This window comes from Pipra filicauda, unplaced genomic scaffold, assembly GCF_003945595.2.
Source record: "Pipra filicauda isolate LSUMZ 115617 unplaced genomic scaffold, ASM394559v2 scaffold142_size1944046_pilon, whole genome shotgun sequence".
NCBI lineage: Eukaryota > Metazoa > Chordata > Aves > Passeriformes > Pipridae > Pipra > Pipra filicauda.
This window is the reverse complement of record NW_024103907.1, coordinates 1,738,275-1,877,967: the sequence shown is the minus strand read 5'-3', so window position 1 is coordinate 1,877,967 and position 139,693 is coordinate 1,738,275. Positions and strand designations below refer to the sequence as shown.

At 39.9% G+C, this 139,693-nt stretch overlaps 3 protein-coding genes across 6 annotated transcripts; 1 reads left to right on the top strand and 2 right to left on the bottom strand.

Annotated features, from left to right (window-relative positions):
- Positions 1–5,416: 5,416 nt before the first annotated feature.
- On the top strand, positions 5,417–15,765 carry IL17D (interleukin 17D). Its single transcript, XM_039378665.1, has 3 exons — positions 5,417–5,684; positions 5,778–6,085; positions 13,786–15,765. Exons 1-3 carry the CDS (start codon positions 5,670–5,672, stop codon positions 14,099–14,101), a joined length of 639 nt encoding a protein of 212 aa, XP_039234599.1. The 5' UTR covers positions 5,417–5,669; the 3' UTR covers positions 14,102–15,765.
- A 2,718-nt stretch (positions 15,766–18,483) lies between these two features.
- On the bottom strand, positions 18,484–30,420 carry EEF1AKMT1 (EEF1A lysine methyltransferase 1). 3 transcript variants are annotated; one of them, XM_039378664.1, is made up of 6 exons: positions 25,190–30,284; positions 24,695–24,742; positions 24,050–24,203; positions 23,085–23,167; positions 22,175–22,455; positions 18,484–20,981 (listed from the first exon to the last, which is right to left on the bottom strand). In XM_039378664.1, exons 1-6 carry the CDS (start codon positions 25,216–25,218, stop codon positions 20,854–20,856), a joined length of 723 nt encoding a protein of 240 aa, XP_039234598.1. In that variant the 5' UTR covers positions 25,219–30,284; the 3' UTR covers positions 18,484–20,853. The 3 variants fall into 3 exon arrangements, with proteins under 3 accessions (XP_039234598.1, XP_027599187.1, XP_027599186.1); XM_027743386.2 differs by lacking the exons at positions 24,695–24,742; positions 25,190–30,284 and adding an exon at positions 30,379–30,420; XM_027743385.2 differs by lacking the exon at positions 24,695–24,742 and having other exon boundaries at positions 25,190–30,275.
- A 9,348-nt stretch (positions 30,421–39,768) lies between these two features.
- On the bottom strand, positions 39,769–115,986 carry XPO4 (exportin 4). Of its 2 annotated transcripts, none has more exons than XM_027743391.2 (23): positions 115,776–115,986; positions 93,057–93,162; positions 90,128–90,269; positions 89,732–89,870; positions 77,980–78,096; positions 77,043–77,196; positions 68,266–68,378; positions 65,691–65,848; positions 65,260–65,434; positions 60,545–60,721; positions 58,208–58,350; positions 57,944–58,089; positions 56,463–56,640; positions 54,552–54,711; positions 52,725–52,894; positions 51,603–51,777; positions 50,211–50,504; positions 49,166–49,346; positions 47,516–47,634; positions 46,489–46,619; positions 45,567–45,684; positions 44,653–44,745; positions 39,769–41,407 (listed from the first exon to the last, which is right to left on the bottom strand). In XM_027743391.2, the coding sequence occupies exons 1-23, from the start codon at positions 115,854–115,856 to the stop codon at positions 41,210–41,212; spliced, it is 3,468 nt and encodes a 1,155-aa protein (XP_027599192.2). In that variant the 5' UTR covers positions 115,857–115,986; the 3' UTR covers positions 39,769–41,209. The 2 variants fall into 2 exon arrangements, with proteins under 2 accessions (XP_027599192.2, XP_027599193.2); XM_027743392.2 differs by lacking the exon at positions 115,776–115,986 and adding an exon at positions 115,120–115,164.
- Between the last annotated feature and the right edge of the window lie 23,707 nt (positions 115,987–139,693).

Here is a 139,693-nt window from a genome sequence, read left to right as displayed (position 1 = left end):
GCATGTGCTTCCAGCAACATTTAAGCCCCAATTTTGTGTTTATATTCTTAAATCAGTAGATCAATCATTTTAAATTCCTGACTAAATTTTAGCAAATGCAATAGGACTGCTATTATATTAATTTTTTCTTTTATATTAGAAGAGTAGCAGTATTAAGCCTAGGAAAATGCTAATCCTCTTGAGGAACTGACTTGTGAGCTATTTTAGCTTGTATTATCATGAAAAATGTATTGGTCCCAATATTAAACAATCCTCAGTTGACCTCTCAGACTTGAGACCTTCCTCAGGATTTGCTGGATTTAGTTACATACAAAGTTGCCTTTCTCTTTACATGTATGAAAAATGTACAGTAGCCAAATGTAAATGATTACTTGGGTAGTCATTTATTTATTTATTTCTAAACAAACCTAATCCCACAATATCAAAGTATTCTTAATCATGTATTTCATGTTTTACTTTGAACATTCTTCACTACAGATTGCATAACTCATTACTTTTAAAAGAAAGCTATTCTAGAGTAACATGGGAATTAAAAGCTGTACAAAGAAAAGATATATAGTTCATAGAATCATGGAATGCTTTTGGCTGAAAGAGCACTTGAAAATCATCTAGTTCTAACCCCCCATGTGTAGAGGGGACACCTTTCACTAGACCAGGTTGCTTCAAGCCCCATCCAACCTGGCCTTGAACACTTCCAGGAATGGGGCATCCACAGCTTCTCTGGGCAACCTGTTCCAGTGTTTCATCACGCTCACAGTGAAGAATGTCTTCCTAGTATCTAATCTAAACCTACTCTCTTTCAGTTTAGAGCCATTCCCCCTTGTCCTATCAGTACAGGCCCTTGTAAGAAGTCCCACTCCAGCTTTCTAGTAGGCCCCTTTATGTACAAGAAGGCTACTCTAAGATCTCCCTGGAGCCTTCTCTTCTTCAGGCTGAACAACCCCAACTCTCAGCCTGTTTTCCAGCCCTCTGTTCATCTTCATGGCCTCCTCTGGACTTGCTTTAACAGGTCAATGCAGGGCACCCCAGAGCTGGATGCAGCACTCCAAGTGGGGTCTCACAAGGGCAGAGTAGAGGGGCAGAATCCCCTCCCTCAACCTGCTGGCCACACTGCTTTTGATGCAGCCCAGAATACAATTGGCTTTCTGGGCTGCAAGTGCACACTGCTCAGTTACATTGAACTTCTCATCAACCAACACCCCCAAGTCCTTCTCCTCAGGGCTCTCAATCCATTGTCCACCTAGCCTGTATTTGTGCTTGGAATTGCCAATAAATAGATCTGCAGGTATTATGAAGAAGTGTCGTTTCTCTTCTTGGTTCCTTTGCTAGCATAGTCTGAGACTGTTAGAAATTAATTTAATTTGCTAGGCTTTGATTGTTGTTGATGTCAAAGGCACCTTTATGGTAGAAAGGCTATTTTTAACCTGTTTGCTCCTTGGTTTCCACCTTTGCCAAATTAAGTCCATTGAGGATTCTTCACTTTGCAAGAATTTCACTTTTGCAATGCTGAATTGCCTAACAACTGTAAATCTCAATGCTGAGATCCTGCTGTAGAAGATGTTATGCTGTGGAAGCTGCAAAGTGGTATTACAATCCTTACAAGTGCAGGGAAGATGAATGGGAACAGAACAATTTGGGTGACAGGTTATCTGCAAACAGAATGCGAAGGAGAAGGGTATCTTTGGGGAATAATTTAATTCTCTGTCTGAAGATTTATACCTACTGGTGATGGCAGCTGAATGTTTGGTGCACCCACAGTACAAGTCGTTCAACTTTAAGGTCTATATGATGATTTTTTAAATGTTTTTCAGATCATTATTTCAGATAAGAGACAGGATCTCATTAATGTACACACTGCTGTAGCAGGATGGGGATAAACATTTGGAATATGCCAGTTTAGGGCAGTTCTGCCATTGCTGTGACAAGCACATTATGTGGTATCATTAATAATGCTTGTCAAAATAATGTGATTTATTTATGTGTGAGCCAAAGTATCTGGAATCAGCTATCATGCAAGGGCGGCTATGGAAGACAACAATCCCAACCAAGAAAAAGTCCTGACAAGGTTGCTTGTTGCTCGTTAATGTGTCTGGAACAATGAAGACACAAACCTTCTGTGTTTTTCATTAAACATATTTCAGTGTTTAACATGGCATGAAATGCTCTGATGGAACCACATCAGAAAATGTTTCTTCTTATTCATACCAACTCACTAAAAATGTCTGCCTTATTCTTGCACAGCTTAGTTTTCTTTTGAACATCCTGACTTTCTCATAGCAGGGTTTTGTAGAACTGAAATTCTTATTATCTGGCATTGATCACTATGGTGATAATCTCAGGAGAGAGGCAGATGCCATTCCCAAGTATAAATGTTGAATGACAATTGCCAGAAAGAGTATTTAGAATATTATATAAAAGTGAAAGAAATACGTTTCCTTCTGTCTCTCCGATAAGTGACAAGTTTCTCTTCCCCTTCTTCTCAAAATTTACTCTTTGTTTTGGTTAAAAAGGGATAATATAAGGGGAATAAAGGAGGATAAGAAATGGTAAGGCACACCATGAAGGTCACCAGAATCCAATAAAATAGAATGTGAAGATTTGATCAGGCTATAGATTAAATGTTTTCATATAAGGAGATGAACTGTTATCTTCATTTGTAATACGTTTGGGTCAGGAAACTGGAAAGTTAAAGATAATATGTTGTTGGAACACTGAGGGGAAACACCAGAAGCTTGGGACACTATCGAGAAGAACACTTATGACTGGAGGCTGGCAGGTGAGGGAGGGCTGAGAGGAGAGGGCAGGGAGGAGGGCAGGGAAGGGAAGGCTCCTGCACTTCCATGAGCAGGGCGAAGGCAGGGGGTGCCTTTGGTGCAACAGATGGTGGTTGTTCCTCCTTTGTCCTCCAGAACTGGAGGCTCACCCAAGGACATGACCAGACCATGGTCCACTCCTTTCCTCCCCCACTCAGCCGGAGAGATTTACTACTTTCTACAAGGACACTGATATAAAGATAAGGAATTGAAAAGGATACCAACTTCTGGCATCAAGCCCAGTGATGTAGTGGGAACGGGATGGTGGGCAGCAGACTGGCAATGGCCTGTGTCACTGTGGGGATGGTGACATAGCCAGCCTGCAATGGGTGTCTCCTGGATGCTTGTAAGATTTGGCACTGCTAGCCTTGGCATGAGGCTGGGAGGACCACAGGCAGGGAGGCAGGGGCCGCCCATGGCAACGGAGGGTTGCTGCTCCAGCTGACCCTGTTGTCAAGAGCATGGGCTGGATGTTCTGTGCTCCCGCTGCTGGGAATTTTCAGCTGAGGCTATCAAAGGAAAACATCTCACTGCCCTGTTTTCTCTTAGCAAACAGCATGAGCCATGGAATTCCCTATAGATTCACATACAGGTGCATATGCCTGTTATTCTGAAATCATTGATTGAAGTATTATCATGTATTGCATCAAATTCAGGACAGACTTTGTATTAATAAATATTTTTTTCCAGTATTTAATTACATAGATGTTTTAAGCCCCTCTCAAATTCTAAGAAACTTACAGATCAGCTCCAATGACAATGACACTGGTTAGTAATTTCTCGAAGTCAGAGAAGAACCTAATTTGCCAAATGTATTAGTGAATTTTTTATAACTCAGATGTCTCTGGGGTAGAGTATGCCACGAGAACTGTCATTGTACTCTTTCAGATCCCGTGTAATAGAATCTCATTTGCTGCCCTTCTGTGATTCTTATTATTTGAATCAATGAGATTGTTAATAAGACAGTACAATGCAAGTAATGTACAGAATTAGAATATTGCCTAAATAAGACTCAAAGCCTTAAATTCACTGGCAATTTGATGCTTGTGCCATTGTTTTCTCTTCATCTGCTCTGATTTTTTGAGGCAGACCTCTCCCAGAAAGGCCAATATAAAGGAAGTACCTAAAATTCCTTTTGGAAAACCAAGTGTGACATCCTTACACTACTCAGAAAGCTCTGAGAAAAGATATTGGTTTATCTACAGAAGAGTAATATAAAAAGATCTGCTGTGATAAGTATTTGCCGTGTTACCACACATGTCACTGGAAGATGGTGAAGTAACACAAGGCCAGGTGCAGTGCCGAGCTCAGGAGTTAGACTGTACTGAGTTAAATGGAATCTGCCTTGCCCCAGTCTCTCACCTGAGGATAAGACTCCAAAGGAAAGTTTTTAATTCAATTTTAAACAGTCCTTCCTCAAAGTCAAAACCTGATTCAAATCCCACACAGTTCAAGGTTAAGACACTACTCATAAGTGATACTGACCTGTGATGCATACAGTACCAAAATCACTAAAAAATCACAGTTAGACTCAATGACTTTTCAGAAACCATGAAATCAAGTCACTTCATTATGAATGCCAGTTTGTTCTGTTTCAATTCCAGTCTGGTCGGTGAACCTGATGTCTTGTATTTCTGTGGTACAAAGCTGGGGTTTCTCAGTCCTTTTATGATTTATGATTCCTATTTTCCCTCATTCCTGATCAGTATTTTCATATTGACTATCCTTATGCTAAATGCCTCAATAGATGTACAGGGCTTTAATATAGCACATGAAACATTTGATTCAAGTAATAAATTCTCAAGGCTGTTTTTAATGCTGACCAGTTCAGTGTACCACATCTTTTATGATCCAGAGTACTACAGATGCTTTTTTTTGTAGGTTGTGCCAGAGACAATAAATACATTGCATTACGTGTTTTTAAATGTACCAGCAAGCCAGCACAGAACAGATGGAGAAGTCATTAGAGGTGAGACTCACCTCAACCTCATCTAGATGTGTATCATGCAAGTTTCTCACCTTCTGAAGCGGCTCTTCTTCCAGTGAGCAGAGTGACACTGCAGTGGGTGTCTGCCACAGGCCACCTGAGCAGGAAGAACTGGCGGATCAGGCTGTCGCACAGACAGCTCCAAGCGACCTCACCTTCGCCAGTCCCAGTCTTCATGAGGGACATCAACCACCCCAGTGCCTGCTGGGGATGTTTCTGGAGAAACGCGCCAAAGGTGCTGCCAAGTCGGAGATCCCAGACCGCTACGAGGGACAGTGCCAATTGCTCTAGAGTGACTGGGAGAGCCCGGGCTGCAGCGGTCCCTTCCCCAGCTGCAGTCACACAGCCAGGGCTGGGCTATTTCCAGCTGTAAATCCCCGCGTTTTTTCACATCAGCCTTGACCCTTTGGCTCTGACTGGGCCAAGTCCCCCTGGCTCTGCCTCACTCTCGAGCCCTGGACGCCAGGTGTCCCGGCGGGGCCAAGTAGATCCCGGCCCTGCCCGCGCCGCGGGCGCGGTGGGAGGGAGCGCGGCTGCCGACGGCACCCTCGGGCTGCAGGAGCGCTGGGCCGGTGGCCGGGCCCGGGCCGGCAGCTGTGGGCGGACCGAGCCCGGCCGTGCCCGCGGGGCTGTGCCGGGGCCGGGGGCAGCGCGGCGGGGAGCGGGACAGGCCCGCGCCCGGCGTCGAGCCCTCGCCGCCTCTCCGTGAGCTCCGCCGAACATGTTCCTGGCAGGCGAGGCCAGGGGAGATGCAGTGAGGCGCGGGGCACTTTTCCAACAGCTCCTCCGCCGGGAGAGCCAGTGGCACGGCGCGGCGCCGCAGCCCGCCGCCTTTCGCGGCTCCCTCGAGGCGGAGCAGCCCGGCCGCCATGCAGCGAGGCAGGGTAAGGGCTGTGGGTTGCGGGCCGGGGGCTGCGGGGCGCGGGTGGTGCCGGCGGGTCGCGGTCCTATCCCCGCTGACGGCGCCGTCGTTGCAGGTGCGGGCGGCGGCGGCGCTGCTGGCGCTGCTCTGCGCGGCGCTGCTCCCGCTCCGCGCCGAGCCCGCCAGGGCGCACAAGCAGCGGCCGGCGCGGACCCGGAGCTGCGGAGAGCGGCCCGAGGAGCTGCTGGAGCAGCTGTACGGGCGGCTGGCGGCGGGCATGCTCAGCGCCTTCCACCACACCCTGCAGCCCGAGCCGCCGGGCCGCCAGCACAACGCCAGCTGCCCCGCCGGGGGACGCCCGGCCGCCGACAAGAGGGTCCGGCTCCCCGTCAACCTGCGCAGCGCTTCGCCCTGGGCTTACAGGTGACTCCGGGAGCCGCGGGAAGGGGGGTCCAGCTGCCTCAAGGGGACTTTGCGGGCTGAAGGGAGCCGGGCCGGTGTCCCCGTGTGGGGCCGGCGGCGCCGGGATCCTGCGGCTCTCCCTGCGCGGTGCCCGGGGGATGATCGGGGGGGGGCGAGGGGTGACCGCGGCACCGAGCAGCAGCCGGGAGGAAAGGTGCTAAAGTAGACGTCTAGGTAAGGCGATATAAGGTAATTACGTCAAAACAGCTTGTCTGAGGAATACGTCTAATGGGCAGAAAGAGAAACGAATGAGGTGGAGTGAGCCGTGAGATGGAGCTCACATCCACCCAGGAGCACAGACCACCCCTCAGAAAGTTGCTCGGGGAAATTGTCATATGTGAAGTTCACTCAGAGGACCCTCAGCAAAGAACCGCCGCCAAGGAAGCACCTCCTGACTCTGTAGCAGCCCCAGGGGGGCTCAGATCTCTTCCTGAGATGTGACTCCAGACGCTCTGCTGTTTCTAAAATACATGAGTGCACTCAGTGTTCATGTTACATACAGGCAGAGCCGTATCTTCACTTACCAAACACTCCCAAGGGATTGCTGTCCAGTTTGCTGTAGGATCGTAGGCAAGGAATGAGTACAGCAGTATTCTGCATCTGTGTTTTCAGCCTATGCATTGCAAACCTCCTTCCCCTGAGGTTGAACAGAGGCTCACAGACTATTTTTAAGGGGGTGTAAAAATAACTTAGTAAAGTAAATTTGAATTTAGGCTAATTAATACACAAACCAAGGGTCTGCATTTCTACAGGGAGCTATGGAAAAGCATGGAAACCACTTATCTAGAACACTAAACCCAGTGTGTGATCACATTCTCAGAAGACTATCAAGCCTTCTGGTGGTTTGTCTTAGTAAGACTAACAGAACTAAAAGAACTGAGTTCTCTGTTTTCATCTTTCTGTAAAGATACTGCAGACAATAGGAAGGTAAAACATGCCCATACTTAAAAGGAACTGACTTTCTTGCTACTTTCTGTGCATCATCCTTCCCATATGCTTTGATGCAGTTACTGTGTATTCAGCAAACAAATATCTCCTTGTTAGTGGTCTCCAATAAACATTCATTCCGTGGCATGGGTTTTGCCCACTTTTAGTTTAAGAAGTAATCCTACCGAGAGAAAAATGGTTTATTTGCTCAGTAAGTTTTTCATAAACAAAGTATTTTTAGTAATACATTTTCTCTAAGCAGACTGAGGATTTTTAAGCTACCTAAGCATGCACAAAGCAAGTATGATGAATGAAACACCTACCACTAGGCTCAGGTAATTTTTATGACGGTTTTGCCAAATATTTGCTATCAGAATCAGATATATCAAGTATTGCTATCAGAAAATTGTTCTTCTGGTTTGAAAACAATGCTTTCCATGCTTACATCTCGTTAGGCAGGTGTTTATTTTCAGTTGGGCCTCTGAATAGGCTTATTTCTTAACAGAGAACCAGCTGCTTTTTGGGGCTTGGCTTACAAAAAGTTTATTAAGAAGCTGTAAATCCACTGTACTTTTCATCAAAATGTTTTCAAACAAACCACTAACCATTCACATACAAGTAACATGATGACATCTCCAAGCTAGGAATTTTGAAAGATAGCGGGGGAAAAAAAAGTATACTATTAAAAGCAAAATCTAAAAATATATTTAGGTGAAAAACTGTTTCTCTAGGTTGAAGACAACTGAGCACATGGTCCAGTTAACAGATCCCATTTACAGCTTTTTTTTTGTGACTATGGTTTTACTGTATCATTAGTGTGCATTGAGAAACCAACAGACATTGCAAGATTTGTAATGAAAGTGTAAAATATAAGATTGCTAAAGTGCATTAGCTATTCCAACCTGCTATGTCATAGATTTTGAAGCTAGATATGAAGATCTGTTTTATTCTACAGTCTTCACCCAAGTACTCTGGAAGCAAGCTCCCTCATCCCATTAGAGCTACTGTGTATCTTTGATAAGGACATGCAGCTCTCCATTAAGAACCTGCAAGTGATGTTACATGACACTTTGTCAATGGTTAACCGATTTAATTTACACAATCCCAACGATTTCTTCTCCGTGGCTGGGGTGTTAATCTGAAAAACTGCTTACAGCTGTCTTCTGCAATACAGAACCTTCTTGACAAGCCTACTCACATTTAATTCAATCTTTCCTCATAAATTTCTCCCCTTCACTGATTCATTGCTGTCTCCTGAACTGTCTTCTGAATCACTGAAGTTGTTTTAGTGGTGAAATAAATTCACTAAGTAGACTGCTCTTGTACACTATAGGACACTGCTCAAGGGCTAGATTCAACTGCTTGAAATTTGCATCAAGATGCCTGCTCCGTTTTGGTGTGTCTCACAGACATCCTGCTCTCTGACTTCTTTTCTGCACCTAAAAACTTATGGTGCAATTCATTTTTGCTCTGTGCATAGAGTCTTTCTTTTTGACCTGCATTTTAATGTCTGAGATATCTTATGCTGTTTCTACGTCTTCATTGGTGTTGCAGCAGTTCCCATTGTTACCATCTGCAGATTTCATTAACATAATGTTTACACATCCTATTCCAGGTCACTAATATTAAAGATATTAAGTCTGGCTCTACTTACCTTCCCCTGTATATCTCCCTAGGTACCTGCTCCCAGCTGTTTTAACACTGCTGTTTGTAATTCTTCTGCTCAGATGACTGTTCAGTTAAACTGAAATTTTTTCATATCAGCATTTATGAGAAAGAATCAAATATATTACTTAGAGATCTGTTCACCCCCCTGCATCGCCTGTATCCCAAGTTTGTCATTCTAAGTGTGGAAGAATTAGGTTTGACTGGCTTAAAGCTTAGATAATCCTTATGTAGCTTCTTTCCTTATCTTTGTTCTGTGCTTACTATTTATTTTCCATTACTTGGTCTTTTAATTTGGTTATACAAAAATCAAGACTTACATCATTTTTGGCTTGCTGCAACCCAGAGATACAGGGGTTGTACATGGATTGCACCACAGATCCATCTGGTCCCCAATCCTGCTGCTAGCAGCAACCAACAGGTGGTATTTAAAGCAAAAGTTAGCAGAAAAGTATTCATCTGTCTGATACTGAAATTCCACCCTGATGGCCACAGGAGATCAGTATATAACTCAGGGCACAAAGTTTAATCACATGAATTGCTCTTTACTCTGCAGAGCTATAAAGAGACAGCAGAGTTCCTAACTGAAGGCAGTTAGGCATGTTGGATTTGTTCAGCAGTTCAGGAAGCTGACCTAAAAATTACCCAGTTTTTTAAAAAAAATAAAGCCAGCAGCAGAAGCTTTGCCATGAAATCATCATTTCATGAAATCCATCAGGCAGACTGTGTGCCAGTTTGTGGCACCCATCCAGGAGCTGCTTGTCCTTTTTAGCAGCATTACTAAATGGACAGTCAATGATATCCAGAAAGCCTGCTTGTACAAGGAGGTTCTGCAGGGGTCATGGTCCTTGGCTACTCCTATGGTTCAGAGTTGCTTAAATAGTATTAGTGATATGGGCTGACCTACAAAACTCTGCCAATAGCACAGGATGGGTGCTACTTGTTAAAATTTACAGAAGCCATAATCATGGTGAATCTTTACCAATGCAAGCTCAGCTCTACAGGTGCACAGACAAGATTCTCATGGACAAGAACCATTATAAAAAGGATTAATTTTAAATGCATATCTAAATGTTTGCAGGGTCTGATCATAAAGCTCAGAGTAATGGTTGAAAAATCCCACTGAAGTCAACAGCATTTTTACAGGTAGTGTTAATTTGTGATTCCATTCTTGGGGCTGCAGAGCATAGATGCCATTCATTAATCAGCTGTACACATCACCTCTATTTTTATTTTCTGTTTTCTTAAGGTTGTAATAACAGTCATAGCCATTTTGTAGGAATACATTGAGTCTTCTGCAAACACACCTCTGCGTATCTTTAGCAAAAATTCTTTATGTGTATTCAAGAAGTCATTCACGTTTCTAAATTTCCAAATCCCATGGTTTCCGTGTCTGCCTCTGGGGCCTAATCCTATGTATACTAAGGGTTATTTACAGAGATTTAACTTTTATTGTTAGTGTTGCTCTGATCATGAAATCTCACATCATCCACTCCCTCTCTCAAACATTGCCCAGCTTGTTTTTTTATTGATGTTCAAAAACCAGTTTCAGTTTATAAGCATCCTTGGTTTAGTGTTCATTTACATAAAATTTAATAAAAGTAATACAGACAAGTCTTCTTTTACTGGTAAAAGCCAAGCATGTCTGCAATGTGTTTGAAAAAGAGGTCTTTCCTTTACATAATGCTCCAGTGGTTTTCTAGAAGCTTATCCAAGACATTTTTCAGGACTTAATAGTACTGCGTGGCACAGTGTGCATATCCCAAAGATACAGCCAAGGGAAAGAATACAAGGGGTCACAGACTGCCATCCTTTTCAGTTGAGGACGTGTTCGTACAGCTCTTCAGAAAGTCAGTTATAGCATTAGGCTACTCTTTGCAAGCACTGTAGTTACTACCTGTATATAAAACAAACTAACATAATGTGAACAAAAGAGCACCTGCTATAGGAAAATAAATGTCTTGCCAAGAGGGAAAAAAAGTTATTAGTTCTTAATCCTGTAAGTATTTTGGAGTGTAAAGGAAGGGGATGATGATCTGCTTATTAGACTTCTGATAACATCCAGCTGTTAGCCCAGTCCTGAGTCATTTCTGAAGAGTCAGCTGCCTGCCCCACCACAGCATCTCACTCCCTGGATTCAGAAGCTTGGAAACTATGAAGTGATAATATTATTAAAAATACTACAAGTGAAAGTAGCAGCACAGGACAAGACAGATAAAGTCTCTGCAAGAGTTTTACTTCTGACAGAAACTTTTGTCTTGAGTTTCCAGGCTTAGAATGTAAACGGCAGGAAGTTTGTTTTTCACTGGAAGCCCTCAAAACCCTTGTAGGGTCATAAGGAAAAGCAGCCTAGTCACACTTCATGAGCAGTTCCAGTTCAGCACAAATCTGCTTCGTGTTCCAGCAGACCGAAACGGAGCAGCCCAGCAGAGCTCCCTGCTCCTGTTGCTTGTGAATCAGGAGCACTGGTGAGGCAGAGTTAGCCTTATATACCAGTGACCCGAATTCACAGGACAAGGGCAATCCTCATAAAAATGTCTGGGCTGTCTAGTTTGCAGCAGTGGCCACAGCAAATGACACAAGGCTGCAGGGGACAGCTGGATGCCAGTGAAAAGCTGCACTTCTCTGGTCCTCCACCACTCTTCCCAGCTGCATCCATCCCAGCTGGGTGTATCTTCACTACACATAGGAAGGAGTCAGTGGGAACTTGGAGCATGTGCTCTGTCTGGTTAGTTAACCTGATGAAAAATGCCCTGTTCTAGAGGATGTAAAAACATGACTTGTAAGTGTTTGGAGTAATGGAAAGGCATCAAACTGAAGCAGCTGAGGCAGTGGTCGTTATCTACACAGAGTGGTCTCGTTCCATTAATGCAAACAGAGGAAACAGGTCACACAACTGCATTTATCCAGCCAGGTCACTGGTGTTTCTTAATGGTTCAGACCCAAGTAGGTCTGGGCTGTCTAGAAAGACAAAAATAAGGCTTTAGTTATATGGCTTTGCCAAACAGGTTTGTGCTGAAGATGCAGTACCTTGGATATGGCTCCAAATTTTAGTGACATTTGAGTTAAGCTACTAACTTCAGGAGGCATTACTTAGTGCCTGGATCTGGATGCAAAACCACATCTATATTTTCAATCCATCATCCTTCCAATTCCCCACATGATGGAGTAGAGGTGTCTACATCAAACTTAGTAATACAAGAGATTTTTTCCTTGGAAAGTAGAAAACCACGCCACAACCACACCATCCTTCCAGAAAAGCCCCCAGTTTATACCTGACTTTTTCCATGTGGGAATTTGGAGGGGAAAGTTTGTTGTAGACCATGATTCCAGTGTTCTTCTGCTACTAGTGAAAACTCTTATGTTTGCATGCAGAAGCATGTTCATGCTTTCCAGTAACATCATAAACCAGGTGCTAGAGATAATTCAGTAGAGGAAATACCAATGACTTGACATATGGTGTGTTTAACATTGTACCACTGAAATTACTCACACTTGAGTTTGAAATGGGAATGTATCACAGTAGAAAGACCTGTATTCCCCTTTCTTCCCTTCTGCTGGCTACCAGACATTTATTTCACATTGATGTGAGATCCTGTAACATGAAGGTATTTCCTGGGGAAAGTAAACAAGTATAAATGGAACAGAGAAGCTTTGCAAAAAATATCTGCAACATCGCCGGTGTCTGGCTATGAGAGAACTGGACAGGTTTTTCTGTGAGGAAAACCAATTCTTTAAATATATATATATATATATAATGGCCATTATATATATATTTAAAAAGTCTCTTTTCTTTGATGACAGGATAATCAAGTTTGTGTTTGGCCAAAGCAGTGTGGCTACACACTCCAGTGTACTCTGCTGTGCACTTAGTCTTTTATTTCGTAAAACAAGCAGACTTTATCAGCTTTTACTCTCCTTGCTAAAAGCAATGGCAATAGGTCAGCCAGGATCTGTGTGACTTGAGACCGTAGTATCACATCTTTGTTTACGCATCCAGCAACATCCAGAGAGGAACGACAGAACTTGGGCTCTGCTGATCCAAGCTGTACTTAGGATCATAGAACCATTAAGGTTGGAAATGACCTCCAAGATTATTGAGTCCAACCTTTGACCGATCACCACCTTGTCAACTAAACCATAGCACTAAATGCCATGTCCAGTTGCTTCATGAACACCTCCAGTGGTGGCGATTCCACCTCCCTGGGCAGTCCATTCCAGTGCTTGACAACCCTTCCTGTGCAGGAATTTTTCCTAATGTCCAACCTGAAGCTTAGATTAAAAGCTTTGCTTCTACTAATAAGGAATTTCTAGAGATAGAACATTAATAAGCAAAAAGAAAGGGAAAAACAACAAATGGTGAAACAAAAAAAATAGAGGCTAATACTCTTGAAGCTTTGAGGCAATGCTTTACTTCAAAATATAGCAGGTCAGGGCAGAAAAAACACTGACATTGCAGTTTATCTCAATGTGGGCATGAAAATACTACTTTTCTCTGGTTAGAGGAAGAGACAGAGGTGAATCAGAGAAGGAAATACAGAGTTCTGCTTTCAAGGGGAAGGCACCTTTAAAACTCCAATAGTAGGGAGGCAAAAGCTATTGCAGAAATAATAGTACAATTCAATTCTATTTAAATTATTAATCTTTAAACATCATGTCATGTTTTTAACAAAATAATGTTAACAAGGATTTGTACCAATTTTTGAAGAACTTGAGGCAGATCAAATGCCCAAGTGTCCTTTTTAATGCTCTATTTACCCATTCAGTCCAAACCACAAAACTTATTCTTCTTAAACCCCTGAATCTCACAATTCAGAAAGCCAAATGCTTCATACTTCCGTGTGCACTGTAGGACCTGATCAGTTCTGTTAGTTGTGCATGGTTTTTTCTTTACACTTTACAAATAAGAAGCCAGACACCAATAGCCACAGCTATTTTCCCTGGCAAAGACAACAAAAACATGATATAATTATTATAATTAAATAATAATAATAAATAACATTATATAACTCCAAAGGAATATATCTATTTTTAGAGGTACTAACGAATCTTTATTTGCTTTCCTATAGAATTTCCTATGATCCCACAAGATATCCCAAATACATCCCTGAAGCATACTGTCTGTGCAAAGGCTGCCTCATGGGGATCTTTGGGGAGGAGAATTTCCACTTCCGCAGCACCCCTGTGTACATGCCGACCGTCATCCTGCGCCGCACGTCCTCGTGTGCCGGGGGCCGCTACGTCTACACAGAGGATTACATCACCATCCCAGTGGGCTGCACCTGTGTGCCTGAGCCAGAAAAGGAGGCCGAAAGCGTAAATTCCAGCATAGATAAGCAAGAGGTGAAGTTGCTGGTGAGCCAGAACAAGCCCTCATCAGAATGAAGAACATATTAGGAATCGTGTTACAGTACTGGCCTCACATTCACATTTCACCACCTCAGGAAACCGCGACACAGCAGCAAACACATTGACTTGCCCTCTTTATCTGCTTAAAGTTATTTCAGTTATAAGATGGAAAGTTTTGTCCAGTCACTCAGATCATTAGAGATGGTGATTCGTATGAAGAACTTCTTTAGTTCATGTACACTTGTTTAGTGAACTTGTTGAGTTCATTGTTGCAAATTCCAAAGTTGCCTTTTTTCTTTTTCTTAGAGCAGAACATTTTATCCTTGCTTATTCACAGTAAATTTTAGAAGACGATGCAATTGTAAGACATGTTAACTATTATTATAGCAGGCTGCTGGTTGTAGATATTTTTAAAGAATCTCTTATACTCTTAAGTACCCTTAAATAAAAATCACATAGCTGCTGGACATGTGCCAAATCAGCAGTTAAAAGGATAATTTCTCAGGCTGGGAGAGCCTTCCTTTACATTGCATAAACTCCAAGCAGTGTTCTTGGCTGTTACATCTTTGGCTATTTAAACACTACAGTAAGGAAACCTTTGCTGAGTTAGAGTTATTAATGAAACAATATTCTATGTGTTTGCTATTTTTAAACTTGCCAAATTGCTAAGGGTACAAAAGTGTTGAGAAAAAACATGCTAGAATATTGTAAAACTGCAGCAGACTTTTCTGATGTGGACTAAATCTAATTACACAGAAAATATCAGTTAGAAAAAACACACTTTAGGTCCCAAGAATTCTGTATTAGATTTCATCCATCACTAACTGCTTAACTGTTTCCTGTGATAAAACTGTATCTGTACAGTTGAAAGGCCAAAACCTTTTTCGTGTTAGGAGAGGAGATTCCCCACTAAAAAATAAGTACAGAGGATAGGCTCCATCTCAAGTACACTGCGGGTGAGTAAGCAGGCTAGGTCTTAACTTCTAGATGCTACAAGAAGTTTACTGAAGTGAGTCCCAGTCCAAACAATTTATACAATTACTGTTACTCAGTTTTCCCTATGCCACACGTAACAATCACCTGCAAGAGCTGCTAGTCCATGGAAGCACCATCTTCCATCTGTGCAGCTTAGTGCTGATGGAACTTGATGGCAAGCCCTAAGCAGAAACCCTGGATAAACAAAAATTTGCATTTCCAGAACAAGAGACTGAATGTTGACTCAGTGTAGTGAATGAGAATCAGGAATAACCAGGCATGCCTTGCACAAACATAATTCCTCAGAGGGCCACACTTGCCAAAACTGATCAACCTCTGAATGCACAGCAGAGTTATCTTTTACAGTTGAAGGAGCATGACTGCAATATTTTTACAGAATAAACATCCTATGCAGCAATGCATTTGCCACATCAAGAATCTCAAAACTGGCCTTTAATTCATAGTGGAGAAAGTCCCTACACTACACAAACACACACTTTGGAGTGTTGTTGGATGAAGAATGGAAAGACTATGAGCTAACCAGAATTAACAAGTTAAACAGAGAATGAAAGTCATACAACAACTACTTATCTTGGTGCACAATTATGGACTGTGCTCTCTATGACTCAGTCTAGCATAACAGTATTTTTTCAGTGCAATTTATGTAACTTCGTACAAAGCCTAAAATAGCTTAACGAATAAAAGATTCCCTTTATGATGTCAGATTGAAGTTTGTAACTGTGTCTTTTGTGCAGATGCTTTTCCTCAATTCTACTTGTCTTTAGATCTGTGTTTCCTCAAATTGTGATGCTTCTATCTCAAGGGAATCCTCAAAGGAGAGTTCAAACAAGGTCATAAAGTGTTTATACTACTCAGAGAACAGCTAATTGCCTAGCTGCTGCCAGCAATTAGAGGTAGTTACCTGTTCCCCAGAGGATGTAAATACTTGCAGCAGTTACAACCACTTTTCCTTCCTCCTAATGTGGAAGAACTTCTTACCCTCTGAGCAGAGGGAAATGATAATCAGAGGGGCTCAAAAGGGAGACAGACCCACAAAACCGGAGAAACACTGCATTGGATGATGTTTCAGCAGCCTGTCATCTTACGGTTTCACTACTACATTGTGGGTATTTTTTCCATACACACACTTCAGGCAGGGTGAAGATGGACCTTCAGACTTCACAGCATAGAAAGCAAAGTCTTCATTGTAAAAGGCAGTAAAATGACCCCAAACAGCAACAACAAAATGTCAAACCACGCAGCATTTAACATGTAGTAAATACCCAGAGGGGCTACCAGGTAAAACTCTGGCTAAACACTGCCCTCCAGCAGAACTCATCTGTCTGCCCACATGCTTTTCTTATACATATTTGTCTGCAACAAATTAGTTATTAGAGCACATGGATATATTTGCATGATGTGGAGGAAAAAAAAAATCTCACTTCTTTTGTAGCAACTCTTGTCCTGCAGGCATTAGTTATTGGAGTAATTTTGAGGTTTTCAAGTAACTAGAGCATGTTCTGGGAATTCCTGGGAGTTGCAAACCAAGATTAGGTAAATGGAACATAATCAGTTTCTTCAATCCAGTAAAACAGATGCTTTAGCTTACGTAGAGCTTCAGAAATTGGATGACTGAAAGTACTACAGAACTGCAAAATCTCAGTGGATCAATAGAATGAGTATGTTGGCAACCTCCTTCTCGTCACACTGCAACAAGTGCAGAAAGCTTCCCATGGTTACAAGCATCTTTATGTTACCTTGTTCAGAAGCCTGTTTTCCTTTTTTAATCTTTACCCTCTTCTGTGACAGACTTTTTAGCTGAGCCAATTTGCTTCCCAGTCCAGCTTTCCAGTTACATGTCTCTTAAAATCCGTGTTTATGTTTTAGCACGAGCAACTGTTGGATAGTTTGTTAGTGAACAACTGTTTGTTAATACTTAACGAACTATTAGCTACACAAACATTTGTTGATCTTCAAAATACCCTTCCATCTATTCTTTCTCTCCACATTACTCATGTTGAAAAGGTTGAGTATTAAATGTAGTTTGCATTTGTTTGGAATTGTTTTGTTTTTTTTTTTAACGAGGTCATCACATCATGGATTTATATCAGTTTCACTTCAAATGTGGTGTGACATTTTCCAGCTTCTAGCCCTCTGGTTACAGCTGCTGCAGCCTTGCCTTTAATTTGCATGGGGGAGGGAGGGTTCATTGGAGTTGCTTCAAGGTTTCACAAACTGTTGACAGAAGGCAGACATGAAATGCCTCATTGAACCAACTCCAGCCCCAATAAATGCAAACAATTCAAAGCTGGAACTATCTGGCAGCTGCAGCTGATTTGAGAAAATTTTTTGTTGTGCCAGGAAAATCTTTTCCTTCAACGAGGTTGTCCCTGGAATATATTAGAAGCCACAAAACACAGAACAATATCCTTGGTAAAGACATTATTTTCTTCTCTGTAGTATCGCTTAAGATAGGTTGGACAATTCCTGTCATTCAGGAAGGTTGAGAAAAGCCTGAGATGCTAGGTTTGGTTTACTTGCCAGTCATTACCTGAAGATGTTTGTCTGAATAGGTAGAGATCTACAGCTGCAAGTGTACATGGAATTGCATGGAGGAACGTGAACACGAAAGCCACAAGGGGAAAAAGGAAAAAGGCTGTAATGTGGTCACAAAGCATTAACCCCATTAATCCCCGTGGGATTAGGGAACAGCCATAACTACCTGGACTAGGGCACAAGGGAGATCCAGTCAATCCCACGTGTTTTGGTGGCATGAGCTACCACTTGGTTTTGTGGCACTCCCATCTAAGGAGGCTGCAGAACATGAGCAGACCCAGAGCAGCAGCACAGCTCTGACATTGGCTGACGAGGGGCTTCTGCAACCTGTTTCCAGCTGCCCTGTTTCCCATCTCAGTGCATGGCACTGGGGCTGCTCCCAGGTAACAAAGGCAAAGTGACCGAACCAACCATCAGAGATACCTCCCAGTTGCTCTGGTCCAGAGGGGCACGGGCAGAGGGGTGGAAGCAATTGTGTGGCAGAGACAGGCTACCTTTGCAACACCCAGCTGAGGGTGATATTTTTAACAGAAGTGCAGAACTTATTGGCAGCAGTACCTTGGACTTCATGCAACTGCATTTCCAGAAACATTTCATTTCTCATCTGGGGTGAGGTGCAGGCAGCTGCAGTGTATTCTATTCACCTACGGCCACCAGCCTGTGAACAAGCCCCCACATTTTCTCTGCCAAGTGTCCCAGCCATACCAGCAGCAGGGCACTGAGATGTCCTGCTCCTGCACAGTACCTGTTACTGCAGATAAGAGGCTGTAGCACAGGACTCTGTAGTCATAAATGCCCCTGGAAAAGCAGCATGGTGCTAACACTCACCAGTCTGCTCCAACAGAAAGTCCATCCACGAGACATCAGCAGTAAGGAAAATCAATCACTACTTGACACTGATGTTTTTATTCATAATCCTATTACAGAAGAGAGATTTTGTTGTCACATAATATTTCTTAATGTTACCATGATGGCACAAAGCACAAATTCACTATGAATTTTTGTGACTTGTACCTTCTCAGAAATAGCTTCTGCCTTGGAATCATGTAGGACAAAAACAGCTTACCTTCCATCACTGATGAAGTCTGTAAAAGCCCCCAGTCAAGCTCTGCTTGGGCAGCTGCCTGCACTCATCAGGTTTTTAAGAGGGAATTTGGTGGACAACGGGCTGCTCTGTTGAGTGCATCTGCACAGATTTATATGTACTCTCATTTTCATAACTGTGCATCTTCACAGTGCCTCTTTTCAAAGCTGTCTGACCTACATGTGAGAAGCAGCAGTTATTTTCTTGGAAGTGAATTTCTTGGTATAACTGAATGGTGCAGTTTTATTTTTTTTTTAAGAAAGGTCTCTGATGAAGCTAGCAAAGTTGTCTTTTGATTTTGCTGTAGAGAGCCCAGCAACACACATTTACCAAAATAAAGCAAACAACTGAAGGAATTAATAGCAAAGCAGCAATACAGGTGAAGCTTCGATTTGAACAGCACATTCTAATTTGGGTGGATGGCAGGGGAAGAATATCCTCCCTTCTGACAATCATACCTGTCCCCCTTGAAGCCTCCATGGAGTTATAAACAAAGTTTCATGAGTTATTTCATTGTCTCCATCTGCTTGGTAATAAACCAGTTTACAATTGTGAAGTACAGACTTGTGCCAATAACCGTGCAATTAACACTCTGGTTTGCTTTTTTTTTTAAACTGGCCACATAAAAGTGATGGTGAAGCCTCCTGGAGAACAACTAAACCCAGCTGTATGTCACCTGTGGACAGGCATTTTCAGGGGGGATCCTGGCTCAGTGGCAAGGATGGCTTCTGGTTTTGGCCATGAGCTCATTGGAGGCTGTCAGAAGAGTCTGGTGCCTGTTCTCCTGCAAGCGCTGCCTCTGCTGCACTTCTCTCGTTTAACAAACCTGTTGCCTGTCTGACAGAAGCCAAGGCCATGAAAGAGAAAGAAAACTGTTATAATGAAACTCAGGAACAACAGGTATAAAGTGTGAGGAGGGAAAAGCCTTAGGAAATAAACAGATTTCTTGGAAAATGGAGAAGAGAGCTACAGTGGCTTGGATGGTTATTTATGAACCACTGTTGTGTCCAGCTCAGGCAGCACGATACTCTGAGCACTGAGAGAGGATTATATTCTATCTACATTATTCCTCCTCAGTTGTTTACTCAACCAGATGGGAAAATCTGCATGTAAACAGCAGGAACGCACAGAAACATGAGTGTTATCTCTACCTTATAAAAAGATCTCGTCTCACAAGCTTAATAAGGTTTATTCCCACTGCAAAATAAATTTCTCAATACTTCATTTTAGGTGATACATTTTGTAGATGCAGCATTTCTGGTAGCCTTTTACACAATATGGCATATAAAGACAATTACTTGTGTTTTGTACAGTGTATTTATAGATTATAAACTGTCGAGTGCCTTGGAATTTACGAACCAACTTTCACCCAAAAATACATTAGTAGTGTAGTTAGTCAAAACTAACTTTAGAAATTCCCAGTTACCAAAAATGTCTACTATCCCAAAGCAAAATTTTTCTAATGTATAATCTATTTTGATTGAAATATAGTCCAAACCTTGTATATAAAATCTAACATTTGAAACAGTGGGAGTTTATCAATACATTACATTATTCCTCAGTGGCCTTTTAAGATTCAACAATTTCTAAGAAATTCAACAATTTCTACTGCTCTGCTGTTGTCTGTGGAACAGGAGAGAAAGAAAACTGGGCAACTGGAAAAAAACAAACTGTTTTTGTAACTATAAACTTGATATACCTGTAAATCATCTTTAGTTTGATATTGAAATCTATTAAAAAGCAGGCAATATATTTAATCAGAACCGCTATGATTCAAGATTTAAGGGACTAACATTACTACAAGAGTATCAAGTTCTTTTGCAATGACAATTCTGATGTCTGCAAAGCAAGTACCATGTGTTGTTATAAGCTAAAATCACTTCAAAAAGGTCTCTGAATTGTAAAAGTTACCAGTTAGAATTAAATTCAAACAGAGAAGTTCCTGTTATCCAGCCCCTGCATTGGTTGGTCCACATTTACCTAATAGGTAAAATACAAACACAGTAACTGCAAATGCTTACTCATTTAAAAGAGAGAGGCTAACACGTGTTGATTAAAGCTAGCCCAGGAAATAGTACTCAGAGCTAAATATTTCAGCACTGAGAATTGTGGAGTCACTGATAAAAACCAGAAAGCAGCTTGACTGAAGAAGTTGTAGATCTTCATATGAGAATCAGTCCAGTCCAGAAGCATAGTTCACATAACATCGAAATTCATTGGCTAAATTTCGCAAGTGTTTTGGAATAAACTTGCACATCTTCACGCCAAGATGCTTTGCTGCCTGTTCCTCCATGATGGCACCTGCAGCAAAAATAATTGGTATTCAATAAGAAAAACAGTAACAGAATGTTTGGACTTTTTTAGTAGCTCCTCACAAATGCATATATAATACAGCCTGATTTTTTTTATGGAAGGAAGGCTTAAAGCAGCTCCATTGTCAGCCTTCCTTAGCAACTGAATCTATTGAGAAATTTAAAATAAATCTAAAAGAATGGAAGATACTCCAAGGAAACGAATGTCCAAAAACTTTCATAAAAATAGGTAGAGGGTATCAGTGCCCTTTATACAGAAAAGAAACTCGAACTCAGTCTTCTTGCTACATGCCAAGTATGTAGCAAGTTAAATGGTAGGGAGCCATGGGAAATGCAAACAGATTACATATACTTTTCCACTTAAATAAACCACAGCTATGCACTGAGAAATCACTTCTTGAACAGTATTTCTCAAACTTTGTAAACTGAAGGACCACCTACCCATTTTAGGCAGAACCACCCTTGTGCGTGACTGCCATGAGCAATTAAGCCAAGAAGCAGACTTTCTATGGCCACGTTTTAATTTTTTATTTACTTTGCCTGCTTGGTTGACTTCCCCCAAGCTGTATGTAAAAAGGGCTTTCGTCCTTTGCTTTTTGCAAAAGTTTCCCGGATGTCTTCAGATGTCTTGTAATAACAATTCAGTTTAGGAAATGACACGACTAAGGCAGATACACATCACTTCTTAAGTCAGCAAGTGCATTTTCATAAAGAAGGACCTGCAGGTACAATTATCTAGTTATCTAGTTTCACTGCTTTTATCACTGGTTTTTAATTCCTCCTGCTGTATTTCAGTGCCTAGGATACCAACAGTAAGTTGCACCTATGTTTGCCATACCCCGACTTCAATCATTGCAATTACAGAGAGTGGCCTTCTTACAAGAGAAAAAGTATTTCTGGAACTTTGCAAGATCATCTTATAATTCTTCCAAAATTCAGTAAAACTCGTAATGCTGTAAGAAAAAAACCTGACTTTCAAAAGTCCTATTAAAAACCATTTCCTCCAGTTTAAAACAAAGGTTGAACTCAAGTATTCAAATATAAAGCTTAGGACACATACTGCCCCTTAAATTAATGATAATTTAATATTACAGAGTTAGTATTTCTCTCACATGAGTAAGCTTGTCTTTTAAGAGAGAGAAAAAGATCCTTATGAGGACCTAATATTTTTATTAGTTATACCTGTGCAAAGCAGTATCTTTCCTTTTGTCAAGTATTTGATCGTCTCTGCAGTTTTCTGAAGACATTCCTCAGACAGATAGGGTGGATCTGCTATTACAATGTCAAAACTGTGTGGCAGGAGATTTTCAGGTAAGTTCAAAGGCTGGTTGTAATCATAGAAGATAAATTCTTCTCCATATACAGAAAACCTTCTGTCGTACTCAAGTATACACACTGAAAAATCTTTACCATCCAGTTCTTTCAGTTTCTGGTACACACTCGGTGCACTAACACATGCTATCCTGAAAAAGACACAATAACTTAGAATATTGATTTAAAGGGCAAACAACAGCAACAAAACCCCTACTCCAGTTGTCATAGCTGCTTTGGGAAAAACATTTTTAAACATTAGTCCCCAAAATGTAAGGTATTCTTTCTCCATTCTAACAACTAATTACTTTAATAACTTTAAGCCATTACCTATTCAACCTCCATGCTGCACAAAGACCTTAAGCCTAACTACAGAGAAAATCTTGTTTCAGAAAAGCAAAAAAATATACTTGAAAACTTAAAATTAAAAATTACTTCTTATAGAAATAGGAAGAAAACAACTTTTTGCATCTGTTCTACAGAAACATTGTATAAAACCAGAGAAAATAATTACAAGTTATTAATATGCTCTAGAGCTCTCTGTATTTCTCAAAAAATAAAAAGATTCATAGTAAGCTTTTAATAAGACACAGCCTACAGCATTCAGTAAAATGGTAAATGGGAAGATCAGTATAAACTATTAACTAAATAATAGCAAAGCAGTTCTGCAATATTGCAGTTGAACAAAGGTGAAGTACAATGAGTAATGAATTAAACTGCATACTCTCTGTAGTAGAAACAAAAGACATGTTAAATCTACAATGCCATTATTAAATCCTACCTGCCACCTTCTCCAGCTGCCACAACCGCTTCCTTGGCCAGGCACGACGCAGTTTCATCGCTGTACCAAAACTGGCTCAGTTGCTGAGAAATAATGCACAATTAAAAGCAACATCAAAACTTCTGACTGTGTTATGTACAGTGAGGTGTGGTGAGTCATAACTGAAGAAACCCAAAATCCACAGCAACCTCCCAGTTCATAAACTGTAATGCTGGAAAAGTAACTATTTTCCTGACAGTCTTTCTACTTCTGTAATCTGGGTAGCTTACACCACCACGTTTCCAAAGCATGTATGGCACTATCAGGAAAACCACGTAATCCAAACCACTGACAAGGCTATTTCAAACCCCATGTGCAGATGCACAATACTTATGTGCTCTTAAATTGAGTTACTTTAGCAGAAGAAGAAAAAGGACCTTGAAAAGTGACAGTATAGAAAGAAATAAAGGATAAACTACTAAATCAGAAGGGATCAGGAAAAGGAAGTGCAAAAAAAAAACACCAAACAATCCAGAGGCAAATCAAAAGTCAGTCTGTCACAAATAAAAACAAGCAGTGAAACAGCCATCCACAAAAACAAAGAAATAAAACACAGAGAGAAATATGAAGTGAAAGGAAAGATCACTTGATCTTGTTACACTGTGTTTGTCTCAGTCTCAGAGAGGAGTCCACTACCTTCACATGCCAAACTCAGGTCAAAATTTCCAGAAGGGACAGATGTTTCTGTCAGCAGCTTTATTCCCCCTCCATGTACTTTCAGTTTGTACTCCCCCACACATGTAGAAGAGACAACTATACCCAGATTAAATAGTAAAACAAATCTCCCTACAGTGTTGCCATCCATGAATAGGAACATCTTGAGTGTTCCCCTTTTTAATTTAATTTCATTATCCATCCACAAAAGAAACTCAGTAAAGGCTACTCCTCCATCTGTGCTTCATTCACCGAGGTTTATAGTTTCTTACCCAATCTTCTTCTATTGAGCCAATGGAATATTGATTAAACCCTTGGGAGGTCTTCATGCCCTCTCTCTGCTGCTGTTCCAAATAGAACTCCTGGAGGGCAGCCAACGTATGGGATGAAAGCTGAGGAATGTCATCGTCATCATCATCCATTTTCCTAGACGTTAAACAGAAAAACATAAATTCACTAAATCAACCTTTTCAATGGTGAATGCTTTTAATAACAGCATAATCTTCTGAGATAAAACAAATTCCACCAACAATGCAGCTAAAAATAAAAACTTCCTAATAAAAGAAAACATATTGCTTCTACTTAGGTGGTCTTAAATCAGTGAGAGGTCAATCGGAAATAATGTCTCCACAGAGAATTTAGGAACAGTAGCAACACTGTTCCCTTTCTGTACAACACAGATTTGGCTTTTATTCTTACAAGGAAGTTGTCATTACAGTTCTTGGTTTCCTGAATCCATGTACTTTGTATGTATCACCTTTCAGAAAAAAACTCCTTTAGTGGATTTGAAAAATCCCATAGAAATTATTCCCTTTTCTCCTAGAAATAATGATAGCTACTGGTCATTCCTCTCCATGTTCAAAGTTACACAATTTTGACTCAAAATGAAGTAAATCAGCATTCTAGGTCAGCATCACCTGGCTTTAACTTCCTTGCCATAAAAAGATTCTTCTGAATGCCAGAAACTTAAAAAAAAAAAAAAAGGCAGGTAAGAAGCTCATAAAGATGTTTTTCTAACCCTACTCCACTGAAAGCTTGTGCATTTTGCGTGTAAAAACCCGGACATAACTTGTATCAAGAGACACGGTATATACTAATGGAAAAGTACAGCCATTTCCAGAGAACTCTTGACATGGGTTCTGCTGCGCAGAATGCCTGAGCCCTGCTGACCCCAGGCAATGCAGCAGAGTTTGTGTCCTCTGCAGAAGGGACGGTGCCACCTCGTGGAACGACAGTGCCAGAAATGACCCAACACGTGGAAACTACTGGACGAAACCGGAAAATATTCTTCTCTGAAGAAACCCATTTTCTCTGCACCCAATCTCAGAACTAGCACACAAGCAATGACTTCAGCAGAACCTGGAAACGGGAGTACGCCTGACTTTATGCAGAAGCCACTGAGAACCACGTACCACCTGAACAGTGCGTAAACGTGAGTCATTTCAAGTAGAGCCACTCAGGGTTTTTCTTCTCCCTGTCCCCTGGACTGCAATGAGAACTCCAGTCTCCTCCCTGTCAACCCTTCCTTCCACTCTTGCAGAGCTTTCAAGATGAAGTTTCCTAAAACAGCTTCTCCCTGCTTGCTGGAAAAAGATACCTTAACCTGCCACTGTGGGGTGACTCACACAGTTACTTACCATTCCGGTGACACCGTACGCACCTACATGGGATAAGAGGAAAGCACTTGGCTTTTCCAGAATATTGCTTACTGGCTTGCTGGCTTCTCAGGCCAGGCTTGCAAAACAAGGGATCATTCAGAGCCTAAAAACCCACCTATGGTGTTAGCCTCAAGCAAGAGGAGAATTTCAAAGTCAAGCTACCTAGTAAGACCAAGATCATAATTTCCCCCCCCATTTTTAAAAATAAATACATTATTAAATTATGTATTGAAGTATTTTTTATAAAAATGACTGCAAGTTCAGACAGATAATACAGTTTCTAGACACAATGCTCTTACAACACAAAACACTATGATCCCTTTTAGGCCCTATACAACAACGAATTTTCATTAGGACATGTTAGAAATTTAAAATCACTCCTTAACTCACAACTTTTTTTTTTTTAAGTGACTGATACATGTAAGTAATCTGGTTTGCTATTATCCCCTAAGCAAGGACACATCTATGCTTTGACATGAAGAAACTGAAACAGATGCAAAGTTGCAGCTCTTAAGTCAAAAGCTGGAATCTTTATTTTCTCTTCAGTGAGCCCATACAGGCATTTGCAAGGACTAAATCCATGCCCATGAAATGAAACCCTCACAGACAAAATTGCTGAAGAAGAGTTTCCCACTGTTTCAGTAGATAAAAAGGCATACTCCCATAGACATCTTTTATCTATTAATAATTTTTCAGTTTACTTTTTAATAGCCTTCCTTTTGGTTTGTAAATTAAAGCCTTAGGAACTAAGCAGTAATTAACTGTGAGGTTGCAAGGAGAGGTAACTCAGAACATATGGTAGAAATATATTGTACATCTATTACGAATACTCCCAAAATTCAATATATTTTTCTGAATGCACATATTCTGACTTAGGTCATTAGCATGAACAAATTCTTGTCCTTAAGAACTACATCAAAAAACTATTAAAGTGAGTTTATGTGAAAAAGACTTGTAAATCCTTTAAGGGAGACAGTTCTGCTGTTTGAAAGCCCCTCTATACCCCTTCCAGTTCACTGCTCTCAAGTCCAGAAGCAACCCTGAAACATTTGGGGGAGGATGGGAAGAAGCACAGAAACCCACAGTGCCTCTGGCTCTTAGAGAACCTTTACACTCTTAATTCCCAAGGCCCCTGAGGCTCCAGTTGACCCATCTGTGCTTGCCCCAGGCCCTGGGTCCCTCACCAGCAGCCCTTTCTCTGTCCTCATGTAGAGTCCCTACATGAGCCACACAAGGGTTCAGGGCTGCGTTTTAGGAATGCCCTGGGATTCAGAGCATTCATAACACATACAGTGCTGATCCAGCCATTCTACCTACACTAAACCCTTGTGTTAATAGGAATGCAAAGTTTAAAAGTAGCAAAGTGACAGATCTTCTTTACTATTAATTCTTAGTTTACATGTTGCATTTGCACACAATAAAAAAAGCAAAATGATAAAAAAATCAGATCTCCAAGAATAGCTCAAGAACACTGCATGAAGTTTAGGAAAACAAGACTCATGGTGAAGTAAAAGTTAGCCTAAAGGAAAGGAGGAAAAAGGGGGGGTAAGCTTGCACAGATTCAGCAGAACAGGAACTATTTCAGGCAGGACTGTGTTCATACAGTAAAATGGCAAATTTAGATGCTACTGGTCTCTAAAGGGCCAGATCTACCCATAAACCAGTAAAAGTGAGGTGACTACAACTGCACCACGTGGCCTACAGTGCAGCAGGCAGGAGGAAGGGGGTGGAGGTACCTGCAGACTCCTTAGTCCCTTCCCTTCTGCACAGTTCAATCCCTCTTATTAGTTCATGAACTGTTCAGGCAAATGTCATCACTACAGAGTGAAAGCTCTTCAAAGAAAACAAAAAATAAATTAGCACAGGAGACTCCAAGGCCTTGTCTACACAAGAATCCTGTACCTATTTAGTGACAGTTTCCAGATGTCATGTATGAGAACTCTAATCTTATACAGCCAAATTCTAAAACGAAGGAAAAAAATACCCTAGGTTAGAAGGAACATAAGTATCAATGCTATAGGAAAAATTAACAGTCTTTGGTCCCCAGTACATTTGTTCCACCTGTAATTATGATCACCTGAAAAACAGTATTCTCAGAGACAGAGCACAGCCCTTACGCCCAAATGGAACTGTGCCCCTGTCCAGAGGTGTCTGGAAACCTGCAGTCATAGGTCAGCTGAGATAAGTGCCCTACATGCCCTTGCACCACTGCTCACCCCACAAAGACAGAACACGCAGCTTGCTCCAGAGGTTAGATCCTTCTAGATCCACAGCACTACTCAAGAGGAAGTTCCTCTCATACAGGTAAAAGCAGGCAGGAGGTGGGATCTACATTTACAAAGTCACCTCAAAAAATACTCTCCTGGTAAAGTATCCAATTGCTGCTTCAGAACTTTTACCAAGAGACTGCACCAAAGGTGACTCCAATGTCTCTCTGCCGAAGAGGCTGCGTCAGCCTAAACCCATACCTGTAAGTCAGGGCTCCCTGAATGCCCACACAACTTGGAAATACCATTTGCTGGGTGTACAAGCCACTTTTCACTGCTCATTCTTTTGTGGCATCCTAAAGATGTCATCTCATTGTAGTAAAATGTTCCTTAGCTGAAGGGGAAAGGAGAGACTGCTGAAAGGCTGTGGAATAGAAATACAACTGGAAAGCCACACTGTTCATAGCTGGGAAGGGGGAGGAAGAAGAGAGTGTATGCACCTTAGATCTTTTACCGACAATATAAAAAGCACATGTGCAACTTCAGAAAAGATCTTATTCTAGAGTAACTTGGATCTAAAGACAGAGAGCATGAAATGGAGTTAAATATAGCTGTTTGTATTTCTTCCAACCTGCCCAAGTCAGTCTTTGAGACAAGCAGCTCATCATCTATGGTGTCTGTAGCACACACCAAGAAAGGCTGGGCAATGGTGCGCAACCATAATGAAAATCACCTGGAAGGGGCTCCAACCACCTGCCTGGAGGTAAACAAGCCCTGATCTGAGGGACTGGAATGGTTACTAAAGGCCAGACACATGCCTTGATACTTCAAAAGCCAGAAGATACTGCACTCTGCTCAAGCTTGAGCTTGTTATCATGTACAGGAATCCAAATGCTGTGTCCGCAGACAACCTGCCACAGATCTGAGACAGCTCCATTTCAGGATTAAGTTTGAATAACTTTTTGTTCATGTCCATGGCAAATGGTTCAAGAAGAAAGCTGTACTAGTTCAGGTCAAGCGTTGATACCAGTCATTCTTGTGTCCTCAAGGATTGATACTGGTCATTCCATCCTGAAGACAGCCAAAACCATTGCCTCAAAAGGACTGAGGTAAGGCAAATACGTGTGATACCTCCCCACTCTATACTCTCACAGACTTTAACCATTTTCTACTAAGGAAGCTGTTTTTGCATCTGAAGTGGTTCATTCCATGAATGCTGTTCTCAGAAACACTTGTCCAGTATCCCTCAAATTCCCATAAAAGTTTTTCATCTACAATGTCATCTAGTAAGAAGCTTCATTTTATCAATCATTTTATGAATAACTATCTCTTCTTGCTGTGACAGCATGCACTCACTTCACATGGTGCAGACACCTGGTGTGTCAGAACAGAAAGCAAGTGGTTGAGCCCTACACTCTCTCCACGTGTCATTTCACAGACACCTCTAAGACATCCCCTTTCCCTCACTCAGCAAACTGGCTCTTTTCTAGCCTGAAGGGTGGTAACCCTCTCTGATGGGTTGACAAAAGTCTTTCGATGCATTCACTCTTCCTTGTTGAATCCTTCTAATATACCCTTTTTTTGAGCAGACTAGAACTCTACACAATGTCTAAGATACGAGTGATCACGTTTATGCTGTTGTTTCATGATGTTTTCTGTTACATTCTATTTCTTTTCCCAAAAAATTCTACCATTTGATGTGTTTTTCTTGGCTGCCACCAAACAGTGATTTTGTGTTTTTTGAGAATCATGTATCATAATCCCACATCTCCTGACTGTGTGGGAATTGTGTCTGATAACACGATTAAGTAGAATTTACAAAGAAATTTAAAAGGAGCTGTCAAGAGCTCCAAGTTACCAACACATACAGAATAAAACTGAATAGCAGTTGTGGTCTCTTTATCTCAACAAAAAACAGGGAAAATACTGAAACTAGAAAAGGCTCAAGAAGGGTATTGAGACATCCAAAGACTAGAAAAGCTTTTGTAGGACAATGAGTATGAGGAAGGAGTATGACAGAGTCTGTAATCATGAGTGGCAGGAACATCATGGGCAGAGATGGACCACGGTTTTCCAAGGCAAGAATTAAAAGGCCAAATGTAGGCTGCAACGGCCTTGACAAAAAAAAAAAACAACAACAAAACCAAACAAATAAAAAAAACCCCAAAACAACAATAAGAAAAACACTATCAAAAGGAGCTGGTTCATGACACAAGGTGTTGCTGAGCCACGGAATCCCTGGGTGACTGAATTTTATAGCGCATCGAAGTAACACAAGAACAGTTCGCAGAAGAGAAACTGACTCAGAGAATTACTAAATATGTGGAGACCTAGCCTATTCCCACTCTTCTCAGAGAGCACGGAGGGACCGCCGGCAGGGCTCAGCACCGCCAGGACCCTCCGACACGTGAACGAAAGACGGGGCACAGGCGGCTTCTGGAGAAGGCCCATTTCTCCCGTCCCCTCCAGTGTGTATCCCTCTGAGGGCGCCCTGCAGCCACAATAAACCCCTGGGGGCTACAGGGTGACGCCGGCCCGCCCGCCCGCGCCTCGGCCGACACCGAACCCAGGGAGCGGAAGGGGCCGGCGGGCAGGAAGCTCCGCGATGTCCCGGCTCCGGCCTCCGCGCCCCTGGAGCGGGGAGCCCGCCCGCCCTCACGGCGAGCACGAGCGGACGGACAGGGGGACTGAGGGCCGCACCACCCCCGCCCCGCGCCCGCCTCCTCTCCCACTCACCACCCGCGGATCCCTCCGCGCGCGCGGAGATCGCCTGGCCGGCCCCGCCCCGAACGCCGCGCGTGGGGCGCGCGCGCCCCCTGCTGGGCGCTGCGGCGGGAGGGGGCGGGAGTGGGCGGGGATTCCCGATCCGACCGGGATCCCTCTCCGTGACCCGCGCACCGCTCCCGGCGGCACACGCACTCTGCCGTGGGGGTTGCTCGTGTCGCTGTGCCCTCGCCTGTCCCGCTGCACAGCGGTCGGCGGAGCGGCTCCCTCTCAGCTGAAGTACGAGCTGCGTGCTGCCGCCGGCGCTGGACGGGCTCCGGCGGCTGAGGAATTCCGCATCTGTGGAGGGACTTCGACAGATACTGAAGTCTGAGCTGGGCTGTGAGACAGTGAACGGCGCCTGTCATGTCAGAGTGGGAGATGACAGGTTATCTCGAGAGAGAGTGACAAGTGTTCAAAAAGCCACGAGCTTCGGACTTACACCGCAACCCAGTGCCTCAGAATGGTTTTCTACATCTGGCTCTCCTGCCCAGGCTTTCCATTTCCGTTAAGCATCGGCAGGTTGGAGCGACTTCGCCTTCTTGCATACTAACAGAAGTCGAGCTGATTCTTAGATACTTGCAAAGAATAGCAAGTTTTAAAATACTTTCCTTGTTTAATTTCATAGAATCTTAGAATGGCTTGGGTTGGAAGAGACTTTAAAAAGCATCTAGTTCAACCCCCTCTGCTATCGACAGGGACACTTCACTAGACCAGATTTCTCAGAGCTCCATCCAGCACAGCCTTGAACACTTCAAGAGATAGGGCATCCACAGCTTCTCTGGACAACCTGTTCCCGTGCCTCACCACCTTCACAGTAAAGAATTTCTTCAGAATATCTAATCTAAAGTTACCCTCTCCCAGTTTGAAGCCATTCCCCCTTTGTCCTGTCAGTGCATAACCTTGTAAAAAGTCTCTCTCCATTGTTCTTGTTGTCTGACACCTGCACAGTATTATTGAGTGCAGCAAGAAATGCAGTTTAGATACTACAGAGAAATGACACTTAAAAGTATTTCCTGTTTCATGTGTATTTGTAGCACATTTTATGTGAAAAGTGTTTTGTACAGGACTGAAAATGAAAAGATAAAGGAAACTGGGACGGCACATACTCTCAGTCCAGATTTCACAGAGCAACAGTCTACCCTGACAAGTGATTCCTCCTCACCCGAAGAGTTACAGAGATCATGTAAGGGCACATGGCTGAGGGGGGCTTGAGGGGTAGGCGGGGCAACACTATTTAAGTTTTGATACCAGACACTACTTGGCAGCAAACAGACATCTCAAGACCTTGCTTGAATCCTGTTACAAGGCAGTTCTAGAAGGAAAGCTTGGAAGGAGCTCGAGTGACCCTGTAGGAAACAAAAGAGGTTCTCTTGCAACGCATTTTCTTTGGGATGTGAAGACAAACCAACCACAAACATGGGAGCACCTGTTAAGTGCACCCTGCAATAACCTTCTTATTAGTAACTGGGTTTTATTTTTCCTAATCTTTTTTTGCAGGAAAATGTTTCTAGTTAAGCTATCGCCCCTATCCTTTCACTGACAAAGTCATGTCACACAGCAGTGACACCAGTGTCCTTAAGATGAACCTGATGACATACACCACTGCCTCTTCACTAATAAATTTGCTGTATCAGAAAGTTTTTAAAAACACAGCAAGAGCAACTTGTTACTTACAAGGCTTTTGTGTTTTGATGTTTATTTAGTTTTTCTCAAGTAATGAAATTCTATACGTTTCTTCCTCTTGCTATAGGCGCTAGCCATAGCCATATGAAAAAGTATAATTAGTTTTAATTAATATGAAAATAGATGATTAAATTCTAATTGTAGAACCTCTTCTGCTCCCATTAAGCCTAAAATAATTATTAGCTTTCCCCCCCCCAAAAAATCTCAACAGTTTTAGGGCTGGCAAGCCAATTGCACGTTGATTTGGAAGGCAGCCAAGCAGGCAATGCTTTACAACCATAAAAGGACTACTTCTAGTTAATGTCAACAGAACATGGATGATGGAAAATAACAGAAGTGGAAATATTCTACTTGCAGAACAACCTGCAACAGCTCACCTTTGTAAGCGAAGCTTGCTGTGCTTTGTCCTTCAACACTGAGCTGTTCTCCTACAAATGCAGAATGAAAGGTGCATTGGAGCCCCATGGGGTAGCTGTGCAGGCCAGGTGCATCACAGCTTCCTGAGACCTTGGGGCACACGGGAGGACAGACTGTTAGTCAGCCTCTTAAAAGCTTGCAGTCACTACATGAATTCAAGCACAGTAGTGAGTTTCCATCCTCAAACAGTTTACGGACTCGCAACTCTTTCTCTATGGGGATGCAAGTCTTAGAAACATGACAGTGATACATGATCCCTGTGACTTCTATTTTGCCTGGCTTTGTGGATCCCTTGGAAGTAATTCAGGGGTCACAAAGAGGGCTAAATCTTCAGATTGAAAAATGCTCTACTTAAGTCACTCTTTCGCATCTAGTACTGACATTTTAAATGGATTTTAGAAATGTTTAAAAGAACCCCCAAACCAACAACCCTGAAACAGAATTACCAGCATCTATACCTTTGTACATTTTTGTATCCCCATCGATTTTACCATTGCTCCTGATTTATGCAGTTGTCTCAAAAAATGTCCTGAGATATACAGTAACATACAACCTTTATGGAATTTTCTGGCCCCAAAGCCTTCTTATGGTCGTTTTTGATTTTTCCCCCAAAACATGTAATCACTCTGCCATCACAAGAAGCAGGAAGGAAAATATATAAAATATATTTAGCAAAACCAGTAAAATTAAAGTGGAACAGAAAATGCAGTCAAGTAGCAAACATGTACAGCAGCAGATTTTACAGTTTTTCCTGCACATACCTCTGCACTTATTTCATACACGCTTTTTAAGGAGAAGAAAGAAAATAGAAATCAGATAGTGTTGAGAAAGAAAACATTTTTTTTCCTGAACACTAAATGGGGTTTATTACTGCTTTTTGCTTTTGAAACTTCAATTCAGACTATATATATATCTAAGAAAAATAAGAGGACACCCTTTTCTCTGTCCCTAAAGCAAAATTACAGTCCTCATTTTACAGACTATACTGGTATCTTAAATAGTTACACTCACAGGATCTAGATATTATCTGGCCATCTAAAGGGATGCATTTACAAATGCAAACATTTTAATCAAGATACAAAACAGGTATCCAATTTTTCCAGCTTTCCTGAGGCTGAGCGAATTGTTTAAATACATGTGCGCTTATCAAAATCCATGGTACAGTACATTTTAACAGTAGTTTGTTAAGAAATCGTGAAAGTGCATAACAGCCTAAAAGCAGGCAAAAAGTACTTCAGAAGAACAGTCTTTCCTAAAAGTGGCAGAAGAATATAAGCCTTCCCCAAAGTAGTGTTGACCTTGTGTGAGGACATCAGTGATCTTCCTAAAGACTCCACAGTGTGGTGGTGGGGTTTGGGCCTCGGGTTTGTTTTTTTTTTTCTGAGTTACAACAATCATTTGAATGAACAAAAGACCATTACCAGTACCGGTGCAGTTCCAAAATTAAAGCAAATGTGCTGACAACTTGTTAAACCGAGTTATGAGTGAGGCTTTCACATCAATACTTGTGTTGGAGTCTAGCGATGACTTTCATTCAGTAAATGCCAAACACAGCAACTGGAAGCAGTTTGAATATGCCACAAATCTAAACTGCAGCATCCAAAACAATAAGTTAAAGCAAATCAAACATACATGTCTTTACAACCATGAACAGTAGGCCAGACACAGAAGGAAAGAAAAAGGGAAGTACATGACACTCACAGCTTCGCTCTACTCTCACTTGCAAAGGCACCAGCATGTCAGAAAAATCAAATGTGATACCATCTAATAGATGTTAAGGTGAAAACAGCTGTTCCATAAGATTCAAATACAGAAAAGAGAAAAACTAGTAATGAATTACGTATCAGTCACAGTCGGTAACTTCAGCGTTCTCTTTGGAGATGCAGATTTGTCTGGAACGTCTTCCAAAATAAAGAAGCATGTATTATTTAATTAACAAAACTTACACTGATAATACTGCATTTCATTTCACAAAATTCCAAAATAGCACTTTCTCTTTTCCCCAACCGTGTTGATGGAACGGCAGGCTTTTATTAATCCTATCAAGATGTTATGGGTTACAAAGTTACGGGATAACACTTGTATTATCAATTTCTTTTTCTTCTTGTAGAGTAGCTTGATTTGTTTTTCTTTCTCCAGATAACGTTGCAAAGTTTTTAATTTCTTCTCCTCCTCCCTCCCTCTTCCAGTTCACGTACGACCTCCTCCAGCTGACGGGCCAGACAAATTCCACTTGGAGGGTTGAGCTTTCCTACATTTCTGCTTGTAAGACATGGCAAATCACTGAAGGAAAAAACCCACCACAACTCCACCACTCACAACTGAAGCAAATTTAAGCTTCATAAAGGCAAAATTGATGGAGTTTTGTACACTTAGACAGACAAGTCTGAATGAAGGCTTTGTACCCAAATCATTCAAGTTTATTCCAGACCTTGTATTTAAGGTAAATCAGAATAGTTCCATTTTCTACATGAAAGGCTGCTTAGTTATGCTGCTGTTAGTCTTACCAGCTGCTTTAAGGAATTTCCTCAAAATTACCTTAAATGTTTCCATCCTTCACCAAAATGTTCACTAAACTAAACCATGCCAATATAAATATATAACTGCAGTAATTTTACTTCTGAAACCAGTAAAATTCTAGTGCTACATACAGCCAAGATATATAGCAAGCTGTCACCACCATACCTGTCGCATAGTTTTACTTTCAGGATTTGTGAAGCTTTTTTTTTTTTTTAAAGATGTGGGTGCATGGAAGTAAGAAGGGAGCAATAGAAAATAACTGTAGTTTATATAGCACATTAGGAACTGCTGCCTGTAACTGAACTTTTCTGATATCCATGAAGTAACATACTGTTGATGTCCTTTACATGGAAAACATTTCCGTGCCAGATATCATCAGAAACAGTTTAGATGAAATACACACACAAAATTAAAGACCCAGAAATAATTTCTTCTGGGTAGACAAATACCACCAATAATAGCGACCTGAAAGGTCACTGTTGAAATTTTTTTTTGGAAGATGGGGGAAGATTAATTTGATTATATATTTATTCATGGCCATTTCTGGTAATTGCAGTCCAGTGTGAGATACTCCTGTTGCACCCCTAATCACACATTTCTGTTGATGGACAAACTCATGCCTTAAGTGCCAATGCAGATTAAAGTTACCCCATCAACTTTTAACCTAATTACTGTGCATTCACTGTAGTCAAAGAGCAAAATGTGTAGCCCAAGGTTTCATAATGTTCCTATTTTTGTTTCTACCATAAGGAGTTATAACAACTTCTATTTCAGGGATTCAACACAGATGAGATTTTAGAAAAATATTAAACAAGAATACACACAAATCACACATGGCCAAAACAAAATAATAAAAGTCTTTAGTGGAAAACAATTTGATCCTTCTCCTGCTTATGGATCTTAAAAATACACAAAGTGATCATTTCAAAATTGAAAAATCAGTTGTGATAAGGCTTGATTACACAGCCATTTCCCAAGTCTTATTGCAATAAATTGTGAAATACTTCTATGCAACTTCATATCTTCAACTGTACAGGTAAAACAATACTTGAAATCAACTAGCACTTCAATCCCTGTGTTTTTAATATATAAACTCAACACAGTACTGAATGATACATTCAAAATATTTACACACTTGACCAACAGCAGTACTAGCATTTATTGCCTTAAAACTGCATGTTCACTGCATGGAGGTTCCTTATTTTGCACAAAGGGAACAAATAAAAGAGGATAATATTTTTTTTTCATAATTACAAATTCTAGAATGGTTCAATGGGAGATTGAAACATGCTGGGCAATGCTACTAGAAAGGTTTTTATCAATTTCAAGTATCAAGCTGTAACAGATTGGAAAATCATATGGGTAGTATCTTTCTATTGAGGTTGGAGTGGTCATCCGAATCCATTTCAGAATGGCTCAAAAGGACAGGAAAAGCAGGATAGGGAAAGGGAAGGAATGAAAAAACAGAATCAATTTCAATCCACTGAGGAAAAGGGAAAGCCAGGGACATCTCAGTTGCTAGGGCCCCAAGAAATCTCATATTGAAAAAAGTGTTTTATAAGAGAGCTGAGAGCTTAAGGCCCTAGAGTAAAACACACTTCATGATTTGCTTCATGATCAGTGCCAGAAAGCATTAATCTAATTTGCTGTAAAAAGGGCACAATCTACTCATATTAAATGCAAATTTACGGGGTGGGAGGAGGGGGGGGGACAGAGATGGTTCCTTAAATTTAGTTGTTATCATTAGGCTTTGGTTATACTGAGAGACTGGAACAGACATGGTAGAAATGAATGGTGTTTGTTCCTTGCAGAAAAGTATAAAAAAACCAAGACCAAACCAAACAAAAAACCCTGCCACAAGCAGCGCTTGTCACAAGTAGAGGCACCAAAGCCTGAATAAATCAACAACTGTCCTCTCCCTGTGTAGACCAGAACTGAGGCACACTGGTGGGGAATCTCACCTTACTGAAGAAGAAGCCACTATTTCAATCAGCTGTAATAGAAATAATGACAATTTACATCAAGCATTCCTGTACTGCAGTAGATCAGTCCTGGGGAATACTGCACCACTGCTGCCTCTCCTGGGCTTTATCATTATGAAAATCTGTTCTCATTACAGTAAATCTTACACCTCACAAACTAAAGTATATAATATTTACATAGCATCTCAGATCCTCAAAGGATTTTATAGGCATAGACTTATCCTCACAACATCCCTGTGAGGTAGGCAGATGTTAATGCTATTTCAACAACACAGTTCTAGCTACTTGCCAATGGCCACAGAGGATCCAGCGGAAAAACTTATTAGAAAATTAGAGGAGCCTGGCTCCTACTCCTGCGCTTATATTCATCAAGCTACTTCCATTAAAAAAAACCCAACAAACACTCCTTCTTATGTAATTACTTAACCAAAACTGAAGTTACTTGAAGTGTTTTACAAGAGAAATGCTGCAATTCGTACTTTTAATAGTTTTACAGACCACAAATTAGAATTTGCTTTCCCTTTTAAAGAATTTTATATTTTAAATGGACAACTGACTGCTCTGAGCAAGCTTATTTTCTAGAACTACATGGCCTAGACATAAAGGGATTTGCCCAGATAAACACTGGGGCTTTAGTGAGCACTATGCATTATGAAAGAGATGACTCCAGTTCAAACCCCCCTCTTTCAACCAGTAGGATTTGGACATGCTGAGAAAGCAAGTTTCTTGTTCCTGAGAAAAAGGTGAGCTCTTTACCACTAAACAGTGAAACACAAACCTCTGGGCAAAAAGTAGCAGATTCTGGCAGTGATTCAATGAAGCTAATTAAGGCATAAATGCATGTGAAAGTGGAGTTTTCATGTGGAAGTAGCAGTCCACTTCTGCCTGTCCATATGCATCTGTGCTTTCTAGGTCTTGAATTTTATGATTGAACTCGATGGTCATGCTTGTCAACATCGAAAGTGCTATGCTGAACAACAGAAAATTATTAGCCAGCACTAGAACTATTACAATGGGAAGGAGATAGAAAAATGGGAAAGCTACTTGATTTTTAGCTCTCAGAATGAAAACACTGGATCAATAATCTGTTTTAGCAAGAGAAGTCCAGACAAATATATTAGTTACAACTATATCATGCAGCATTTATAATTCAGTTTGAGTTGCCTTTTTTTCCTTCAAGAAACAGGTGCATTTTTAGAACCATTATTCACTTTGCACAGTGAATGGAAAAATCAATGCAGTGATGCTGTAAAACTTTTAGAACACTTTATGGAGCCAGCTCTCAGTGTTCATTAAAAATGGTCTATGAGTCTTTCCTGTGGACCTCAGTGAACTTCCACATCCCGATTTATAGCAACTGGATGTGTAGAAGATCACTGAAGGACTTCTTTTTTTTATCTTTTTCTTTTAGTAGGGATATAGAAGCCAAATAGTTCAGACAGAAGCAGCCACCAAGCCAGCAGGAATATGAATGAATAAAACTTATTCCCAATTTCACTGATGTCACTGAGCAGAGACATCTTAGAATGTGCTCTAAAAGAAACACAAAATGGCATGGAAAGATCCCTGCTGAATATATGAGAATGTAAGAAAAATTAAGAAACAGGGAAGTATAACATTTAAGCAGGAAAATTACAAAAACACCCCAAACTCTTACTAGGACAGCTTCCCTTTAACATAAAATATTGTTTTTAAATGAAGGGAAAAGGAAATTCTTAAATAACCTTCAAAACTAGTCTTTGAAAAGTAGGTATTCATACTTAAGCAAGACCTGATACTCAGAAGATGCTATGTGTCTCTGATTGTTACAACACAATGGGCCTGATTAGAACAATAATGGGTATGCACATTACTTTGTCCTGAATATGAACTCAATTTGTGCTCCAATTCTTCAATTACAATATGCAAGAGGATTTCAAAATTTTTAAGTTAATAAATATTTTTAAATAGCGAGTCAGCTTTAAGATTTATGAAACAATAGTGACAGAGTTAGGTATAAAAGAAATTAGCGAAATCGGTTATTCAGTCAGATCCAAACTAATTGAAAGTATTTGCTATGATGTCTTTGAAGACTTTGGTCAAGGTATTTGACATTGAGCACATCATAACAAACTAGCAGCTCCTACTGCTGCTTATGTTCCCAGGCTTCAGTGCCCTTCATCTGGAAAAAATGAGGTTTCAGAACCACTGCCCCATCCAATGTACAAACTCAGAAAAACTCCAGAAGCAGTTTCAAAAACCATAGCAAATCCCAGACAACTAAAAAAAAAAAATCAGCCAGCACAACAGTTTGAAACAGAAGGATCTGCCTAGATCATTATCTTTTGTGCAAGCACACAGTTGAGAAATCCTTTAAAAAAATGCATTAGAGTTTCAAGAAAAAATTGAGAGCAATACTCCTGTTCTAAAATACTATGCAAATATCTTAGAAATAAAATACTTGCTGTGAAGGTACATTATTATCTAACAAGTTTTATGGTCACTTTGTAATGTGTAAATCTGCCCTTGCTTAGTTTTCACATCAATTAAAAGAGAAAAGTATAATAAAGAGATGGCATTTTTGGCCTTGTGGATCCATGCTTGAGACACATATGAATTTAACTTAAGGAAAAAAAAAAAAGCCTTAGAGCCTTAGATCACTTATAGCACAGTATTAGAGATTTGTGTCTTTTAAAAATTCTGGCTATTGTGACTAATTTTGAGATGAATAGCTGAAGAATGCCACAGAATTGCAAACATGAAGTTACACATTGCCATATAAAGATGTATACCGTACATTTTATATAAATTTAAAAAACACATAGGAAATATTCAACAGCATAATCTAGCAGAGATCTTAAACAGAAGGGCCCACTTCTTCCTCCATGTATTTCCACAAAAATAATTTTACTAGACATGCAGCATTTGTGTTTGCTTCAGTTTTCTCTGGCTCATGACAGGAGAAAAGCAGGCCTTGCTTTCATACTCATGTGCAGCTCTGCCTTGTTGGTTCCCTATAATCAGGGCACTATATTCTGCTATTCTAATAGCTAAAGTGCTGATACAAAAAACCAAGCAAGAGCAGAGCAGCTGGGAGGGCTCTGTAGAAGTGGAGCTAGATTCAGCAAAACTAAAAATCTCCCACACCAGTAGACATCCCCAATTACCTTTCCCTGCTGGAGTCAAACAAACACAAACCTTGAGTAAAAGGGTCTGATGCCCCTGTGCTAGCATAATTGTTTTAGCTAATGCCCCAACTTTACGAAGTTTGCCGGTAATTCACACCTTTTGGGTTGTTATTGCTTAAGCAAACAGTTCAGTGTAGAAATACATTGCAGTGTCGTGCAACCCCTTAAGAATCAAAACAGATACTGAAAGTAAAATTACACACGAACCTTGCATTAGACACTCATTCCAAAATGACACATCATCATGAAAGGCTGCAACACGTACACAGCAGCTCAGTGCCAACATCCCAAACCAACTCTGAAGAGTCAAATCTTGCCTTAAATCTTGCCTTATATTTCTTACCTAAAGTATATGAGTTTTTTTCATCTTTTAAATTAAGGCAATGAAATGGCTACAGTTCCTAAAGTTCATTTTAGGGGAACAAAAATATACACCTTTTTTTCTTTGAACTTTAGGCAGCAGAACATAATGTAAAAACATGCATTGCATTAAACATGCAATGTTGGGTTGATGTAGAAAAACAGAACTGAACACAAGTTAAAATGCCATTTGGTTTTTCTTCCCCATTGGAACACAAACTCAAAGAGAAGAAAAATAAAGCTTAAAATCAGCTAAACTGTTTAGAGCTTTACATGTATCTACATCACACTCTAACATGATTTTGGGTAGAAAAGAAATCTGTATGTTTATATGACCACTCATATTTTAAACCAGTGCAGGGGGAAAGGCACTGCATTTATTTTTCCTTGTGCCCATATCTGTTTGCACATATATGGAAAAAAATTAAATTCAAATTTTCTGTTCATTCTCTCCCACACATAAGTATGACAGATTGCAGCTAACACATAATAGCAGAAGCTGATTCAAAGTTGACCTCTCCTATTCCACTGTGTTATGTTCAAACTTCCAGGCTCTCTAGAATCTGAGATGGCTGCAAAGAACCCAGAGACAGGTACAAGATTTAGTCAGCATTCAGCATTTCTCAGTGCATTTCGCAGAAAGGGTCTAAGTTAGGCATAGAGTTTTGTTGTTTATTTTACACAGAGAAGTCCACCAACATTTGCCATAAATTCTTCTAAACTCTTTAAGAAGGCCATCTTCTGCTTACGGTCCAGTGTAGGAGGAGTGCTGCTTGCAGTAAGTTTGTTGAAGGCATCTGCTAACCGCTGGTAAATTACTGGATCTTGCTGAGTTGATAGCAATGTTTCAACTAGCTCTGAATATTCAGCCTGTTAAATAAACATAAAAAGAAAGATATAGTATATACAACTTCTCTCATCAGGACAAGATCCAGAATAAAAGTTGTGACAGAAAACTATCAATACTTCTCCACCTGTTAGCCAGTTTCACTGACTACTGTACCATCAGCAACTATGGACCCCACAGCCTTTCACCTACCTCCAAACCAGATAAAGTCCTTCATCCAGGCTGGGTATCTTTGCAAGGCTAAAGAAGTCTTCAAAGCTAGGTACAGTGCTTTGCAGTGCAGAGTAAGATGACAATTTCAGGCACACACTCAAAGGGCCTTCTGGCTCTTTCTTAGCATAGGCTTATTCCTGCAAACTGGACTGCTCTTTTTTCATGCCTGTCTTGTGTTTGGTGTGCCATACCAACCATCTCCTCCCACAGGTTCTCCATTTTCTAGGGTCCCCTCTCTGGGATAGAGAGGTTAGATTCCTTTTTAAGAGCTTCCTACTTACTGTCATGCTTACTTGGACAGAAATAGATGACAAAGAAACATGTCAAACATGACTAGAAGGACACTGCCAAGGGGCACACAAAACCAGAGCGATTCCAAAGTGACTGAGATCTGGGAGCATGGGTGAAGGACACAGGAGCCAGAAGGGCATTCCTTTCAATTCTGCCAGTGAGGGGTTGGGTGGAGGTAGACACAACATGAATTTGCCACCTGTGGGTGATATCATAGGATCTTTTTGTCTTACATGATCATGAGTCCCTCTTTGAGGGATAAGGTTGCTAGCAAGAGAGAGGATCTCTAGGACAAAGCGGCTTAGGAACATCTTTGCCAAAGGCTTGCCAACCTGGCAGGAAGGGCTTTAAAGGGGGGATGTGGGAGGATGTTGGGGGATGGTGGTAACAGCTTGCAGACAAGTGAGAAGACAGAGACTAAGAGTATTAAGAACACAAAGAAGTGTGATGGGTTTAATGGTGCTCATTGGGAAGTATTAAACATGATAAAAGGAGGCCAGTCTCAAATGTCTGTGTAGCAATACATTCAGCTTTGGAAACAGACTGAGCTAGAGCTCCAAGTGCAGGTACAGAGCTGCAACATCACTGCAGGCACTGAGATGTGGTGGGACAGGTGGCATGACTGGAGTGTTCGAAGGGACAGACGGAGGCTCTTTACAGAAGACGACAACAGAAGCTTGCCACTTCTGTGAAAGGACAGCTCAAATTAAGGATGCTCTTCTACAGACAGGGCAACAATCTAGTTGAGTGCTTATGGATGATGATCAGAGGAGAGGTGACAAAGATGACATCATGGTGGGATCTTGCTACAAATCCCCAGTGGCTTTTAGTGGACTGAGTCATCTTCAAGCAACTTGAGGAAGTTTCCAGATCAGACTTAAAAGAGATTATCTCTCTGACATTTGCTCAAATACCAGATGGGTTACCAGCCAAGTACAGAATCTGGACATCATGAGAGCAGATTTCACTTTATTCAAGAGACTGGTGGGTGGTATCCTGTGGGAGTGAGCTCTGGAAACAAAAAGCTCAGGAGAGCTGACAGGTTTTAAGGACAACCTCTTCCAAGCACAAGAATGGCCTGTCCAGATACTGAAGAAAGCAATATAAACATGTAAGGACACCGACTCAGCTAAGCAGGGAATTCATGACTGAACTGCAGTGCAAGGACAATACATGCAGGAAATAGAAGCAGGGACAACTACAAAGGAGGAAAGTAGAAACATTGGATAGGAACAATGACAGAAAAATGAAGTTAATCTAAAGGTGAATTTAGCAAGGGACATCAAAGACAACAAAAGCAGCTTTTACCAGTACTTTAACAGTAAAAGAAGGAATACAGAAAATATGGGTTCTGCTGCTGAATGGGAACAGCTGGTTTAATGATAGTAGACAAAAGGTAAGGATGAACGAATCAATGCTTTATTTGCCTTGGTCTTCACTGACAGGTTTTTCCAGACCTTTGTGACTAGAGACAGGGTTCAAGGAGGAGAGGAACTATCCATAGTAAAGAGGATCAACCCAGTAATCTCTTGAGAAATCTTGATGCATACAAGATCATGAGACCTGAGAGAATCTATCCAAGGGTTCAGAAAGCTTGCTCACATCATTACAAGGCTGCTCTCTATCATCTTAGAATGACTGAGAAAATTATGAAGTACTCCTGGAAGCTATCTCTGGGCATGTGAAAGAGAAAAGGATTGAGAACAGCCAATGTGGATTTACCAGTGATAAATCATGTTTTACCAAAGTGTCTTCTGTGACAAAATGACTACATCTGTGGATAAGCAAAGAGCAGTGGATGCCTGATGTTAGCAACTCTTTAGCAGTCACACACAACATCCTTGTAACTAAGATGGGATTTTCTTGTCTAAATGGGTGGGCTACTACATGGGTGAAAACACACTTCTATCATCAGCCTATAAAGGCTTGAGGTTAATGGCTCATATTCCACTTGAAAGATGGTTACAAGTAGCACTCAGAGCTCTCATCTGGACTTTGTGCCTTTAAGTGTTTTAGTCAGTGACCTGGATGAGGAGAGGAAATTCACTCTCCTCAAATCTGAGATGAAATCAAACTGGGGAATGCAGCCAGTACGTTCAAGGGCAGGACTGACATTCAGTGCCACCTACTCAGGCTGGAGGAATGAGCTGACGGGAAACTCACAAAACTCAACAAGGACACATGCAAAGTCCTGCAGCTGAAACAGACTAACCGCCTGCAACAATACGGCCGGGAACTGACAGGCTGGGGAGCAGTTCTGCTGAAAGAAGGGCCTGAAGGCCCTGGGGACAGCAGGCTAAGCAAGTCAGCTGTGTGTCCTGTCAGCAGTGAACACTAACTGCATAATGGACTGTATTTACTGTTTGTCTTTACACTGCACTTGTTAGATTAGATGTGGAATACTGTGTCTAGTTTCGGGCTCCTTAAGGATATCGATGAACTTAAATGAATCCAGTGGTGGGTCAACAAGTCTGTATGGCAGGTGCTAAAAGCATATTATATGGATAATCAAGCACTTGATTAACGGGCCACTTAAAAAGGCTTTGAAATATCCATCTTGGAGGTTTTCAAAACACAGCTGGAGAAAGTCCTGAGCAACTTGATCTGAATTAAACGTTGACTCCACTTTGAGTAAGAAGTTGGACTACAGACCTGAGGGTTCCCCCTTCCAACCCAACTGATTCTATGATTTACCAGGCACACAGTAATTAACTACTCTCCTTTAACAAATTACTTCTTTTCAGGGTGTGTCTAAATGCCATACCTGATGCAAACACACTAATGTGTAGAATGCTTCACCTGCTGCAGTTGTCATTTCTGTATTGTGCTTCTGAAGTACCAGCATATCAAAAACCATCTGAAATCACAAAACAGAAGTAGTTGCAGAAGTGTAAACTTAACTTTCTACTTTATCAACATATGCTGCTGAAAGTCATCTTCACTTCTGGTAATAATAATGAACATGTACTTACAAGCATCCAAGGTTGCTGTTTGCTTTGTTGCCCCCTCCCCTTTTTTTTTTTTTTTTTAAATTGAGGTACCAGTAATTTGGAAGCCAAGTTCTTTTAGAAGTTAAGTCTTGGCTTAACACCTTACATTCATATCTTAAAGCACTGAAACCTTTTGTTGATTTATATCAACTGCTCTTCAGAGAGAAATGGCACCTCTTGTATTTTTCTCCAAAAGCTGCAGATATGCCAGAGAAATAATGAAAAAAGCCATTGCTCTTCCAGAATAAAACATGGAACTTTTTCCTCAAGTTTTGGAGACTCACAGAAAGTCAAAGAGGGGACAGATTAATAAAAGCAGTATTATAATTTTAAGTGGAAATTGAGAAATAAGGCACGAAGCTATGTTAACTTAGAAGATACATAAAGACAAAATTATTCAAGAGTGCTCACATGTGGAGCATTGGTAAATATAAACTGCACTCTGAGAAGCTCAGGTCTTTTGTTTATTGGCATTAAGGGATTGCTTCCCTTTACGCCTCCATCCTCCTTTGTACTCTAGTCCAATATCTTCAGTTCTTCATGCCCTCTTTCTTATTAAATTGCCTTTTTTTTTTTTAGGTAATAGGCTGTTTCTTACTATATGTGTGATCCTGATTAATCTGGATTTCATCACTGTCTGGCCTCTGGATTCAAAAAACCAAAGTAACAGGAAACACAGATGCCTTACCTTAAGAAAGTGCCTTGTTGCTAGAAAAAGAGTTGAATCTGTTTCTTGTGCTTTTGCACACTGTTCTGCTAATGGTGTTACAGCCTCCAGACAGAGCTGGCAAACCTCTGAGCTCATTCTGATAATGGGCATTAAAGAATCAAAGTCAGATTTCAATTAGATTGTGAAAAAATTACCCAGGTGTGACAGAAATGGAAAACATTTTAAATGCTTGTATGTTCCAAGGTTTTTTTTCACTATAAAGCTGTTGATAAAAAAAAATTAAATAAAAAGAAACACAAACAAACAAACAACTAGAAAAAGAGGGGGAAGAAGAATTCAACTTCATTGCCTTCTTTTATTAGCTACAGGCCCTAAGGTAACATAACCCTCTCTGACATAACATTTTCAGAAAGAGTCCCTTATGGTCAAGCTCATCTGTTTCTGACACGTGCCACAGATTAGAGAAAATGGTACTCTCATTATGAGAGGGAGAGCCCATTGGCACCCTGACAGGAAATGCTCTGGAGCCAGCCCAGTAGAACAGCAGCAATGTTTTACATTACCAGCTGAGAAACTAATTCAGGAATGGCTTGGGGATACCAGCTGAAGGCTTATGAAGTTACACACTATGAAATGAAGTAATGGAGCAGGCAGGAATGGTTGCCAGAAAAAACTTACATGCTAAACTACTTAAAGGCTGCCCCCAAGCACAAGTCAGAGGCAATTCAGCTAATACGAGAATCTCTAATAGACACTACAGTGAAATTGTCAATCCCCAGAGAGCAGAGTAAGAGTCAGTTATCAATATACAATTATAGATACAGATACTGATAGAAAAGGAAAAAAAAAAGATAAAAAATGAGATTTTTTTAACATGTTCTTATAGTTGCTTATAGCAACTTAGATTTTTTAAAACACTCCCAAATTCTATAAAGGATACGATGACATCCCTAACTCCAGCGAGTACATTAGGCTCTTAAAGAGGTCTTCTGGAAGTTGTGGAATTTTCTCAGGGAATATTTCACAGATGAAAGTGATTAATTTGTAATATTGATTACACAGGGATGGAAACTGTCAAAAGAAAAACATGGTATTTTTAGATTTAATCATATAATTATTCTGGCATAGTGTTCAACTGTACAAAGAGACAGGACTGATGCTCTGCACTGAAGAAGAAAAGACAATTTTAGGAAGCAACTTCAGTCATTAGAATGGCTACAACTTTATTAGCAAACACTGCGGTACAATAAAAAAAGATTGTTAAAGCTAAACAGTTGATGGTGAGAGTCTGGTATCTGCTCTACACAAATTCTAAGAGTTTTACTTCAGACATTAACAAATGTAGTCCTGTGGGGTAAAACCCTTGTGAGCATTTGGAGCACAATAGAGGGGCTTCCAGGGTACATTCTTTGACTTGTTTCATCTAAAATGGACACAGCCCTCTCACTCAGCAAGTGTACTGGATGAGAAGGCATGTAAGGAGGGGACAACTGAGATGCGCAGAAGCCTTCCCCTGATTCAAAGTAAAATATTAACACAGTGCAACCCAATGAAATGCTGTCGTCCCATTGTTTACTGTTCTACTGACAAGTTGCTGATGTTGACAATATGAAAGCCATTTGTATTGTAAAAATAAAGAGTTACTTTTAACTAATATCATTGTTTATGCTTCCCAACACATTTCTGACACTATCAGAAAAAGGATTCCGTGAGCCACATCTCAGATTTGGCTGTGGATCTGCTCACTCGCTTTTAGAAGAAAAAAGTTTTGTTTAGAACCTTCAAATATACATCTTCTCAGCTTATAACATTTTCAAACAATATCTAGAAGTATGGAACAGTTATTTACATTTATAAAGCCTAGAAAACTCAACTTATGGAGATAGAATGCATATAGGAATGAATTCTGGGAACTCATTACTATAAAGCTTTCATATTCTAGCAGCTCTGTGTAAAAACATACTTACCTTCAGCAGATCTTGGGACATTAGAGGCAGAACTAGATTAACCCCATATAAGACAACATCTGCTGCTGATACAGATCTATTTGTAGCTTGCCCAGGCTCATGTCCTCTAAATACTTCGTCTACAGAAAAGACAAAAACTATTTTGTGTAAAAGGAGGATTAAACATATTGAAGGAAGAGTCCTATTTCTTTATAGTAAAGACATTTTTAAAAATAGGACTATTCCCTTCTCTCTGAACAAAAACATGAGGCACTGTACTAAAATAGAAACTTAGTGAGTGGAGGCTGTCACATCACTCTATATTTATTCACTAGGACTAAGCATTTCATAATCACTTGTACCAGATGGCATGCTAAACTAGAACGCTTCAGATACTCTGAGGGCTCCCTCCCATTACAGAACATTGCATTTGTTTCTAGTGATAGCTGCTTCGTGCCTTCACACAGACAGTTAATACAAATTATTAATTTGTATTACTGCATTTTTATACAATATATGTGTGTGTATATATATTATATTTACATATGTTTTAATATCTTTTATAAACAGAAGGAGAAAAAGAATAGGAGTTAATACAGAAAATTCTGTAGTTTGGATGTTGCCAAGTTTTCTCCAGTTACAGGCAAGACCTACATTTCCCATCAGCTGGCAGTGACCTTCCTGCATTGAGTCAGCAGCAGTATGCAGACAACTTGCAAAACATTTGATCTCTGGGTATTACATTTAGGTTTTATTCACATTACTTAGTTTTGTGGTAAGTATTTTACAGTGTTTTCCACACAGTTAACATCCAGATCTCAAAGAGAATACGTTACATTGCACTGGGTTGTCCATTCAACAGACAAAGTCTAAATCTGGTTCTGTATTTGTGTTGTGCATGCAGGGTGAAAAAATAGAACGAAATAGCACTGAATTTTGGAGCACAAGGTTCTCTCTTTTAAGATGTACCTCAGAAAAGCAATTAACAACATCAAAACATGCCTGGTATCAAACTGAATCTGCCTATGTTCTTTTCTGTACAAGATGTATAGGACATGGTGAGATCTGAACTATGCAAATGTGGTTTCACTTATTCAGAAGCAATGCACAACAGCTAAGTTAGAACTGGCAGATGATATTCAGGAGAACTGCAATTTTAAGTGGCAAATACACGTAAAAAAGTAACAGGTTGCGATACAAAAAGGCACCCTTAATTACACCCACAAACCATAAAACACCTTCTGTGAAAGAGGAAACAGAAGACCCTCAAACATGATGGAATTTTAATGATCTCAACAGTTCACAAAAGTTGAATCCTATACTAAGAAGACAATCCACCTGCCCTCTTGCACAAATTTACTACTCCAACTTTGCTATGGGCTTTTAGTTATAAAACTGCTGCTACTACATGTTCAGACTTGCAACATTCAAATTTCAAGCTGTTTCATATATGCCCTATTTATTTTATGAGAGCAATAACATTTTCAGATGCCAGAATACCAGGGAAAGTCCTTCCTTTGCTACTGGCACATTAAATAGTAATTTCCATATCCTGATCTAGTCAAGCCTAAACTTCAGTTTTCACTTTACGTGGATTGAACACATTTCCCACAATGGTTCTTTCAGTTTAGAACACAAGTTGTGGTTTAGTAATTACCAGTTCCTTAATACCTGTATCACTGAAATCTATGAATTCTTTTGATAGAAGATTAGTGAGAAGCTCCATAATAAGAAGGAGATCCTGGTACTGGTCTTCTTCTGCTGTAACATCTATCCGTTGTCGACCTAAATTATTCTTAGAATACACCTGGAGCAGAGTTAGGCAGGCCTCATACAAGTTCATGGCTTTGGCCTATAAAACAATGTTACATAGTAAGAAAACTTCCATATGCTAAAAGTGACACACTTTGTTTTAAGATGGTATTACTTGGCAGACAATTCTTCAAGATTTTAATTTCCATATATGACCACTTTTTGTAACAATTGCACACAAAATCATCAAGGAAGCAGCCACCTTAAACAGTCAGAACACTACTGATTGAAACAGCAGAACATTACTTTTATCGATTTCTCAATCTTAACAAAAAAACCAGATGAGTGGCTTAGGACAGGCTGACACATCTCACCACTCTCACAAACTAGATTACCAACAAAATCCCTTGGGGACACACTTCAGCTACAGAAGTTTTGAGCCACACTACACTGTGCATATCCAGTTTGGAATAGGTTGGAACTCTTCTAGATGTAATAGCAAAATTAGCCAATGGTGCAAAGATGTAAGCGTACTGCACTGACTCAAAATTTATTTTAACTGTTAACTTCTTGGTATTACTGTTAATGCTTTGTCTAGGACCAAAGCACTGTCTCTTTGATATACATTTGTCACAGTGCTGCAATTCTCCTAGACCAGACTTTCGAAAAGTTTGATACAGTTAGAAGAAAGTACTCAACACTGTCCTCTTCTGCCACCTATGCATAGAGTTACACTAGTGATAAATTGTGCTTAAATTTATTGGTATACGAACAGTCTAAATATACTACTTTTAATCTTTGCAAGCATATGTTTTAAAACAAAGGAATTCCTTAACAGATGTGAACACATATTCTTTCTTCCTCTATACAAAATTCACCACACCTTATTTTGTTTAAGGAATAGCACTGTATGCACACACACGCAAGCACTCTTCTCCCTCCTTCCCCTTCTGGTTGTATTTACCTCTCCAAGATAGCAAATTTGTTTATGTGCAACTTCAACAAAGACTTCTATTATGAGATTAACAGTCTCTGGTGTGTTTTTGTATACTTCCATTAATCCAATGCAATTATTAAGGAAGTCCATTAGGAAATTGAAGAGAATTGCTACGTTATCAATCTGGGTAGCCTCAGCAATGCCACAGAGTGCTTCTAATGTAGCAGTGATTTCCTGTTTCACTTCTTCCTCCTGACAGATCTGCTGAAAGTTTTCTTGGTTTATCACATTCAAGAATCGCTGCTGAAGTGGCTGAAGAACCTTGAAATTTTTTAGAAAAGGAGCATTAAGATATGCATACTACCATATGAGATGTAAGGTTCAAGTAATTTGGCAAGCTCATGGGTTGCTTTTGGCATGGCAGTACAAGACTCAATCACTTCCAGTTTCCAATGGCTCAGTCATGTTATTGTCTGCCACATTAACATAAGCTGAAGTGCTACTGATTAGTGCTTCTCATTATCCATCATTACTTGCCCACAGGTTCCAAAATGGCACCCCCATAAGTATTTTAGGTTATTTTGTAGTGTTTAAACCAATGGCAATGACCTTCTCTGGCTCACACTATTTGGTTCTCTTCCAAATGCAGTATTAGGGGGAAAAATTGCTAACAATGAAAGCATTAGGATTAACGTTCACAGTTATTGTTGCCATATTATGATTCTAAATAGCGCAATCACTTTTGTCATCAGCTGTGTTTAGAAACAATTTAAAAACTTCCATAAAAATAATTGTTTTTTCCAATTACTCCCAGTGCACTATAGTCGTACCTTAAATCACTAATTTCATATCTCTGCTAATAAAGGCCAGGTTTTCTCAGAAGGTCAATGCTTTACAAACTCCTCTGGTGCTTCCTGATCACATTTCAGCTACTTTCTTGCACCAACCTTTCTGGTAGTAAATATCAGAGCTTTAATGGAGCCAGGGCACAAAGAGCTGGTCAAGGTTCTTCGTTATGTTCCACGTTAGCTTTTTACTTACTGTCGTTATCATTAAGTGAATAACTAAATAATTCATAACACCAACAAATTAAAATAGAAGAAGAAATGGTACAGTTCAAGGAAAATTATTGTATCTTTTATAATAATCTCATTTAAGCATATTGTTATCCCGTTTGCTTCGCAAAGCTTCAAGTTAATTATTAGAGGTTTCTGTTTAGGTGGAGATGTTTTAGATACAATTTAGATACAAGACATATGACTATTGACCTTCAAAAAGAAAATAAGTTTTAAAATTAGTGAGACATTAAAAATAAAAATATGCTGTATCAGTTGACTTTGTGCCACCATAAAATTCCCTAAACTAACTTGTTGTACTGCTTGCTAAGATGGAGGTAATAAAAACATCAAAACAGCTTACCTCTGTCCAGTATTGTTGCTTTGTTTCTGTATCCATATGAGCAAAACCTCCTAAAACTAAAGCTTTCATTAGTGTTCTCTGCACAGAACTGGACAAATAGTGAAGAGGAGGGCTTCGCCTTGCAAACTGTTTAGCTAAATTCCACCAGTTTTCACACTGAATGACTAAGTTTGCCCTAAAAGAGGGAAAAACAATTTAAATAAGGATTTCACAAAATTATATGAATAGAGCACATCGGGTTGCTAGCAGTTGTCAGAAGTTTGTTAGGTTTTTTGAAAAAAATTCCTTTATTCTAAGGCTAAATTGCCTTTTGATTTTCATCTTACTAATGCCGCAGCTCTAAGATTTCTAAAGCATATACTCTGAAAACAGATCAATTCATATGGGAGAAAAGCAGGGAAGTGCTTTAGTTTTATGCACATATACACACACAGAGTTAATGGACATATTGCATGGATTAAAAGCTTAGTCTCATTATGTCATGATAAAATAAGCAGTTTATTCCAAAACTGGCTCCTGTGGGTTTTAAATTTTTTTTAAAAGAAAATTCCTCAAGTATTTAAAATCCTTAAGCTTCAGAACAGTCTTTCATCAGACTGTGAATGTATGATTGCATGTAATTTCAGAGAATTAAAACATTCATGAATTTCCTGCTTCACAGTATGCAATACCAAAAAAAACTTTCTGTAATTTGTCTGAATCCACAAAATCCTGGATTTAAAAAAAAAATTTATATGTTTAAAAAAACCACATTTTATACCGGCTTAGCCAATATCTGAACTCTTAATCAACAAAAATTAACAACACAAAAATCCTTGCAATAAGAGGGGAGACCAGGACAATTTTCCTTTCTCACTTTAAGAGTGAGGCACAAAGGTAAGGTAAGGAAAGTACATGTCTAAACAATAATAAAAATTTGGTGATGTTTTGTCAAATATAGGTCTCACTCCTCACTTTGTTAGACAAGTTTGTTGGGGTTTTTCCTCAGTTATAGTATGTTACTAAAGTAATTTGACTTACAGAAACATAAATATGAAGTGTCCTGTATCTGGATTACTTTGGCCAAAAAACTTTAAAGGAAGCAAAAGAAATTTTTTGACTTCCAGAGGTATAGCAACTTACCGCTCTCTCCTTTCCACTAATGTTACTAGCAGTTGTACAGTATCATTTGCAAGGTCCTGCTCTGAACTCCACACTGCCAGGTTACTGATCACTTTTTCTAAAAGGTAACCCACAATCCACTGGGAACCCTCTGTATCAGCACCAAATGCTGTACTAAATGGCAGACTTATCTATAAGAAAAGCATTAAAATGAGTGAGTTTTACAGAAGCCAGAAGCCCAAAGTGTATGGTAATCATTGTCAGCAAATTCTTTTCAGGCTGTCACTTCCTTCCTACTTAAATTACACAAATGTTACATAGACAAAGGCAAAGAACACCTGTAATAGAAAAGTCTTTGCCAAATTTATTTTGCAATTTTAAGCACAACACTTAAAACAAAAAAAAGTTTCTACCTCATTACAAAACCTGGTTTGAGTATGTCTAGCTTTTAAGGCCAAAGAAAGTTCAAAAGCTTTAATAATCAAAAGAAAGATCCCAAAATCACCTCCTGGAAGAGTTTTCATGAATTTAAGACAAAATTCCTCAAAATTCAGCAGTAAAAATTATTAGAAATAAATCTAGCTCTTGATCTAGATCAAATCTTTTAAAAATCTATTTTCAACTGAATTTTTCTGCATCTGCTTTCTGCAGACCGTTCTTTTAATCTACACATCTTTTAGGGAAGATGTCACACTATGGTCCTGGCACATTAAAATATGCTTCCTTGAAATTGCCTGTTCTCCTGTCTTTAAAAAAAAGTTTCTCATGAGTGAAATCCAAAGACTTCTTTAATAATTGTGCAGGGGCTTTCTGTCAGCACAACCACTAGCACTTCTAACTTTAAAACTCATGATATATACATGACTGAGCATAAGGTTTAAATAGAGGTTTCAATCACTTCCATATGTTAACACAAACTAAATGTGTGCATTTCCTAGATACTTTGTTTTGTTTCTTCACATCATTTTTCACGTGTATCCTAAGGTGCTCTCCAATTCTTCCCCAGCTGGCACCTTTACAAATTCTTAGCTGTGCTCTATGTAAAAGTTAAATAGTACTATTCCAAATATCTGCAAGTCTATGGTATACCTATTTTTGTTAAGGAGGGGCCTCCTGAAGCATTAGTATTCTTAGCTGCTTCAACAGTGGAAATAAAGGGGAGGAGGAGGAGGCGGCTTCCTTCTTGAAAAGTTAGAGTCAATTGGACCTCCTCAAGACAAGTGGCCTCTGTGAGCCAGCTGGATTACAGTTAGTTCGATAAGCAAAATCAGGATCAAATTCTAATCATGATTAGTGCTGTCCAAACATGATAAGAGGTTGCCCTTTACAAAGAATGTACCCTTGAAATCATGGTATATTCAATGAGAACGAGGACAGGAGAGAAAGTAGCATGACATTAGCTAATGTATACTACTTTGTGATGGTGTTAAATAGCTCAATCATCATCAGGTTACTCATTAAATCATCCATCAAGGGCAACCCCTGTATTAGAGATGAAATGTAAGATGGACAGTCAGAAGTAGTCTATAAAATTACTGTAGTCAGTGAGTTTCACCCACTATGTGGCCTGAGAGCATTGTTATTCTGCTATGGTGATGGCTACCAAAAAAAAAATAAATTCTCGAATTTGCAGCAAAATGTGCAAGAAGAGTCCCCTCACAACTTATATATTTCTGATTAACAAATGGAAGAAACCATCAAATTTCAAATTCCAAAATAAACCACAACATATTTAACATTAAAAATGCTTTAGCATTGCACTGTTAAACAGTTACACTGACATCTGCATTCACAGGATAATATTATTGCTAATACTCACCAATTAATTTATAAAAGTTACATCCTTACCTGATCATACAACTTTTCATCTACTAGGAGGTAAGTCTTTGCCCAGCGCTTGAGGAACCACACAATATCTTTGCCCATCTGGGGGCTCAGGAGGTGCGTGAGATTTGCCCTTATTGCTCTAGATTCTACTTCTGACACTCTTAAAATAGCAGATAACAACCTGCGGATTTAAAATACAATGAGGATGCTGAGACTGGTTTTTGGAGAAGGAAAGCAACTAACAAACTTCCATTTTTCACCAAATACAACAGGAGATCAGGATAACACAAAGTAGTTCAACTCTAATCAGGTAAAAAGCACCTGAATTTATTGTTTCTTGAAATGCAAGGAGAGAGGGAGGGAGAGAGACAGGATAGACTGGTAAATATCCTCCAAAAAATCATAATTGTGCTTTAAAAGGTGAACTTTGACATCAAAATTACTGCAACAAAGAATCCTCACAAGCATTGTGACAAATGGACTACTACTTGGAGCGCTTGAAAAGCTTTTTTGAAAAGCTGCTTCTCCCATCCTTGCACAAGAAAGTTTACTGACCAAATCAGTTCTAATTATGTAGCTTTCACAGTGTGACACAAACTAAAAAACAAATACAGAAATGACCACTTATTTGTCTCTTGTTTATCGCTGCAGAAAACCAGTCTGAAATAGCAGAACATCAGGTGATCATGTTAATAAACTCAGCCTATAAAATGACATTAAATGTTAGTTTTTTTAGTATGTCAATTAAGTTGTATAAGAATGTGATAGTGCACAAGAAATTCAGGAGTTGACGGTGGCCTGTATCTTGAAGATATTTCAGAGCTATTGACAGAGATCCTCAAGTCTCTCCTTATTTATATCTAACTTTATTTCCATCACCACTGAAACACTGCATCAAGAAATCCTGTTCAGTGACCACTTTTTGAAGCAGCCAACAGTATCAGTGAGAGGTATTCAAGGTTCTAAACATTAGGCACATACATCATTGCTAATGAAGATCCATTTTTTCTAGCTTCTTCCCAGAAGAAGACTTTTAAATAGACAACAACTAATCTTGGGTGAAGAATCTTCTATGTCAATTAAGAGTTGAATGAAATCTTCTGAAGTGTGAGGATTCAAATTAAGGAGTCCTTTGTGGGCATCAGCCTTCTTGTAAAAGGGAAGGGAAATCTCTCCTGCTTCTTTCATAGGCTAACAGTGATATGTGTACATAACTGACAAAAATTCCTCCTGCTCCAAGGATCAATTCTTCTGCTACTGCCAAGCTTGGGCAGTAACTCATATTCACAGCAGACAAGCTCACTGATGCTCTGGAAAGCATTAGCTTAAGATGCACATGTGCTGCATGAATTTTAGAGTATATATTATCAACTTTTTTTACTTAAATAATTTTAGGGAGTTTCTGTAATAGGTAGATCAAAGAGGAATTTTCAGTAGAGATATACAAAAAAAATCTCTATTTATTTCCAAGATTTTGCCTCATGTCCTCTGTTAAGACTATTAGGTATTAGGTCCACCTAGTCACTTCAGCATTCCCATCTTGACTCAGTGTTATCTGTTTTGATGCCTTACTCTCATTTTTCTTTTCAGTCCTTCCCTGGATCACCTTGACTTGAAATATCATCTATATTTACCCTGCCTTTCCTTATCCTAAAAAAAAAAACCAATCAACCAAACAAAAAAACTCACTTCATCCTTTCCATCTTTTCTTAATGCTCTTTTACAGCATTACCTTAATATGACTGTTATAAAACCATTCCTCTAAATTATTTGCCCTTACTTTAATAGTAGTTAAAAATGACATTTCTTTTTCAATGCTCAGTTTTTCAGTATTGCTTCTTTACTTTTCGCATTCACAGAAGTCCACTCACATTCTCATTTCTTCTCTTAAAAAGCATTTAACAAACTTAACAGCACAAGATGCATCCTTACCTAATTACAGAATCAGTTCTGTTGTACCCTGGGATGGAAGAGGCCTTTTCTCCTGGAGATCCCAGAATCTGAAGTGTTGTATTGATGTCAACCTCAGCTGAATGTTTAATGGAATATTCCATTACTTCTGGAGGTATTAGCGGAGTCTCTCCCTGAGTATCATTAGCCAAGAGGTAGCCTTACATTAAAAAAGAAAGAGTGATCACAACCTTCTACCCTAGGTTAACTTGCAGCTTTCTGATTAGAGAATCCATTGGCTTAACTGCAAACATCATACCAGAATCAAATGTTTGTACAACCTGACTAACATTGCTTAAATACAAAGGAATTAACTTTAGAATCCTTAAAGCATTTCAGCAGACAAAAACTTAAAGCGACAAGAAGAAACCACCAATTTAAAAACCAATTAAAAAAGAGGTAAGTTTTGCTTCATGTAAAAGTGCTACAGTCAATTCAACTATCTGGGAAAGGGACACCCCAAACCAACATTTTGATGTAATTTTTTTCTTGTTACGTGATAAAAAAAGCCTTGATTTTACACCTTTCCCACTGAGTCCATCTCATTTGGGACTTCTGTTTTCCTAACATTTCAAATCTGTCAGAGGTTTTAAGACACCAAATACATATCCTATAATACAGTTTTTCTTGCACAGCAACTGCAGATCAGGTGAAGCATGGGATTTTATACAATACTCTGGTATCCAGATAATATTAATTCCAGCTTTAGTTGAGTTTTCAATGTCTGATCCCATAGCTATCTGTGAGCTACAAATATAAACTCCATTCCACAGTATTACAAAATTATAAATACATTCATGTCAACATCTGAGAGTGATTAAAACATCAGATATAAAAAAAAAATCCCACAAAATACATATTATAATATAATCCTACAAAATGTATAGTATATGATATATTTCTCCTAACAAAGACATAGTTATTACGTTTTGCAAACATAAGTAAAATATTTTCATCTAAAAATTAAAACTGAAATTCAACTTCCCTGAAATATAACAAAATGGCAGGACATGGATCATCAGCACTGAGAAATTCTAGAACTTACTTGATTCTTGGCCACCACTGAGTACTACCATTATCCTGATCTCACACTGGTTCCCTTATAAAGTCATGTGCCTCCAGACAATACCACTGGTACCATGAACAGACTAATTTCTTGAATAGGTTGACTGATAACACAGCTGAAATCTATAACAAAATTAGTTGTGGGCATTTCCAAAGGACACTACCTCATGTAAAGATTTCATCAATCTTTTAAAGATAAACATTCATGTTATTCAGGCAGATGAAAGTAAAACAAAGACTTTGCAAGTAAGATGCATGTAAGATGAAATTATCATAAAGGATAAAAGGTATAGTCAATTAAGAGTAGTTGATATACAGGGTTTCTTTTTTTTTTTTTTAAGATGTCCCAGCTGCAACAAGACTACCAGAATTAGTACTATTTAAAGCTGTTCACTAACCTGTGACTAAAATAAGCCAATGAATATCCTCATACAGGTCATCAAGCACTTTATTGTCAATTGAACCTGATGCTGGTGAGGCAAGTAACTGCTGCTGATGTCTTTGCAACTGACCATGGAGCCTTGTCACTCGGTCTTCTAACAAACTGTGGACAAATAACAATAAAATAACTTCACTGCTTTTAAATTGTTTTGGCCAAGTCAGGCTTTTCATATGTGATGGCTTTACTGATTCGCATTCATGACTATTTTTTTTGTACTTACCTTGTAAGAAGAGGTATACAGTGTTCTGCAGCAATTCTGCCCAGCATGCCTACACTGGCCAACTGGTCACAGAACTGGTCTCTGTCATCCTCCTGCAGCTCACTTATTTCTTCTTCTTCCCGAGAGGCCACACCATTGGCAGTCTTTGGTTATTTCAACAAAATTAGAAGCAACCAGTTAAGAGTCATACTTGTTAAATTTACCATCATCAGTTTTCTGCATTATTTTGGTACTTTCTTTCAAGGTGTTTTGCATGGATGAACAACAAATTTGTAGTAAATTAAACACTGAAGAGTTAAACAGAGTCAACATGGGTTCATATTGTTTTAAAATCAGCATTTCACAAACTCATGAGCAAAATGTCACACAGTTAATTTGTCTACTTGTTACTGTTTCCAATAGTGCTCTCAAGTAAAAAGATTCACTGTGAAAAGACTCAAGAATAGGACTTATGAAAATTGATACCTGTTATTAATAGTATAAACACAAGTTGGTCAGTAGCAAAGCAGCTTCTTTACATTTTATAAATCAGCTCTGTTGTGTATCCACTGCTAGAAGTGTGATATAAGGTACTGAATTAGTCTGGCTCACAGAGATGGTCTCCAAAACCAATGATGAAAAGATTGTTGAAGTACATTTGTATTTCGAATCACGTATATAGCAAACAAAGAACCATTTTAAATACTGGAACTTCCATGCTTTTTCCTATTCATTAGTCGAAGATATTGTTGTCAGTTGTCTGAGATCTTACAGAAATCATGTAATAGGTACTATTTTTCAAGATGAAATCAAAGTAATCTCTTTTATTAAAGATTTTCCATAACCTACTGTTTGAAAGGAAATAGTAGTTTAAAAAGTACTACTTAAAAATAAAAAAGTACTTTAAAAAGTAAATGCTATAACCTCAGGAAAACAGAAGACTAATAATCATCATCATCATCATCTCAGTTTTATGTTTTGCTGATGCAAAGTTGCACTGTTCAATTTCTCACAGTTTATCTTGGTTGCATTATAAAACTATTTAAATAATAATCAGATCTTACTCCTTGAAGAGATGAACCATGATATGTAGAAACTAAGTATCAGTATTAAAAGTTTTCAAAATCTCTTGAATACTCATAAAATTTATGCAAGTAACAAAGAGAGAGAAAGCTATCAGTTTGCTTTATTTCTACAGGTCCTGGAAAACTGAATCCACACACAACTCCTTATACCAAGTGCTTCTAACCCATCTTTTCTTTATGTAACCAGGCAAATCATTCTCTTTTGGCAACTTCAAAGTTGCAGCTGTTTACTGAAGGGTGAGCCTCTGCTCTCAAAGTAGGGATTGAAAGTTCCTGTTACTGCTTTGATATTGAACAAGAAGCATTCTAAAATGCCAGCTGTGGCTTTTAAAAGGTTACCCATGGGATAAATGACTTATCTCACAGAATGACATGAATTAACCTGTGTATACAAGTTATGTCAAGACCGCCTGATATGAATTCAAAGTTCTCTAGTGAAATATTTCTCTTGGTTTTGGCACTGTTATTACCATCTGTTACATACTGAGATAGCAGAATTAAGTTTTATACAATGCTTTTCAGAATGAGGTATCTCAGAGATCTTTGCACAGCATCAAACTAAAGAGAGATTTTATAGAGTTATTGAATTGAATCTATGCAATAATTAATTCATCTAACATCTACACCCAACTTTCGGCATAAGAATCTATTCTAGAAAGATCCAGACTACTTGCAAATATACTAATCTGCTTTCTTTCTCAATGGCTACAGAGATACTTGATGTACTTTTAGGCTTTCTTTAGAACAGTCACCTGTTCAAAAATTCAACCGGGAATTCAAGTTATCCTAAAGGACCACATGATATTCCAAGTTTCTTCTATCCTGAGCATAGTCAGCCCACATTTTTTCAGATATTTATGCATTATACTTTGAAGGTAATGTATGGGAGCTAACAATCATAAAATAGGCTTTCAATTTCTTCAACTGAGAATTTTGATCAGGTCTCTAAGGACATCCAGAGAAGGATGGTCAAAAGTTTAGTCACTGTATCTATGGGAAGAAAGCAAAATACACATTGATCCGAGTTACAGGTTTACTTTTTTCTAATTTTTTTAAGTGATTTCCAACTTTGCATTTCTTTATTTCCTCTTCAGAATGTGAGAAACAGACTGGGAAATGACAACTGAGTAACAAATTCGTCAATTTTTTCATTTCCAAAGCCACAAATAGCAATTCTACACTCGCTGCCTTGAGTTACATAATAAATACACACCAAAAGACGTGGGCTAGCTACTATATGTCATCATCAAAATCTACTACAATGAGGGCTTACCAAATTCCTTGTGCCATCAGGAGCAGCTAGATGGCACTGAATGTAGGAATTAAAGACTTGAACAGCATGTTGGGTAAAGAAACCTTTATGGAAATGTTTGTCATCTTGTACCAAAGTAAGCCAAGATTCCAGCAACTTATCATATGCCTCCATATACACCATGTCATCTTTGTCAAGCTGTAAGAGATGAAAAAAACAAATGAAAAATCTTATTCCTAAACAAAACCACAGGAACGTGCTTATATTCATTATTAAACAGATGTTCTTCTACTGTTGAAACAAAAAGAAATCAGTCACAAACCCCATCTAAGGATAGCCAAGATTGAAGCAATGCATCAAAAAGGTCAGTGCAGCTTTCGTGCTTGCTAGGCTTTTAAAAAACTATCAGTGTGTTGAGCTGTTTCTCTTCATCTGATGTTGCATATAAATTTATATGTATTCCACTACTACTGAAATAAAGAGACAGAAAAGACAATGATTCTCTTTTCCACAGGAAATTACTGCAAGATTGCCATGTGTTCAAGAAACCTTACTACAGGTAGCCAGTTTTGATGAATAATCACAACTTCTCATTCTATAAGCAAACCAAAAAACAGTGGAAAAGCCTGCACCTCCAATTACTTGATGTATTTCAACTGATGCTTCATGTTTCTAACCATTCATATGTGCTTCTACGTAGTACTTAAGCTGCAGAAGGAAACAACTTATCTGAAATACAAAGTCCTGGGTTACAGGCAGACTAAAAAACCCAAACAGCAAAGAGGCCATTTATTTTAAAAATATTTTTAATATAACTATCAACTTTTTGTCTTGATGTAAAAATTGAACTTTTGTAAATATATCCAACCTCCAATAACTCCAGTGTGACTGTACAGATAAACATGCTGCTAAGACGCTAAACTCCCTCTAAGAAGTCTTCTCAAGTTTTAACCAACAGGATGGCTCACAGAAGTTACTTTCAGATAGCAGAGCTTAGTAAAATGGTTCATTGATGAAATAAAGAGACATTAAGGCCTTAATCATGCTCCAGACACAAGAATTCCTGACTTTCAGTGAAGTTACAAACATGGTTGAATGAACAGGCAAGGAAAAGAAAACACTGGCTGATTAAGAGGAAGAACTGATATCACACTGGAAGTGTTTCAAGATAGCTTCACCGCATCATTTTGTAACTGCAAAGTGGTCATATTTGCATAAGTTAAAATATGGGACACACTGATGCAATTGCAAAACCAAAAGCTGAAGATGACAAGGAGAGAGGCAAAATTGCATTCAACACTAACATAAGTCACAAATTTGGGAAGGACAACATAACACATCTTTTTAAAACTTGGCTAAAGGTCACATGAATTTACAGACAGTCATTTAATCCTAAAATATTTTTATATGTATGTAATATATATACATCTATTAACCTACATACAACTTTTCATAATTTATAAGAATCAAGAGCATAAGCAAATAAACACACATCTTTATGAACAACAAAATACCCTCAAAATACATCCAATTCATTTATTTGAAAAGGTAATAAAGAAGATAATGTCATGAAGAAAAATTATTTTAACTCTAAGATATTCTCATAAGCAATCTAGGACTAATATGCCTCTATAAAGTACATGCCCAATAGTAGAAAGATTTTATCCATATTGAACCAATACGGTCCCAAAGAAACCTTACTAAAAATCCCAATCCTTATTTCAGATTACCTACAGCTGAGCTACTGAAGATGTCCTACAGATAAAGTGTTGTGCTGTAGACTGGAGAGCTTAATCATTCTGATGGATCAGAACTCAGATCTTCAAGAAAGGCAAGATAAAACCAACAAAGTTAAAGCAAAAATTCTTAATTCCTCTACTACAGGAAACAAGAAGAAATTTGGCCCTTCTTCCTTCACAGTTTGCTGACCCTTTGAAGAACGAACACTACAAAAAATTGTCAAGCAGCAATAAGCTAGAAAGCGTTGGAAGCACAGCAGAGAAGACCAAATTCGGAATGATCTCTGCCATCACATGATACTTAAAAAATATCATGAAACAGAACAATGCATTGAGATTCAGTCTGAGAAAAAGAAGCCTTTGATATAGTTTCTTAATTTAAAGTCAAATATAATTTGACTTTTCATCCAACATCCTGTTTAAACTCTTCACTACTTCAGATGGACTATTTGATTTCTACTTTTGCAAAAGCATTAGGTGTTAAGCAAGGTGGAGCATAGCTGTGGACAAGTATTTACTCTCAGACCTAGTGCCATTAAAGGAAGAGACTACTGGTCCAACTTGCACTGTAAACCAGCATTGCTGAAGCTTACTGCTCTCCCTCCATTAGCATAGCTGTTCAGGCAAATGTTCAAACTTCCTTCAGTCAATCTCTCCAACCCTAAGCGGCAGGTTAATGTGAAACAGTTTGAACACGATATTTAGATTGTGGGTTTCCCCCCTTGGTTGAAAATCACTATTAGCTGCTTTGAAGTGGTTTGCATATTTTGATCCACGTTTTGACAGTTTTCATAGCAGATCTTGAGCAAAACAGATTCCTTGTCCCTCATGGGCTTTCTGCTGTGTTCACATGATACGTTCTGCTGGCACAAAGTGGCAGAAATATGAGGAAAACAGCTTTTTTAACCAGCAAAGCTTAAGGAGTATGCCTGCCTGCCTTCTGCTGCACTTCGTATTTCTGAAAAGCTCTGAGAACTCTACTGAGCCCAACACACATGGTATTTTATATATCAAAAAGCTCTTAATTGCAGACAGCACATGAGCTCACAGAAGGTATCACTTCACACATTCTAAGCAAGAAGCTTGGGGAACACATTAATCATGGCTGCGACATTCCTAAGCCAAAAGATCGTTTCCAGGGATGCAAAATAGTACTTCCATAGGCACAGCACACATTACACCATCAGGACTAAGTTAGCAGTAACTTGAAAGTCTTGGTAGCATGCCTTATTGCTCATGCACTGTTAAGATATAAGCATTATTTTTTGGAAGGTACATCACTACAGAATTCTGTATCATTCTGAAAATCAGAGAAACAACATCAAGTTGAGACACCTATAAGAGCAGTAACAGAACAGGAGGGGTGAAAGTGTAATGTTCCTCTTTTCACAGGATGATTTAAAGATTGAAGGACAGTGAGAAAATTCCCCCAAACAACAATAACAAAAAAAAAACCCTCTTGCATTCTCTTGTTTTGATGCTGCTTAATCTGAGAACATTTAATACTGACAGAAGTTTCTTCAGCAAAACCTATGGGATCAAATATGTGTAGCAGCCACAGTTTACTAGGCATAACTAGCTAGTCATTTCCAAAATAAACTTTTTATCAGATAACGTACATGCTATTGTAAGATTTTGCTGAGAAATTAAGTGTTTTGAATGGCATTATGTTGAACACTGTTTTCATTAAATATGATTGCTTATTCTAGTCCTCAAGTAACAAGAGGCTAACTGAGGAAACAACATCCCTTTAGTCCCTTGAATTAAATGACAGCTGCCTGTGGTTTTTACTAAATCTTTTCTATAAGGGCTTCAGGAGCATTCCTAAATGTATGGGTGAGCACTAGAACACATGTTCAATGTTCTACTAGAAAATTCCAAAAGCAGAGCAAAATTTGACCAATAAGGTCTGGAAAGTAGCTGTATTTCAGACTCTGAATTTAATCACCAATTTTTTGATTAAGATATGAAAAAACTTTAAAGTTTAAGTGAGCACCGGGCCAAATGTAATACATTTTAACCTTGCAGTGAAGAGATGATTTAATGCCCTGCAATGAATGCTAATTAACACACCTGTGTTCTCTAGTAACGAAACATGTCCATCAACTTTGTAACTAAATACTTCTATAATTATTTTCAAACTCAGGTAATTAACCTTAGTCATTATACGAAACGAGAAAAAAAATACTTTCTCGTGTTAATAGGGAAATATTGGTTAGTATCTTGATAATCTCATTTTATATCTACATCTACTGCATATAAATAGCTGAAGTGCAAGATTATTCACCTTAATTTTTATGTTTGTTTTTTTTTTTCCCTTGAACTAGGTCTCCTTAGGGGTTTTTATTTTTAATGCAATTTTTAGAAGCAGAAAACTTGGACTTCCCCATTAGTCTTTAGCGTTACAACCAAAATTTGAAAGAAGAGAAGAAAATCCTCTTAGTTTCTGTGCTAGATTTGTACACACAATTACCATTTGAACTGTGTCAGTGATGAAGGCATGATCTGAACAGCTTAGAAATCTGGAGTTAACAACAGATCTTAATGGCTACATTCACTTAAAACAGACACCCTGAAACAGAACTCCTGACAGCAGTTAATTTGCAGTCTGTCCATATGTTCGCATAGTCATTTTAAGCTTTTGGGACTGTAGCTTGTTTACTACCTACAACAGTTTTCAGAGAAGTCCTACAACAGCAAGTCAGCAATATCTAAGACTTCAATATTTTTAAATTAATCCATTCTTTTTAAAATTAAAAATTTAAGACAAGTATTTTAAATCAAAACAAAATCTGAAAGATGAACAAAGTGTGTAATTTTGTTCATTACACTGCGTGAAATAAAAAGAAAACTCTCTCAGAAAGGATTTCAGAAATCTAGGACAAAACCACTGAATTCACAACGGTTATTAACAAAACAGCCAAATTCTCCTGTCGCTTGTGCTTATCACAATTAGAGAGAAACAAAAAAGACTACCTCCTATTTGCAGCTACTTACCACTTCTTCCAAGGCAGCACTTCTTCCAAAGGAACAGGTGAGGTGTGCGAGGCAGTTTACAAATGAAGAGAAAAGTTCATTTGGAATGGCCGTTAAAATATTGCGAGGAAATACAGTTATCAGGTTGCTGATAATACTGGAAATTCCCACTGCTTCAGAGTCTTCTATTTCAATTCTATAGATAGAAACAGCAGGTTTTTGCCATTAAGAAAAATGTTAAAAGGGAATAGGTTTTGTTGATACACTTTCAATCAATAAATCTACTTCATATTATGTAAGCACCACCTACTTTAAATTGCCTTTTCTTTCAACAGTACGTACAAATTATACCCAGAAATAAGCAAGCCATACCACTTCTCCACACAGATATGCTACACCCCAAACTGAAGATTAAAAGATGCCATCTAAATTTAGAGAGCAGGCATACATACCCATTGATAGTATTCAGTAATCCCTCAATGAAGTGTGCCAGGTAATCAACTTGTGAACCTTCATCAGGAAAGACTGGCCCGTGCAAAGACGCCAGCTGTGCCAGGCACTGTAATGAATCTTGGGCCATATCTGTATCTTCTCTGATTTTTCGATGTACCTTTCAGGAAGTGAGGTAGTTAATAATACATGAAAACAGGGTGTTCTTAAAACAGTCACATGGCTCTCAATCCAAAAGAGCACAAACCAAAAAAAGCTTACTATAACTTCCATTCAGTCTGAAATGCAAGGGTTTCTATAACTCCCTAAACCATGGCAAATGTCGAGATAGTGACTCAGCTCACAAAATCGTAAGCTGTGAGTTAGCTCACTGAAACTAACATTTAGTTAAGGCTCACCTACATGTTGAAAATTGAACTGTCTACTGAATGTTATGTCTTAAAGAGGGAAACAGATGCCAGCCAGTCAGACATGCTGCTCTTTCTAAAAACAGCAATAATGACAGTCATCTCTATTATGCTAACTATGCCTAGGCTATAGAGTCTTGCTAAAGTTAGTCAACGAGTTCAATCAAGATTATATAGATGCTTCTTTAGCAGAGGTAAACACTGAAGACATATACAAAAATGAATGCATCACTTCCTTGGCAACACCCTCATGTTATACAAGACCAACAGTAATCTTCCTGTATTTCTGCAAACTGTTATGTCATTACTTCTGTTGTTGAGACTTTCTAGATTAAAATCTTACTATTTCAACAAACATATTCTCACATACTTATCTGAATCGTCAAGTATGGATTTAAAGAATTTTCTTAGGCTCATGCCTCCTATTTTTTCACATAAGATTTACTGGATAAATAAAGAAATATAGAGTAGTTTTTTCAGCCAGAAGCAAAATTTAGTTAAATTATTTCAGCAATATTATACATAAAAGTACAGTTAAAACACTAACCATTTCTCTGTGGTGTTATAGTTGCAAGTTCACCCAACTCATAACTAGTTGGATTAGCTGCAAAGTTAATCCCTGAAAAATCAAACTAGCAGGAGAAATAAACCCTGCAACAGAAATACCCTTCCTAATATACAACCCACACGAGGCTGAGATTAGAACTGGAGGCACTCACTTTAACACGGCAGTCCAGCCAATTTTTGCAAGGTTATTAAAATTTCTCAGATCAGATAAGTGAATTAAAATTACTACCAGTCACTTATGTTACTTCAAACAGCAAGCTACTACTAAAAGGCTCAACCACTGCAAATCAGGAATCTAAAACCAAAACAGACAGCATACTGCCCTGGCTAGTGTTCACTGAAGCACAGGCAAGCTTTGGTTACTATTAAGTAACACGCAAATGTACTAAAACAAACCTGTATATTATTCAAAAATTTTTTTCTTATCACAAATAAGTAACTGTAAACCAATCAAGAAAATGGATACCTAACTCTGACAAGTTCATACTATTAAATGAGGAAGGGTTCACATGTAAGCCAAAAAGTTATTTGCATGTGGAGGTTCACAGCTGACAGTAGCAACTGTCTGGATAGTCTAGACAGCTGTTCAGATTGTGTGTAGCTGCTAAGAGTTCTGCCAGTGATTTTTTTTTACCTTTTCAAAACTACTGGAACAGATAAATTTTTACTTTTATTGCAAGTTTTTAAAAAAATTAAATTTATCAAAAAATCCTATAAAGTAAGGACATATATCCAAACGTACTGTCAAGCAACACTAGAGAGTTAAATTCACATTGTCTAATGACAACTTTGTCCAAGTTTTGAGCACATCATTTCTCTGCTTTGCAAAAATGAAAAAAGCATGAGAATGCTGAATTCTCAGGTCCCAAGAGATGTAATGTAAGTTAAATCGCATAGTAAATGAATTTATAAGTCAATATATGTTGCTGCTGCAGTTAAGTCCTTGCTGAGCAATAACTACAAACTTCTCCCAACAGTTGCAGAAAGAAAACAATACTAGTTTTATCCATTTTTAAAACTGTAGGGTTTTTAAGTTAAGGAAACTGAGTTCCCCTCTCTCAACACTACTTCTTCCTCATTCCTCTAGCTTATTTTCTATTTTAACTTGTTTGGATTTACTTTGTGCTGAGGAAAGAGGTAGAGATTCTGTATGCTGAAACTGGCTAGAAAACTACAACTACATTATTTATTTTCAGCTGTTCCCTTGAGTAAATGCTTTAAGATCTGCAAACACAAACTGCACAAACTCTCATCTTTTCTGAGAGCCCTTACACTTATCTGAAAGATATACTCTACTACTGCTCATCAGGCTTGGTTTTGTCTGATGAGAATACGTCCAAAAGTATTAAATGTAAAAAAGTTTAGATAACTATAATACCTTTTTCTTTAGCTAATGGTTATCAATTTAAAACAATTAATAGGCAAAACATATATTCAAACCTAGGAAAAAGACAATCCTTCTGTCTGCTTTGATAAGCAAGCTGAATATAACAGAATCAGTCCTACCTGATGCAAAAGGAAGAGTCCAACAATACAGTTTTAGAACAGGAAGGAGCTGCTTTCCCTGCGGTCTGGACTATGAAAGTTGAAGAAAGAAACTTACTGTAAAGAAAAGCTCCATAACTCTGCTGTCCAGGAGAGTCTCGCGCCAGGATTCTGTTGGCTTTAGCATCACATTTTGTGAGGATTCAAACATAGCTATATAATGTCTGCCCAGTTATCTGGTGTCAAGGTCAACAATAACATTCCTACTTGGCTTTAAAAAAATCCTAGATACAACAGGATCCATTCAGAAAGAATGTAATGGAAACAAACTTTAAGCCTCTTCACATACACAGCATAATTCATGCATGAGGCCAAGGAATAAAAGGTATTAAGTATTGAAAAAAAGAATGCTCCAGGAATGTTAGATAACAGTTTGATCATAATTATGAGACATACCATAGCGATACGATCACTTTGATAACCAGGGTGTCTAATGCGACACAGCGAGAAGGGACAAAAGCGACCGCAATTAACAGGTGTTAAAATTTATGCAAAATAGGAAATAATTTTCTAAAAAATTTTCCTGGCAGCTTTTAAAAAGGCCTTACCATAGCTAAAGATAGCTCATTGAAATCTATATCCTATTTTTCTAAATAGCCAAATATGCATCACAGAATACAGATATGTTAGCTCTGCATGAAGCTACATTTTCTAATCATTGAGAACAAAAGCATAAGACAGCACAAGGCATCGTCATATTAAACATGTTTGTAAGAGATGCATGTGAAAAATGAGCACACTGTGAAGCCATGATTTTACTGCACTCATTCCAGCTCTCACCACATATTTTGGCATAACTTAATTTACAAAATTCTGCAAATGTTCTAGTACAGAAAAAACAGAGACGTAAGCAAAAATATTTAAACAAGCAGGTTCAATTCTTTGTCAGTCTGGTCACGCAGAAGAGCGTTCAAAGATTTCTGAAGTGCTTCCTTTTGTGACACCACCCAATCCAAGTAGTAGTAAAAACGTTTTAACTCAGCAACTTACGTTTTATTTGTCTTTCTTAAACCCTACATTATCCTCCTTGATCCCTTTCTAACCCAACCGTCAGAGTAAGTAACAGCATGTTCAGCTGCACGTAATTTACTTACTGGTAATGAACTGCATTAACTTTTGTACTGTAAGTAATCAGGTATTATAAAATATGTGTATAAAAACCTATTTCTACGTCTAGAAGAAAATAAATTCTACAATGGTATCATGCGAGAAAGTAGACCCCTTAACTTTTGATGGGTTTTGTTTGAGGGAATAATATTTAAAGTTAGCATCTAGTTTAATAAGAATTGTGTCAAAACGTAGGATGCACACTTCTGGTTTAGTTACATGTGTCTTCTGAGTTCTGCCACAAAACAAAATTCCTAACAAAACTGTGCAAAACCACATTCCAAAAAAGGGGCTTTTTCCACAGCACAGTACCAAGTGTACCTTCACTGGTGCTATGTGTCCAGAACTTCTGTCAGCACGTTATGCTGCCTAAGAACAATCAGATATTTTCATTAGTGTAAAACAAAACCAGTTTCACAGTTTTAAAAATTATCAGTTATCAGTATATGTTGAACCATACCAAATCTGCATTCTTTCATATGGAGAAACGCTAAAAATCACAGAACTTTCTATTTTACTTCCCTCTGAGAAACAGACGCAATTTAAGTGGTCAAAAATGGTTTGGGGTTCTCCCCAGTGGAAAAAAAAAAAATTAAAATATGGGCATGAAATTATCACAAGCAAACATGCTTTATCAGGAGCAATATTACAAATTGAAACTAATTTTACCTGGCAAATTAAGCTATGCCTTTTTTTCCTTTTCATGTGGAATGTTTTAGTCAAAATGGTATTTTAAAACCGTTTACTGACAAGAATGCCCTTTGCTGTGAACATACCAATATCAGAAGACAACCACAGATACAATATCGATCTCTTAAAATAAATTTGTTCTTTGCTAGGTTGAGCCCACAGAGGGGATCAGCTACAAAACACTTTTCATGTGGAATGAAAGAAGGGCTAGTTTGCTGTCACTATTTTAACAAGGCTCACTATTTAGCAGCCCTATCCTGTTATTTTTAGTCCTGTTTCTCACGCTAATGGACTGATGACACATCTGACAATAGGAGATTTGTGGGTAAAATATCTGTTCACTGAACATCACAAATTATACCTCCACCTATCAATGGAGATCTTGAACCCATTTTCCATCACATACTAAATGTATGCAAACATTACCAGAAGTTGGCTGTGGAGATCCTTGCTGCCAAGAAATACCCCAGTTTATACTGTGCTATGGTTCAGCCTTATTAGCAGTAGTCTAGTTATGCCAAATCTGAAAAAAAATGGCACTAATTACCTAGTACATGCGTTACACAGGACAAATGCAGTCTTCATCATCCAAAATTAATTTACTTCTCAATGCTTATGAAGAAACAAAAAGTACAGTACTAGAACAACACTTTTTTTCTAAGCACTCAAGTTTAGACTTATGATTTAGACTTTTAATAGAGATTTATGATAAGCGTAGATCAGTCTGCCGTGACATCCTGGAGAGTTTGGGGAGTTTTCTATTTGTTTCTAAAATGAAAAACATTTGTAAACCACTTCTGGTAATAATAGAAATGCTTCTAACATTTCTAGTTCAACTGAGGAATTATTAACTCTTACTACAATTCACGTTGAATGACATGGAAATTCAGGCTAGGAAACAGCTACCAGAAGTATGTCAAAGTTTCACCCATTTTGCAAGGCTTAGGGCACTGATTCCTTCAGAGAGTAGAATCTTCTGCATGAATCAGAACAGATTATTCAATAACATGAACCAAACGCTTTTGAAAAGCATAAGAATATAACTAGATGCCTTCATGTATGATAAGGCTCATATGCTCACTATTAGTGTCTAGAAAGGAAAAGGAGAAGACCATAATGTTTAAAGAGAGATTTTCTTTTATCTTTGCTAAATTTATGCATGTAGACATTATGCTTGGTTTTGTTTCATGAGCTGGAAAAACGAGTAGTCTTTTTAAACTTACAAATTTTTAAAACTAATTTAGAAAACAAAGTTCGAGGTTTTATGTGCTTCTTGGAGAAACATATTAAGAAAAAGAAAATAAAGGACCAGCAAATGTGGAGTTTTCCTCCCACTCTTAGCCTCTGTCCCAGGAAGGGTCTGATCGGTGAAGATGCATATCAAAATATTTCATATCCTAAGGCAGGCATGAGGGATTATAATGTTTCACTTCAGTACTTGCCACAAATTCCAGTATCTGAGAATGGACCCCACAGTCTTTTTCCTAAGAGAGGCAAGTCTTGTTCTTCCACAAAGCAGTAAGTTTGGAACTCAATAATCAAAGCTGAGATTTCTCCTGCTAGAACCCCATTCACAAATTTGTCCACAGGAGTGAAGAACATCTCAGAAATGGAGGAAAAGCTCCCAGAGTGCTAAGGTCCAAATATCTTTCTTAAAAGTTATTTTAGTCACTTTACCTTTGTTGTCTGAAATATTTCTGGACAGCTTTGTGCCAGTCTCAGACTTGTATTTTACAATTAAAAAACTGCATTAGAAAGGTAAGTGCTTGGAGATCTGCCATACACTGTTAACATACTGATTTTATTCGGATTTTTAAGACCTCCGCTGCCTTTCTAGCTAGTCAGCCAAGAACATGGGATGAATCCAAGGAGCAACTGCCTAAAACTGATGCAGAGGCTTGCTGCCCCCTATGGAGAAATTCCTCACAGACCTTTCCATACCTTACACTCTCAGCAAATACATGCAGCAACCAGGACAAGGAACATATGCTTAAATATTTAATTATTAAACACAAGTATTCTTAACTACCATGAGAATGGAACAGTATTTTGTGTTGGAGACACTGGACTCAGACTGCAGCAACAGGGGGAGGAAGTGTAGGAACACCCAAGCTAATTTTAAACCTGGCCGATCCCAGAGCCTCTAGCAGTTTAGCCATTCCAGTACCAAGGCTCATGACCACCCAAGTGGATTCCCCAATTCCTGGTACATTCTGCTGCTATGGTTATACAGCTAATGGTATGCAAGCTAATCACCCCAAGCCTAACTTGCATTTAAAGCACCTATGCACAAGTAGTTGCCATGCAGATGTGGCTTACAAGTCATAGTGGCTGCCATCTAGGATGCTGATGACTATCGTTAAAAAACTGGAAACATAAACTACTGGGGCAAGCGAGCAGAACGTCAGCTCCCCTTCATAAAAACGGTGATTACTAGGATGCTCTTACGTTGCAACCTGATTTCAGAATTCATTCAGGAAAACCTAAATGAGAAAAGACTAGTAGTTAAAAAGTTCAGTATCAATATAAGTATCTTTAGTGCAATTGTGATCAAATTCAGGGGACCCGTCAATCTTACTGGTTTTGCCCAATGTTGTCTTAAAAAGTTGCTAGAAAGGATTGCCAAGAAAACATGTAGCACCCTAGAAATAATTTATAAACATCAAGGATTTCAAAGTCAGGTTAGTTTTCACCTAAAAGTGGTAAGTCTAAGAAAAGTAAAATGCAGCTCTCTTTTGCACTTTCATAAATACAGCTATTTCAGTTACACTGAATTTTTCTTTATATCCCAAACAATAGCCAGGACAATGCCCCAACCCTTTTTTCAGATAAGGACAGGCTGTTGTAGTAAATTCAGGATAATTCCAGGCTGCTAAAAACAAGGTCTATGAAAAGCAGCTGTGCTGCTGAAGAAATCTGTGTTGTAACTCTTTGGTACAGGTTGAATCCTTTCTGTAGCTATGCAGCAAATCAAGCTGGGGACCATGACCCGATAAAAAAAACACCCCCATGTGAGGTGGTTCCGTGCTCAGTATCATGCTCATGGGAGGTGATAAGGCAGGGTGCTTTTTCAGCAGCAATGCCAACTTGAATAATTTCTCAAAACAAAATCTCAAGTTTTCTGGAGCATTCTGTGTGGTTTTCATGCACTTCCATTATGTGCAACAGATGCTTCCAATCTGGGTTGGACTGAGTTCAGATCTTGAAAGTCTGCAGAACGGTATGGTTCACAGAATCTCCCAGACAGGTGTCTCATTCTGGCTTGAGGTTTAAAAGACATTTTCAAAACAGATATGAAAAGCTTTCTTCCTTTAACTGTGCGGCCAAGGAACACACACAAAAATGTTCAGATCAGACAAAAGCTTCAGTCAGTTCATACAACTGCCATTGCACCACTAACTTCAATGGAACGGCAATGATGCATATTAGCACAGTGCAACTCATTAGGTTTACGTAACCTGCATTTTAAATCCCCTATTCTACATTTATTAGAAAATTTGCCAGCTTGCCTCCAAACAAGTAAAGGCACCAAATCCAAAACAAGAACTAAAGCTCAAGCTTCTCTTTATGTACTATGACCCACACATTAAAGAGAATAAGGGATAAGTACTTCCATGACAGCTCCTAATGACAGATAACAGACACCTGTCTGTAGATGGGAGACAGCTGGACAAAAATCTTATGGTCTGCTGAAGAACTTTTCCATTTGAGGACATTCAACCAAAGCGCATTAGAATGTGGCTGCCAAGAACAGAGAAATCCCAAAATCAAGAAGATGGGAGAAACACCTCTGGAGGTAAAGTAATATAATTTATAATTACATCCTGACTTCACATGTTCATGCCAAGGTGCATTAAAACCCAGCAACATTCAGCTCCCCAACCAGAGACTTAGGGTACTCACAGTGTACTAGGAGTGAGCTTTAACTTCTATCTAGCGCAATAGATGAAGGCAGTCTTGTAAAGGAGACGGCCGTACCTCTTAATACTGATCACCTGCACTTCCTTTATTAGTAAAAACATTCATTTAAGAAAAGATGCAGTTAAAACTAGTTCTATTTGAGTAAACAATATTTAACAGTACTGTAACAGCACTGAAAAAAAGAAACTGTACAGAAGCCAACATGCCACAAAAGACTATCTCTGAATCAGCCGCAAACACCGGGTGAACTAGTATCTCAAGGCAGCACATAAAAATAACAGTAGATGATTGCCAGAAAATGAAATGGGAGAAATTGCAGATGACCAAAGGGAGGCCTCCAAGGTCACTGTGCCATGTCCTTCCTATTGCAGGCATTACATCCAAAGACACTTTAAAAATACTGAGTTCCAATTTGAAAGTAGGTAGACCCCAGTCTCTCTTCTTTTGTTGCTCCGATGAGGTGGCCATTTCAGAATTTGTCTTTCCTGGTGGTAATTGACAATACAGACTTATTACAACTCTTCTGTCAGGACTGGTGGCAGCACTGTCCAAGACTGCATTTAACAAAGCAACACTTATCCTATAACACTTGTCCCATAACAGCACACAACTCTTGAGAAGTGCTATGTTTTGATGCAATTCTCAAACTTGGGGATTTAAATAACCTGCCTCTTGCAATGGTCACTGTACAGTTAATGCACATTTATGCTACTTCCCTTTTTTGAAGGTAGAAGAATCTTAGTAAAGATTACATAAATATACTGCAGATCACTGTGACGCTGCAGGGAATACTGAGAATTAATACTATCTTGCCAGGGGAAATACCAACTAAAGGAAAAAGATATATCTGAGGATACAATGGATCGATTTACTCCATGCTTTGAGTATTAAATTTATTCCCATGGCTTCAGCACATGTACTGTCAAGATTTGGAAAGAGGATACCAAAAGGATGCCAAGCGGTCAATCAACACAGCAATTCTTACGTTCCATGTAACGTGCTACGTATTTAGAAACTACAGCCAAGTTAAGTTTCCCTGCCCATGAGCTAACAATTAACAGTTACTTTTAAACCAGTCTTCTTAAGGAAGAGAGATTTACGCCACAATACGATCAACATGGTGCTGTAAACCCCAACAGGTATTGAATCTTTGGCAGCTGAGACCCACATTTCTCAAGGATGATTGAGGACATTCCAATTTCTGTGAAAACAGGTTGCTACATAGAGCAGGAAGACCCAAGCTGGTGCTATAATTCTTACTGCAAAATGAAACATCCAGTGGTAGAAAACAAAAAGATGGTATCAAACGGATCAGAAATTATGAAAATATTTGAAACAGACCCATTAAGAGCACTTGTGGTTCACACTAAAGGTCCATCCAATCTCCAGAAATGGCCAGAATTTGTCTAACAACTGTAGTATCTAAAGTAGGCCAAGTAGCAGAAAACATTGTTAACCTTAAGAAGCAGTATGGCTTGCATTGCTATTTCTATTAACACTTCTTTAGTAGCATCTATCTACAGACTAAATCAACTTCATTTATACGGATGTATAAAGAAAAGCTAGAACTCCCAAGGCTCACCATCTTACTTGTGTCTATTTAGCTCCACCACTACAAACCTTAGACTGGGATAAAGAGCTCATGAAGAACTATAGCCTTCACTTCAAACTGTAACAAGATCAGTATTTAGGACTACATCAGAGGTTTGTACAGAGCAAGACTAAAATTCAGAGGGAATCACCACTGCACAACACAAAAGCATTTCCCTTCTACTTAAGATTACAGCTTAGAAGAAGTGTTCACACATGATTTGAATTCTTACAAATCCCAAATCCACTTCCAAAAACTTTTATAAGGTGCAATAATTTGACTACAGTGTCCATCTTGTAGGTACATGCACTAAATTCCTCTCTGAACCTCTGCCAAATCACTTCAGGGACAAACAGAAGCAGAGTATTTACTTTTAATCCATGGCACCTTCCATATAGCCAATATAACTGGTATTCTGCTTTACAGATGTGAACTAAGGGATATCCAGTTTCAAATAAATTTACTTTTGCTGCCTGCAGTATAATGAACAGACTCAAAGAAAACAAAACCTCGGAGATATCACCTTCTGACTTCCACACTAGGAAAGCAAATAAAATCCCTCACAGTGTATTTGAAGGCAACATCAAGATTCCTGCAGTATGTATAACTTGGTAGCAATTTCAAACATTTTAATAAAAAAGTTGATAAAACAGATAAAAAATTTGGCTCTTGCAAGGTTTGTTGAGCTTCTTAAAGACAGTCTGGCTATTAAAAGAGGTACTATAATGATGTACTATATACACTGTCTTAAACCTCTATTAAATACGGAGTGTAATTGAATATTTCTACAATATTCATCTAGCCCATTTTTTAGACTGAACATTTTTGTATCTTTTTCCTTCTCTCCCTCACTAAGACCCTTTCTCCTTCTGATTCCCATTTCCTCCTCTACTGTCCAACTCCACCTTTCTCTGGACTAATAATCAGCACACATCACAAAAATGTCAAAATGGAAGCAGTGGAAGCACCTGCATAAAAAGGAGATGCCATTTCTTCTCTCAGCTATCAAATATTTTTTTTCAGACTGAAGAGAATCTATTTTATGTTCTAGTATACGACCATGCTCTTTTATGGGGAGTTGGTTGAGCATGCATGTTCCTAGATGATCGGACATTTGCCTGCCCCTTTCTCTTCTGAGGGAGAAAAGTAGGACAGACCAGATCTCTGCATAAAAATTAAACAGAACTTAGACTTTTCACCATATGGTTCTACACTAAAGCAGCATATTACACATTTCCTCAACCCTGAACCAAACCAGACAGACCATGAACCTGTAACAGGGCTGCTCTGTTTGTTTTGTCTTTTATGTAAAATACTTTAAAACTTTAATGAAGAGCAACAGCAGCTTCTGTTAGCAAGCATGGTGGTGGTGATCAAAAGCACTCATGGAAGAAAATGTAAATCAAGGACTAAATATAAGGTTTATAAAGTTTTACTTTTTTCTCTCCTTTCAAAGACTTTACTTCTCACGCAGTAGGAAGTGACCCAAGTCAACAGAAACAAAGGTCCTGACATAAAAAGGATATAATTTGGAGGAAGGAAGTTCCAGCTTAAGACCTGATTGGCTAGTGCAAGATAACGCTGAAACACTGAAGACATCTGAGCACTGAGGTTTTCACGTCTGCTGAATTCCTGAAGTACCTCTACCGTGAGCATGAAGATCTGCCGCAGATCATCCTCCTATAGTCAGGACGAACACAATATATTGAGTATATCTCAGTCATTAATTAAAATGCTGATTAGAAAGGAATATTTCTTCTAAAGAGAAAATAATTTTCTGGTTTCACCCTATTTTTCATTACAATACAGAAAATATTCTGAAGTTGTCAGTGAGAATCCCCTCCTTTTGCCAAAATCAATTGATTACATTTGCAAAGACTATGAAAAAAATCTTCTGTAAATGCCAGTTGTTAAAAGATTAAAAAACAATATGTTTTTAAATAACTAGTGGAAAAGAGTTGGTCTTTGGCATGAAAAAAAGTTGGTAAGTTGTTCCACAACAGTCAGTTTAAAGCAATGGCTTCACAAAAACATTTCTGACTGGCCAAACAATACATCTGAGACAACCAGACTACACCATCTGCAATAATATTTTTAAATACATACATAGCTCTCCTTGGCTTTAAACCAAAGCTATATTTAAGACTATCATTGTTCCACAGAGTATTCGTTTTGTTTGCAATTGGTAGCCAAGGAATTAAGAGCCCAACCGCACAAAGATCTGTAGCTCTACATTCACAAAATGGGCACAAAGGGATTGCACCTTCTTGATACAAGTTTTTTAAAAATACATTATCAATTTTCCTGAAGTAGCCAGTATCTGCCCTTGTAGTATTTGTTCTAATAAATGCTTTTAAAGACACAGTGCACCTGAATGCACCTGGCACAGGAAAGTACTTCTGCTTCTCAATGTTTAAATTTTAGAAAAGAGAGGTATCATATATCAATACAGAACTAGTTTACCTGAAATATACGTTTACAGTTACCATGGAACTCCATGCTTAGTCCAATGTTGCTGGTTTTACTTGAACTTGAGAACTCGCTCAACAACGCCGTTAGAATGGAACAGGCCAAAGTTTGCTATAAAAAAAATAAGGGGGAATAATATAACTAAAAGATGTCCAATAATGTAATAGCACCTACAGTGTCCTTCAATTTTTTTATTAGCATTTTAATATGACTATTGCTTCCGTTCCTTCTAACACAAACTAAACAAGTCAAAATTTCAGGAATATAGATCCTTGGATGAACCATCTCCAGAATCATCAGGGTTCCATCTTACACAAAAGAAACTCGATTATTTGAGCAATATCAAAGCTGGCACCTGTGCAGTCTTCACTACAAAACAGAAACCAACTGATTGCAAACCATTTTCCAGCCTTGCCATTTACTTTCTCTCTCTGTGCACAAGGCTTTACAGGTATTAGTTTCAGGGAAGATTCTTTCCACTTATTTCAATTGATCTAATAGTTCAGGTCACATCACTTTGAAGTTTGTTTTGGCCCTTCTTTGCATTTGCTACACTTAACATGTTGGTATTTAATGATTAAATTTATAGCACCAGAAGTGACAGAAGTTTGTCAAAAGCAACACTTGCAATAATACACCGTCTACATCTTTTCCCTCTCCCTCATCAAAAAGAATTGAGAGGAATCCACAGAAACCTCTGATTTTTGAAAGGTCTTTGATACTTCCCTCCAAAGCACAATATCCACAAGCCTCAGAAATAATCTTTAAGACTACTCTTATAAAACAATGTCTCCGAAGCAATATAAAATTCAGTGAGAAAAAGCTGTGTTAATTTCACAGAGACAGATTCATGAAGGCCGAAGGTTTAAGTATCCTTTTCATTCTCAAAATTTAAGGTAATGCCTATCCTAAAACACAACAGTCAACCTTCTTTATGAAATACATGGCTCTAGCCTTTGTTGCTGTTTTCTTAAATATATAAAAAAAGGTTTTTTTCCTGATGCCAAAGGCCAGTAACCATCATCATTGGTTTTAATACCTGCTAACCCATCTTTGCACACAAAAGAGAGTAAGTATTGCTCACTGGAGATGCAAGCAGTACTTCAGAAGTGTGCCATACACTACTGTAACAAGCGCAATAGAAAGTGCATACGAGTGAAATGAAAACATCTTTTTGTTAAAGAGATGTTCTTCACAAAAAACTTCACAATTACTGGCTATCCTCCCAGACTGTTTGGAGCCAAGGTGCTAGGGATGGACAGAGGGATAGGAATTGTTAAAGGGTCATGCATGCCAGCAAGTGTCCAGGGGTTAAACAGAAATATGCACACTACCTCTGAACACCCGAAAGATTAAAGTGGAGATGATACTATTTATGCAAGCTCATACAACAGCTGAGACCAGTGCCATCCACCCACCAACTGCAACATCTTTGTTCAGAAATGCCTCTGAAGTCAGTACCTTGACCCCCCCAGACAACTAGTTATCTTAGCCAGTATACACTAAATTAACATTCTTACTTGCTAAATAAGTCCCAGACAGATCAAACATAATGGCTTCACGATAATATATGGGTTTTCTCTTCTACGCAATAAAGCTGTATCAGTACAGGAGACAGCATATTGCTGATCAGTTGCTAAGTACAAGCTTTACATTTTAAAGAAATAACCGTTTATTTCAAGTGGATTATTTCTCATCTACAGTCACCTCTGTCAAATGACACATATGACAAAAGCAATGTTCAGTCAGTGAAAAACAGTATTACATTTTAAACTATTCTAGTAAAAGTTCAACTTTGTCAGTTCTATACTACAAGTATTTCTAATTAGCTCAAACATTTCAGTATTTTATTTCCAAATTTATGTGTAAGGTATTCATACAATAAATATTTTTTCTGTAGAGGAAATCCTGATTTGATCTAATATTAAAAAAAAATGAAAATCAGTGTAGACTAGCATTGAGTTTTAAATCCAACATTAGAAGTTCCATATGAAAAGAATTAACCTGGGTTAAAAAACCCAACCAACCAACCAAAAACCTAAAAACACTTGAAGTCTGACGTTAGAACAATGCTTCAGATAAAAACACATGTTTTTAAAGAAATAATGCAAAGCTGCCAGAGAACACTGTTCAATTTCATTATGTGCCAGGAGATTCAGAGGTCTTACAAGACTCTCTGAATAGTTTAAAATACAGGCTTTTATTTGATGCTTAAATTACTGACACACTCACATTTTTCAGCTCAAAGCATCCATGACATAAGGACATCATTAGTTGTAATTACAAATCTGTACACTTTGATGCTCTATAATACACCCTGATTAACAAGTGGTATCAGTGGCTCCAATAGTACAATGGCCTGGGTAAAGCTAAGCTGCTTCTGTGTTACCATGCAAAGATCTTCACACCAAGCCACCATCCAGACCACCACAGGACAAGCAGGGCAGCAAAGCAGACCACCTATCACTTGCAGTTGGTTGCCAATTATTGGAAAATAAATCAGTAACTTCGAATGACAGATAAGGAGTAAGAGGAAAACAATGTCTGTTCCTACCATGATTACAAACAGTTAATATTAGTTAAAATAATAGATATTTTCTCCTTCCTTTTTCTCCAGTCTGTTTATATGTATATAATAATGTATCTTTCTCTTTGGAGAGTAATCTGTTACTGAAAGATACAAGTGTGTTCCAGGTTTTTTTGTGTGCTTTTCTCCTGATTCCAAGAAGAAATTATATGGAAGGTTAAATTTTATGACTGATGGTAAACACATCTCTTGGAAGGTAGAAAGAGCAATGGATGCAGCTAGGCTGACTGAATCTGCTAAGAGCCCAATAAAGCAGCTTGAGCAATGACCTGTCTCCCTAATTTCAATGAGAGCTATTTCAGGTAGTTCTGAGACATCACTACCTGCTTTGAGCATGACAGAAGTTACTAAAGATTTACACAATTTATTCCCTCCAGCATCCTAGTTCATGGCATACACCAGGGCACAATGCATCCCTCTGCTCTCTTCCCTCCTACTGAGGACCCAGCATGCCATCTACTTCCTCAGCTTGGTATTTCAATACCTGGGCTGCAAATCCTGCCCCATTCCCCTACCATCCCAAGGGTGCTGTGTGCAATATGTGCACACCCCTGTGATCCTGTCACCATCTGCACCTGCATTTACCCCTTGCATCCATGAGTAATTTTAAGAACTCCAGTATATCCAGGTCACCGGAGCAGGAGGAGAAGATATTGGCCAGTAATTTAAAATTTACTGCAACAACAGGCTGAGACAAGATAGCTTGAGACTGGTTTCCTAGAAGGCAGGTGCCAGCCCCCATGAGTTCAGCTTTTAGACAAGAGCTGAACAAGACAGACCACAGGACCTGTAACCAGTCCTTGCAACGTCAAGCATTTGCATAGAGCTATATGAAACTACCACTGGCTTCCCAAAAGTGGCATACGGCTGCAGGAATGTTAACTAACTATTGGCTTAAAGGAACATGTGCCCTGCCATCTATTAAACTCTCCTGAATACACAGTAATACTTCAGAAACTCTGGAATATAGCTTAAGTACACTTTACTAAAAATAAAATTTGACTTTTCATAAAGTAACTTTACTCAAAGTTAACTACTAATATTTTGAATTATATTTTTTTAATTTACAGGTATGTTTGGTGTGAAGACACTAACGACATCAACACAAATACTACTAGAAGAAAGATTTAAAAAATCTGAAAAACAACATAATTTCAGAGAAACCAGTACTGGTGTTCTCTGTCAACTAAAATTACTTCCTCTCACACATAAGAATATTGAATGCGACTAATACATATCCAATTCTAGGGTGGAGTGCTTTTTCTGTTGTTTTGTGGTGGGGTTTTGGGTTCTTTTATAAAGGTTTTTGCCACACCACAGAAGAGATCAACAATCCAAGTTAGTAATACCACATAGTAATAAGTAGAAAATGCACGTGACTCTAGGCATCATATTAAAAGCCAGATCTGAATGTCTATTGTGCAGTAATGCCATTAACCTCATACCAGTAAGAGTACACCTCTGAACCCAGTTTGACTCACTCGCTAGCAATTTCACCAGTTCTGCCACAAGTACATACCCAAACAATAACCCCATCTAACAAAATAAAATCCTCCTCTTGTTGAGAGTGGATTGCCTCTGAGAATAGCTTGGCACTCACCCCAGTTAGCTTTATTACCAGGAATAAACTTTATGAAAGATCACTATACATAAAATAGACTCTCAGCTGCTCAAACAGAAGATCAATGGGACTTGTGATAAGAGATTAACTTGGCAATCAGACACCCAGCGGTAACATCGGTTTAGTGGGTTTCTTTTTAAATTACTCTAATGAAACAGACACTACAGAAAGACTGTGCACCATTTTAACAGTAAACAACATTTATATATCATTCATAAAACTCAGATGCAAAAGGTAAATGCAACTTATTCCTCCAAATGGAATGCCCCCTATAAAAAAGTTAAACCCATAATGTTTGAAGGGATTTCACACTTGTGCCTGCGCTGCCCATGGAATAAATGAACTGCTTCATTTGAGGGTAGTTAGGTTACAAAGCATCTGAAGGGGAGAAGAGTTCAAATACAGCTTAGGAAAAAATGGACATGTGGTACACCAGCTCTGAGGCAGAAAAGCCAACAAAGCCAAATGAACTACAACACCAAAACAGTTTCCTCTGCTCTAAAATTCAGAGCAGAGATACACTTAGGCTGTCAGAGGTTTGATTAAATAATTTATTTTACTGCAAAACCTAAGCTATCATGCGATGCCCTCTACAAGTGTTATTTATACCTATAGAAAAAGTTGTAAGCATATTTAAAAGAATGAAGGTCTTGCCTTCATAGAAAAAATCATAGTATCTACCCTGTTACATTAGATCACTGCCAGCCAGAATATGCATTTAGAGGACTTTTTGTCTCCACCTGTACAACGCAAACTCTGTTACTGAAATCAAAGAGAATTGGCTTTATATTTAATAATATCCCTAAACTATCTACATTTAACAAGAGCAGGAAGAATTTAAAAAAACAAACTAAAAAATCTATCAGATTTACGAGAATTTGCTATGTTGCTCCTAGGTGATGGAATTCTGTAATGAGAATGTGTCCAAAGCAATTTTACCAATAAGTTGTTTAAAGCAAGGCTTTCTTTATAAAGGCAGTAATACACTTCTTTCCTAACTTCCTTGAATAAGCACAGCTGTATTTGCTAACATTTTCAGAGTATCTAAATCTCCAGTGTAAGCTGCAACTACAAATGGAAAGTTTAACAGGATGGCCACAGGGCCAAAAGAAATACCAGAAGAGACATATACGGAGTAACTGGGGCCACTCCAACTTTTCACCTTCTGAGTATTGCAAAGTGAGTGGGGGACCCAGAAGCTGAAGTAGTGGTTCTTAACCAAAGAAAACCAGAATATATTCTGAAGAAAGAGAAGCAAGCACTAAATTCTATCTGTTTGTTCCTTCCCAAATGAGCCAACTGGTGGAAATAAGCTGTAGAGGAGGGACAGGATGATAGGAATAGGATCCACAGCTGCAGTTCTGTGCTGTCAGCAGTAAGGGACTGGCTGGGCAGCACACTCCTTTCCTCTCATTCCCTCTCTGCCACTGTGCTAAGACAATTGACCAGTGTCAGGTTAACACACCACAGCTACAGCAGCACAACAGGTGAGACCTTGCTTCCCTTCCTTGAGGAGAACCAGACAAACCAAGGGGAAGCCCCAAGGGTGAGCTGAGAAAGAGAAAATCAATTCCTCTGCAAATCACTGGGGGCCAGAGGAAGATGATCTTGTGGCATGTGAAGCATGCAGGCTTTGGCCAAAGAGAGAGGGGAAGTAGCAGCCTCTACTCATAATGGAAGAGGTTCAGACAGAGTTTGCTGGAGCATAGGGTGCAAAACATGCTTTTCTTTGTTTCTCTGGAGACAGGTGAAGCTGTGAAGCAGAAATCAGGAGGAGTGGAAAAAAAAAGTAATCTCATTAAAAAAGTGAAGGTCTGAAAATCGTTTATCTAGAGGTAACATATCCCTCTCCAGGTTTTTGTCTGAAAGGCACCAGTTGAATCTTCACTCCTACAACAGGTGCATGAACAAATATCAGACTTTCAATTAAATTCGAAATAACAAACAGTAAGACTAGCCATGCAGCTTGCCTTCAGTATCACCCAGCTTTAAATATACACCATCCTAACACCATCCCACCAAAGTGCTCTTTGATGGGCAGGTGTCGTCCCTCCCCCCCTTTTCCCAGTACTCATTCCTGGTCTTTTGTGCCCACCTCTGCCTGCCATACTGCCAGATATGCCAAAGGAGTGCTCCACAGCAGTTATGCCCAGAAAAAAAAATAAGAGGTTGTGAAGGAGAAGGCTGGGTGTTTTTAAGCAGACTCCCACAAAGATCCAGTTTATTACTGAACACATGTATCTGAAGGATGGTACCTCTGAGAGGAAGAGGAACTTAAGACTAAGCAGCTCAGGTCAACAAACATCTTCAAGAGGCTTTTCCCCTCAAGTCTCTTTATTTGTATCACCACAGTAAGACAAGAAATACAGGTGTAACACATAGAAAGCCATAATGTCTTTCTATGTCACAGGTGAGAGACTCCACAGGCACACACCTCATGAGATGGCAAAATGGAGGAAATGAGGAGTCCTGGATGCCACGCATAAAACAGAGGACGCCCATCTCTCCACTGTAACACATTTTCTCACTTCCCAACCCTGTCTTTGAAACTGTGGCTCTAGTGTAAATTGCAATACTGGGAGCTATCAATTTCTAATGTTAAAAGTTATTAAGCATTACTAAGCTGGAGTCTTGCTGTATTGCATCTCTCCTAAAGCAGGCTCTCTTTCAACAGAAAAATCTGAAAACTGCAAAAGCCACTCTGGTTAATACAACTACAAAAAAAAATACTTAAGTTTTAAAGTTCTCTTACATTCCTACTACCAAGTTTTAACCTCATACTTGGAATAGTTTCTGGATCCCTGAAATTCCCAAACCAACCTTTAAACACACTAACTTAGGCCTTCATAGAGCACTTGTCAGCAGGAAGGAACAGCTTAAATATCCTGGTTTACCATCTGGTTTTCATACTCAACATCTTGAGGCCAGTGAAGTTCTTAGGACAAGGTAACAATTTTATTAGACCAGAAGATACAGCCTGGGGGAGGGGATAGTACATATGTTTTTGTTAGGACGTAGAAGTCAGGAGAACCTCTCCAACTCCTACCCAACTACATGAGACAGCAACAGCTAGACAGGGTTACAGAAGTAAAATTCCTTTCAAAGAACAGAAATAAGAACTGTAAATGCTAAATAAATATAACTAGTTATCCATGTAGCCATTATAAGGGATAGATTAATCTCAATGAAGATTAATGTCTAGAGTTTTTCTTAGCAATATTTCCCACTGCTCATATGAAATCCATTCATAGCACATCCCCCAGAAGCTATAGGTAACCTGAAGCATCTGCATCTTCTCTCTAGCCCAACTTTCACATTGAGAAACAGAACAACAGATTTAAAAACTTTAAAAGAGAAGGAACTGTCAGGAATCCAGAGCTCTTCCAGTAAGTTTTGACAAGTCTCCTTCTACATACAGAAAAAAACGTAGGCTTCAGATATGGAGCTTTGTATTAGAATACATTCTACTGTATGCATTGTAGATATTAAAAAGCACAGCTTCCGTTGCTTCCCAGTCCCATGTCAGGTCTACAGCACCTGGACCCTCTGCATCTGCCTACACATTCTGGAAGAAATCAAGGTGTGACCCATATCCCAGTCCAGTTTTAAACAAAGTCCATCTGACTGTGTTCATATGCAGACGAGATCCTCCTCCTGGGAATCAGTCACCTTAGCTGCCAGGATTCCTGTCTTTCTGGCAGGGATGAAGGACAAATGAAATCCCTCTGCTATGCAAAAGCAGAATATTCTAACACAAAAAGAAAAGGTCAAGAAACTGAAGGCATTTGTAGTTGAAAAAAACTTGGCCCACAAAATTCTCCAAAATCTTGAAATCAGTGATAGAAAACATGTATTTAGCATTTTAAGATTGGCTCACGTCTACTGCCAGAAGCTTGGTCCCCTAGAGTTGAAGATTTTTGAAAAGAGATCCTGAAATTGCTATTGAAGGGAGATTACACACTCTCCTTCATAAGCAGGAGGATGGCTTTTACCAATGTTACAGGAGGAGCCAGGAGAAACAAAATCAAGAACTCCAAAGCTAATCCTTGTCCTCCCAGAGGACTACTACCTAAACTCAGTTCTAATAACTAAGAAGCCAGACTCAAAGTTCACTTTCTGTTCTCAGAAAAGGTTTCTTCCATTAGATTCATAAAGGACCAAATGGCAGAGAACCAGCAGCAGAAGCCAGCACTCCAGGTTCAAAAGCTGGCTCTAATCATGCATCCTTCCCATCCCTGTAGTATAACCTTTCCTTAGTGCCCTGTTATTTCCCTCGTATGTACACTGTGTTCCACTATTAAAAGATTACTCAATACTAAAGTCATCTTTTTCATCTCCTGACCACTTTCTTCCTCTCGTCACTATTCCTCGCCTTCTCTGCCTTCTAATTTCCTTTTCATCTTTTCATTCTCAACAGTTTATCCATCAGTCTTGCTCACATGTCAGTTTGCCATAACATCCCTTCAAGTTCCATACTCAAAATACATCCATCTCTAAAGATATTTTTAACTAATATTAAGGTATTAAGCATATCAAATCCTGCAAAAGGACACACACAACAGACAGTACCTTCTACATTTACTGCCCTCCTTATTATTCCACCCATAAAGATGTGATCCTGACAAGATGTTGCTGAAGAGTCCGAAAGATTTCACGGACCAGGACTGTCTAATGATCACAAAGCTAGTACAGATGTCTGACAGAAACTGGGTGGAGGGCTGCACAGAATGGAAAAGATTAAGTATCTACTTTATTCTTGCAAGGTGAAGAAGGGTCAAGAAGCTTCAGAGCCAACAGAGTGGAAAAAGTAAGCAGGAAGCAGGCAAGAGAACACTACTTTTTTAAAAAGGACTTCCTCTGACTTACAAACTGCTGTAGAAAGCCATTATCAGCAAGTAAGAGCTGCTGATAGCTCTCATTTGAGAGCTTTAAACATTTTTAAGTACGAAGTGACCTGCTGCTGACTCCATCTGTTATTTCTCAGCTGCTGGAGTGAACCTCAGGCAGAAGGTCAGCGGAAACATGGAGCAGAAGTCTGGGAGGGATACAAAAGGTGACCAAGAGAATTGACAAAGAATTTATAGTCACAAAGGTATCACAGACTTCTGAAACTTGAGTTTATATGGAGGCAAGAGTGCACATCACTCTACAGGAAAGACGTCAAAAAAAATCGAATGACTCCTTCCATAGGGAGGTATGGAAGGCTGGAAAACATCTGCTGATCTCTCCCAACATCTATATCCCTAGCCTCCTCCCTAACTTGGATGAGGACCTGTTTTTAGCTCCAGAAACATCCGTGACAGTTCATGGCACTGTCCTGACCGCACATCTTGGATCTTGAGAGCAGCACCGCTCCCTCAGCTTCTCACCATACCCTGAAGCACCCTCAGCTGAGACTCCACATGGCAACAAGGCAACTGCACTACTGAGGTCTCACACAGATGAGCACTGCTGGACGATACAGGGACACCAGTAAAGAAAAAAGTCCCCTAGCCATATTTGAAAAGATACATGGATAATTCATCGTATGAATTATTTCACACAACCTTTCAAAGTTGTTATATATTTATGCAGGAGACATGTCCTGACCCCATTCAGAATGCAGTTGTGGCAGGAACTGTGCTAACACACCCTTTTATTGCTGCTTATTACTGCATATACCAGTCCTGGGCCACATGAAGCTGCAGCTGTACCAGAATCTCTCTTGTAGTAAAGTTTCAGAAGATTACAAGAACGTTTTTATGAATAAGAATTGGTTTATAATGTAAACATTCATATATATATATGGAAGCATGTGCTTATAACCAGTTTGCCCAAAACTAACAACTTTATCTGGTGCCACACAGAAAAGATGTTCCAGCAGCATCACGTGTCATTTTCTGCTAGTAAGTCATATTAGTATACCAGAATAGAAGACATCATTATATACCCTAGACATTTTCAACACCATTCTTACAACTTTAGCACTAATACTTTGGAAAAACTATGGAGAAAGTAATACTTGTGAAGAGAGGTGGATAAAGGGAAATATAAAACTAAGCCCAACTTGGCAGTGAGATGAACTCACAGAAGAGTGAAACACTGCCCCTTCCCCCAGCCAGAGCTCCTCTGTGATGTGCTGTTCTGCAGCATGCCTGGGATTGATACACTTGGAGCAGGCAGCCTTAGCTTGTTGTATGCTGTGGTCAGTGCAGCGTGTCTGTACACCAGTGCATGCACAGAATACAGCCGCAGAAATTGAATCGTGCAAGAGTTAGTTCAAAGAGGACTTCTCTGTCAACATCCAGGTTTCTATTTACTGCACTTTTCTATTTTTACTGAAAAATCCTATAAACTACATGAGCATACACAGCGTCGTGCATAAAACTTGAAAACCTCAACTGTAAAACTCCATTTCAATAACAGGACTATGTTTCCTGGAAAAAAGCATTAACTCCGTTGTGCTAAGCAAATACAGATTTCTATCCAAATTATGTACAACGAAAAGGCTAAAATACTAAATAACTGAAATAAAGGCTTACAAGAATAAATGAAATTTCCATACCCAGGAGGGATATTACTTGTGCTCAGAGGTGATACACTATTTTTAGGACTATGAAGAGCTGCATTACTTCTAGCACACTTTGACTGAATTTTCAGAGTTAAACATTCGCTGCTCACATCTAGTACAACTGCTGCTCTGAACGCTCAGCAGTGTTATGAGCCAATTCCCTCAAGATTTTTGTTTGAGAAAAGCTTCAGTTAAAGTTTCAGCATGGGATCTACATACTCTTTGATTTTCTTTTGGTAGGAGAAAAAAATCACATCTCTAGTTACATGCCTCTATTATGACCTATTCTAAACTTATCCCCTGGCATAGCAAACGGAATTTCACTAAATGCATAGATAGATATTGGACACCTTGTTTCCACTTTGAGCTCAGTATCGAAGGTAACACTTACCCCTAGTAGTATGACATTAAATTGAGAATAAGTTTTGTATTTCCATTCCACATTTTACTTCCTCACACCCCTTTCTCTCCACCTACTAGCCTCCCAGAGAATAGCAGAGGCCTATGCCTCTTGCTCAATAGTCTATTCCAACAGCTGAGCCACAGAAAGAGTGCAGCACTGCACAGATGGAAGGGGAACAGTGTTCAGAGAACCTCCCAGCTAAAGGAAAATCCTTTTTAGATCTTGCTATTTGATTAAAGAAAACCAGAGGAATAAAAAAAAAAAAAATTCCAAATCCACACCACAAAAACCGGCCAAAACGAACCATCAACCCACAACTATGGCATTTAAAGCAGCTATTCAGAAAAACTTATTCCCTAAAAAATATGATCTAATTGTGAACCAAAGAACTACACATACTAACCCTAGTCTCAAAACATTAAAAAAAAAAAATCTCCAACTTGGTAAAAGATTGCTTAATAGCTATCAACTCAACTACTAATTGGATAAGAGAAGTGTAAAATATTTTATAGTCACTAAGTATACAACAACTTAAACTGCTGATACAGATTGCTTAAATTTTGAAGAAAAAAAATAAATACTTACCACAGTGGGGTTACCACTGCTGATCAACTGGCTGACTTCGTGAAAAATGCTTTTGCAGTCAATTGATTTGTCTAATGATCCCCGTTTCACTATCACCGCTACTGCTAATAAAATCTGCTCCCGAACGTACTTTTGAAGGCTGCAAACAACATTGCACAAACATAGTTGCAGGTAATTCTGGACATCAATGCTCAATAAACTTTAAATACATTTCTTTTTCAAATATTTTGTGTGAATTCATAAGGGAAAGCTGACAACTCTACAGAAGTTAACTGCTAAGAATGGAAGACAAATTATTGTTATAATGGTCTTCCAACACTACCTTGGGAAACAAAAACGATAACCCAGACTTTATGCAGGATCCTACAAGTTCAGAAGTACGTTTTTGATACTCACTTAGGCCTTTGTAAGACATAGGTTAGAAGGAATGTTCGCAGTGACTCGATGCTAGTTTTTTCCAAGAGAATCCATTCTCTTACAACTGCTTCCATTATCGCTGTAGCAGCTTGAAAAAGGACATAGTCTACTTTACTAGTTTCTGTGGGGAAAAACAAAGGTAACTTGAGTATTAGAAGACATGCATGTATTCAGCTTGAATGTATTTCCAACAAAAGAAAACTAATGGAATTTACTATTATTTATTAATAAATGGGATTTTGTTGCTATAAAAACCAAGGAGGAGAAATAATCAATAACCCAATTATTAAGTTGTCCAATATTATTCAAGCCAGTGACTTAAGAGAAAAGTTGTCTATGCTACAAGGCTGGTTCAAAGATCAGGAATAAGAATGCTAACACAACTGGGGAACAAAATAAACAAGATGATTTAGTCCCAACATCTTAAATAATTAAAGTGACTAAGCTGACATAAAGAGAAACATGTCCGCTTACACTTAAAGATAATATTTGTGTTTAATTATCCAAGCAAAAATGTTACAGACTAGTATTTGAAGTTTTCTACATCATGTTAAAGCTTCCATATTTATCTTAGGGTAATCAAAACATAACTTCTGACCACAGTGTAGGAATCATTGGTCCTTATTATCTGAATATGGGATTACTAGGTGTACAGATGCATTACAGAAAGTATAAAAATATGTTCTGGAGAAAGGTAACAGTTTGGTGATTACAAAGTACAATTTAAAGAGAAATGCCAGAATATGAATATAATTCCTATTATAATAGAAAGCTACAGAGACTTTGTTGTTGTTGTTGTTACTTTGCTTTTAAAAATTTTAACTTGGAAATAGCAGGTAGTATCTCAAAAGCCAGTTTCAAAACATTCTGAGCTCTGCAGGAAACACAAGAAGAACATTAAGAAAGGGTGTAGCCACAGGGTGAAATGGTGAAATAAAATTCCCAAACAAGAAGCATAGTGGGTGACCCACCAGGACTAGAAAAACTGAGTTTGTTTGAAAAAACATCAGTCATGAGATGAAGGGTTTTAAACCACTACAAAGCAAACTTTCTTCCTCCAATTACATACAAGCAAGTTTATAATATAAATTTCCATTATATGCAAGTTCTACATCCAAGATGGCAGCTAATTTGCTACAGTACTTTTATGTTATTTAATCAGGCTCCAAATCTAAACCTACACAGATAAACATGCTTAAATCAAAATGAACCACCTTAAAATCAACTTAGTTTAATTTGGAAAACTAAATAACCACTTAAGTAAAAGATTAATGTGTATGTCTAACACACACATAAAAACGAACTGAATTATTCCTGCATGGGAATTTTAATGCTGACGTTTGTCAACTTCCAGCTCTTTGGCTTTTCTAGCTGTACTAAGCTCACACAAAACAGAGAATGCAAATAAAAAAGGACGGAATTTCTCTTTTGTGTCAAGAACTGCAGATGCACAACTGGAATCATTAACAGCACAGATCTCCAGCCTCCAGTGTAAGCTTATAACTAGCCAGAGCACCGTTATCCTCTACGTGAAGTTACTAAAGAAAGGAAGGGCAGGCTTTGGCAGTACATTGAACAGCTATAAGTTTACAGCAGAAGAATGTAGACCCTAGTGCTTCCTGGGTTCAAGTCCAGGTTTTTAAAGAAACGGCATAGTAGTGGCTGTTCCCCTTTTCCTTATGCTCATCATCTCCATTATTCTCCCTGTATCATTCACACACTCCTCTTTCCACAAATGACATCAACATCCTTTTTATCTCTCTCTACATCCATTCCAGTTCCTGCCTTGACCATTTTTTTCTGTTTCTTTTTAAAGCCATCTACTTTGTTCCTCTGGTTCCTGCCCATCCCGATCAGCACATATTCCTTCACTACACTTCCTCTTTTATTCTTTGTCATGAACAGTTTGTCACCATTCTCTAGTTCCTGATTTCATAATCCCTGCCTCTCCCTTTTCAGCTCCCAAGTTGTGACAATAAATAGCCTCAATTTTGCTGACCCATAAAGCAAAAACTGTGACTGCAGTCTTCAGGACCAGACGAAGTACTCCTATAATATGTTAAAACCAGAAGAAATCTATTTGTAGAAAAACATTTTGATTGGGAAGTGGGTGTAGGAAAAGAAGTACACCCTGCTCTATATATCACAGTATAATTTAAAAATACAGTAGTAGGCCTGCAATATTGACATCATAATATTCATGAATTGTAAGTCTCAATCCAGTAAATTTAGAAATAACTGTTAAAAAAAATACTGTGGAATGAATGAAGTATGAAAATAATAATATTTTAAACAGAATTCTCATAGTTCTCTGCTCATTCTGGCAAATGCTTTGAAAGAAAAGTTGCTTTTTGTGGTTTTGGCATGTGTTCTTTTGCATAAACTTCTAGGTTTCCCTCTCTGGGGCTCAGAGTCAGCTTCCACCGAAACCTCCCAGTTGCCTGCCCCCAACACTCACATCTGGTTAGTACAATAGTGCTTGCTACATCATTATTGCTCCTGTAATTTTCAGATTATTTAGCTGCCCAACTCTAATAAGTCTCTATAGCACCTCTAAAAACAGATTTATTCTTAAAGACTTGTTAACACAACCACATTTACAGCATTTCCATTAAAATCAAAGAAATTTCTGATAAAGGGTGATATCTGCCTATCTCTTTCCTTTTCCACAGGTATAATCACAGAATTTCAAATCACCTGCTTTTACCAGGTGGACAGAAACTTTTCTATTTTCCTTTAACAAAACAGTTGGACATAAATCAAAAAAGGCAGCAATAGGCTTCACCTTTCATGAAAAAGTACCCCTCATCAAAATCAAAACTGACGTTCATACTCCCAGCTGCAGAAGAACAGCACAGTTCCAATTACAAAAGAGTGTACATATTTAACTTCATTTATTAAAACTTACCCAAAATGTGTTTGCAAACAGCAAATGGTGATTTTGATTTTCTAAATGATAAGAATATGTGCTCAGCATGTTGGCGTTGTTCATTATTGACCATGGAAGGTGGTGCCTGGAAAAAAAAAAAAGTTATTCAAGCACTGAAATCCCATCCTGATTGTAAATATAGTAAGAGCAATTGTCATGAACTTAGAAATTTTGCCTTGTTAAACATCAAAACCAAGTATCTCCAGGCAAAACTACTTGCTCTTTCTCAGTCATAGCCTCTTCTTATATACCACTGTGTATTTACATTACATGTACGTAAGTGTGAATATTGAGACATCAAGCAGAGAGTGAATAATTCTAAATATAGTGTTCCTAATGATGCTTCTGAAGAAAGCTAAAAGTCGATCTAAATTCAACCCATTTTTCTACTCAAACCAAATATATTACTTCACACTACTAAATGCTGCTGCACATGCTCAGTCTCAGGAGCAAAGCACTGTTTTTTCTTTAGTTCTACATTTGTTTTAAAATATTTAATTGTGTAATAAATTCAAGGGATTAAAAAATCACTACAAATACATTCAAAAATAAAGTATTGTCAGTAACATACTACCCTCTAGTGTTTAATGTTGAAGTTGACATCTTGAAGACTTGAATGCAATTGAAGAGACAGGTGAGCCTATTTGGGGATGGCTATAAGTGGTTCCCCAGCTGCTTACACCCATCCCCTTACATCCTGGGCACCTTGGCTGCTCAGGTAATACCTGCTGCTCTGCTGCTGAAAGGCAGCTCCATGGCGGTTACTACCTGAAAATCAGCTCCAGGTAAAGCATAAAACTACACAATGACCTGGACCACTGCGAGGTGCCTACAGAGCACAGGTGAGAGTTAATTGCCTGCACTGCAGTCTCACCTCATGAAGCAACTCCAGGAATTCCCCCACACTGTCCCACAAGGTAAAAACAACCCTGCAGAAACCATCAGCTGCTCACAACACCACACTGCTCTCCACTTCTGCCACCAATATTCTCCAATTTCTGCTATTTGGGATTTATCTGAACAAGCACATGGCACAAGATGCTCTTGCAAGGGATTGATACCACAAACAGGGTAAGCAGAACTAAAGCACCTTTGATTGCACATGTAGAAAGATCACATTCAAACTGCAGAGCCAGGTCAAGGTGATAGCATAGGTTATTGAACTTCCAAATTCCAGTCCTGTCCCTAGCAATCTGAGGAGAACATGGGTGCCACCTATCTTTTGGCTGTGATTTATACCCACTGCTTTGGGAATAAAAGCACAAAGACCTTAGCATATAGACCAAGGTTTTTAACTTAAGTGAAATATTTGCCAGTAAATAAAACATATCAAATCTGATTTAATTCTTTCATCCTTGATGGAATACAAGATGACAGAAGACTCACATAAGAGGAAATAACACCAGAGATTACAATTTAATAATCTGAGTAAATGAAGCAAGGAAAAGCAGGCTGCTGATCCTTTGATCAAGGGGGTCCTAATAAACAGCTGTCCACCTCCTTACATAGCAAATTTTTGACTCTCACAGCTTTTCCTGTGCAGATATGAAGAATGTCTATGAAGGGAGAAAAATAAGTAGTGGAGGAACACAGCTTATGCAGAATAAATGCTCTGTCCCTTCACAAACCTGCTCTGCTCTACAGCCAGTTTGAGGGCAGGATGTCCCTGGACAGTGATTTGAACCTGTGCAGGACAGCTCTTACCAGCTCTGGGCGCAAGACCACGGTGTTTGTCCATGCCCCCTTCCGGGCAGACAGCAGTTCAGTGTTAGGCTGTGCACATGTATAGATGCACTGTGCCTTCAGTTCATGTCCCTCTTCCACATCCTTGGAGCAGCATCTCAATGACTAAGTCAGCACGCTGCAGGCAGATATGCACACAGGAAAACTTCTGGATATTTGGTACATTACACACTGCTGTATATCTGAGACAGAAGTAAGCTCCATGGCACGGTCCAAGTCTTTCCAAGACACTGAGCTGCAGTGAACTCCAATCCAATGCAGAAACTCAAGCTTTAAGAACTTTTTAATCAAACGTAAACTTGTATAGAAGCAGCCTTATCAAATGGGATATGCAACATTTCTGTGATAAAGCCTCACGTCTTCTGCATGCAGCCAGCCATCAGCAGGAGCTGCTCCCAACCACACGTGCCTTCTGCAGTCTGAAGGACAGTACTTCTCTGCATGGACCCTAGCTACATTCCCTGCAACAGAACCAGCAGTACCGAATGCCAAAAGAATACTTGGTGCAGCTTATCAAAAATGCAAGAATGACCTACACAGCAACAGCTTAACACACACTTCAGTCAGTGCTACGGCAAATAAACCAAATCTACCAAACAAAAAAGCAATCCCCACATTTTTCCCCTCATTGTATGGGCAAGCATTTGTGCAAATGTACAAAGAACCATGATCCCTTCTATCAACTAGCCCACAAAAAAAAACCCAAAACCACAAAGCGTGAGGGGGGGCACAGGGGCAAGAGGAATGAACACTCTTTTATTACTTTAATAAAGCATCAAAAAGCCAGACAAGTGCCAGTGCAACAATACAGAGAAAAGGAGTGGAGTAACGTTTCCCTTTCAACAGTACTGACCTTGCAGCTCACAACTCTGCAGTCTTGTGAAGCCTCAATAACTACAGCCATGTTAGGAAGAATCCTTTGGGCGTGACAAAGCATAACATTTTTCAAGTTGGGTAATTTATATTTACACTTTTAGAGCAAGAAGATCAAATCAGGGCTACCTGATCTTGAACTAACTTTGCATTAACATTTGAGTTTTTCATACAGAGATCCTATTTTCACCATTCTGTATTAAAGGCACTTTCAGGGATATCAGTTGCAAACTATAGCACCGCCAAAAAACCCAGAATTATTATGCGAAATACTCCCTTTATGCTTATAATAACTATGAAATAGATCTCTTATTTTACATTATTTTAACTCCTCTACTTCTCTGAAGTCCAGTTACAGAGACCTTAGGCACCTTGGGAAAGTACATAGCACATCATATTCCTGTATTGATTTTAAAAATCACAATAATTTAATGACACATTACACACTTAGACTCTAATAACTGTCCAGAACAGACAAGTACAACAATCAAGGTTTAAACTGTACTATACATCCACCAGAGGGAGCTTAAAGCTCACAGTCTACTGCCTTCACTGCATTAAGATAGTATTTATCTGTACAACAATGTAAAGTACAGTTAATTTTAGGCTTTAAAGAAAAAGCCAGCATATACATATTCTGCACACAAATTTCATATTACAAGAATACTGGCTTAGTGATCCCGAGAGCCCTGTATGTCAGTGCCCAGCACCTCCTCAGCACAATAAGGCTAGAAATGTACCCCAAGTACTCATCATGCTTGGAAGGTCCCCCAAACACGCACGTACATTCACTGTTTTTGTTCTAATTGTCTCCTCCATTCTCTTCTCTACCACCCAGTTTACAAGGACTTAAATACCAGTGATGTAATTATCAGGCTCTTGTGGCATATTGAAACTATTTGCAGCTACATCCCTTTCGCAGAATCACAGAACATGCTGAGTTGGAAGGGACCCACAAGGATCATTCAAGTCCAACTCCCGGCCCTGCACAGAAACATCCCTCAAGAGTCACACCATGTGCCTGAGAGCAGTGACCAAACACTTCTTGAACTCTGTCAGGCTTGGTGCTGTGATCACTTCCCTGGGGAGCCTGTTCCAGTGCTCAAACACCCTCTGGGTGAAGAACCTTTTTCTAATATCCAATCCATACCTCCCCTGACACAGCTTCAGGCCAGTCCCTTGGGTGCTGTCACTGGTCACCAGAGAGAAGAGATCAGTGCCTCCTCTTTCTCTTATGAGGAAGTTGTATGGTCTGGCATTTACCTCTAACACCCATCTGTTCTCTCTTCTGTCCTAAAAGTTACCTGTAAAAAGTCATCCAGGACAAAGATCATCTTTCTGGTTTTAGCATAACAAGCTACTGCCCCAAAAGAATAGAACTCCTATATGACACAGTATTATAAATAAAACTACATCCTTTCAGCTACCATGATTGTGTGGATACAGAAAAGGAGCAGCAGCAGCACCTACTGATTAGATCCAGCAGGACTACTCATTTAAATGACAGCTATTCACTCATGGGAAAGAAAAGCTGAAAGAAGACAAGAGGCAGGCTAGCACTAATACTTGCACTACCACTAAACTTACCTGAAAGCCTGGATTACTAATAAGAAAGTAATGTAACTCCTCACCTTTCATGTCAACAAGCTTATAAAAAAAAAAAAAAAGAGAGAGAAAAATTAAGGCACAGTATCAATGACTGAATTGTAACAAAGCAAATAATCATGTTAAAACATCTGAATCCTGCATGTGCTTACAGAAATCCCATACTTTCTCTGTACTGTTGTGAAAAATCCCTTCTGAAAGGGAGGCATTGGAACAGGTTGCCCAGGAAAGTGGTAGAATCACCATCCCTGGAGGTATTTAAGAGACATGCAGATTTGGCTCTTTGGGACCTGGTTTAGTGGTGGACTTGGCAGTGCCAGATTAATGGCTGGACTAGATGATCCTAGAGGTCTTCTCCAACCTAAGTGATTCTATGGATCTATTTAAGGAAAAAGCATGGAAAAACCAAGGTCTTCGCTACTCTTCTCACTCCTCTTAGCAGAACACAGGTAATCACTAGGATTCTCCTCAATCCATCAATGGTAAATGAGCCAGTAGAAAAAAAATCTTTTTGAAAAGAACAGAAACACTAAACTTTAGGATGAAATATAGCCTGTGAAGCAAAATGAAGAAAACACCTTTAACACCTCACAGTCAGAAAAGAAGACTGAGAAAAAAAAAAAAAAAGAAGAGCTGGAGTTTGAGGTTTTCTGTATTAGGGTAAACACTGGGTAGTCCTCAGCAGTCAGCATCTTTCTAGTACTTCTGGGATACAGGTAGGCAGATGCAGCCTGAAGGAACGTGTCGGCACAGATCAGTCAAACAGAAAAGCTGTCCAAATCATGGGCATAAGCATATTTTTCTGGTGTAGCCTAAGCATGCTCCAACTTTATTTATGAAGACCGAATGCATGGGGAATGACTTACAGCTCCTTCTGCCAAGAGCAAGTCCCTCAGTCTGCACCTTGGATGCAGGCAAGCCTTCCAAAAGTTGGGCAATGATATTTAATGGTAGAAAAAGAGAGAGATTTGGCTCTTATATTCTTGATTAAGATCTTAATAGTTTTCTTTCACAGAGTCACTTATCACCCTACATTTGATTTTTCACTTTTTGTACACTGAAAAAACCAATAACACCAGCCCACTCTCAGCTCACATGGGTGTTACAGCAACGAGACAATTATTTTGGAATGATAAGAATTGTTGTGTAAAACTAATCTCAAGTCAGGTTTTCCCCTCCTTAACTATTAGACCACATTCCTTACAAAAATCTGAACATAACTTTCATGCAATTACCTTTTCTTTCCAGTGTGATAAAAACAAAACTTGATTCAGGTCTCCATGAGAAATAAAAGTTTCTCCTCAACAAGTTTGAGGTCAGCACATCCTCTTTAAATCCTATTTCTCATCACTATGAAACTGTTACAAGAAAACATATCATGGATGAAGCTCCATCATCCCTCTTCGGTGCACCAACATTGTTCATCACAACTGTTTACCTCAGCAATCTGAATATAAGCAATCCACTCATCCAAAAAACGCAGATGTCACAAACGCAACAAATTAACAACACTAAACCCCCAAACAGTACAGGTTCCTCAACAGCCACCAGTGTACTAGTAGGTATTTAACTAGCTTTCGCACTCTTACTGCCTGCAACCATCCTTTTGTATCATGGGAAGATAAGGACCACCACCAGATACAGCAGGACCATTAATTCCATAAGTTTATGTGTTGCCACTTTTTTGCCAAAATAACCCATCTTTGTTCCTTCCTTATATAATACAGATTTTTAATTTCTAACTTGGATTTTTTATTTTTTTTTTGCTCCTCACTTGATGGTACACAAAGGACAAGGAGGGAATGACTAAAAATACTAAAAGATTGGCTGCTAACACAAAGGGTATTACAAATTATTTATAATATTAATTAATACCAACACACGGAGCAGGAAAGTAGTAGATATGAGAAAAGGTCAGATCAACTGTCAAGGAAAATACACACATGACTAGGAAACATCTGTTGAAGGTACATGTGGAAAAAATAAGAGGTAAAAATAAAAGAAAATCCCCAAGCTATTATTTTACATAGGAGTAGTCAGACGTACATAGAGGATTTGAAGCTACACATATGTATTCAGAAACACCTGTTTTGTACAAGCATTTCCTACCTCAGTAACATACCTCTAGAAAAAATATATGTAATTATGACTTGACAGGATGGAAAGTGCCAAGAAATTAACGTAATAGGTACACAAGAAAGGAAACAAATGGGTTGCAAATATGAGATGCTCTCTTCATAAGACTAAAGTTGAAGTCATTGTGTATTTGCCAGTAAGAGGTTGAAAAAGTAAAACCACACCAACGTTTGAAGTCTGCTTCTTTAGCTCATTCTCCTTATCTGAAAACACTTTCTGGTTTAAAAAAAAACAAAACACCAAACCGTATCAAATTCCACTCCCTCCTCAAGCAATTTTGTTCAGGTAGTTTCATGTTGATCATCACAAATATAAAAAATAGAACTTTTTTAATCATATATTGTAAGTTACATTATTTTCTTAATGGTTTGAGATCATAGAATAGAATCATGGGATCACATAATAGTTGGAATTGGAAGGGACCTTTAAAGGTCATGTAGTCCAACCCCCTGCCATGGGCAGGGACACCTTTACCTTCCACTAGACCAGGTTGCTCAATGCCCCATCCAACCTGGACTTGAACCCTTCTACGGATAGGGCATCCACAAGTTCTCTGGGCAACCTGTACCACTGCCTCACCACCCTCATTGTAAAAAATTTCTATCTTCTTAGAAGGCCAATAAAAAAGACTGAATTGGCTTCTGACATATGAATCTTGACCTCTTCAACATCTTGTAGTTGAAGTTTGTTCAGTAGTTTGTTCTAATATTGTTGTGGATTCCAGAGAATATTTGTTATTGGTCACTTAAGACACTGATAGTATCTTAATAGTAACAACTTCTACCATTCAACATTATTATTAAAATCAATAATGGGATAGTTTTTTATTAAATATGATTTAGTTAGCCAGCTTGCACTGCTACTTCTGCATTGTAATTTTGCTAAGAAAAATCCAGCTCGTGATCATTTATAAACATAAGGATGAGGTGAACAGCATTCATTCCTTGCAGACAGAAAAGCTTGCTAGAGACAAATTCTGATTTTTTAGGCTTTTGCTATGGCAAGACAGCACTGAATACAATCAAAGTCAGCAATCTTTCTACAATTACACTGGGGGAAATCTGCAAATTAGCATATCACAAAGAAGAGTCACGCACTCCTCCAGATTTTGCTGCTTGAGAGAACACAGAGGGAGTACATTGGAGTGATTTAAGCTGACGCCCACAGTATTCCCACCTACTTCAAGGTCCCCTATGAACAGTACAGCCTAAACACTAGTAGGATTATGGAAAGGCAAACATGCCTACTAGAAGAATTTCCTTGGGTTTAAAAAAAAAGATCATATTGCTGGTACCTGCTACTACTAAAGACAAGTAGGAACCTTCTTGCCAAAGGCAATGTTTATGTCTGCAAGTAAAGCATATTACAAAGTTTGACAAGGGCAGAACAAAAAATCTGATATTTCTACTGAAGTATGACTTGGTAAAAGTCACCACAAACTGTCCAAACTGAGCTTCCCCAAATATGTAGGGGAATCTTGCCTTCCTTGCAGTCAAAAGGTAAAATAAAACTGTTCTCGAACTCTGGTCTGTGGGACATCATCAGCTTAAAAAACCCAATTAAAGACATTCACTCTTCTTCAAAATGGTGTCTAGACTCTGTGCCTCAGAGAGCCTGGAAGTCCAACAGAGTAGAGCAAAAGCAACTGATCCTCATCAATACATAAGGATAAGCAAAAGCCAACACAGTCGGCAGTGGCACCACTGCGTCTGGACCTTGCTGACAGCCACCATCAGGCAAGACTCGCTCAGAGAAGTGAGGAATAAAGGAAACCCAGATGGCTCACCAACATGTCCCAGCAGGCAGGGAAGCCAAGTAACAGTGAGGCATATGCAAAGGAGAAAGATCATGAGTGAACTTGAGAAGCATGTGCAGGAGAACACCATGTGATGGTGGTAACATAGTCAAGGATTATGGGCAAAAATAGAAGGAGAAAGAGAAAAAAAGGAAAAAAATAATCAAGCACATGGGCAAGTAATAATTTTTAACTAGTGCACACACTGCCTTTAGGACAGCTACATATATTACTCTATCCATGTAAGCAATTGTTATAGCTGCAACATAACTAAATAAACAAAAGTACTTAAAGGTGCTCTTCTACTAAGATGCTCAAAACCCCCTAAAACCAGATTTCTGTGTCTTAAACAATAAAAGCACCTTAAGAGAATTACTCCCCAGCACAGATCTGCTGTATAGGCGAGTTATAGAAAAGAATCAGACTCTCAGAATAAAGAGATTCCAAATTTAACTCTACCAAAGTCACATCAAGCAGCATGCCCCAAGACTGCATTACTCTGACTTCTGTGCAGTCAAGTCATAATGAGTTTGCATTCCAGTTATACCAGTCACACTTTTCAAGTATTTTAAATAAGCTTTCTCCTACAGTATATCACAGCACACTCAAGAACTGTCACTTGTCTTTTTAAAATAGCTAATCAAAGAGATTAAATACAGGGGTCAGGCACAGAGAACTGGACAATTAGACACACTTTTGTTCTCAGATATTCACTCTACTTCTGTAGCAGACAGTGACACCTAACAACGCAAGGATGTCCGGTCCGCTCACGAAGCAGATGCCAATTCAAGCAGCTAACAATTCAAGCTATATGAGGATGCTCAGCTCCGCAGTGTTTGGCAGCTGCTTCACAAGTAGATGAGACATTCCAGCCTTGGGCACGAGGCCAGAAGGAATTTAGGCAACTGGTATCAAGAGCAGTTTCTGATGTCCCAGTCAGATCTGTCATTATACAACTGCTAACCTTTGAGTAATAGTTAAGTTACTACAGAAAACCTAGCTAGCATAATGAACAACTCCAACTACGTTCCAATCGCTTCCTTTACACTTGCTTTTTGGAACAATCATTTAAATTACAGTAGTAACTCATCTTCCAATTTAAAATATAACAATCTTGAAAAATAATCTTGGGTAAGATGAAATAAATAACTTTGAACCAGACGTGCACTAGAGACAATATGGTGGAGACTTAAAACTTTCTGAACAAAAACTTTGATTTTTTTTTTTTAAATTCTTTCCCAAAAGTAATTATTACTTAAATAATTTAAACCCCAGAGTGCCCAGTATTTTTTGGTATATATTTGGAACAAATGTGTGACTGCTGGAGGAATTGCCTCCTACACATCTACTCACTCACGTCTTGCTTTCATGCAAAAACTTAACAATAGGGGGAAAAAAGACTATTTTTTCATATCAGCTTTTGCTTTGTATTTTGGAGCTGAAGTACTTTATTAAGTCTTTTGCAAGTAAAACAGGAGATAAATTGTGCTTTGTGATCAGATCTATTCTCAGTTTTGAAATGGTCGTATATAAGATATTATATATACACATTAATTGACTAAAGAGCCAAAGTAAATCAATTGCCATCAATATCAAAAGATTTTCTGAGATAAGACTTCCTCTCCAAGACAAGCAACAAAAATTGCTGAGATTTTATTTCTCTACTAACAATTTGACCCACACTTATAGACTATTACAGGTTCTCTTCTCCACTGAAATTACCATTCATTTACATGGACAATACGCTTCAGATACATGACTTGTGGTAACCAGGCTGCAGAGGAACTGCTTCCACTGTTCATGTCTGCTTCTCAGCCTCAAAACAGGTACCAGAGATCTCCTGGGGACGCAAAAGGGAGAAATGCAGAATGGAATCTCTGTTTGGGGAAGCAGGACCATAATGGAGCAAGAGGAAAGAACAGAGGATGATGAAGGTATAGCCATCAGGTAGCTGTGACAAGACATTGACAAACAGATGCCTCTAAGTAGTCTACATACCTGGGTGAGCTGTTAATCCAATCAGCTCTGACTGCTGTCAGTCGCCTCACAGCATCCATTTAGAACTTTTCTAACCACTGTGCACATTGCTCAACAAGAAATCCATACGTTCAACTAAATTAATATTACTTTGGCTCGTGCCAACCTTCTGAGAGCACCAGATGAGCAGGATCAGCCCGTACTCCATCCACCCCATAGAGGATAGCTACAGCAGAATTTGGGAAAATGACTGAATTCTGCATAGCCCAAGAGTTGCAAATTTAGGCTCGTCAGTGCTGGACCATATAAAGTTATAGAAAGCCTCATCGTTCCAAATTCAAATCTTTTTAAAGCATTTGATGTTAACAAATAAAATCAATCTGCTTTGACTTCAGTAGAAATGGCATATCACTACTGCAGTAGCACAGGAACCCTAAAAATACATATTACTAAAGGACACAAAAAGTCAAAGTAGCCTTTACTACAACTGCACTCACACTAGCCTCAAGTCCTGCTCTCTGTTTCCTTCTGTTGTGTTAAGGCCAATTTTTTCTGTTGTGTTAAGAGATTTGGCAGAAAATAAACTCCCCTGCATTCAAGCTGGTCCTCAGATATCAGAGGGGCTGGCAGTGGCTGACCTTACATTCTGAGTGATAGCCAATTTGACAACACCTTCCTCTGACCATCTCCTGGAGCTGGAGTGAGCTTGGCCTCATTCTGCAGCAAGGAGGAAAAGGGTTGGTGGGAACAAACCAAGCTTTTCCCTTGGCTCCCACCAACTGCAAGTGCTTCTCTCTTTCCCCACAAGGAGGCATGGAAGATACACGAGTCCCAAGTTAAGACCCTCTGTTATCCAAAAAGGTGGGAAGGAGAGGAGTCTCAGCATCAACACACACTACAGACTTCACTGCAGGGTGGACTATCCCCATGACAGGCCCTGGTTCTCCAGCAAGAGATAGACCCCAAGCCATTCACAGCCTCCAAAATCCTAATTACAACTTGATCATAAGACTCAAGTAGCTCAAGTCTGTATTGTCCGTTTCTGTGCCTACAAGACAGCATAGACATGACTTAACAAAAAGTGCCAGGATAGTAACAATGAATTTCAATACAAAGTTTAATGGAAATAGTCATTTTCCAAAGTTCAGATGTACTTGATATATAACCCATTTATTAGGCTCATTGTACATCAAATACAGTCAGCATCTACTCTCTTTCTGAAACTTCATATTGTCTGTATGTGTAGAAGTGTCTAACAGTAGCTATTTTTTCCTACTGTCCGATTTCAAATTATACTTGCTGAAAGAACAGCTATAACCCCCCCCCAAACACACTGCTGCAAGGGTGGTATTATTTTTACTTGCATGTAGCCTTCTACAGTAAGCATGTGCAGATGGAGTAACAGGGTTCACAGGATATCACATGGGTAGCCCCCCTTCCACCTCCCATGCAGCCCCCAACACAGAAGTCAAAATTCATCACCACATGAAATATTTAAACTGACACAGTGATACAGTTTGGTTTCTGAGTGTTTTAGGCTTTGACTCCTATCACAAAAGCATTTCCTCCCACCAAGCTGATGAAGAAAGTCAGGCACACAGGGCAGCCAGATTCCCTGCCAAAATTCAGGTTTTAGCGCTTCCTCCTCCATCCATCTTGATAAAATCTCAAAACGATTTTGTCCCATCATAATTATTTAGGAAGAGTTGATTAAAAGGAAGGTAAGGGAGTCTTTACAATTCTCAGAGTTTATCTAAATTTTATGTGAAAAACTCCTTTGTTTTAGTGTACTTTCAAAATGGCATGGCCTAAAACACCTACCTTTATTAATGGCTATTAACTGTTAGGGCATTAATAAAAACCTACAGACGCAAGTAAAATACACAGAAAATACAATATCTGAATCGTATAAGGAAAAAGAAACATAGCTACAGACAAAAATCAAAGTTTGGCAAAAAAAGAGCAAAAAGATAGAGAAGGAAGCTCATCACCTGTGTTAGGTGGAAGACAAGGAAGCCAAAAGAAATTGTGAAACTGAAATGATTTTACAAAGAGAATAACTTCTTTCCCTCAAAACCACAAAATATTACAGACTTGCACTGAACACATCTAGAAAAAGCTCCTTTCCCGTACATCTAGAATTGTACACACTTGAGATGGTAGGATGTCCTTTACTTTTACCTTGTTTCACCACTTTGTTCCGCTGTTACAGCCTGAACTACATTACCAAAGAAGTTACGTATCTCTGTATTCATCCTCTGATATACAGAACAGACACATGACGTATATTCTGAGAAAACATCTTCTAAAAAGCATTTCTTTTATGAAGAAATTTTTTTTTTACTCCACAAGAAACATTTTGGGATTTTATTTAGAAGAGGCAATCTTTAGGACTCCCTTAAAGTAAGTATTTGAGTTCACTCTAAGAAATCTGCATAAATTAGCCAAGTCTCAAGTTCCGAACAGTCACAGTGCAAACATACTTACTGAAAAAATGATTGTGAAGAAATGTGGCCATAATTACATATTTTATTCTCAGTGCTGTTAGAGGGAGTGTTATTGTAACATGAACAGAAGACTAGCTCCAGAAACAATACTGTCATTTCTCTTGATACTAGAATTTTATATTTATATATTTCCCACTAAACAATTCACTATCCTGAAGCTACCCAACATCTGTTCCTAACCCCACTTAAAGTAACCTCAAAAAATAAAGGGTTTGCAGCTTAGACTCCCAAATTCTCTCAGGAAGAAGCACATTTGTTTTTTAGCTTGGGACTTGGCAGTGGTTGTTGACAGGTAAGGAAAGCACTATTCTTCCTTCACCAGCGAGGAGTGTCCATGTCTTGTAAACCTATTTGCACATTTCCTCAATAATCAATAATCTGGGAGGCTACCAAGATTATGGTTGAAAGAAAAGTCAAAGAGCAGCAACATTATTAGCAAAGAAAGCAGTAGAAGTCAGTGACTGAAGAGATGACAAAGGTAAGCTAAATGTGAACAGTTAAGACCCTAATGAGAAAAAAAAAAACCAAATGATGATGCAGAAAACACACAAAGCTCTCTTTGCAGATTAATGTAATGCTTTTCAGCCACTGCTTTAACAACACACCAATTCAGCTTTAAGGCACCTAGCATCAAACCAGCATCCAGCTACAAGGGGGAACATATTCTCCCCCCCCTCCAGCCCAGGGCTGCAGTCCTGTTGCAAGAGAGCTACAGGTCCAGTCTCTCACCTGGACATCTCCATTTTCTGCACACACCTATGTATTGATGGTGTGGAGAAGTCCTCACGAAATCTAACAGTGACAAATGTGTAAAACGTAGCAACAACAAGAGGAAATTAACTGAGCTGTAAGGTGAAACCCAGCACTGGCAGGCAGGGTCTGCCACCACCAATGACTGGCTGAAGTCATGGCAAGATGAATGAGGAACTGACTTAAAGGACCATGGGAATGCCAAAACCACCGATACATGACCAAGCTGTGGCAGATTAGATCTGGGGGAAGTTCATACCAAAACCTTCAGGATCAGCTATTTGCAGAGGCAGGCAAAATCAGCAAAAAGAGAAGAGCCTTTGCTGTTTGCCCAAGGTAGAGAAGCTACACATGTAGATCCTGGGCCAGAAAGGATGTCACTTCACCCCACATCACCAGCTTGGACACCTTCCACCTGTCCCCAGACAGGCACTGTAAGGAGGGATGACTTCTCTTGTGCTGCCACAAGACAGACTGGTGGCAGTTCTGGAGTAACTCATCAACGAGCACATAAATGAGCCAGTGCGGTTTGTGTTTTTACAATTGTTTCTGCTGCTTCTTAGCTTTGATACTGTTTGCATACCATCACTAATGCCACAATTAACAGCATTTCCACTCCTAGACACACAGTATTATCCTATTCTAGCTTTGGCAGATCGTTCCAAAAGCCAGTCCAACTCACTAACCTAGCAGATAATCAATCCAGCAAAAAGATAAGCAATGTTTTTTCTCTGACACTCACTGTTAGTCTGGTTTAGGCTTCTGTGAAAATACAGCCTATGTCTGTGTCACACTTACAAATGTGAGACTATGGATATTCTTCACCTTAACCAAGACTTTTGAAATCCCAGAGACTGCCATCACAATCCACAAAATTCCATGGCAAAAAACCTTCTACACTTCATCAATTGCCAAGTCACAGATTAATTATACAAAGCCTTCAAGAGACCCTGGCATAAGGCATATTTTCAACTGTGCCTCTAGCATTTTGCACAGCTGCACATAACACAGTTGGACTGTATGACAAAAAATACTGACATCTACAGTTTAAGCACAAATCATGACATATCTTTAGCCTTTCTTCATATTCACTTTTATAGTTCTGCAAATTTTGAATTTGGTAGGCACAACTAAACCAACTTATCTGATTTACAAAGTATCAAAAGCAAAAAAACTTCATTCACTTGCTTCTATGTTAATCTAAACATTTACTTTATTTTCTATTAAAAAAATCACTTTTGATTTGATAAGAATTATACCTGTTACTTCCTTAGTGATTTAACAACATAGTTTGACCAAAATTTCTTTCAGGAGCATAGGCAAGCTTTCTCATCTCAATCAAGGTAGTAGAATTGTCTATAAGGCAACACAGTAAAAATTACTTCAATGCAAAAACCTTTTCTCCCTGCATCCACTTCCCAAACTAGTTCACTATGCAACCACTCAGGTGGGTGTATTACTACCCTCTGTTTTGGCAGAGCCAAAGGCAGCACTGTACAGCGGCCACTCTTAGTTAAGTCTCAGAAGTAGGAAAGTTTGGGCTTTTTCTGTTTCAGAGGCAGACAGGAGGAAGAAGAGGAACTATGTAAAATACATCCTCCTGCCTTCATTTCTTAAAGTCTCTATCTGAACAACTACTCCCTATTCAACAGGATGTTTTAGACAGTTTGAAGGGATGAAAAAGAAGTAGAGATCTGCATCAAAGTCTCCCACAGCTCAGATCTGACACTTTCCCTTCTACACCACATCTCCCAGTATGTATGTGGGTTTATGCCACTCATACACCCCACTATGCATGAAAATCACAAAGATCTTATGTATACCTAATTGAGACAGACTTTTTAGAATCAAAACACTGTCAGAAACTGATGAAAAGGAATATTTTACTTATCTGCTTGTGACAGGATCAGCTCAACTTAATAATCAAGAGGATTTCTTCTACCTCTCCATAGGGAAAGCTGTTAATTAACTAATGAACACAGATTAGCATAAAAACGATAAGACTCTTAGGAAGCAGGTTAAAGGGAAAACAGCAGTAGGTGGTGCCTGAAGAAGAATTATCCAGATGGAGTTGTGGACTAATGAAGCTCCCTGGCAGATGAATGTAGAAGCAAACACACAGTATTTACATTGATTATTCAGAACAAAAATATAGAAGTATGCCAATGCAACTGTGACATATCAAATGGGTGCAAAACATTATACTGATTCAAAAAAAAAAACACTCCCTCTGTGAAATGGTCAGAGGAAATAAACCCTAAGCATAAAGAACATCATTTCACTAGCTTTTAATTTCATCAAACAGTATCTTTACTTTCCAAAGGTCTCTATCAGTTCTCACTTCCCTAATCTCAACCCTTCATCCTTAGTACAGATATGCTCCATGCACATTTGTTCTCAGCTCCCAGGTAAAAGTTTCACTAGTACAATGTACACTGCATGTACTTATCTCCCAAGCTGTAATCTGAACTGTGTGCCTGTAAAACGCACCAACCATAAAAGTTCTGAAGCAAAAGATAATACAGCACACATCCAGCTTGTTTTGCAGGTGATGACTTGGAGGATTTCCACAAATCTTCTCAGCATCGGAATGATTAGTCTGATTTCTTCCAACAGGTAACCTGCCATAATAAAAGCAGAGCTAGTCCACCTCTCCCTTTCACCCTTACTATGGAGCCATGCTTCACAGTCTGAAAAACTGCCCCACAATGAAGACAAATTGCAACAAGAAACTGAACTTCCTTGTGGAAGTAGGAATGTCATGGCCCTTGTGGAAAATGGACTGGCTTATTATGTCAAGCTACAGAGAAGCCATGAGATGGTGGAGAATTGACGAGGCTGGTTGGGCAAAAACACAAGCTAAGCCACTTGCTTATCTTGCACCTGGGGTCAAGCAAGGCATAACAACTAAATGGTGCCTGGGCTGAAGTGGAGGCCTCACAGCCCAATGTTGTCTCAATGAAGTGCAGAAAAGCATCCACATCTCTGTGCCAGCCCTTAGCCTCATTGCCCCTTCAACCGTGCATAACAATCCTTGTTATAGATCTGTTCCTTTAAGGAGATAAATGGGAGTAAAGACCTGGCAAAGGTCAGATGGTCTTCGCTGCTGCTTCAGCCAGGTGGAGGAATATACTGAAGTGCCATGGTTCTGTGCTGCCTTTGTTTAAACTGTAAATTCTATAACTCAGTTTGACTGAAGGTAACCAGAGACCCTCTTTATCCCTTGTTTACATATAAAAAACCACACCCACCAATATGAAAATGAGAAAACAGCTGCCCCCATCCCACATCTGACAGCAGCAACAGATATCAGTGATTTTTGACTATAGTCACACCTCCATTTTTTTTTCCACGGTCAGATGGTAAGATTGACGGAGAGATAGACAACAGATTAGCAAAGGCATATAGTGCTTTTGGAAAACTCCATAAAAGAGTATGGCGTAATAAACACTTGAAGAAAAGCACCAAGATCAGTGTTTACAAAGCCATAGTGTTGTCTACTCTCTTATATGGATCTGAATCATGGGTCATCTACCGCCACCACCTGCGTCTCTTAGAACGCTTCCATCAACGCTGCCTCCGTACAATTCTAAACATCCACTGGTCAGACTATGTGACCAATACATCTGTTCTAGAGCAAGCAGCTATCACAAGTATCGAGGCCATGCTGATGAGAACACAGCTGCGTTGGGCAGGTCATGTCTCCAGGATGAAGGACCACCGCCTCCCTAAGATCTTGCTTTACGGTGAACTTGCCACTGGCTGCCGCATGAGAGGAGCCCCGAAGAAAAGATACAAGGACTCCCTGAAACAACATCTCAGCCTTGGCCATATTGATCACCATAACTGGTCTACTCTGGCCTCAAATCGGGAGGCCTGGAGACACACCATCTATAACGCAGCTGTCTCCTTTGAGAACACACGCAGGATCACCCTCGAGGAAAAAAGGCAACGCAGAAAGAACCGTGTATTGCAGAATACACCATCTAAGGAGTCTTTCTGCTGTGCCTTTTGCAATCGGATTTGTCTGTCACGTATTGGCCTCATAAGCCACCAGCGTGCCTGCAGCAAATGTGGATAGAGCCTTCCCAAATCTTCGTTCGCGAAGCCTAGCCATGATGATTTTTCCACGGACTATGAAATTGGTATTTCAAATTCTCCATTGTGGAAGGATAAGAATACAATCCCACTTCACAGACAAGTCAATGAGCTTGCTCATCCCAGCTCCCCAAAGCAGAGATGACTCTTCAGTAAGATTTGCACCTGACTGTGTTGGATCACATCCGTGAACAACTGTACATAGCACTATGCACTTATAATTTGTGCATCGAGTGCATTTATCATCAGCAGTCTAACAAATGCTGCTTCAATAAATCAAACTATTCATGAATCTGTGACCATGAAAGTTTTTATTCAATGAGACCAGACTTATAGCACCTAACTGGTTATAAATCAGAAATAAAGCACACCCAGCCCCTCTGATTTCTGAGGACCAGTTAGAAGGGAAGGGGGGTTATTTTCTGCCAGTTTCATGCACTTACCACAACAGCCCTGATCTCCAAGAAAGGTAGGTCAAAAAGAGCCAACCATACAAATTGTCATGGTTGATGGTATAAACAACTTGGTCTTACTAATGTGCCCCCTTATACTCTTACTCTATAAGCTTATTTGAACATCTGAAAGAGCAGTTTGTATGACCACCATCAGATTACTCAACTTTAGCCTGAAATCTCCCTCAGAAGGGCAGGATAAGCCACTAAGTAGTACCCTGAGAAGATGGTAATGTGTGAATCCACCCCAAAAAACACATCACAGTGAAACCAGACCATTTACAAACTTTTAAAGAAGGGAATTCTTCTGCAAAGGCCTTTGCTCAAATGTTCTTGAACCTGTTAACGCTACCCAGAGTCACAGCACATAGAATAGCTTAGCATGACAGGAACCTCTGGACCTCACTTCACTCAATCCTCTGCCCAAAAAAGAACTCGTTTCAAAGTTAGATCAGGTTGTTCAGGGCCTTGTTCAGTCAAGTATTAAATATCTCCAAAGATGGGAGAGCCCATAGCCTCTCAAGGTAGTCTGCTCCACTGACTTCACCAACCACACTTACTGTGACTTATATTTTTTTTTTCCTTCTCTCCAGCTGGAATGTTCCTTTCTGAAACTCATAACCTCTTCTCTTTCTGGTGTGCACCTCTAAGCAAGGTCTGGCATTTCTAATATCAAGACAATCTGAGTTAGCAAGTAAATTGTACTGTGAAGGTATATTATACACTTGAGCCAAGCTGACAGCTCACCACTAACAGGGACAGACCAGCCCTGTACATGTCCCACAATCTAATTTCAGCGCCCCTGTTCTAGCTCTGCAACCTAAACAGCTGCACAGGTAGCCAATTCGTCTTGTTAACCTGACAGAAATCCATTCCCTTGTTTAGTTCCTATGTCATCTCAGCAGTACTAATATCTTCTGCACAGGGTCACAAGGGAGAAAGTGGAGCTGCAGGTAAGAACAGAGCACCCTTTTTGAAGGGAGGCAGGTGGAACATGCTATAGCCTATGACTTTCCATTTAAGTGTCACAGAATATCATAGGCTAAAAAATTTCCATCTGCTTTAATAAACTCTCAGCCAATAACTAGATAGTCTTCTTAGGCATGCTTCCTACTTCATCCTCTCACCTCTGGGATGACATTTTCCATTTTGTTCCTCAATAATACATCCTATGTCTTCTGTCATCCATGAAGACAGTTATTAAACAGTGCTTAACTAGTACTAATTATATTTGGCATTAATCACCACCTGAGTCAAACAGAACATACATTTGATTAGGGGATGTTATGCCAGTTGGAAAGGGAGGAGCAGTAAGTTCATTCAGATGCTGATGTATGATGTTTACCAAGCCAAAGTCACAGAGGCCAAAAGAGTATACCAGTCTGTTGCACTGAAAAACTTCACAGCAAAGCCCTAATGGGGATCTTATTTCAAGTAAACACCACTTAGCTTTACTGGAAAGGAATGAGGTACCCCAAAAAGCACATACTTTTTATATAGCAAATATTCTCACACACACCAAAGAAAACCGTCATAGTACCAGCCTTCGAAGTCACATTTGGCAGCTAATGACAACATAAGTTCCATCTTTTATAACAACTCTTCAATTATACCAAATTTTGATAATTTTCCAAACTAAGCCTTTTGAATGTAGGCTACCCAGAACCTGTTGAAAGTTGTTACTGATAACAAAGGAAAAGCATTTCCATAGAGCTGTAGAGAAGCTTGGTGAGAGAACAAACTGAATCTTTCCAGTTTTTAAACATGGCATGTCATGGTTTGTAAAGTCCATAAAGATCAGCAATTTATAAGATCAGGACTCATGTATCCTTTATCTGACACATAAAAAGTAATTTTCCAAAGGCAAACTCAACTAACCCAGATCAATGAAGAAAAAAAAAAAGAATTATGAAAATACTTATCAAGATTTAGAGAGCTCACAGTAATCCATACTTATCCTCGAGGAAAGTTAATTAAACTCATTCAGGTCTTTTTATTAGCACATCTGAATTTCTCTAGTCCATTATTCTCCTACAGGCTCAATATTTCAGTCTGAAATCAAGACAAGTATCACGTAAATCACCACTCCCTGCTCCATCCTTTGATACACTGCACCATTTTTGATGCATCCCTAGCCAACCATATTTCACAAGGATTGCTCCGGTATTTTACAGGATTGTCCTACCTGCAACAGACTGCCACAAGAAAACCTCGCTGAATCCCTCCACAGCTCTCTGCCCAGTTAAAACTTCTGCCATCTCTTGTCAGACCATTCACAGCTTAACCCTTTCCCATTGCTCCACATATGACTCCACTGCAAAGTGTTGACCTCTACTTATGCCCTCCACCACTAGCACCAGGTTCACCATCCTCCCTCCCCCAAGTCCTCAAATTTTTATAGAAATACCTTTCTAAGTGATCTTACCAGTTTGCTTGATCAGTTCACAGCCTCTCAACTATCACAAACAGATACTTCCTGCCCTCATTCCCAAGCAGACCTTTTGCCAAACAGTGCAGTCCTCTGGCTAAATGATATTCAGATCACCATTGTCCACGTGCAGTCCTGAAACACAATTACACCTTTGTTTTTTGCACATTTGCTAGCAAGAGAGAACAGGAGCAGTGCACATAACCTTCTCAGACTCTGAGGTCTTGCACCCACCTTTGTAAAGCATCTAGTGACCTGCACTCCTCTCCTCCAACACTCCAAAGACCCAACGATTTTTAAGGAACACAGAGCAATAACCCTATACAGTTCTCACAGTTCTTCCACAGCCAACCCTGCTTAAAGCCTGACTCTGGGTCCTTACCCTAACAGAGAGCTTTTGTAAATATCTTTTATGCAGCTTCCTCAGTAAAAGCTATCTAACTAATTCTTGTCAGTTTAGTGTTGCCTATAAAACTTCCAAGAACAGATGTGGAAAAGAAATAAGAAAAAGCTAAAGAGCACAGCAAGTCAGCTTTCATACAGTCAGAAGTTGATGGGAAGAAGCTGGACAGTCAACAAGGATCCTAACACCCATGTGCTTGCAGATCCAAGATATATTTTACCAGTAAGTTGAGCATCTATTCTTCAACAGAAGCATAAACATTACCATAAGAGGCCTGTATCTTTTCACTGTATTAATACATTTATTTAATTTAACTCCACAGTAAGTTGCTTTTCCGGCTATGCTAGGGAAACAATGCCCACACAAGTAACATTTAGTCTTCCAGCACAGATGCAAGACTTTGGAGATATCACTCCACGTGCTGTTGATTTGATACTGAAAATTACCTAACCACCAGCTTCATTTCACACACATGTTCTGTCTCATAATACTTATTTCCCCTATGCAGTCAAACATTCCTGACAATTACTGCAGCTGTGTTATTTTTGAAAAGGTGATACACAGACATTACAAGAACATCTAACAATCTATACAGTCATGTTTTGCAAAGCATGCACAAATCAAAAACAGCTCAAAGTTTAAAATGCATCACTGGTCGCATACTTTTAGAAGTATTTCTGTAAAAGGAATAGTGCTTGTTGCCAAGCTATCTATCTTTACTTTCCTGTTTGGAAACATAGTCAATGTTTTTCAGGCTTCGACTTCATAAGGAGTAACACACATGCATTTTGATGGGACACCCTGCAGTAAAGCTGATCACCTGTCGCTTTACAGTCAGGCTGTTTCAGCAAGACATTGAGCTGCCATTGTTCAGGCTCTGGCCATTGATTAATTATTGATACCAGGCAAACTGTACTATTATTTCTTTGGGTTTTTTTGAAACCCCTAACTATCAACAACTTACAAAGTTTATTTCTGTTGGAATTGCTTTTTGGTAAGATAAGTTCTGTGGGGAAGGCTTTCAGTTGGACATTTTTGGAAGATCTGGAAGGAAGACCTGTAAACTATACTAGCCAACATACAGTTTTTCATTCAACTAACAAGTCTTTTACAAGGATGCACAACCAGGATGTCTTAACACCAACGGTCACTGCCAGTACCCAGCTGCATCACATTTCTGATCTTTTGCCACATGGACTTAATTTTCCACGCCATTATGAAACTAAAACAACACATTCACAGTCAGCAAGAATAATAAATTGATAATAAACAGACCAGGGTGCGAAGAACCATTAATGGCTTTGCTTCAAGACCGCAGCACCGTGAACCTGTGGCTGCTCGGTGCTCTTCGGCTTAAAGGAAAACTCTGGAACGGGATCGCGCCACTCCCGAGGCCGCTTCCACGCTGCCCCCGGCGCCTCGCTGCCCGCGCTCGGCTGGGGACGGGCGCGATGTCCCGCCGCCCCGGGACGTGCCCGGGGCCCCGGCCCCGCCGCCGGGAGGGAGAATTGCTCACTGGCAACTTCGGCGAGGGTCTCCGCAGCGGGCAGTGGCGGTGCGGGGGCTCAAGGACGGGACGCCCCGCAGCCAGGGTGTGCAGCGCGGGGCGCAGGCAGAGCCTGCCCAGGGCGGCGGGAGCGGGCGGCACATGGAGCAGCGGCGCGGCGTGCGCGGCGGGGCCGGCCAGGCTGCGGGGCCACGGAGACCGGCCGGGGAGGGACAGGGAGGGACGGAGCGCGGCCGCCCGGGCAGCGAGACGGGGCGGTGTGGGCGCCACTCCCCGCCGGGCTGCGCGCCCCGAGCCCCGAGCCCCGCGCCCCAGGGGCGAGAGCGGCGCGAGCGGAGGCAGGGAGGGGAGAGAGGTCCGGCGCGGTCGCCCCTCTCGGGGCGAGGCGTCGCTCCGGGCGCGGCCGTGCCGCCGCCCGCCTCACCATGAGCACTTTGGCCGCGTTCTCCAGCTGGGCGATCACCTCGGGGGCACCCCCCGCCGCCGCGGCCGCCGCCGCCATCATGGTCTCTCTTCAATGACGCGCCATGCGCTGCATTCTGGGGCGAGGCGGCCGCGCGGCCAATCCCGGCCCGGCCCAGCCCCGCCGCGGAAGCGAAGCGGCGGCGCCGCTGCAGCACCGCGACCGCCGGGCGGGGACAGAGCCCGCTCTGCGCCAGCCTCCCTCCCGCCTTCCTTTCCCCTCCCCTCCCGTCCCACCCCGACCGCCTGCCTGCGGGGCGGGCCCGGCCCGGCGCACGCGGCGGGACCTGCGGAGCCGCGGGGCGGGGCAGCCGCCGCCCCCCGTCTTGTCGAGGTCGCCGCACCTGCCCGGCCCGCAGGTTGTTACGGCTGGAAGAGACCTCTGGAGATCATCCAGTCCAACTCCCCTGCCAAGGCAGGTTCACCTAGAGCAGGTGACACAGGAACGGATCCAAGTGGGTTTTGAATGTCTCCACAGAAGGAGACTCCACGCCCTCCCTGGGCAGCCTGTTTTCCAGTGCTCTGCCACCCTCCGTGCAAAGAAGTTCTTCCTCATGTTGAGGTGGAACTTCACGTGTTTTAGTTTATGGCCATTGCTCCTCGTCCTGTCGCTGGGCACCGCCACACCACGAAAAAGAGTCTGACTCCATCCTCTTGGCACACGCCCTTGAGATATTTACCTGCATTTCCTTGTGCTTCCCGGTGAGCTCAGGCGTCAGTGAGGCTGCAGGCGCTGGGTAGTGGCATTCCCTTGTGCCTAGCAGTGTTTGCAGACTTGTAGTGGGATGAGAATCTTAGTATAAAATATGGCTTAGAAAGTCGTGGTCAGCATCTTTGCAAATGACTGGTTTATGACAGACAAGAAAACCCCAAGCCAATGTTTAAAACTGATCTAAAATGCACTTTTTCCCATGTATATCCACCCGGAGCTCCTTTCATGTTATTGGATGTGGAGTAGTTGACAGCGTCAACTCTGAAAGATATGCTGAAGAGAACGTTGTTGTACACTTGTAGGAGCAAAAGAACTCTCAGATTGTGCCTTCACTGGCATTTCATTTTGGCTAAGAAGTTTCCCTTTTAAACAAATCTGATGGTTTCCACTTCAGTTTGCACACTGGAGCAGAGTTGGAGGTTTGATACTTTCAGATGAAGCCAAAATGAAAGATCTGCAGCTACCAAGGAGTATTCAGTGCATAGGACAAGGCCAGATCTCCTTCAGAGCACGTCCCTTGCAGTGTGGACCACTGAGCTGCATCAGATGTTTTATTCCCCAGCTCCCACTGGACCACTCTGCTCTAAACAGAGCCAGGTGTTTCCAGCCATAGCTCCCCCAGCCTTGAGGAGACGTTAGCTGACCTTTAGTGCTGAATTTACGCAAAGTTGGGAATTTATTAGCTAACAGAGCAGGCTGATAGGAGTGTTGAATGCTTTCAGACTGTTCGCATAATCCGAGAGTACATGTGCAATGTTTCCGTGCAGGTGATACGATGTAATAGCCAAAGGCAGAGGAAAGAATCAAGGAAATGAATGACAGCAACAAATCCACCTTTCCTGTTCAGGTTGTGGGCCTCAAGAGGTCTCTACACCAACCTTCTACTTCTTGTATCTTCTGACCAAGCTGCTTAGGGCTTTGTCCAGCAGGGTCTTGAAAACGTCCATGAATGGAGAGAGCACAACTTACCTGGACAACCTGTGCCAACTTGATTGGTGATGTTTTTCCTCCTTAAATCAGAACCTCCCTATACGACTGTTGCCTCTCATCCTGCTGCTGTGCACGTCAGTAGAGAGTTTTGCTCTTGGATTTCCCTTCAAGCCTTCTGACTGGATGCAGTTCCCTCAGCCTCTCCTTACAGGGCATGTGCTTCCTCTCCTTACAGGGCATGTGCTTCCACTCCCACACCAACTTCACTGCCCTCAACTGCACTCACTGCAATTTGTCAACTTCTTTTTCATACTGGGGGGCCCCAGAGTGTGATGTGGTTTTCCAGGTGTGATCTAACAAGTTCTGAGTAAAGAGAACTAATAATTCTTTTGATCTACTGGCTTCATGCCTGTAAAAACAACCTAGAATGTCTTTATAAGGCCCATGGCTGGGCCTTAACTGCCCTGACGCCCTCACTTGGGACTTTAGCATCTGGAGTAGTATAGGTTTGCCTGTGCCAAGTCCTGTCTCCTATTGCCTTGGCTTATCCGTTGGCCTTCCTTGATGGACCTGTGTAATAAATAGCCTTGCCTCCAACCCTTTCTCCTGCATGGACCTTTTCTCTGTCTTCTGCTGTTCCTGGCTGGACTTTCTGTCTGGACTCTGGACATGACTCATCTCACCTTGCCTTGGACTCTCAAGACCTATGACTACCCCAGCCAGATCCAATGGAACTGCACCCAGGTTGGTGAGGCCATTGCCTTGCCTATCCTGTGGTCACCTTCGGTTCCCAGCTTATCCACCCTCATGGAGTGGCCCTGCTCATGTTGTCCTTGACACAGTCCACCAACAGCTCCAGATTCCTTTTTCAGTGAGTGTTCAGTCTATACTGCTGCAGTGGTTATTCCATTTTAGGTAAGGTATGACCCACAGGATCCATCCATCAGTTCCCTGAATAGGCGTAGTGTTTTGATCAATCTGTATCTTTCCTCCCCTGAAGTTGTCTGTTTGAGCACACTTCAGCATGTTCATTAAATCCACTTCTCTTTTACAAGTGATATGACATGTGCAAATGAAATCGTGCATTTTGCCATATCATCATGAGGTGTATCTTGCCCTCATTTTCAATGAAAGGATTGAGTGGAGTAATCTTCAGTAAAAATGAACATGTTCAAGTAGTCATATTTTCTGTCAGCTGTATTACAATCCTAATGTTCTCTTGGCTAGTCTTAGAAAAGCTGATTGTTCATTTGTCTTGTCAGAGTGAATGCTGAAGCTATTTCTGCTGTTGGCTAAAAAAGATGCATCACGTTCTTTCTTCATGCTTCCCTCTTTTGTGGTGTTAATACTCTTAAAATAGTTCAAAGCTTTTGGACTTGTTGCCAAAAGAATATTGTTGGCAGTGGAGCTTGTGCTTCCTACTCTAGCAGTCCTCCTCTAGCTTGCTTTCTCCCACATCTGAAAACAGCCAACTACTGCTAAAGAATAAAATGTTAAGGAAAATGAACCCACAGTTGGTAGTAAAACAGTTGTGACTTAGGTTTTTTTGGTTTTGTTTTAAATATGTAATCAGTCCTATGCATGCATACAATAAAACTAGGAAGGATCTGTTGTAGTCAGGAGCATCTAACAAAGTCTAGAGTAAGGAAATAGAAGTGACTGAGCTAGATGAAGTGAGGAAATCAAAGTCAGTAGGGAAGTGGATCACTCGTATGAAAGTGCAATGACAATTGCAAGCATGCAAGTGGCAAGCTTGGGAGGAATTAATCTTTCATCACTGGAGCTTTAGAAACCATCCTCTCATCAGGACATGCATCTTGATTTATTTTCTATGCTTGATTTCATGGTGTTCCTAAGATTGTTTTCCAGTTGTTTTTAAGAGATGTCTTCCCACATAGCCTGAACTTATATTTTCAGGAGACCTCGTTTCTCTGGCCAGGATGTCCAGTTTTCTTCCTTTCCTGGGCACCTTTTTTCCTAACACCTACCTTTGCTGGCTGGATTTCTGCAGCAATTCCTGTAGGAAATTCTGTAAAGAAATTGCAAATAAATTCTGCAATAAATTCCTGCAATACTTCCTGATTTATTGCTGGCTTTTCATCAGCGCTTAGCAGAAGTCTGTTCAGAGTAGTGGTTCCAGTACTAGCTGTTCCAGTTGTTATAGTCTGTGATGCTCATTTCCAGTGACACAGGAGATCTCCCACCAGACACTTCAAAAAATTCTGATTAATTCCTTCAGACAACTTGGCTAGATTTCCATACAAATGGCCTCAGTCAAGTTACCTGGGCATAGTAAGTCACTGTGCCCCTCTTGAGGAAAAGCTTCTGCCAAAATTATTGTAAGCAAATTTGGTAGCACTGGCCTGTGCTGTTGGTCAGTACTTCCTGTTATGAACCCAGGTCTCCATTGCCTTTCAAGTTTGGTTAAAAATTTAAAATTTTGGGAATATAGGTTTCTCTGCAAGGTAACTATTACAAACAAAGAATGTGTATGCTTGTGCTGAAATGGTATTTGCTTCTGAGAACATAACTAGGGAGAAATCAAGTTGAAAGACTGAGGCTTTTGCAGAAAGCAACTTTTTTTTTTTTTGAATGGGTTTAAAATTTGAGAAAGAGCAAAATTTTGATTGGAAAGCATCTCTTTCCGTACCTGATAGTCAGTTTGTGTTTGGGCACATTTAAAATAATAAGCTGAGAAGACTTATACGTATTTGATTTGATAAAGCAAATTCAGCCTGCAGATTTCTCTTCTGAATAACAATTCGTCAATGACAGTTCATGTGGAATCCTGGAACAATCCTTTCCCTCAAGGCTCTCACACATAACTGCACTGTACAAGCCTCATCCTCCAGAGCATGCCCCAGCTCCTCACAGCTTTTGCTTCTGGCTGCAGTCTCTGCAGTCCCCACTCATTTTTCTCTTACACCTGCTATCCTTCAGAATCACTGAATCATTTAGGTTGGAAAAGGCCTCCAAGTCCATCGAGTTCAACCTCTGACCGATCACCACCTTGACAACTAGACCATAGCAGAGTCCATGCAGAGAATGGTTGTCTTCTGTTATTTCCCAAAGTCTTTTTCATGCATAAATTAAGATCCAACTCTAAATCAAAGGTCTGTGAGAGAAAGAGCTTGTCCACGGTAGGAACATCACCTTTGCTGTTGAGGAAGTGCAGGACAAATGAAAATGATTAAGCAGATTCTAGGAATTCTGGGAGAGTACCTGTCTTTCCTTGCCCATTCCTGCATTGCTCTGGTGAGGGGTTTAAACCAGGGATCATATTTTTGCTGTGTCTATTTTTATGGGTCTTGAATTGATTTCTGGGGTCTATTTGCAGCAGAACTGCAGTACTAAAACTGCAAGTAAAGACACTGAGAGCGTCATGGAAGTACTTATTTGGCATCTGAAGAAGGGTTCTTTTGGATTGTTCACACTCTGAAGTAAACATTTGCTCTTCAGTTTATTTCTTACAAAGCAACAGTACACAATGTTGCAAAGCTGGATTAGTCATTCGGTAATTAATTTCAAGTTCTCAGTTTTGTTAAGAATGGAGTTCGACTGGGAGTACAATGTGTCATAACTGAGTTTAACTGGGAAGAGGTTAGGGTATTAGGTATTTAAGTGAACAACCTCCCCATTGTAAGACTGGGTCTTACTGGAAGGAAAGCGCAAACTATATTAACCAGTGTTCCACAGACTGAGATACAGGGGATAAGCATGAGGTTATAGAGAAATGATATGTTGTGTAGTTGTGTGTGTGCAGGACTTGTGACACTGTCAGAGCAGTGAACAGTGACAATGGCTAGGAGCAGCCACGGCACACCCAGAACCGCAGTCAATTTGCCACAACAGCAGCCTGCAGAAGGGGAATTCAGGAGGATGTCAGACACACAGATGTCTGAGTCACACTCAGTGTTTATTAAGCTAATATGCCACTGAAGAATTGAGGCACATACCTCTCACTTAAACTGGTGTTTCACAAGCAATGCCTTACCTTGGGGTAGATTGACACCGGGAGGCAAAATGTCAGTAGAGGAAAAAAATACTAGTTGGGTAGGCAGTGTTACTAGTTCTAGACTTTTGGCATCTTGTGATACTTGCTCCTGTATTTGAAGGTATAATAGTAGGAGCTCAAGAATTGTTTAAAAAAAGTGAGTGCATTAATTGTTGTACAGGAAATCTGCTGTATTTGTTTTTGTGTCTGCTTACTTTCTGTTTCTTCCTGATTGCTTTTCTAGCAACCACCATGTTGCTTAGCACTGCAGCGTGCCGAGAAAGGGGGAGTTGAACATAACAGTCACTAAGTTTAACTATTTTGACCTGCAGAGTTATCTTTAGGATTTAGGACTGGTTGACCAGAACACGTTGCTTATAGTTTAAGTTACTGCTGATAGACTTCCAAGTGTTCACACTTGGAAGTCTATCAGCAGTAACTTAAACTATTTGGAAAACATACATGCTTTCCTCCACACAGGCTCAGCACTGCCTCTGCAAAGGTCTTCTGGGGTATTCAGGAACACTTTACTGGTACACTAGGTGGTAGGATGATAGCTTAAGCTGGCCTGTTCCATCTTGTCTGTAACACTTAAAGATCTTCATGCGGCAGATATCTATGTTCAAGCACACAAATGCCAACTCAGACTGCCAGCTTACTGCCTCTTTCATCTCAAGACTGTTGTCAAGGCAAACTTGCAAACCCAAAAGGGATCAATGCAGCACCAGTGTATTTTAGACCACTGTCTGTAGACACTTGTTTCATATAAGTGTCATTCACTCAAGATTGAGTCACTTTTGATTAGCATAGGCTAGAGTACTGATGCTTTAATCTCTCCTCTGAAATTGTTCTGCTCTGACCCTGCTCTAAAGATGGCTGTAAAGGGCTTCCTACTCCTAATAGTTTATTCCCAAGGCCACTTGCTTAGGAAGTGACTTTTCATTCCTCTCAGTAGCTTACAAGTCACAATCAAGTTGTCACTGATTCTGCATAAAAAGCAAGGACCTAAGTGGAAGTCCTCAGCAAGACCCTTAGGTAAGACTTACTCTCTTAGTACTAGGGGATTTGTGGGCCTAATCTGGATGTGTGACTCCCCCATGTGTTATATAGGTACAAAAGAGTGGGGTTTGGAGAAGCTGACAGGTGAAATATTTGTGGTAGCTCACAGATGAAGGTGCCAAGGAAGCCTATGTAGCTTTAACAACACACAGGCACATCTGTTTTACTTGTACTATTTGGGAACACTCATACTACTTTGGAGGTTTTGCCTTTAGCAGCTCTGACACACGCTGAGAACTTTTGCCCCTAAATTTTCCTCCTGGCTACAAACATACCCTGGAATACTTGCAAGTTGGTTCATCCTCTGTCCATTTCCTATTTTGAAGGCAGGCCAGGGAAAGGAAGCTAATAACTCACTTGTCCTCTGTACAATTGCCATGTGTGTGTGCTGTGTAAAGAAATCAATTGCAATAGAGGAAGAAAGGTCCAGTAGTTAGTTGCACATAGGCCGTCTGTAGGTGGTTAACTTCTGAAGACGCAGCAAAAATATGCAACAGGACTCATTATTTAGTTTCTCTTTATTTCTGTCCCATATGCATAAGACAAAAGTAGTGGAAAGCATCTGCCCTGCCAGTGACAGATTCTCCAATAGCTGAGAGTACACGGACAGAATGGTCATTGCATAGAACCGTTTTACTGCTTCAGCTTGGGTCTGTAGCTTGCACTGGCTCCCTGAAAAGCTTATCCTAAGGATGAGGAGATTTTTCAGCTTTTGCAGTTCCAGAATAAACTTGGATTTTCAAAGCATTCCTTTCGTCCCTTGCTGATGGAACATAACAGTGTACCTTGATGAGTTAGTATGAGCTGTGGGCATCGTGCTTACCTGCTGAGTTTCCAGTGGGAATAACTACTGACACCCTGGTTTTGAACCAGTTAAAGTCTTACCTTGAATTTGCATCTCCCTCCTGTCTCCTGCAACACACCACAGCACTGCACTGTTAAAAATGAACTCTTGTTGGCCTCACGTGGATTTGACTGTTTTATTGAAAAAATTAGTATTCATTTTCCTGGTGTGCTGAGACATCAGAAAGATCCTTTAGCAGCTCCAGTTATACCATATAGCCCAGACCTTTGGGTAGCCTTATCAGAGATTAGTATTGTTCATGCAGATAGTTGGTATGACCAGAACTATGACAGCCTAATGAAGTCAACCTGGAAAAAAAAGTGTTGTCTATCATCTACAACGAGAAGATGATAAATCAGAAGTGCCTTATAGTTCCAGGTTTAAGCCCCTCACACTTGCAGAGTCATGTGCACCCCTGCTGATAGTATCAGTCATTTAGTTTTTCCTTTTATGGTACTGTTAATAATCTTTTACTGAATGTGCCTGAATACTATTTGTAGATTTCATTAGCGCGTTCTACTTCTTGTTCTCAAGCCATTTATAAAAGCATTAAAATTGGATCTATTTATAGGCTTTCCACCCCTCAACATGCCCCTTCAATGCAGTCTGTGTGGCAGAAATACCATCTCTGTTTTTCAGCAGCAGCCCCTCAGGGACTTCAGCACAGATTTTCTTAGCACTAGAATCAATTCTGCATAGGGCAATTAATATAAACAACTAGAAAGAAATTCCTAATCCTTATCATAAATAAGGAAAAGGAATTCTCCATCTTGCAGGTGGATTTTGGAAGTCTCAAGCATCTGTATACAAATTTTAAATTATACCCCCATCCCATGTATGTACTCACCTCCTATTTATTTACCCAGCCCTTCCTAGCAGGAATTCTAGAGAACCCCCAGCCAGCCCCCCCTGTCAGCAGCTGAGGTCCCTGACCCTGCTCTACTTTCTCTGGTTTGAGGTCTGACAGGGTAGCAAATGGGTACCTTGGTGGCCAACCCTGTAACCTTAGTTGAAGAAACTGGTCAGCAAATCCTTTTACTGCTGCTCAATCTCTAGTATAAGCATGGGGGAACTAGGGGATAAATCTTTCAAGCTGTTTTTCCCAGATTAGGTTCCCATTTGGTCCCCAGACTTGGTGTTCTGGTTCTGGAGATACAGAACTGGGCAAAAGGTGCCACATAGAGAATCTCCACAAATTTGTTCATATTATTGTGTATTCCCTGACTGTTGTAACATTTTACGTGCTTTCATGGCTATGCTACATGTTTGCCAGAAGAATTCAAGAAGCTGCCTATGTTCATGCACAGGTACTTTTCTTGAGCTGATCAAATTATTTTAGACCCATTGAAGCTGTATGGACAGTTTACTTTTTTTTTTCCCAGTGTTTATTAAATTGTGTTTGTCACTACTGAATTTTCATTTGCTAGCATATTGTCCATTCAAATATTCATAACAAATCTCTCTTAAGTACCATGGCCTCTGCCTGTTTGGTTTTTTTTAATAATTAATTTACTTGTACAATCTGCAGATTTTTTATCTAATACTTCCTCTTCCAGATAGTGATATCTTAAACAATAATGAAATTAATACACAACCTTGAAGCACCTGTTCCTAATTTTTATCAGTGGCAGCATAAATCTCTTTTAGGTTTTTGTATTTTTAACCTGTTCTTTTTTATTATACAATTTGAATTCTCATTTCTGGGCCACTTAATTTCTTAAGCAGTCTTTTGAAAGCCAAAATAAATGTAAATTACCTCTCCTTTTTTCCATTATTTTATCACGGTTTTTAAGTAAAGCTGTGATATTGCTGAAAGCATGTTAGTTAAACAATAACATAACATAACATTGCATTATTTTCTAGGTATTTTGCCTTCTCTCTTTAAGTAGCATTTCAACAAATTTGTCAGATACATATAAAAGGTTTACTGGTCTATGATTTTCACCACAGAATTATTTTACAAAGCAAGCATAATCATGACACAGCCCCTTAACCCTTACAGCTGATTTAGGTGGTGGATTCACGTAATGGCTGGGGTTGAAGATGAATACTTTGAGCAGTATGGTTATGAAGATTTTATAAGCCAATGCACTGTCATAATGTGCTTTACCTCCTTGAGGCCATCACAGCTTTCTCTTGTCATAACTTCCCTCTCTTCTTTCCCAGTTAGCAGACTATGAAAGGAATGCATATTAAAAAGGATCTCAACAATGATTTTGTTATCAGTTGTCCATGTGCAGTGTTGTCAGTGAAGTTACATTCACATGATTATTCAGATAAATTCAGATGAAGTAAGTTGTATTCATTTGTTTCTTCAGATAAAGGCTTTGGTTTATTTAATCACACTGTAGTTTTATTTTTGTGATTACATTTTCATCGACCAGAAAAGCAAATACATAATAATTTGGTTGCCTTTCAGAAATTGAAATATTACATTATGATATAAGGCATTATGTCTCTGGGATAAGCAGCCTTGAGTATTAACTTTTCAAAGGAAAAATTGTAGGAAACAGATGAAACTTGCTGCTAACACAGCTTCTCAAACTACGCAGTTGTTTGCAAACATTTTTATGAATAAAGAAAACCATAATGTTGAATTTGTGAAACGATCTCTTTTCTTGGTGAGCTCCTGGTCTCATTGGTGCAAAACCTCAGGGCCTATTCCAGGTGTAATTCCCATGGAAGTCTGTGCACAGGGCAAGATTAGAGGTGAAAGCTGATGACCTGAAATCCATGTGTGATCTGTTGCAAAAGAAAAACAGTAACGTGGAGACTGATGACTCGTGACAGGCCAGTCTGTACGAATGGATTTCCCTGCAGTGACAGAGCTAGTCTCAGTACGACTACACTGACATTTTTCAGCAAGAGGAACAATTTTGGCAGTCCCAACCCTGCCCATCGTGACACTATCCTCACTTCTTTGTGCTCCTTCACTGTGCCAGCATGACTGTCCCTGTCGCCATGCACTGAAGTGGCTCAGAAAATCAATTCAGCTAAAATTAGCAGGCACTGTTTCACTGTGTTATTTTTTGGCCTAAGCTCTCTGCTCTCAGTTGGCTGACCAGTTACACCAGCGGAGCCAAAGGGGACAGGGCAGGGGCAGTGAGCAGCAGCATCATTAGCTGTGCAGTCCTCACCTACGCAAATTCAATAGGCAACATTTGGAACTGTTGCTTCCTCTGTGCTGCCTCCAGCACTGTTCTGGCACAAGCATTTGTGAGGCTGCCCACTGACCCATGCTGGGTGGTTTTCCTAACCAAAAAAAATAATCTAACATCCCTCCTTGTTTGTTTTTCAGCAAGAATTTCCATTCCCTGATATGGAAGGTCCCCTGGTCACACAAATCCCTGTCCTGGGAAGAGGGTGCCATGGAGCTGCAAAGTCAATGCAGTACGGAAAGAATGAGCACTGAGCATGTATTCAGACAGTGCAGTTGCTGATTGCCACATCACAACTTTGGTAGCCCAGCAGCCTAATTAGTAGCCCAGTCTGCCTCCCAGAAAAATACCCATTGAGGAAAGAACAATAACAATCTTATAATGGAGATACAATTTGTATGTTACACATTTTAAAAATTTTCTTCCCAAATTCCATGGGATTGACAGAATCACTGTTACTTCTCAGGGCTTGAATTTGGTTTGGCTTGGAGATTTGGGGGTCATTACCCTTAGTAGCATGCTTCATTATAAATTTACTATATTAATTTACTGTATGAAAAAATACAGTTTTAAAGCCAGCTTAAATTAAAAAAAAAAAACAACCGAACCTTAGTGAACAAACAACCAATGTAAAATTTAAGTATTGAGATTAATTATCGTATACAATCAAAAATAATAGGCAAGGGTCCTGCTTTGGCAAAATGAAGGCAGCAATCCTAATTTATAATCAGTCCGTACATTTCATTTGTAAATGCTCTGACAGTTTATTTTAAAACTTTAAATTTAAAAACCAAATTGATATTTTATTGATACTTTGCCATAAGGAAAATATTCCCAATTATAATTTTAACTTAAGAAAGCAAGATCATTTGTTGTATTACTCATCTCCATAAGCAGAAGTTTTCCCTGTGCAAATCACCTGCTTCATGTTATTCTTAGCTGTAGTATCTGCCAGCACATTTTTCAATAATTCTACATAATGTTTCATTTGAAAGTGAGCATCAGAGTAAACAGTCTTGCCTAAATGACTAGAACAACTGAGATAAACAGTTCTGTTAGCCTCAAAGAGAGTATTATTGATTATTTACTCAAGAGGATGGTTTTCCTCAGACTCCAATTGCTTAATGGGTCAGAGGGGTCAAGTTTTCAGGGTGTCACAGTAAAATGCAGTGAAACAAGACATTTCTAAGGCTTGGAAATGCCATTTTCTGCACAGAAATACCAACTAAAATTGTCCTTTACCTTGTCTTACAGAAAACGGTATCACCCAAACAGGACTGTATGGATAAAGGAGGGAAAAATGCCACATGTGTAATAAGAAGGTGTTACACTGAGTTAGATTTGGTCTTTTTCTACTGGGCAATCAAAGGACTTGTACAAAATGCTGAATCAAGTTTCTTTTGGGATCTTGGGACAATAAATATGACAGGAGTCAGGTTAAGACCGTTTGCTTTGTTCTATGGCTGCTGTTTTGAGTCCCTCCATTCTTCAAAGCTGTTAGTACAGAACTTGCTTTATTTGCTACCATAGGTATAACTTACTGTCAGCAACTGCATTTAGAAATAACTCCTTCAGAGTAATCAAAGTAAAATGTGTATTGATGCTCATATGTTGAAAAAGAAACACATGATAGGCAGTAGCAGATCTGTAGGATCCAAGGAGGAACATTTCAACAGTTCAAGCAATGCCACTAGCATCACCACTCTCCCTTTGCTGGGATCCAGCAGTGCAATGTCCTCTGTCCTATTCCTTTGCTAGCCATAATTATGACATCAGGATGTGTCTGAAAAAAAACAAACAAAAAAAGAAGAAATGCAAGAGCATTGTTTTTGACTGGATGAACTCTGAAGCGGAAGGCCAAGGTGATTAAGGCAAATAAACTCTGAAACTGCGTTTATTAGCCAGGAAGTGGTTATTACCAAATTGTCAGGAAACGCACTGTAGGCTGATGTACCAACTCCAACATAGCTATTTGTATCAGTCATCTTTTCTCAGTGTTGTTGAAATCATGGAATAATGATGGCAAATGCATTAACTTTTGTTTGAGAACAGGCAATTCCATTTCTTTTTAGCTGCTCTTGCAACTGCATCCTGTTTTATTTAGAGGGATTGCATCTAGTTTCTCTGGTCTGAATGTTTTGTTGAAGATAGCACTCATGAAACAGTGAACTGGCCAGTGTTCAGAGAGATGGCAGCTGCACCATGTGAGGATGTAAAATGGCAAGAGCAAGCAGAGAGAGGAAGAATGGAGCATGAGGAGCACCAGAGAGATCCTTGCAACAGCTATCATTGCTGGAGGCAACTTCTCATGAAACACCATGACATGGTTTGGAGACAGGTGGGATGCCAGGGGCAGGATGGGAACCCACCCTTGGACGCACCTTCTCTCTATTCATGAAGCAGCATCCTCAGCTGGAGGAATCTCTTCTAGAAACCATGGCACAGTTTAGCCTCTGTGACCTGTTTAAGTCAGTCCAGACACTGCTAGTAAACTTGTCCATGGACTACCTGAGGCTGCTTAAGACAACACCAGCTGCCTGTGTTTGAATTCCATCCTTCCTTTCCTCATGTTTTGTTTCCAAGTAAGGCATTGCTGCACCTGCTTCAGGGGTACTATATATTTGCAATGGTGGAGAGAGGCAGGTGGTCTAGCACAACTAAAGGGAAAAGAAAGTTTGTCTTCTCTGTCTGAGGTGAGCAATGGTCCTGTGCACACTCCCCCTCTCTTGATGCAGTTGACCTGCCCCCATTACCAGTCTGTCCCGTTACATGACCATAGATGGAAAGGGAATTGGTTGGGGACAATCACCCCTAAACTAGGACCTAGAGTGGGAAAAAGCAGGGTAGGGCTGACCCATCAAGCAATAGTAGTCCCCAGAGTAACACAGTGATTCATCCAGTTCCTCTGGCATGAAAAGATGACCTTTCTGTGTTTTTTTTTTTTTGTTTGTTTGTTTGTTTGTTTGTTTGTTTGGGTTTTTTCTTTGTTCTGGAACTATTCTTCAAATATTCTGCTGTCACTAGTTATTTGAAGCAGAGGATTACCTTATAGTCAACTCTGTGAATAGGTGCTTTTCTGAAAACTGAGTATTAAAAATCAGGCAGGTAAGCATCACTTGTTAGACATCCATATTAATTAAGTCTACAGTGAGAACAATGTGTAAGAAATAATGTAGTTCAAATGTAAGGCTTTGTTAGTATAAATCAAGAAAATAAGGAAAAAACTCATCTTACTGGGTTTAATATTTGGAAAATTTCAGAAGACAGTGAGTTTACTGCTGGTTACAACATGGTGTAATTTTGTTTAAGCACTTTTTGATGTGACAGTTATCTTGACTCTGCTTCAAAGGACACCAAGCTGCACATGCCCTCGCGCATTGGCCAAAATATGCAGCAGTGGAGCATCTCCATCTCCCAGCTTCCAAAGTTATTCAGGTCTGGCACCACTGTTTTCACTTCCTTGACTGGCTGTACAACAGCCTGCCATGCTCTGCTCTGGCATGAAGATGATGACCTGACTGTGGTAGCCTGTGTTTAGCACATTTGTTATAGTCTTGTTTTAGCATTTCTATGGAGTTGTCATAAATATGGTATTTATTTTAAAAAGTATTCTTGGACACCATTTTTAAAACTACCAGACAATTCAATTTAAACCGTGAGATTTTTCTAAAATCTACCTCAAAAAGATAAAATCCATTTGTCTTTAGAGCCCAGCTCAGCCTGTGACTGGGATCAGTCCATCACTTGGCTGTGTTGGCAAGCCCTTGCCCAGTAGGTGCTTACTGGAAACTGTCATGTTCATTTTTGGGTTCCTAAAATATTATCAGTAACACAGATAATGGGGTGACTCAAATTATTCTTTTGAACCTAACGGCATCTCCTGGTGGACCATTTTTAAATGCCTGTATGAGTGCCTTACCGCAAGATGGTCCCAACCAACCACAGCCCCTGCTGAGTGGTCATATGTTGGCTTCTGACTCCTGCAGGGTCTGGGGATTATTATCATCATTACGTTTTACTCCTCAAGTGGTTTTCTGAAGTATTAAGCCTGTGAGATGTGATTTCCCTTGGGCTCCACAGTAACTATACGTCAAGTCCATCTTGCTGTCCAGTTCATGAGGGATAGACATCATGAACATGAATTTTTTACACAGGTAATTTGGTTGTAGTTATGTGAAAACTGGACAACACCTAAAGTGATCAGGTTTAGAATGAGATTTTAATACTGTATCAACAGGTCTCTCAAAGATAGTGGCTGAGGGGTTCTGTGAGGAGACAGTTCAGCAGCAGGGATGAGCCCCACACAGGATACTCCTGCTGAGAGATTATATTAAATTTCCAGAGCATTTTTCCTCTCCTTGGCTGCTGGAGTGGGAACATTGAGATCAGCAGTTATTAAGGTTAGCGCTTAATCTAATAAATTCATGGGGTTCTCTCAGCTCTCATTAGCATCACCAGTTGCTGAGGGCATCCAGACCTCAGCCTTAACGATCACTGAGAGTAGAGCAACAAAAGGCAAATCAGTTGCTGAACTTATGGTGTCACCTATTTTATATACCCTTAAATTACACAGCCAGGTCCCATAAATAATTCTTAGGGTGAGCAGGGTATCTTATTAGAAGTTTATAATAAGTACAGCCCTTTGTTGAGGGAACCACTTGAGACACCCACGTCTGGTATAGAGAAAAACCCCAACACTTGTGTCATCGAAAGCCCAGCTTTCACACCTGTGAACAAATAGGAAGCTTCTTTTGCTTGAGCGTAGTCAGTGGCCTCATGGCTGGAGGTGGGAGGGGGCTCATGTCGGACTTCTGATCTCCTGGAGCCAGAAGTTTCTCTTACCCCTCTTGTGACAGTCCCTCTCATCAGACCATTAGCTCTCATATTGTGGAAGCTCTCTTGATTTCACTTGTTACGGATGTTTTATTTTACATAAATAGCAATAACAAGCTAGTGAAGGATGAACTCGATTTCCAGTTAATAAGACATTCCTTTAAAAGATGAATACTTGCACTTACCAAGAAAAATCTCTTGCAGAAAACCATGTAAATCTGTATAGGTTATAGAGTAGCATCTTCAGATAGGGAACAAAGAAATTGAAAAATTTTGCTCTGAAGCAGAAACTTCATCCCACACCCCATTCCAGCACTCCAATGAGCAAGGCACAATTAGCCTCACTTTTCCTTAGAGATACCCAGAACATGTCTAACAAAATGGGCTCTCCTGGTCAAGTAAGCAATCCATTGTCTACATTGAGAAAGGCAAAGGCAGGCAGCAGGATCACAAAACATCACATTTTCCGAACGTGCATCTCCCTCATTTCACTTTTGACTTCTGAAAGCAAGTGTGATGAGGAAGGGAAGCGTGCCACCCATGCACAGGTGTTTTCCCAAAAAATCTCCACCGATTCCATACTGGTCACCTCTTTCTTCCTCTCACTGACCAGCTATAGCTGCCTGTGCAGGGACACAAAGGGAAATGTTTCACCTTTGACTCATACCACAGGATTTAAAAATAAACTAGAAGCTCATTTGCAAAGGCACAGGTGTTCTTTCATGTCTTTCCCTGGGCTTCAAACATCCTTTTCTGCCTCTGCATTTCTATTGCTTTTGTCTTGGGACATTTACCAGTATCTGCTCTGATAGATTCTGGTATCCCCCTTGTGACCACTTAACTGCTGTTACTCACTTTAAAAATAAATACAGACACTAGGGGAAAGAATCTTAATAGAAGCACAATATGTTCATGTTAATATAAGTACATATTAACTCTGGGCTTCCCAGCGCAAGAGAAAACTATCTGAAAATCAGGCTGCAGAGACTGGATAAACTTACCCTATTCTCCCTGGTATCCTGTAAGCAACTAAAACTCATGCCTACAATCTGAATTCATGATCTAGAGTGTCCTGCAGCATGGAGTTGTTCAGTGCCTGTAGGAACCACAGAAAAAGAACAGGGGGGCAGAGAAACCTGACTAAATAAATCCTTCATAGGCAAGCCATTGTTAATTGTAAAGGAACATACAAGCAGCATATGGAATTTGGGGCATTCAAGGATATTATGCTGTGTAAAAAACCATTCCACCACTGTGCTCCCAACGCTGAGATAATTCAGTATCTGTTGGTGGCATTGTACCTCAACAGACATGAGCAGTAATTATCCTACCCAAAAGAGGGCAGCAGTTAAACTTCTATGGCATAGTTTGTATTATATTCAGAAATGGTTTTTAGCAGTGACAAATGTTGTTTCAAGTAGCTCAATGACTGGGAATTGTGCCAGACCCTAACAGTAGAAGATGTTATTTTATTGATATTTCTCAAAAGGAAGTCAAGCTTGATTATGCATGTTGACACTCAGAAAATGCAAAGTAACATTTAAATTCATAATAAAGGGACGAGGACACTTTATGTAAGAGTGAGGATGTTAATCATGTAATTTAAGTCAGTCATTGAGCTGCAAAGTGAATTTCAATGTATTAGTAAAGAGCAGACAAGCACCGAGATCTGCAATCTATTTTGGAAAGTTTCCTCCCTGCCCCTTGAGCTCCAACTGCTGTCACTGGGGTTGGCCTGTCTGTGCTGCACCATGACTTGTCCTTATCAGGGAACCACAAAGTTACTCCTAAGCCCACTGATCAGCACTGTTTTCTTTTTCTTGCTGGTTACAGCCATGCTTCATTTTCCCTGCTGGTTCTCAGCTGTTAGAAAAGGGGATTTTGTCTTCCAGATAAACTGCTTTCCATCTTATTTATTGGTCCTTCTTTTTCTGCTGCTCAGGCTTCCACCCTCTGGCCAGAGGAGCCTGCAGCATCTCCTTGCCATCCTTGGCCCAGAGCCCCAGATTCCCCCAGGATGGAAGGAGCCCTGCAGGTCTCTAGTCCAGCCTCCTGTGCTGAACTCAGACCAGGCAGTGTAAGGTCACTTCAAGGTGTCTTACAGCTAAGGTAGAGCAGGAACCAGAGCAGGAATGTGCTGGAAGCAATTTACTCTGCTTTGGCAAAACCACTTATTAAATCAGCTGATTCCCAAACCAGCTGTTAAAAACCCCTCCAAGCTATCACCACACAGAGCAATTAGAATTTTGCAGCTTGCCAACAAGTTTCTCACCTTGTGCAGGAGATCTTGAAGTAGGCTCAGTTTAATAGAGGCCAAACACAAGAGTAAAGCAGTGCAGAGAGACACTGCCATCATGGTTGCTCAGCAGACTACCTCTGGTAGGTTGCCTCCAACCTCCAACCTGCCTGAATTTCTTCATTTCACTGTGACTTTGAGTAATAGGCTTCAAGGTCATGACTGTATTAATTACCAAGGCCAAGTGCAAGGCTGCTGGGCATATGGAGTTGGCTTTGGCTAGGGAGCTACAGAAGGAAGGGATTGGTCTCGATTGTCACACCTGTGTGGAATTTGATTTCAGTCAAATAACACCATTTGCTTTTAGTCAAAGAAGGCCCTTCCATCAAACAGCACCAGTTTGGGGGGATATGAAATATGGAGGCATCTCAGAATATTTTTTCCTGTGGGCATCATGTGCTGCGCTCAGCCTCACACCTGCCAGGCACCTGATGTGCTGTGCTTAGCTGTGACAGTAGAGACACAGGCTTGGCTATCACCCATGGGTGGCTGCACGTCCCATTTTGTGTCCTCCTGTAGTGGTGAGATGACAAATCTCCTGGGCCATGACAGTCCCCAGTGCTGAGCTACCCACTGCCCTGCATTAGGCTGTCCCAACTAGCGGGGACACAAAAACTTCCCTGGGGGATGGGACACTAGTCCCAACCAGTATGGGCACAAACCCATGGGTACACTTGCCTTCAGGAGTAGTAATTGCTCCCTGGTCCGCTTCTGTCAGAAAAGGTATAGCCCACACAGAAGTCATGCCCTTGCAACATGCTTGCTCCTGCTGCTCTGCTCGTGGCCTCAGGTTAAATGACCCAACACTGTCAACCCTGAAATGGTTTCACATTACTATGTCTTGTCATCTACACAACCTCCCACTGGGAAAGATGCAAAGCACATCTGGGCTATGGTTCATTTTGAGAACAACAATAGCAAAACAATCTGCATTGCTGCAGACATGCAGCCATTTGGGACACCAGTTCCAGCAACCACTGTTGCCCTGACTTCATCACAAAAGAAAAGAATACTTACAAATCAGCAAACCACAGCATTTCAGTGAAGTAAAGAAAACTGTTGTGTGCAGTGGTGTCAATCCCTCAGCTACGGGTCTGGGTAAATAAGCCTTTGCTTGTCTCATGGTCTGTCTCAGCATGTGACACCCACCACCACCACCAAAGATGGTACAGGCACCAGCCCAGTGCATCACAACCTCAGTACCACTCCTGCTGTGATTCCTGCTCCTAGCCCTGGCTGGGATATGGATTAAATGTAAAAAGAGGACAAGAATATTGATGACATCAGAGTTACATGAGAGATGAGGTTGTCAGTTAAGTTAATTTTAGTTTCAGATATTAGTTGGATTTGTTTGACCTCTTTTGTTATTTTTAGAGCTAGTTTAAGTTGGCAGGTCCTGCTATGTGGGAAATTGAATGTTAAAAAAAATCCTTTGGGCCTAAATTAGAATGCACAGTTGGAAATTTCCAAGAAATTATATTTCCAAAATCTTTCTGGAAACTTCAAAATGACATAGTAACAGCAGTTTATTTTAATGTTTATAATTTTGAATAGTGTGTTATACACAACATAAGCCCTTGGCCTTTTTCTTACATTTTTTGCTTAGATTTCTTTGGAAACAAAATATTTTTATCATTTTTTGGATACATGATTGTGAATGCACTGGTAAGTTCCCCCCAAATATTTCCATTTTGTCAAACCAATATTTTCCTATGAGAAGTGTTTTCTTTGGAAAAAAAAAAACCACTATGGATTTGAAGTTGCCTCTTTCTGCCCAGTGACTTGGTCTTCAGCAACACATATAGAGTTCCCTGAGGGAAACAGCCTGTCTCCACCCAATCCCTGGGAACAGAAAGACAACTTTCTTCTGGGAGATACTTTTATTTAAATAATTCCTCCAGAACTGAGCATCTGGGGGGCAAAACAGTGACATGTGTCAGTGTTACAGTCCTACTGCACAGTGGGGACAGGGAACACATTGAGAAGATGGATATTGAAAAGGCATTATTACACTCCCCGGTGATGTGCCATGGGTGCCCCACAAGGCTCACAGCAGACCATCATCATCCCTACCAGTGCTCTGCCATTTATCTGGCACTTCCATCTGTGAAAAGGCATCTGGTCTCTGGCAGTCCCCTCTTTTACCTACGGCTATGCGGGTGCACATTTTCTGAAAAGGGCTCCTTTAGGTGAAACTTTTGTTCTGGCTGTGCACGGCTCCGTTCAGTGGTGGGTAAAGGCTGGGGCATAGCCAAGGTTGTTATGTGCCCCAACATCTCAACAGCTTCAGAATCCTTCATACAGCCCTTTAGCTCCACTTTCTTTCAAGATCTTTTGGCTGGGCACTGCCTCTCCGTGCGTTCCTGCAGCTACGGTACACTGCTCAAGGGTGGTATGAGGCTTCTGATGCCAAGAACAACAACAACAGAATCCCCACTACCAGGCTCTGAAGGACTTGGAGAGCAGCAGATATGGCTGGTGACAGTCATGTCCTGTTCTGGTCTGCCTCAGGCCCTTGTGCTTGGGGAGGATGTGTCATCCCCGGAGGCTTTTCCTGGACAAAGTGCTGGCTGACCATACCCGGCGCTGGCTGAGAGCCTACAGCGAGTGGGAGGTCGGCCTGCAGATCTCCAGAGGTCCCTGCCAACCGGCATTTCTATGGTCCTATTGTTTTTTCACCCCTGGCCCCATCCAAAGCAGATCCAGCTGTAAAGCCAGCCTTGATACCCACTGCTGTTCCTGTCACTCCCTGTTCTGCTTGGATATCTGCAGTCTTCCCGGTTTCCACCCGAGCGAACTCCTTCTTTAAAAAAACCCTCCTTTTCTTGGAATTTCATCATAACATCAAGTTCAAACATGCTCTACACAGGTGCTTTTGAAGCTGTTATCTTATAAATCAGTTCTGAATTGTGACCTTTCTTATCTGTTGGATTTCATGCCTAGAAAATCAAACCAAAAAACCTCTTACCAGTCCTTCAGGGTTGAGGTAAACCCAAATATGTAAATAGCTGGGGAACATACCTGTAAAGTATTGGACAACTGAGCCTTTCATAATGCTCATGTGCCAATGAACATTTTTGCCCCGTGCCGAGGTCCCAGTAGCAAAGTTAGACACATAAAATGTACATGTGTGTTCCCTTCTTTCCTTTCTGATGGCTGTATTATTTGGCATGATCAGGTCTTTTTTTAGTGAAATTAACTACTCTGAAATTGGCATCAGACCAATGAACGCCACAGGCAGTTACTGAGCTGAGCTTACTGCTGTTATTAAGGTCAAGAATGACCAATGCTATGGAAAGCAGTTGTCAAGAAGACACAGTAACTCATCAGACCACGAGGTCACCACAATGAGAGGCTGAAGAGAGGCCGCCCTCAGGAGTAGCAATTTCATTTTCAGACTTTGCATTACTAAAGATAAGCCATCAGACTTACCGTGTTACTGGCAAGTGACCTGCAGATCCTTCTCCTTTCGAGCTCAGTTTCCCATTTTGGCCATAAAAAGCTATCAGTGCCCCTTTTGGAAAGGAGCAGAGTTGTGCAGCTCTGAAGAAAGGAAGGAAAAAAATCTCACCTATAGCTGCCCAACAGCATAGAAGTAGGAGAAAAAAAGCACTATTAATTATGACAAGCATATTTATGGGACAGCTGATCTGGCCTTCAGAAGCATAGCCAGTTTAGGGGAAAAACTTTCCATCTGTGGCAAGTACTTCATGGCACATGGTGAGCTCCTTTGTGGCATTTGGCTGGCCAAACCAGCAGCATTGTGGTGAGCTATTGCTCCGTTTCCTTTAAAGCAGCCTGGGGACGGAGGTGGTGTGGGAGCTGGGTGACAATACAGCCTCTTTCCTCCCTGTACAGCATGACCCAAAGCTGTGGGTCTGGCTCACTGCATGAGCACATGTGCAGGCTTCCCTGCTGAGAAGGGTGTTGTGTGCTCCCAACAAGTGCAAGACAAACAGGACGTGCCCGACATGAATGCTCTCGCCCCCACGTGCACCTCCAAGGGGTAACCACTGCACACTGCAGCAAGGCTGGACCATCTCTAAACTCTTTTTCCTGGCTGCCACTCATGATCTAACAGAATCAACTATTTCCCCTTGCTCATGTGTACCCCATCTGCATTCAATTCTCTGTTTTCTTATACATCCATCAAAGGGGCCAAGTAGCTGGGGCTTTCCTGGGTCATGGGGATCCCAGGACCAAGACCAGGAGAAAAGGTGTGCCTAAACTCTGTTTGTTGAGCCTCACTGAAATTTAACAAATACCCAAAGATCACAGAAGGCTGCTTCATGAAAACCTATTTTCTTCACATATCTAAAAATTAATAGATGCTGGCTCAGGTATTTTTCACCTCACAGAACTGAAGTAAAGGCACCTTCCAAACCACAAGAGCTGCAAGTCAGCGCATCCATCAGTTTGTTCAAACTTCTGTTGTTCATGTCACCAGGCTCCAGTTTCTTCTGCAGGGCCTGGAGCTACTGTTGCATTTGCAGGTGACCCCAGCTTTACGGATCAGATCCTCCATTTGTTTTGGAAAGATGGAGCCCAGGACTCGGTTTTAACAAATGCTGCTCACTGTTCATTCACTGCTCAGAACAGAAACCCAAGGAAGGCACAACTTCCATGTTCTTGTTGCTGCAGCAGATTTCTCTGCCAGGAAAAACATTTTTACACTTTTTTTTTTTTTTGTGTGTGTTTTAATGGTAACTATTTCTACATTATCTATTCCTAAGATTATTTCCTGTGGGAAAGATTTAATATTTTTAATTCCAATAATAATTTTAGCAACAGTTGCCATTTTCTGCCAGTGTTTCTGCATTTTGGGATAGGACCAAATTATATGTTCTAAATTCCACTTCTTGTTACAGTTTCTCTAGGAAAGCTTTTAAGGCAGTTATTTCATACCTCAAAAATTACAGGGAAAAGAATTTTCTTATGCTCATGAGACCAGTTTTCCATCCAGTTCCAGGCTATCGCCTGTTTCCTGCATAGTTAACCTCATTCTTCCATTTCCATTTAAAAGTCAAATGCTTCTCTCTCTCATTTAGCTTTCATGTTGTTCACACTAGGCACTTCGTTATAACTTCCACTGCCAGTTCTTTTGCATCCAATTAGGAATAATTTGCTAACCAAGAATTGTGGCTGCTGCTCGGCAAATCTGGCCACACTGAAGAGTACAGATATTAAGGGCCTTCAGAGGCCCCTTTTTGTTCCTGTGCCCCTGGCACCCCTGCTTTATAAAGTTTTCATTCTGGAAGCAGCAATTTCTTAAAAGTTTTGAGGCAATTATTCACACTTTTGTACACACAGTAAGTAGCGTTACTGTGCATACATGTCTTTGCTGAAACCCAGGAATGAAATTCTGGTCTTCCCAAGATCAGCAGCGGGTTTAACCTTAGTAAAGTCAAGATTATGTCTCAAATGTCACCCGTGACCTTAATCAAGAACACTACTTCAAAATTAATAAACTCCTTGCTTGCAGTCAAGAAGAAATACATCTGGGCTTTTTTGTTTGTTTTGGGGGGTGTTTTTGAGGAAGAGGGTTTTTTAAGACAAACACTGAATTTATATAACCTCTGAAAAGAAGATACCTGATGTTTTTGCAGGAATTCAGCAGAACCAAGAATGCTGGGCACCAATCTCAATATATAGCATATTGTTTACTTGTCCAAATTTCCTAATATTTATTCCCAAGTTTCTGTTTGCATCTGAAATGTCTGCAAAGGATGTGAGCCTTCTAGAGACAGTGCCTAATAAAAGATTTGTTTTTCAAACAGTTCTTCTGTAGGTGAAATGGAAGTTGGCTTTTGTTCCCTGCAGCACAGATTCTAAATGACTAATACATGCATTGTGGAAGCACCCATTTCCTTCTGGGCTAGTTTCTCTTGTTTTGCTTAGTTGCAGAGATTCTGTATTTGCAGGTGAATTATTTACAGTTTAGAAATAAATCAGAGGCAACAGCCAGAGGGGGCAAGCAAGGGTTGCAGCTGCCCTGGAAGCACCACCACTACACAGAAAGTGACTGTGTTGAATTTTATGCCACCTGTTGACCTG

Bases quoted from the DNA above. Each gene is read 5' to 3' on its own strand.
- XPO4 (XM_027743391.2), bottom strand. From the start codon at position 115,856: ATGATGGCGGCGGCGGCCGCGGCGGCGGGGGGTGCCCCCGAGGTGATC. The intron at 78,097-89,731 runs GTAAGTATTTAT...TTTTTTTTATAG, and splicing joins GCAGTGGTAACCCCACTGTG to CAAACTTTGGCCTGTTCCAT. The intron at 50,505-51,602 runs GTAAGCTGTTTT...AAAAATTTCAAG, and splicing joins AGCAACAATACTGGACAGAG to GTTCTTCAGCCACTTCAGCA.
- EEF1AKMT1 (XM_039378664.1), bottom strand. From the start codon at position 25,218: ATGACTCACGTTTACGCACTGTTCAGGTG. The intron at 23,168-24,049 runs GTAAGAAACTAT...ATTATTTCTCAG, and splicing joins GCTCAATAGAAGAAGATTGG to CAACTGAGCCAGTTTTGGTA. The intron at 22,456-23,084 runs GTAGGATTTAAT...TGTCTTTTTCAG, and splicing joins GCAGCTGGAGAAGGTGGCAG to GATAGCATGTGTTAGTGCAC.
- IL17D (XM_039378665.1), top strand. The intron at 6,086-13,785 runs GTGACTCCGGGA...GCTTTCCTATAG, and splicing joins GCTTCGCCCTGGGCTTACAG to AATTTCCTATGATCCCACAA.